Raw genomic sequence first — 126421 nt, 5'->3', positions numbered from 1 at the left:
CAACAAATGTATAATTACATGATTTAACTGTTCAACGAAAACAGCGTGGAATCCTACACGCATAAGACTTCTGTATCTTCACGCAAACGATCTCGAGGGTATGTGAAGTTCTTTAATCCGTTGGCCAGCGCGGTGGACTGTGGTCTTACCCTGACAGAAGACCGTTGCCCATTAGTGGGACGATGGGCAATGGGATGGCATACTCCATGGCAATTCTTGATGTACACGTAAATCAGCTAATAAAGGTGATGGATGGCGGTGAACCAGTACCCGAGTTTGATATTTATTTTTACTAACGACAATAGTGTTAAGACCTGTTGTACTCTTGGATGTATTGCATGAAATACGTGTTAAGGGAGAGACTATAACATATAAATATAACATAGACACTATACATGGCATTTCTACTTAGTCCCTAGGAGTCGGTCTAGGGGTTATTATAGATTGTCCCTGTAGTACAAGGATCAGAATAGGGCTACGGTATCCCCTACCTGTCGTAGGAGGCGACAAGAGTGGGAGCTCGAACCGTCCAGCAAGCGACCCCTGGAAGGACGGAGGTATGTGTGGTCGCATACCGTTGTAAACACCAGACGGTGTGAAGAGTGCCTGGGCTCACCTAAGCGGAGCCTGATGCGGTAACACGTTCAGAGGACTCCGGTTGTGTTCCGTTGGAGATCCCGGAGTCCTCTTCGCAACGCTGAGGATGGCCACCGGGGGTTTAGTGCGGTAAAAATCCCACATAATGCCGTGTCGCTCCCACGACACTGGGTACCTCGTCAACAAAAAAAATAAGGAGTAATTATAGATGTCTCAGGTACACTGCATAATTGCTACTTCTGCTAAAAATAGTAAAAACAGTTATCACATCACCAATAATTTTGTAGCGAAACTTTATCAACGTAAAGAGGGCAAATTATCCCGAATGTAATATGATAATAAGTATTGTTTTTCTACGTTTTGTGGTTACACAAAGAAAATTAAGGAGGTCGTGGTAGAAAGGCGTCGTGACGATACATTATTTATGACGTAAACAAGCTTTTATAATGTACAATAGTGAAACAAAAACCTCTACATAGTTACTTCGTACACGCTACTTAATTTTTCAATTCTGAAGCCCACGCTTCGAACTCTGGCACGGGTCTGTCAAAAAGATGAAGAGTAGGTGACACGAATAGATGTAGTCTAAACTTTTTTTTATTATATACGAGTAGCAGACGAGCGTACAGTCCACCTGATGATAAGTGGCTACTGCCGCCGCCGCTTCCTCTGAGGACTAAGCTATATTATGAATAAAAATAAAACCAAAACACAGCAGCGCTCAACACTGTTGTTATACAGAAGTAGGCGCCACGGCGGTGCCACTGGAGTCGAACCACAGAGGATTCTACTACTACAATAAAAATAATAATTTAGTTCTTAAATACACGTTTCTATTACCTTCGTTATTATGAACTTATTACCATTTACCATCAGGGAACTGCATGCTTGTTTGTTATTTCTGTATTATATAAAAAAAAAATATAATATTAGATACTCTTCCCTCCCTAAAAGGAGATGAGTCTTTCAAAGAATAGAATGCGCCAAAGCGATCCCATTGCTTATGTTAAACGTGCAATCATAAATATTATACCTACCATGTAGTATAGAAAGTGTAGATATAATAGAATTAGTGCATACATAAGAAAGCCTTCTCAATCTTTGTTATCTTACGTCATCGTCTTGGGAGACAAAACAAGTGATAGCGGCGGTACTTAACCAAACGTGTTTTTTAAACAAGAAGCCAATTGTAATATAGAGTTATTCCCCGTTTTTATAATTACCTACACTCTCTGTAGTATCATATTGCATAATATATATGGGATGTAAGATAATAAGTCGTATTGTTATAATTAAAACGCTTTCTACGCTATTGTTATTCTATTATATCTACACTGTTGTTATTGTTATAATTGTTATAAAATAAACCGACTAGTTAAAATAAATTACTAGAAAAGATAATGAAAAGCCTATGTAATGCCCACAATTTAGTCAAATCTATTGACATTATGTTAAAATTCGTCAGTCGTATTCGCTGTCACAGAATGAAACATACATACTCTCAAAAAACATTACCCACCGCAAATAAACATTACGTACATCAACTTATTTTTTGTTTAAATTACCTGCAATTATTTAAACCATTACAGTGTTACGTATTCCTGGTTTCGCGTGACCGAATAAATATTAAGTTGCGTGATGAAGTTTAAGTGTCGATAAACGGAGTCGTTCGCCTTTCTTCAGTATTTATCCGTAACGAAAGTATTTTATTGCTCTTGCACCTCATTTAATTCATAAATACATGAGTTCTCGCTATTCAGCTCCCTTAGGAGATGGATCTCCGAATATACTCTCTTCCTATCGCGCGGGTATACGTTCGTGTGTGTATCGGGTCCACATTTTTGTTTACTTGTTTTTTTTTTTATAATATAGGAGTGGCAGAAGATCACGCATTCCATCTGATGGTAAACGGCCACTGCCACCCATGGACATCAATAATCAATCCCAGATAGGATTAAATATTTTACCTGAGGTCGACCACAGGTGCGCCGCTACCCCTGAGGACTAAGGTGGAACGCCTCGGAAAAGTATGTATCTCTTGCCATACCTTCAAAGCAGAACACAGCAGTGCCTATTACTGCTGTTATTAGGAAGAAATAGATGTGGCGGTGGTGCCGCTGGAATCGAACCACAACGGGTTCTCCCACCTTTAAAACCGCATACGTACAACGTGTTCATGAGACACGAATTGGGACTACAACCGACATGACAGAAAAAGGCCTTAATAGTCGTTGTAGAGGACGGACACCTGTGCAAATTTCTCATACCTTCTTCTTTATAAGTAACATTTACCAATTCCTGTCTACCAAATCCTAATCGAAAAATTGCGAATTTAATAATAATATAGACGGTCACATCACACTGATTCATGTATAGATCACATAATTGCTGGTCATTGATGTCACTTTTTCTATATTTATATTTGTGGAATATTTAGTCTTGCTTTGAGTTATGAAATATCATCTGACTTTTGTAAAGTGTTATAAATTAGAGGACAGAGATGTATTATTGAAAATGTTGACGATCGTGGAAGAATCTAATATTTTACTTTTGAAATACCTTACTATTTTGAACACATAGGTTAAACGTAAAGTGTAAATACTATTTATACATTTTCAATATTCATTAAAGCTGAGAAAATCATTAAATTACTTAAATAATTACAAACCATATTACTATATTACCTACCTTATAATATTATTTTTGTAATATAATAAGAAAATGATAGTCGTATAACTAATTATAATTTAAAGTCTATATATTTTTCTTACAATTATGTTTTTTATAATAAAAAAGGAAAATATTTTTTTATGACAAACAAGATTTAAAAATCGAAAAAATATTTATTCACTATTAAATAACAACACAGAACGGAAATTGAAGAATAAATATAAATTTGGTAAATATTAATCCATTGATCTTTTTTCTTATTTATCTTTTAACAATGAAATGAAATTTTGAATATATCAATGAGCTGGGTCGCATCTTTTACTATCTCTCTTAAGTTTCTACACTTCCTGGCTATCTAACGCTTCAACACTCTTAGGGCTGCGCTGGAATCTATCGTGAGTAGTTTCCTGGCTGTCTAAGGCCTCAACAGTCCTAGGGCTGCGCTCGAATCTGCCGTGGAAACTCTCCTGGCTATCTAACGCCTCAACACTCTTAGGGCTGCGCTGGAATCTATCATGGGTAGTTTCCTGGCTGTCTAAGGCCTCAACAGTCCTAGGGCTGCGCTCGAATCTGCCGTGGTAACTCTCCTGGCTGTCTAACGCCTCGACACTCTTAGGGCTGCGCTGAAATCTACCGTGGAAGCTCTCCTGGCTGTCTAACGCCTCAACACTTTTAGGACTGCGCTGGAATCTACCGTGGAAACTCTCCTGGCTGTCTAACGCCTCAACACTTTTAGGACTGCGCTGGAATCTACCGTGGAAACTCTCCTGGCTGTCTAACGCCTCAACACTCTTAGGGCTGCGCTGGAATCTACCGTGGAAACTCTCCTGGCTGTCTAACGCTTCAACACTCTTAGGGCTGCGCTGGAATCTATCGTGGGTAGTTTCCTGGCTGTCTAACGCCTCAACAGTCCTAGGGCTACGCTCGAATCTATCGTGGGTAGTTTCCTGGCTGTCTAACGCCTCAACAGTCCTAGGGCTACGCTCGAATCTATCGTGGGTAGTTTCCTGGCTGTCTAACGCCTCAACACTCTTAGGGCTGCGCTGGAATCTACCGTGGAAGCTCTCCTGGCTGTCTAACGCCTCAACACTTTTAGGACTACGCTGGAATCTACCGTGGAAACTCTCCTGGCTGTCTAACGCCTCAACACTTTTAGGACTGCGCTGGAATCTACCGTGGAAACTCTCCTGGCTGTCTAACGCCTCAACACTCTTAGGGCTGCGCTGGAATCTACCGTGGAAACTCTCCTGGCTGTCTAACGCTTCAACACTCTTAGGGCTGCGCTGGAATCTATCGTGGGTAGTTTCCTGGCTGTCTAACGCCTCAACAGTCCTAGGGCTACGCTCGAATCTATCGTGGGTAGTTTCCTGGCTGTCTAAGGCTTCAACAGTCCTAGGGCTGCGCTCGAATCTCCCATGGAAACTCTCCTGGCTGTCCAAAGCTGTGCGTCTCAACGTTTCTTGACTATCCAGGGCTTCTAAAGTAAGGCCGCCATACTCAGATGCGATACTTCGCTTCTTATGTGATTTCATTCCAATCACTTGCCTAGGGTCGGTCTTAACATGAGGATTCCAGTTTGGTATAATAACATCTCGATGTGTTGGTTTGTGCATTCCAGGAAAATTAAAATTACATGTTAATTCCCCTATAGATGCCGCAAAGACCACCAAAAGAAGTGTCTTCCGTAACATTTTTAATAAAGATTATTTAACTATACTGTCGACTGCACCAATACGTATGTTCAATTAAGATACAATATCAAAGACGTACCAGTATTTATAACACCTTGTGTTAGGGAAAATTGATAAGTAGTGAGCACTTGAATCTAATTATTATTTGACCCCATATGGTAAATAGGGAATAACCTAAAGTGACATTACTTATCTGAATTGAATGTCTGAACTATTGCTTACGTTTTATTTATGATAACCTTGTGACATTTCAATAATTGCAAAGTACACGAGCATAGTCATAAATAATAATAATTATATAGTTCGATCAAAATTCCGTTTTTTTTATTTTTTATTTTGAATAATTCCTCTTTATGTAGCTTCTTGATTTGAGTATACTTGCACTAACGCCATACCTATGTAATTGTGATTTATAGCATCATTTTGCAAGTGTGTTTTTGGACCTCTTTTTTTTTAACAAAGGAGAATCCTTCAAAATGTATCCGGTGCCGTGGGAGCGACACAGGGTTATGAGGGACTCTTACCACAGTAAAACCCTCCCACCCCCAGGTGGCTATCCTCGGCGCTGCATAGAGGACTCAGAGATCTCCAAAGGAACGCAACCGGAGACCTCGTAGGGCCTTGCCCCGTCGGGCTCCGCCCAGATCAGCATAACGCTCGCCATACAGTCTGGTGTGTACGACGGTATGCGACCACACATACCGTCGTCTATCCCGGGGTCGCTGGCCGAGCGGTTCGAGCTTCTGTTCGGTTCTGGACTCTTGCCGCCCGCAACCCCGGAAGCCCCCTTTTAATCGCCTCTTACGACAGGCAGGGGATACCGTAGCCCTATTCTGGTCCCGGAACTAGACGGACAGTGTTTTTGGACCTAGGGTGTAGACTGTAGGTTTTATACTAATAAACAGTGTAGTAATAGCATGCGAGCATTCTGTTCACCTGATGGTAAGTAGCTATTGCCGCCCATGGACATCTATAATCAAAACCAAAAAATAAATAACCCAGGTAAAATTAGAGTTCTAAGTACTTGAGATAGGCCACAGATCCTTCCCTACCCTTAAGAACTAAGCTGGAATGCCTCGGATAAGTATGTCTATCCTACCACACCCCTCAAGCCGAAATACAGCAGCGCTTAACACTGCTGTTATTAGGCGGAAATAGATGTGGCGGTGGTGCCGCCGGAGTCGAACCACAGAAGGTTCTACCATCTTTAATATATTAGAATATGTACCTACCTATCCAGTGCAATGTTCTTCAGAAGTCAAGTTGCTAATTAAATTCTCATATGTATTATTTATTATTAAGTAACACGCATTTCGATATGGCATAATCATTTGTAAACAAATACTTATCCTGCATACATGTAATAAAATACATATTCCACACCTATCTGCGGTGAAGTACCCGATAAATTTATTTTTCCTCATGAATGAGTATAAATGAGCGCTTTTGGATGCTTTGGCATTATTACAATTTGTGTACCCGTTGAAGTTGGAACAATGTTGAAGATCACGCTTGCTCTGACCGTTTTAGTGGCCGTTTTGGTCACAGAGTCTTCATGTCAAGGATACAAGATAATATTACCAACATACAGGCCACCCCCTACTCGTGGGCCTATCATCCGGACTGCTCGGGAGGTGCATGACCAGGCCCTTTCGTCAGATGATCTATATCAACCGAGTGAAGGCGTAACTGATGCGCCCAAAAGGCTTCCTAGAAGCTTCGACTCGCGGAGTTCTAAGCACCATGGTGGAAGCCACTCGACCTCAGGTGGCAGCAGGGATACCGGCGCCACACACCCAGGCTATAACCGACGCAATGCATAAATTGTGAAATTTCTAAATCATGTCTTGGTGTTACTCTCAGTGCATTTTGTGAACTATACTTAAATTCAGTGCTTCTTTTAATATAATTTTTCATTTCAGACCTAGACGATCTAAATTATACTAAGATTTTCCCTTTTTATGATTTTAAGTATTTCAATATAAATATTTGAAATATGAAAATGTAACTCTTGTTATTGTGAATCCCTATATTATGTACACATACACACTTTGAAGTTGATAATAATTATGACACTTTTTATATAAATATAGCCTTAAACTTACAGATTATCACACGATTACTATTAGAGATTAATACACAGATAGTGTAATACCAGTGTTAATACCAGGCACGCACCTCTGATTTTTCAAAGTTATGTGCGTATTAGAAATTAATTATCACTTGCTAAACGGTGAAGGAAAATATCGTGAGGAAACCTGCATACCTGAGAGATATATAAAAAAAAATCTCAAAGGTATGTGAATTCTACCAATACGCACTTGGCCAGCGCGGTGGACTATGGCCTAATCCTTCTCATTCTGAGAGGAGACCCGTGCCCAGCAGTGGGACAGTAATGGGTTGATAATGATGATGATGATGACTCAGATAGTATACTAATGTATATAGTATAGTGTTTATTATACTAGGTATAGGTGATACACACACACACAAAAGCGCACACAAACTCAGACTTATTACGGCAAAGTAAGCAGGTACGGCATACATGTCTGTAAGAACCTGAAACCTTTTCGTGTACCTAAAACTGGTATGATAACCGGCACTTTATGCAGGTTATTGGTAAGTAGAATTAGTGAGATTATGTCCTAAAAATTAAGTAAAAATCGTTATTTCTAGTAATAGAAGCGGTGCTAGTATTTTTCATACGAAGATTATATGCGAAAGAGACACTGCCTGTTACGTTTTATAAACCACTTAATCGATTATGATGAAGTGAAAGTCTCCTTTAATATTTAAGTTAATAAAAACATTTTAACAAAAAAATACAACCGACTTCTACGTCACTACAAAGTAAAACATAATTGAAATAAATTATGATTATTGAAAGCGCCAACTTTAGAAATATGCGGAGGCACGGCAGTGCCTCCGCATATTTGTAAAGTTGGCGCTCATATTGGACACGAAATATATTGAGCGGTTTGAAGTCGGTTCATTATTATCTGTATATAAATTAACATCTAGTCTTTTTAATTAAAGTAGCAAATTACTACTATAACTACTAACTAATGGTGAATGGTTACATTAATTAACCCCAAAAAGATAAGAAAACCTAACTCAGGTCGACCACAGGTGTATTTCTACCCGAGCGAACTAAGTTCGTCTACCTTACAACATACTTGAAATTAGAACACAATAATGTTTAACATTCCAGAAATAAAGCATTCAAGAATATCTTGGCACAGTCCAATAGTTTTGGCATAGTGGTATACCACCTTTTTGTGGCATTCATAGAGGGAGATAAAATTTGGCAAATCACATTTTAAATCGGCGTATAAATTCAAGGAATAACTGACACTCATCAGCGAGATATTTAAATGACAATAAAATCTTTACAAATATTTCGTATAGAAAGGAAGACCTTATTTTGTTATTTTGACCTACAGCTCTTCGTGAGGCAGCAATGGTACCAGTTCATAAAGGGTTTGTTCGTACATTCACTTTTGCCAGAACTGAAAGTTTATTAAAAATGCATCAGAAAATAGTAGGTACCCAAAAGCTGCACTTTTATTGGCTAAATATGTTTTCTACATATCTGAACTAATATAACTTTAATAATTTATTCTTTAAACTAAATTTCATAAAAGTAGACTTTGTTTTAATCACAATTATTTAAACAATTTGTCAATGTCAACGTTTCGACCATAAATTATTTTCAGATCATTATGTAAATAAACTTACATTTAAAATGTAAATTATTCATATACCTAATTATAAGCGCTAAAGAAAGGTACAGTAAGGAAACGATATTATTACATTGATAATTACAATGTAATCATCAAGTTTAAATCAATCATCAAGTATTGAAAAAGTTATATGAATACCAACGTAACATCTACTATTAGGTATTCTGCATTACTGTACTTTTTAATTAATAAAATAAATAGGTAATACATTAATAACGTTCATCAAATATAATACAATGTTGTGAATAGATGTATAAGACAATAAAATTTAAACGATAAAATTGGTGAGTGCTACAATTTATTAATCATCAATAATTTTACATTACAAATACTTAGCTTAGAATTGCTTTTACACATTTTATTTAGGTACATTGCAGTAATACTTTAAACATCATGTTAGAATGATTCCTGTTCAAAAGCTTCGTCTTCATGAACATCACGTGCGTTTCGAGCGTAAATTGGGTAGAGTGGTCGTGGTCCAGGACGCGGGAAGGGGTTGAATGGATCCAAAGGCCTTTGAGGTCTCGGCAGAGGGTCGAACGGAAGCCTTATTTCTCTCGCATGTCGTCGGTTGTATCCAGGGTGCGTTGGTCCAGTGTGTCTGCCGCTGCCAGACACTGAGTGACTTCCACCACCCCGCCTTGCGCTTGGAGAGTCTAAGCTTCTTGCGTATCGTCTTTCAGGGTCCAGCTTAATATCATCGATATATTGTGGCAGGAAGGGATGGTCGCCGGTTGCAGGTGCCCGCGGTATGTCACCTTGATTCAGCCACAGAGGTTCGCCATTCGGTGCTTCGCGGGGTTTTCGAATAATGATTATCCTCTTAACAGGCCGCTTGTATACCGGCTGAATAATTCTGACTTGACATGACGATTCGGCAATTAAAATCGCCACTAGAACAGATAAAATGAACACCGCTTTGCACATTGTTACTGATCGATTAGTTTAATTGCGAATGATGATCGTAGGAAGAAGCGGGCCGTATTTATACTAACTATGCTTTAAGGAAATACAGGGATGAAGGTTCTTTACCCGAGATGAAGTAATTATTTTTACGAAGAATAATACAATGAAAACGATACGGTGACAAAATATTATGATTGTTATGATATTATGTTAAGAATCTATATTTAATAAGTAGGTAAGAGATACTATATAGGTAACAGAATAAATAAATGTACCTACTTCAAGAAATTTAATTCAGATGTTATATTTACTTTGTTCCATTATTATATAGGTACCGATTAAAATATTATCACGCACTTAACATGCACATAATAGTATTTAAAATATTGTTTGTATTAATAAATTATTTAAGTATGTACTTATAGGCAGGTACCTGTAATAATTTGTAACTATCATGCAGTGCTAAAGGTATCTGCGCACTATAACCCCCCCGGTGGCCGTCCTCAGCGTTTGGTGGAGAACTCCGGGATCTCCAACGGAACACAACCGGAATCCTCCTAACGCGATGCCCTTCTATCGAGCTCTGCCCTGGGGGAGCAATTTACGCTCCTCTCACATCCCCTGGTGATTACAGCGATATGCGACCACACAAACCGCTGTCCTTCCCGGGGTCGCTTGCTGGACGGTTTGAGCTCCCACTCTTGCCGCCCGCAACTCCGGAAGCCCCTTTTAGTGGCCTCTTACGACAGGCAGGGGATACCATAGCCCTATTCTGGTCCCGGTACTACAGGGCCAAGGGATCTTGGAAAATTTTAAAAAGGTAACACCTTTTTAAAATTATATTTTTGTATGGATTCATAAAATAAGATTTGTATTCAGATAATACTTATAAGTTGCAATGAGGCGTATAGTCCACCTATCCGTGGTAAGAAATCTATAATTGAACTTGACTACATGATATCTAGTATCAACATCAGATGAATAATCTTTACGCTAGAGGTCTTAATTTCAAAGCCTACTTCTAACTTAGCTATTAGGTATATGCCTTATTTTATTTATGAAGACAATATTATTAGAATCATGCGTTAATATAATTTTATTGGTATTCCTTTGTTTATAAATGTTTCAAATAATGAAATGTATGTTAGTCCGTTAGTTCTTGAGACCTCTAATTTTCAATAATGGATAGGTAGGTACTTGCGTGTAGCTAATTTTCCTTTGGTGTTACGCCGAAGGAAAATGTGAGCAAACCCTTGTGCCGGAGATATACTAAAATATTAAATTAATAAATAAATAATACATTTAAAACCCCACATTAGGATATTTCCTGTATTGTGACTACCATAGACACACACAAAGACGAGGAGGTACACAAACGTCCAGAACCAGAACCCAAATCTTAATATATTTGTTTGTCTCGCCGGGGACAGAACCCGAAACCCACTGCGTGTCAGACGCATATAGTAACCCATCGCGGTTCGTCAAAATAGTTAGTTATGATCTCAAATATTAACGATGTCTGAATCTACTAATCTTCACTTAGCTGGCGTAGTGACCGGCCTTGACCCTCTTATTATAAGAGGAATCCCCCATTTTGAGATGATCTGCAGTATTGAATTAGTTATAGATTGTGTCAACAGTAAGCATTTCACGCCTATTATTTAATAGCTTTATGTATCCGAACGATAAAATGTAATATCACTACATAATAACCTCTTCAACCTTTTGTGATTTCGCGGTTGCGGTACTTACCCTATCCAGTCCTAATACAAATACAAAAGTTAGTGAACCCCTAACAGGAAAAAGTTTACTTGGGTCATGTGGTATCTTCAAGGTAATTCCCAAAAAGTAAAACAAATATGCTGACGGTGATACTGGATTAATCATCTACTGTACATAAGACATAATAATTTGTTCTGTCGGTATGGGTAGAAAAATTGTGTAGACCGATACCATAGATTAATAAAGATTACTCACTCCTAACAAGAAAATGTAACCAGTTTTGAGAATTGAAATAGTTGCGTAAAAAAGTTTTGCCACGTCTCCGTGCTAAATGTCCCTAAAATATTTGAAATAATTATTTATTTATTTATTATATAAATTACGCAGTATTAGTTATTTATTTTAGTAAATTTTCTCCAAAAATGTTTATATTTGACAAGAATTAAAAAAAAGAACTTACTAATAAGCCGTTTGTGGCTTCATTCAAATTCAAGGCGGCGAAGTATCTTTACTAATCAATGACCGATACTATCAAGGTAGTAGAACACTTTGTGGTTTGACTCCAGAGACACCACTTCTACTCTATAACATTATGTTTATAACAGTACCTACCAAGCACCGTGTTCCGATTGGAAAGGGATGGTAAATGAGACAATGACATAGGTAAATATCCGAGGCGATCCAATTTAGAGCTAAGGGGTAGCAACGCAGGAAAGTATTTAATCTTGTTTACAAAAGTCTATGTTGCCTATTAGGAGGACTGCATACTCATTTTTACTTTTGGACTATAGTCTGAACCCTTCTCATTAAGACAGGAGACCCGTGTCCATCATTGATTTGATTGATGGCGATGACGATGAAATCCTTTACAAACATAACAACACGAATTCATTACTTAAATTAGAATTAAATCTGCCGTCAAGAGTACTCAGTGATTTCTAATTTTCTAATAAGATACGGGTTTATTTTAGAACTTAATGGAATGAGTATCTATCTCATCAAGTCATCGAACAATTCATGGAATTTGAATTACTTAGCAGAACATTTTATAATTAATTGATACCTCTAAAAATAAGTGCATTAAAATGATTAGTTGCTAAATTCTCCGTTGCTTACTTATAGTTATTAAGTATCTAGTTTAAATTGCTAATACAAATTGGTGGAGAGTATTTTATACTCTTAGGTGTTTACAGAAGACTATTCACCTACATTATTGTTGTACTATAATTCAGTTTCAGTTTATAATTGGTGTAATATTAGTTTTATTAAGTTATTACCAGTTTCATTAAGTTTAAACTAAATATCATGTTAACATATCTAAGGGGGTGGAAAAGGAAGGGAAGAGAATATACGTTGGTAATAAAGTACTTATTTAAAAATAAAATGCCATATAATCTCGAAATAATTTTACATGACGAATATTTTGAGATTAGGTATATGTACCAAAAAATATATAAACATGAAAATAAGATTCAGTGAAAAATGCATAGCTGGTTGCGGCAGCCAATGTTATCATTGGAGTAGCTGCTACATTATTGCTAGGTAGTGTGTGTTTAGTGTAATCCTAAATACACATTTTTATTACATTTAAATTAGTACAAACGGCAAAATATAATTATATATATTTAAAATTGTTATGATGTCGTTACGGTTTATATGATTGCATTTCAAAATGTATTATCTTTGTCTCATAAAAAGTTCGATTTAAAACCAATGTTGAGTCAAAACAAAATGTCAACTCAAACGTCATCCAGATGTTCGATAAGATTTTGACCGCTACCTAAAAATTTATATATTTGTTGATGGATTTTTGTTTGAAAATGGATGATTAGGTTTCACTTAAACAAGTTCTTATTAATTGTTCGTACTCGAGTGATCCCTGCTTGTGTTAATCATGGGGGAAGGGCAGAATAGTTACGGTACGAATTTGTAAAAAAATCGCTAAAATTTTCTGGGTGTGTTCTTTATTTAAACAAACAACAATTTGGTTGCAGATGAGTGTGAAATGCTCAAAGCGCTGTTCGATTTCGAGGCGACTCTCGCTAAAACCTTGAGTTTTTCGGAGGGCGAATTCTTTTACCTCCAGCAGAGCAGCACCAAGCAGAGGAACTGGTGGCATGTTGTTAACAGAAAAGGCCAACTTGGATTCGTTCCTTCGAATTACGTCGCCTCGGTCAAGGTAACGATTCGCTTCGATTAGATCAATTATTACAGCCATGGATAATTAAACAAAATAGACTGCTAGTGCTAGATATATAATACATGCATAGATATTACGTTAGTCAATTAGATCCTGTTTCAAGCCACACCAATTACAATTATTAGTGTCGTAATGTACTTGCTAATGAGCATGCAATTGGTCCCAGTGACTGTAGTTTTCCGTCATTGCATATAGCAGACAAGTTTATAGCCCTGAAATAAAAATACATTCCTATGAGGAGTCTATCTGGTTACTTCCTCGATTATTACAACCACTCTCAAATTAAACAATAAATGTTCTTTGTAAATCTTTTGCACAGGTCGAGCCAGACTTCTTCCTCAGTTTCATAAATGATTGTGTGATGAACCTCAGCGATAATAACTCAATGACGTCACAGAAGCAAGAGTTAATAGGTAAGTTGGTTGAGAAGAAGCGCCAGCTCCAGCTGTTGGTGAAGCCATTGAGCAAGAAGCAGCCGGCGCCGAAGCCTCCACCACGTTTGGATGACAGCACCCCTCCTAATGGAGTGTCGCCGTCATTTGACCTGAGGCCTGTTGTCTCTCAACAACAGATCAGTGAGGAATCTGAGTCGTCGCCGACTAGGATGGCAAACAGCAATTCTTCTAAAGGTAAGTTAAAACTTCATTATTGTTGTAATGAACTGATATGGTGAATTTATATTTGCTATCATTACACAATTACAACATAATTCTAATCTATACAGCAACATATTTTTTGGTTATTCTATTCATGTAAAACTATGAATGTCAATGTTAATCTTTTCTATTTTGTAATAGATGTACCAGCTTGATGTTTAGTAACCATTTATATAGACTATTAACTTAATATAACATAACTAGTGTAAGTGACTATAGTCGCTTATCTAAAAAATAGACATAAATGATACAACTATAAGGCAATATGCCATTATAGCAAATAAGTAAAGGACAAGTAGTTATACTAAATTAAGGATTAATTTACATGTCAATACCACATAGTTAAACAGAACTATTATGTCAACTATTGCTATTATTATCATATTGTTAATAAATTATTTATTCATTTCTCCATATAACTTTTTTTTTTTTTTTTATAATATGAGAGTAGCAGACGAGCATGCAGTCCACCTGATGGTAAGTGGCTACTGCCGCCCATGGACATCTGTAATCAACCCCAGATAGGATTAGATATTCCTACCTGAGGTCGGCCACAGATGCTCCGCTACCCCTGAGGACTAAGCTGGAACGCCTCGGAAAAGTCTATCTCCCTTACCACACCCTTCAAACCGGAACACAGCAGCGCCTAACACTGGTGTTATTAGGTAGAAATAGGTGTGGCGGTGGTGCCGCCGGAGTCGAACCACAAAGGGTTCTACCACCTTCAAAACTGCATGATGCAATAACTGCATGAAGACCTTATCAAGAATATAGCCCATATTGTAAATTATTTAAAATAACATAATTTATGTCATAGAACTGCCTCTAAATTATGTTAAGAATATTCTAGATATTTCAATATTCTTTTAGATAATGGTGATAGTCACAAGAAGAAGAATGTGAGCAAGACATCATCCAATCAGATTTCATCAGACACTGACAATCAGGATGACAGTCAGGACAGTAGCGAGAGCATCAAACCCAATGCAATATATGAGATAGTGCAGGCTGTCCGTAAGGAGACCCAGCTTAGCCATGACATGTCTAAAGTGGCTGTGGAGACGGTCCTTATTTCTCTGCGGGTATGTAGTATACAATATCTTTAATTTTATAATATTTAAGTTCATGTTTTGTAGAACATTTGTCAATAATAAGTGTTTTATTTTAAATTTAGTTGTGATTGTGAATTATTTGGTGATAGGTGTTGGGTAAGAAACCTTGTAGTTGAACTAACTGTGAATAGTTATGACTTGCATTGAGCAAAGCAATGGCATTAATGTCTATGGATGGACTTTAACCCTATACTTGGCAGAGAATTTTATCGTAAAAAAAATATACTTTTGCTACTTCCCTACGTTAATTGGGTTATAAGGATACTAGAAAAAATAAAATAAAAAATCTTTGAATTTCAGTTTTCAGGATATAGTATGTGTCTTTAAGTGCACACTGCCAGGTTCACAAGAAAAAAAATGTGTCTTTAAATGCACACCGCCAAGTACTCACTAAACTAAGAAATAATTAAAAAACATAAAAATTATCATATATTTCGAAAATACTAAAGATAAAAGTCTCAGAAGCTATGACATATCAATAAGTTTTGAGATATTTTAGTTGAGTTGAGAGATTAGAAGACCTCCACCAAAAAAAACGCAGATTCCCAAATAAAGCGACTCGAAACTTTTTGAGTGGCAATAATTTTTGTTTACCACTATTCTCTTGACGAAACAGCAACCAAGAATTACAAACGAAGATGTCCAAAATCTGTGAAGACAATACTAACAATGGCCTATCACATCTGTATGGTTTAAAGCGATATGTCTGTTTAGACCTTCATCCATATTTCCGTTATAATGCTGTATTGAATTTGAGCATATGACTGGACGTTATTCCACTTGTTTGAAGGTTGTGGTAAGAAGATATACTTTTCTGAAGCATTCCAGCTTAGTCTTCAAAGCTAGTGGCGCATCTATGGCCGACCTCAAGTGGGAATTTGGTCTTATCTGGGATTGATATTGCAGATGTTTTCGAGGCATCATTATTGGCGATGTTTACATTTTTGACAGAAGACGCTTTTGATTCGACAGGACTTGAGTTCCGAGACGTCTTGATGAGACCTACACATCTCGAATTCATCTTTCTAAGATTTGCTGGATTCTACATCAGATTTAATTACGCAATTTGGACACCAAAGCTAGAATTTTTCGGCCTCCAGTCATCTGAAAGAAAAATATTGCAAGCTAAGGACTGGGAATTTAGTGGAAGGGGGGAAATATGAATTGCAGTCATGCATTATAACAAAAAAACTCTTTCTGAACCTTGTTTACCCTACCCCTACCTTGGGTGCAGAACCTTAGTATATAGTAGCAAAGTTGGCAATGTGCATTTAAAGACACAATATTGACAAACAGTAATAGTGTATGTCGTTGGTAGTGTGCATTTTAATGCACACATAACAAAAGTCATGAATTACTATATATTCAAAACATTATATCTCAAAACTAATATCACCAAAAAAGCATAAAGCTTGCAGAAAGTAAAATTATATAAGTTTCATATATATAACTTAATTTCATTTAGATAAAATAAGATACTCAGGGAGCGTTGCGCAGGCGCTGACCGACGGCTCGCTATTTTGTTTACCACTGACAATGTGTGAACGAGACAGATATAGATTTCATTTTCTGACGTAAAGAAACGTTTGCTAAGTCGCTTTGAGTTATTATTAATAAGATTCGATGTTGCATTTTCCAAGAAAAAAAATCTGATTCGAAGGTGCATTTAAGTGCACAAGGTCAAGTATAGGGTTAATTTATTCCATGGTGTGGTTGCCTACTAGTTCATAACTTAAGAAAGCCACTATTTTAATTTTGATCAGGGCAGTGAAAAAACACAGTTAGCCTTGGTTTGCATTTGAATACAATAATTTTGCCCATTTTGTGTACAGGAATTCCTACCAGGCGGTGCGGCGAGGTCCATCATAGACGCATTACTCCGTGAAGCCAACAGCAACATAACCTGCCCGAAGAATGCTATCGACGCGGCGCCGGACGCTCTACGCATGATGACGGCTCTCAACGCGCTGTCCAAGGCGGCCAATGACGCCCAGCAAAGAGGATGGGCGTTGCATGATGATGCCCATGATATACAGACTCAGCTGCTGGAATTGATCTCTGTGATGGTTAGTGTATGGAGATTCCATGTAGTGTATTGTGGTGTTATGTTGGTTTGATCTGATCTGTTCTTAGTCTAAAAAGTGATAGGAGCAGTATATTTCGACTGGGAACCATTACCATTGGGATGAGCACCAATGCCTTGCCTATTTCTATTGTGAACCAGTTCTTGTATTTCGGTGGTAGTGTATACATGTCGGCTGACGTGAACATGAGGTTTAATGCAACTGTTGACTTCAGGTAAAACCCCAGTTTTATATGGATTTGGTTTCAATTGTCTATGAGTAGCATTGACCCCATGCCATTAGATGGAGTGTATGCTCATTTGCTATGTTTGATTAATGTAAAACAAAAACAAAAAACCAACTAACACAATTACAATTACCCATTTAATAGCCTTTTTGCTTTTGATGATAATGTAAAGTGTGAATAAAAATAATAATAACATATTATCCTCTTGCAGTCAAATGCAGATGTGAACATTTCTCAACATGTTCTTAGCAGCCATCGCTATGCATATGTATCAACACTGGTCCAGTACTACCAAATGGAGACACGTTGGCCTCTTAGGCAACTACTTCTTCAGGTAAGTAGTAAAAATAAACAAAAGGGCGTAGCTAGGCGTAGAGTAGGCGTCTTTCATTCTTTGCGAGATTCGTAAAAGATAGTATCTAAAATTTCTTCTCTTCCTATTTAAAGAACTTCCTTTTTTTGTTTTTACTAAAGGCTTGTGAGTGGTAGGGCTCAGTACGTATCCGCTCAACCTACTACTCACATAAATGTGCCTATGGTTAGGCAGAAATTAGTACAGATGAATGAACATTTTTAAAACTTTTGTTATACTCGTATTTCAATATAATCCCCTATTACATAAATTCTTAGTAGGTCCCGAAACTAGTTCTTTAATGTCTAATGTCGTGAAAAGTAACCTTGCCATGGACCTGGTATTTTATTGCCGGCGTGTATGACCCAGGCGTTCGGCGTGATGTGCGGGCTGGAGCGCGCGGCGCTGGGCACGCTGGCGCTGTCGGCGCTGCCCGCGGAGCTGGCGCGCGACATGCGCGACAACCCGCGCGCCGTGTCGCGCCTCTCGCACTCCGCGCTGCTGCTCTCCATGGTGCTCTCCATGGCGGACCGCCTGCCCGTCACGCACTTCGGTACGTGCTCACATATTACTATTTATAGTGAAGTACGAGTGGCTAACGAGCATGCAGTTCACCTGATGGCTTCGACTGCCTTTGGACATCCTATGTAATAGGCATCATGGTAAGATTAAACGTCAAGCTCCTCAAGTTGGCAAAACATGCGTGCCATTGAGGACTAAGTGGGAAGTTTCGGATAATTATGCCCTTAACGCATACTTCAAACTGCTGCTACTGTTTATGGGCAGAATGAAGTACGGCGCAGGTGCCGATTGAGTTGAATCACAGAAATCTACCACCTTCAGTGTACTAATAAATTAGAATCTAGTATACTCAAACAAGATTAAATACATGCCTGAACATTGGTTATTAGGAACAAAGTTATTTTATTGTTTTCAATTGTATTTCAGGGTTGCCTAATTTTTTTCTACTTACCAGGGTTATTCCCGGCTTAAATCTTAATCCGCATCCAAGCAAAAAGAGCCTTAAACTGTTACGACTTTGGACATAATTTTAATATCATTAGATCATTACCAACTAATTTCTGTTTACATTAAACCATAGAGCAACTTGGCATGGAGTTCGCGCAGTTCCTGCTGGAACTGATCGAGGACCCCCCGGAGACGGATGTGGACGAACAGATCCCGGATCTGTTCCTCACGCTGCTGCTCGCCTATAACCTGCAGTTCGACAGCCCCTTCGACAACCTCCTGCTGAATGCTCTGGAGACAAGGGACAATGCTAAGACCTTCTGTGAGAAAGTGCTTCTGCTCCTCAATCGTGAGGGTAAGTCCTTTTTTATATTCCTAAAGATTTTTTTTAAGTTTCATTGCAGCAATCTGCAGTTTGACAATATGTTATTTATTGTTAAATGTATCATAAACATTAAATTTCATTTTTTTATTGATTACACAAAACCTCATTAGTACCCAATCAACAAAAAAAAATATGCAAGAAATCGGTTAAAAAAACAAAACTAAAAAATGTTCTTAACTGTTTATCAGATGCTCATTATAGTAATAATATTTTTTTGTCAACCCAAGTACGAATTTGTCAAATTTTGTATGGCAATCATAGGTTAGTAAAGATACTTAACCGCCTTGAAGCCACAAACGGCTTATTAGTAAGTTATTTTTTTCAATTCTTGACAAATAAAAATATTTTTAGAGAAAAATTACGAATAAAAAACTAATACTGCGTAATTTACATAATAAATAATTATTTCAAATATTTTAGGGACATTTTAGCACGGAGACGTGGCAAAACTTTTTTACGCAACTATTTCAATTCTTAAAACTGGGTACATTTTCTTGTTAGGAGTGAGTAATCTTTACTTATCTATGATTGCAATATGCACATATTTGGTTAAGTTTGATTATCATTGCTGGTTACATTTACATAATGATTTAACGGATTGAAATCATAAATATATCGTTTACGTTTTACAGAAGATCCAGTGCACATCTTCGACCACGAGCCGGCACCAGCGCACTCGGTGCTCAAGCTTGTGATCGACCTATTTAGCCGCAAGAAGACCGCGGAACACTTCTACACTAACGACGTGAAAGTGGCCATTGACATCATTGTGCGCCAGCTCGCTGACTTGTCGCCTGGTGATACTGTGAGTTGATTACTCAATACTGTTAAGACGAGGGTTGTTGAATGTTGTTGCCGAAATTTTATGCAGTAGTAGTAAAAATGTTTAAAGAAATTATGTTGAAAATGTAATTTAATTCTCCTTTTTTGTTCTTAATAGCAATTTACAGCAGTTATTATTTTTATTCAAGTAACATTTGAGCATATTGTAGACAATATTAACTTATAATTAATAAGGTGGACCTTGAAGTGGCTACCGACCAGAATCAACTCCAAACAGGATCGAAGTATTATCAGTTTGTCACCTGCATTGCTACTGAGAACTATGTTGAATTTTTTTCATAGTCGTCAACCCATCACTGTCCCACAGCTAAGCACAGGTCTCCTTTCAGAGTAACAGCTGTATAGGTCAACGCGCAAGCCAAGTTTAATTTGGTATACCAAAGCTTTCAAAACAAAACACAATACTGTTGTCATCAGATATGAATATACTTATTTCTAACCACTAATATTTAATTTCGGCACGTCAAATATGCATGCTAGAATAGAGAGAGAGGGAACTTAGGAGTTTATTTTCTCTTTATTTATTTCGGGATTTGGGTACTAATTGTAAATTGTCAACCCCATTGCACTTTTGTACAATCTATTTTACACTTTAATTAAATTATCCTAAATAATTAATTTCTATGTTTGAGAGATGCATTGATGAACGCATAGACACATCTCGCAGTTTCAGAAAAGGCACCGACAAAATAGTTTGGAATACGCCAACATTTATTTGATTTATTTTTAGTTTTTTCATCAATGCATCTCTCTCTTTACGATTCCGGACACACTCCAGCAAAAGATGTTGAACATCTTCTGGTCTATCACATGAAAGACAGTTTGGTGAAGCAACTTTTTTCATGAGATATCCGAAAACATTAAGCGGAAAGTGTCCAGAACGAAGCCTTACTGCTACTGAAAATCTCTGTCTACAGTAGGAGTTTTAAGAGAAATCTTGTACCATTGGCTTATTACCAGTTTAGGTCACCTAATTAATTCAACTTTAGTATGAAAAATGTATATTTCAGCGTCGCCACCAATACCTGAGGATCCTCCAGGGCACCATCCGCAACACCGACTACGGCGCGCACCTGCACCGCCGCGACGACCTGCTGCGCTGCTTCGCGCGCATCTTCTGCGAGGAGGGCGAGCCCAGCCTCAACGACCAGGCGCTCGTCCGAGCCATCTCCAACGAGTTCCCCCAGTACTTCAAGGCCTAAGCATGTAAGGCCTAAGAAAGATGTTTGAACGCCTGTTCATAGGTGCGGTGACACGCAAAGATCTCGGAAAGGATTCTAGAGGCTATGGAGACAAGAGTCTAACGATCCGGGAGTAGCGGGTAAGATTGGGAGTTTGAGAAGTTTTTATCGTTCTAAATTTAGTATTTGGCTGTGTTAGTCTACTCTGAATTTGGCCCTTGTTATTGAATCTAAATAAAATATACAATGTCTACGGTAGAAATATTATAAAAGTATCCTGATTAACTAAAATCGATCACAAATATAAGATTATAAAGTTTGAATTTGATGTTCACTCGTCATATTTCGGTGTACCTTTGAAACATTTCATGTTATAATAAAAAAAATGATATATTATAAATTTTAAAAATACATTTGTCTCCATATTATAAGTGTTAGATATTGCACAATTTAATGCATTTACAAGTTTTAAGATTAAAACCTCGAACGAGGTTTACATATTATTCCAAATAAATTCCAGTATTTTCCATATTTATTGTACTGTTTAAATTTAATAAAATGTTGAGTATAATAATATAAATTCTCATAAAAATTACATTTTATGACTATCCTTAGTAGTGCCTAATTGGAAAACAGAAAAATCTATTATATCTAAAAATACAGATTATAAAAAATATATTATAAATATTTAATTGGTATGTTGACTTAATAAAAATATTATTATGTTCTCTTAAATATTTTAAAACTAACAAGTACTTAGTATATTATCTATTAGAGCTTTGTTTGTGCCATTTTTCGCACCAAAGATACACATAGTGTTTCGTATGTAAGCCAATCCTCAAAGTTACTATCTACAGTCTTCGGTCAGTCAATTATTGTATGCATCTATTTGTGCAGTTGGCAGCTTTTTGTTCTAGTTGATTTAGAATAGCCGATATTTTTAATTTAATTTTAATCACGTTAATTTACTTGATTTATTTCTAGACTACAACTTCATTTATAATTAAATGTCTGAACATTTAACGGCTAAAATTACTTTTTATTTTACATATACTTTATTATATGTGTTGTATGATTCATTGTATATGTTCAGATGATCAAACAACATTATTAGCTATAACTATTGTAACTGTCATTTATTAAGAAAATACCTCTCTATTTCGTATTAGTGTCAGTTGGTTAATATACAATTTATTGTACATCCTGGGTTTATAAAAATGCAAAAAAAAAAATTGTGATATGAATTACCGAATGTTGTTGTCGAATGTATGCATTTTCATATAACGGGTTTTTTGCTAAATGTATGCTAATATTTCGCCCAGTTGCATGGTTTGTTATCACTAAAACATTGATGATGGCAAATACATGTATCAAAATTATTTATAACATATTAATACCCCAATTTAATATTCGTAAAAGTGATAAACTATTCATGCGTTTAACATATTAAGCATTTACGCACATTCCTAACAGCAGTGTGTAATTTTTGGCCTAATATTATCTGTATTGTTATTTTACAGTCTTGATCTCGACTTTAAAATTATGTAAAACAATTTTGATCTAGTACGGAAACGTTATTTTTTAAGTATTATTAAATTATGCCATTGAAATTATTGATCTAATGGACTTCGGGTCTACTCTCAAAACTCAAAATCTCGAAAACAAAAGTATTAAAAATCGAGGGAACGCCCGCAAGCGAGCAGATGTAACCGATTGTGTAAAAAAAACTACATTCGTCTATGTTTTCACACCAGCCTATCCAATCACATGCAAGCCAAGCCAAACACCCCTGTACACACGTGTGCTTGTGGACGATTGCTGGTATTTGGCGAGCATGTAAACATACCATTAACTTCTAATAAAACATCTACTTCGGAGGATTTTTACCCGAGTTTTATACGTGAGTGAGGCCCGATGTTCATTGCTTCAAATGATTGGTTGAAGTATATCGCTTAGCATTATAATATTGTTCATGACACTATTTAGTTTTAGATATATTAAGTGTCTGTGTGTTACTGTATATGCTTGTTTCCGTTTAGCTAAGCTTATGTTAAAATTGATATTCTTATGATGATTATTTATTCATTATTATTGTCTACACAATGATACAATTGAAATTATGTGGAATTTCCAATCATTTATGATCTCTGTTAAGCAATTTTGAGTTTTTTGTTTATATATTGTCGTGATTTGTCAGTAATCGTATTGTTAGTTGCACTTAGTGTTTATTTATTTTTAATTCTTTGACGCAGTTAGCCCCAATTAGAGAACTTGCCAATGATTTATTTCGAAATGTGTCAGTAATTTTCTTATACACAATACATATAATTATGTATGTATACATGAGAGAAATAAATATTTAATGTATTTTAGAAAAAACACTTTGCTCTAGTTATTGTAATAAGATCAATACAATGCAACAGACAGAATATGATTCGTATAAATATAAATTTCTGTCTTATTTGAAAAAGAACAAGAATTTATATATAATTTTCAATGATTTATTTTGTGTTGCCGTAATCCATCCGATTTCGAAGTTTAAAATAGTATAGACGACGTTTACTTACTAATTTAATAGTTATACCTATAAAAGTTTGTCCCAAAAATTATACTTCCCTTTTCAGTAACCGATACCCTGGTTTAAAGGTTATGTCTAGTTTATTAAAGTGCTCGTATTATAATTATTAGGTTATTTACATATTATTATGTATTCGAACTAAAAATGGAGCCTAAAATTGAATTACTATTTAACTATAGTTAGTGTACCTACGAAATTATAGTCGAATGATATGTACTTATGACACAGATTCGATATTTTTGCTAGTCGAAAGTGATCAAATTATATACACAACACGCCATTTAAATATTCATATTTTACGAATAAATCAATTTTTGTCGCAAGCTACATACATGTTCACGCTTTGAAGACTTTATCTGTAGTTAGATCAGAACTAGACATTAATAAACGTTGTTTTCACGTGTAATACTTTGTCAAATGTAATGGGGGTCCACATCGACCGAATATAGGCTTTGCGAACTAACCCGTAAGTGCACACGAACACACTCCTTTATATTGTCTAGATAAAGATATAAAGTCGAAACCGAATTAATCAATTTGAATGTTCGGTAAAAGTGTACCGCATTACCGTTTGAGAGACTACAACACGTGAGAAATGAATTGAATATCTTAAGGACTCTTGTCATAGTTGTAGAGTATGCGAGCTATATAGTTGGTAACGGAATCTGATCTATATATTATTATAATTAATATACTTTTAAATATGTATATACATTACATGTGCAGTGAGTACCGGGCATACCACTCCTAAAAATTGTTTAGTTTTTAATAAAATATAATTTATAACTTCACTTTGGTACCGCTAGAGGCGCCACTATGAAATATTGAGATTATTTTGCGTTGGTAATAAAAGATCAAAATAAATATGATTATAATTATTAGCACAAGATGTGTAATAAAGTGCAAATTCCTAAAATTACCAATACGTTGGAGCTTGCAAAATATTCCTTTTAAGTTATTTAAACAATGCTATTTGTTATTTAAAGAAAATGTTAAAAACACATTTGTATGTGTTTGATTACCCATATGCATGACGGCGTCAATTGCTACAAAACATATTCAAAACATTTGACGCACACAAAGCAAGCTTTGTCTGTGTGTGCACTCTATATACATGTCATTATTAAACTAATAAAAAGTAGTAAATGCTCCAGACATATACATATGTATATTATATATTATGTACACAAGTTATAGTATTTACATTATATATGTCTTATCATATGTTATTATGATATTATCATGAGTCATTAATATTTTTCCCTTGTTGCACTGTGTTTACACTGTCAAAATTTAATAAGTAGGGAACAGTTTAAGATGATAATGCCTTGAAAAATATCTTTTGAAGGGATATTTTACAATTCCCTTAGTTGGGATTATATGTTGGTGTACACATTCTGATGGATGTTTTATTGTTAATGCTAGAGTCCTTGCATTGAAGGGCTTAAATTCTCCCTTCTGTCATTGGAGAGGCGATAAAGAAGTATTTGGCCAACGATTATTTGTTATTATTATGGCTCTCAAATATTTATTTAGATATCTCACAAACATAAAGAAGGAAACTATTTTATTTTATCACGCATACATATCCCATACCTAATTTGGTCACTATTATTAGAAGTTACAAAATCAATACTGATTAAGTTAAAACTTCGTGTAACTACCTACTTATTACATTTGACAGTAAATACCCATCAGGTATCACGTACCTACCATATATTATGTAAAACATATGTTTTGTTTTAAAAAAATATTGTCTGAATTGTAGAATTACATTGGATTATTATCTATTCGCGTAAAACTGTTAAAATTGTCCTATACTTGATGTTAAATATCAATTTAATATATATTCAAGGGGTAAATTTAAAATGTTACATCTATACCTGTTTTTGAAAATGTAATTCCGCAGTATAATATTGACTTGATTGGTCCTTTATTCATAAATTAATATTATGAATGTCTCAAACACTCGTTTCACCAAATTTATAATTATATACATGTTAAAACTAAAGGAATTCTAATACTCAATATAAAAATTAAAATATTTTTAATGTTATTTGTCTATTGTCATTATCTAAAAAATATAATTCTGTATGTCTTATAAGTCTAATAAGAACTATTTAAGAACATGTTTTAAATTAATGTGCTCAAAGTTTAAGCCAAAAATAAAAAAATAGACTTGTGTGTGTTTTGATGTTCGTAATGTGCATGTGCTTTATTTAAAATTCTCGTGACAAAGTGTAATGTTGCCAGTTTTCAATTAAGTTATTGCTGATTTTAGGGTAAATTTGGAGATCTTTAAAGTATGTTTGAGCTTTCTTCCAATAACAGCTCGTGTACAATAAGATTTGGTAGTAGAAATGTATGGACTACTGTACCCACTCAATTTTCAATAAAGTACCCGTAGTATGAGATTTTTACGATTGATAGCAGACTTGAGCAGTCTATCTCAAGTTCACTCATACACATTTACATACAGCGTTGATCGTTTGGCAACCAAAAATCATCAGTGTAATGGACCTGAGATCGAGCTATTTATTAAAGACATATTAAAGCTGCAGATGGAATACGTACCTCTTATATTAGTAAATAAGCCAAATAACAGACATGATTCTTATGAATTGTATCTACTATGTCATTTGACTAGTTTTACAAAACATATACTCCATCTCGTACCATAGTTATATGACTATGTATGTTTCAAATTGTTCTATCAAAATCTATACTAATATAATTTAGACAAAAGATCAAATATGCTTTATAGATCTCAATAATGTTTGTGTCTTGCGTATAATAAGGAATTTGTCTCTATGGGTAAATCATCTGAATAGATAAAGCTTATTTACTTATTAAAACGGATTTATCGTTCCATTCTTAACATAAGTATAAAATTTATGAAAGCTTTCTGAATGAAACAAATTTTAATATGGTAGTAGTGTGATTAGATTACTATTGAGAAATAAACTATACTGTACCTAGAATAAAACATTGATTGTTCTTTTATTGTACCTTTATTGATTCTGTTTAAAATCATGAATTAAAACGATGATTCCAGTAATGTTATAGATTTTGTAATATTCCATGTATTTTTATTTTGTATTGAAATATAAGATTTATTGGTATAAGAAAGTATATGTTTACTATAGATTGTGTTTATATCCAATTTTCGATTTGGTAATTTTGTTAAATCTGATTTCATTTGACGACACTTGCCTAATTATTATTCTGTCTAATGATTAAAAATGGACACTTAAGAAATAAGTTGTTTAAGTTATGGACAGATTCCATATCCAATTAATCATTTTTATCTGTGAGTTGAACAATTTAAAGTCTGTGCAAATGTTTATTGTAATGTGACTTATCCATATCGTCTTATGGAATATTGTTCGATAATATCAAATTTGATTATGCAATACTAAGTATTTTCTGGATACCAACTAATAAAAATCTGTATTAATGTGTGCATTTAATTTTTATAATATTTTTCAAAATTTCTTGCTTTTCTTTGTTTAATACCTATTACCTACTTGTTTAGTTCTTTTTATTTTAAACTACAATTAACCAACCTTAATTACTTATTTTAAAAATATATATAGGGTGAATTTTTCAAATAGGTCTTCTAAAACTAAATACTAAAACTGATTTTGCCATGAAACCTTATTTGAAAAATTCACACTCGTTGAATTCGCAAGTATCCAAGATTTTTTTCTAATGGAGCAAGGGTTTGGGGAGAGATAAATAAAACAACTGATTATTTCATACAAGTATTTAATGTACCATTATGAATGCGTATAAATATTTCAAAATGTAAAACAGTGATAAAATTCACAGTAACCAATACAACTGTAATCAACATAACTAGGTACACGAAATTATATTTCTAATATAGTTTGAGTGAAACTCGAAATCAACAATTCAAAATGCATTAAAATCAACGGAAAGTTGATTCGCAACCAATGTAGAAACGTAAACGATATAACATCACTAAGTTCTTAAATATTACGTCAATAAGCAGGTACCACATTAATTCTCTTGGTGCAAACAAAACCTGTTCGTTTGAGAATATTAATAAAAGTATCAAACATTCAACAATAGAATAACAAAATCTGCCATTGCCGTAAAGGGAATCTATAAAACTTGGCCCCGGTGTCTTAAAGGGATCCACAATAACTGGAATAGTAATCTCTGTAAGTAAAATCATCGCAAATTTTGTATTCAAAACGACAAAATCCACCATCGAACACAGTCTTCTATGCAATGAATGTATATCATCAAAAAGAATGTTCAACAGCCTCTTTATATCTTTCAATGGAATGCAATTTTATACAAAATGGAATATAAATTACAAATTTATCTAATTAATAGAAAATTCATTCAATCCTCTACACAAGGAAATAATATGTAGGTACCCCTCGTATAAACACATTGAGCATTATCCTATAATTACCATAGACATGCTACATGTAGTTATGAATGTAATACACAGTTACAATCGATTATAGTTATTACAAACATTACGTTACATCGAATTTGGCAACTCGAATGAACACTTCTTACAATTTAAAGTTGATGCAAAGATTCTGTAAATGTCATACAAATCGTTCCATTCTCTACTACATATAATATTTTGCCAAAAATCTTGAGTTTTGTTATTCTACTTACTTCGACTATTATAAAATTGAATTGGATAATATGTACGCTTATACAAAGTAATAAATCTTTCGAAACAGACGAGCTTAGCGATTCATTGAATACTTTTCTAATTTTCATTATTTTATGTATTAGTTACCAATTAATAAATATTTAAACGGTTTTCACTACAAAATCATCACATTCTACATCTATCGAACACTCGCACATAACATTAATTAGATTTAAATTTATATACAAGTTATAGCTAAAATATCCTACCTAGTAAAACCTACAAATCTTGTTGATACCAGAAATTCAGTAGGTACTTACCTAAAATATGCGTATGGCAACTGACTGCGTTAGAAAGAACTGTGTTACTTAAATAAATGTTGAATAATAAAATGCTTCTTGGTTAAAACTGATTATTATCCAATGTCATCGCGCGACATCCTGCGCAGATAATTGTAGTATTACAACATTCTTCAGCCACACAATAGTGGGATGGGATCTACAATGACATCGCGCTGTAATTATTTAACACTCAATTTTAAAATGCCACTAAACTAAGCCTTAACGCGGCTATCGTTGATTGGACTCCAAAAATTAAAGGAATAATTTACCTATCCAATCAGTCGACAATATTGAAAAAGACGGAATAAACTCACAATAAGGTATTTTATATTTCAAATTGGAACAATGCACAACCGCAAGAATAATGTCACTGAAATAGAATTTATAAAATGTAACATAGACTTTATAAAATAACAGATTGAGCTAAATAATGTCTTAGGTAATAACATGTAAATATAATTAAATATTTCATTGATGTCCCATTTTCCGTTCTTTGACATCATTCATTCAACATTTATTCGACTGGGAACATTCAAAGAGTTACTTTCTAACTCAATATAATTGAACTCAAAATTATCATCACTTGATTACGATACAATCATAAATTTTTAGTAGTGGGGTTAACGATCCGTTTGGCTTAAAAGCAGTTCAATTTTGTTTATGAGATTATTGGTATTCATTCATTTCTCTTAAAGTCATTCTCATTCTCATTATTGCAGGAATGGATCAGAAGCTGATTATTTTATTTTTGGATTTATCCCATAAATAACGTTTAACGTAGGTATATAATGGACCACGGTTCTTTTACTGGCAGTGCAATTTATACTGAGAATATTTTATTGGTCCTACGTGATTTATGAAACTTCAGAGCGGAAATAACGGTTCATTCATTCAAGGGATCATGTTAATTTATTTTAGAGGTCGTACTTTTTTGTATAACACATTTATTGTAACCGATTGATATTTTATGTAGGGAGGCTGACACTTACAGTAGTGACATCGTAAAATCTGCAAACACTATACCACAGTCGCTTATGGTGACATGGCACGATAACCGTGGTCCAATATAAACTACAACTAAACCTATTGAACTGCTTCCATTCACAAACGGTCGTGCTACGTATCTCCGCTTAGCTGGGGTGCTGCGCCACTTTACGGAGACGGTAGCCACCGGTGCCGCGGACGGTGTACAGCACCACCACGGCCACTGCCACCACCGACATCCCGATGGCGTTGATCACGATGCCCTCTGTCGGCAGCGTCGCGTAGGTCTCGCTCCTGCACCGCATGCGCCCGGGTTAGTAAGGCAAATTCATAATTAATGGTGTGGAAACGCTAAATAGGCACAGGATAAGCATTATAAATGTGTAGGTGGGCTTATAATATCGCTATATAATCGTCAACGCTGTTAGTTTATGATAAATCTATTGAAATATGTGTACCTATATATAAAGCCAGGTATTCTAAATACATAATTGGTAAATATCTAGCAGATTTTCAATGCTATTGGAAGCTTTCTGGGCGTGTAGTTTCATGTGTGTTAGTTGTTATCCTAATGTTAAACCGATACCTACAATTACATATTACCTGTTCATAATGTGACGATGGTTAATGTCATTAGATTTATTATAAAACTACAGTGCTTAGCGCTAATATAAATATAACACCCGAAAAAATCTTAATCAAAATGTATGGACAGCGCTATTAAAATCTTACAAAGTAAGCTTATGGTCCACGAATTTTTTGTACCATAAGTAATAATGTATTATTACATCAAAATTTAAGGTTTTGCACGGTATTGGTTGGATATTCTCTTATATAAAACAAAAAATATTAGTAATGGAATTAGTTTAGTACCCTAATATTGGATAGAAACGTATTGTGAATGAATCCCTTAATTTAAAGTGCATGAAATTAATAACATTGTCAGAGTAATGCGTAATGAATAAACAAATGTGAGACTTAGTTATTTCTTGACCATACTACCATGCAAAGTGTAAAAATCATACATAAATATACATGCAAATACATATTATTTATAAGTGTATTTTCATAAACTGCGTGAGAATACACGAATTAAATGCGTGTAGGTGAATAACCATAGGTTAATGTTCCCTTAAACCATCAAACACTTCAATATATGCTTCAAAAGTATTCTAAGCATCTCCAGTACCAAGACTTCAAGCAAAAGTATACAGCAAAGATATTGAAATCAAAAGTCAAGTATTTCTTATTGCGAACAATTTATTTACTACATATTTATGCTTACCTAATCGTAAGATATGTGGGAAATTATTTCGCGATTTAAGATCGAATTCTTTTACCATTTCATAAGAATTTGATCTTAATTCTGGAGAAATCTTACAATAACTAAAATAAAGATTATAAAGTGGTCTGATACAGACCGAGTCTCTAAGTTTACGATATTAAGCCTCTTTATTTGTACATAGATACGTTCGATAACTATATCCAGAGGCCTATATACTATACATAAAGTATGAAATAAAGAAAACTACTATGCCTCGTTGAAACACTTATAGAATATCTTATTCTATACGGTGTATATGATTTTTCAAATTGTACAAAATATTTTTAACAATTGTAGGGTACGGCTTAAGTGAATCTTTACTGTAGAATGTGCGGATTATGAAATATTTACTTTAAATATTAACTATGTCACAAAAAATAAAAAACTTTGTTTCCATGTAAGATAATATGAGCTATTGTATGTTATACTATGTGAAACTCAATTCGATTATACCTATTTGGACTGTTAATAAAATCGAAAACAGTCTTAATATGAAAACGAAGACTTCAATAAAAAGTCTAACAATAACAGCGATATCAATTTGCGAACATGTCAGAAGTTAATCTTCGCACATCATTAATTTAATTGGCACTCTACAAATCAACAGACGCTCTTATATGGCCGTCACGGGATTGTGTACGGAACTTGTCTCTGGACAAGATATGCATCACGACGGCCAGAATAGCCACCATGGCAACACCGATAGCGTTGATGATAACCCCCTCGTCTGGCAGGCCGCTGTACCTCTCGGCGCTGGAATATGACATTACAAGCAACAAAGAGACAAACAAACAAGCACAGGCACAATACAGGGTGAAAAGTTCGATGAACTATAAACATTGGAGAAAGAGGAACGCTTTTTTTTAATTACTGTTACAATCTGCACCTACAGTTTTTTCGGTAATGGTCTATGGTTTCTCTTTCCATAATGCTTATGGTAACGATAATACTGGTTTATAGCATATGCTAATATCTAATTTAATGCACACCACATGCAACAAATACAACATAGAATTTCCTAGGACCTAGACAGTAACTTCTATTGGCAATGCAATATACGCAAAAACAGTAGCAGTTGAAAAATATGAAACAATGAACCCTCAAAATACCTTTGGGGAAACAAACCTGAGTCTTTATATAAGCAACATGAAACATTTTGCGGTGAAAAAACAAAGTTTTGGCAATCTCTCCGGTACATTTCACAAAGGAACGAGTTTGAAAGTAATCATTACATTATTGAAATGCTGGTACTTGGGAATTTATTGAAGGTGAAAGTGAAGTTTTCGCAATAAAGTTATTTTTTGTTAAGCAGCCAATGTGAAGCTCTACAATAATACCTTGGAACTCCGAGGGTGGCGTTTCTAAAGTTAATTTCATATTAAATATTGGATTTATATAATTTTGTATTTTAACAATTTAACTAGGCAATTAACATAAATGTTGTGAATTGATATTATAGATTACGTCTCGTAATCCTTAAAATGTTTGTAAATTTTGTGATAACGGAAAATGATTAATAAGAAACTAAGCGACCTATCTCCTTGATACGATTAATTTTTTAGTATGAATTTAGCAGATACCGAGCTCAACTGCTTCTGTATTTTATCTAAGATATTGAATCCCGACCGTCCGATCAAATTTCACTTTCAGGTCTCCCAGTTCGATCGTTCTCGCCGATTCTCATGTAAACTGATACTATCGTCTTAACACCTTTATTTTATTCATCTTATTAAAGCGAAACGCGTTTCTATAGCTTAGCTTTCTTCACAGCGAATCCATGTCAAATACATTACGAATAGAAATGTAAATCAAGATGGGAGCCCTTCTCAGTTTTATCTGTTCAAGTGCAGTTAATAAATACAAAGTTACATAGCCAAAATCGACAAGAGGAAGTAGATTTAAATTTTTTTACGTACCCGAGGGTAAAGAGGGCCTTCTCGGTGAGTCCAGTGAGGCAAGCAGCGACGCCAAGCACGAAGGTGAGGATCCCGAACGCAGCATGAACCGGCACCAACGAGGCACGGAAGCCAGCTGTGCCTTTGTTGCAGATGAGCAGAAGAAGGAAGCTGAAGAAGCCCACGGCGTACTGGAAATTTGGAAGAAATACATAATAATATTTATTTTTGGTCAAATATTTCAAGTTATATATAAAACATGACTTACATTATTTTCGTTTTATATAATTGATTGTTTTGAGATTGGTGTAATAGGAAAGTCATAAGAGTTACCATAATTCATTAAATCCATATGTTTTTAGTAGTAGCAAACAAACGTACAAGACTAATGCATTAGATTTAAATGTTCCGTGTTAGAGTGGCCTCTTAACAGCGCTTTACTGCAGTAAGTCAGAAATCCGAAGTCAAACCACGAACGTATCTAAGATACACAAATACATGTTAAAACTAACATAACTTAATCTGTAATCCAAACATTAACATTACCTGTAATCCAAACAGTCCCATGGCAACAAAGCCGATCCAGCTGTGAAGTGAGTAGAAGTTGTTGATGCCCTTCTTGTTATGGAAGTCGAGTACGGCTAGGAAACCGATTACGATGCATGGGAACGCCAAAGCGTGAAAGATGGCGTGGAGCAGCTTCACGTAGATACGTCTGAAGCAGCGGCAGATGCGATACAGCAGCACCGCTGGAAGTCAGAATAAACATGTAAAATTGACAAAAAATAATACATATAAACTCTTAAGTATCAGGTGCATTAAAAGTAGGCTGATAGGAGCAGAAATATTCATTAAAATCGAACGTTATAACTTTTTTTTTTTATTTGTAAGAATTTGGTGACGAGTTTGAAAATTAAAATGTTCTCCGCCCCTTGAATGAATTCATTATTTGACAAGAATACTCTATCAAAAGTACAAGTTAAGAAATTGCTACTCTACATTTTTACCCACTTAAATTGGAATCGTAATATTAATAATACTCCTAGTGTAAAAGGTAAAGATAAACTTACAGAAGCCGCTGAACGTGATGAACCCAGCCACCATGAGCGTGGGATGTAAGTTGAACTGCTTCTCGGGGATGTCATCAGCCCAAGCATATCCCTCTCGGTAGACCAATACCCAGAAGATGGTGAGGGCTGACACCCCGATCAGTAGGATGGTCGCTAGAGTGATGACGAGGGCGTACTCGCACCACTCGCAAGCACCCCTCTCGTGATCGTCCGATTCATACGAACGGGTGCGTTGGCTGTAAAGGAGAAATATACTTTAGGATGCAGTCATTGTATGCATATTATATACACCAATTGATGTTTAAGAAGACAATTATGTATTAATTAAAATTTTGCATACTTCTAAGAGATGTAATAATAGAGGTGACAATTTTGAGGATATAACAACTGATATAATAAATATTAAGCAAAATAAATAATTTGATTTGATTTAATGTTTTTCATCTTTTACCGAGTACTAGCTTTAAGGATTGTTAAGGCAAACATATAATGTTTAAGTTGCAATTTGGTTGAAATGTTAGCAACGCTTTATTTTTATAAGAAAATCATTGTCACAATTTCCAGATAACTTCATAGGCAATTATAATACATAGAGAAACCAAACTACTTTCTTATGGTTAACCTTGTCTTGTCTAAGCACGTATATAAAGTAACTTTGGAAATCATCTAGTCAAAAGCTTAGAATTCGCTTCATCGTCACCATCAAAGAAAATGGCAGCTGTTTGATTGAATAAATAGATAACTGAGGTTGCGTCCGGGAAGTTTACTGTGGATGAAACCGCAGAGCCATTGATATCGAGAGGTTTTGTACGCAAGTGGCTACTATATCTATTCTCTATGTATTATGTATTAGGTGTTGTCACCATGATTTTAGGAACGTACGGAATGTCCGAACTAAAGTTGGCCTTACATTTATTGGATAGAGGTACTGTATCTTTAAATTGATTTTATGGTGTCCGAGAACATATATTAATTTTCACGAAACCTTTCTTTGTTCCCTTTAAAACCTTCCCTTCCTTTAAAAACTAATTGCATTATATTATTTTCTCCTATAATATACCGAAAACGTCTAAAATTATGTTGTAAGAAAAATATACATTTGTGCAACAAAAATAATATTTTCTGTGCATGTGATTTTCAGTTTTAATTTATTTGTAATTCCATAAACGAATTATAACTTTCAAAGACTTTTAAAGTTCACATACGTATAAATCCTAGTAAAGCTTTTTTATTTCTTTTTTCTAGACAAGTCTTTGTCGTCCATCCGGCCTATTGATGTGGTTGGGCCCACAGTACCCTGTTCTCCCTTTTTTATCCCACGTATCGTGCTGGCAGTGCCGACACTACAAACCACAAGGTGTCAGGTCGCGTCAGATGTGTGGACCGGATGACGGGACGTCGAATTACATGTGTAACGAATTGGATATGTAAACATTTTATGATATAGAAGGTTAGTACTCTTTATGATATACTAGCATGCAGTCTACCTAATGGTTAGTGAAAACTGCATCACATGGACATTAGAATTCGTAAATATGTTTGTATTGCCATTATCAATTACTCGATGTAAGTGTAACCTTACCGCATACCTATTAAGGCCAAAAAATTTGACTCTCAATGCTATTGTGCCAAGCTTGAAAGCTATAGATGCTATTGTAGCGTAAATGTAGAGTTGTAATTTTGTTAATTGTTATTTAAGATATTAAAAGCGTATGCTCATTTGCCACTATAATCTTATAAAAAATCTATGGGTAGCTGTATCTGCTATTAGTTAGACAACTAGCTCGGTTGCATTCATAAAACGATGACTTGAATGATTTTTTCGTACTGAATATTAATTTTAACTGACTCAAAGTGGACGTATATTGTTGTTACTGTATTTTATTTATTTTATAATGATGTGATGTCGATTATATTGTTGCTTTGAGACGCCGATGGTGAAAGTTCCGCCGGGGGCCTCAAGTCATGATGTGCAGTTAAGCACATAATGAGGAATGGTGATAAATAAGGAAGTTATTAGTGGTATTGCAACCCTAAGAATTCTATTGAGCTCATCTTCACTGTTATGTTAAGTAAGTTTATACAAATATTTCTCGAGTAATAGAAAGTATTCAAAAAAATTATGTTCATATTTGGAAAAACTTAGTATGGAATGAGAGATTCACGCGATTTAGTATCGAAGTAATAGAATAAAAGCATCACCATTTTTTTCTCCGGCATTTTGAAAAACTGTTGACGACAACATTTGCGTAATGACGAATAATATTTGTCGACGACAATGTCGTTATAGAGGTTATCTCATAAACGTAACGTAAGGTACTAATTAAATAATTATTTATGTCCGTCAATAAAAAATACGTAATACGTTATACGTTACGTATAAAAAGATTTTGACCCATATTACCCATATAGACCCATAAACCCTCTGTCAAATATTTCAATGCAACTAAGTCATGAACCAGCCACTGATTCTATGTAGACTTATTGCTTACAATAAGGTGAGTGCTAACAATAAGTGCAGTGTCCGTGGTAAATTGCTGGTCAATTTGGCACGGATACAAGGTGATTGGGACTCGTGATAGGTCACTCGTGAAAGTGGCTGCAGGAATGCAATGGCCACCTGATGCACTCAGGTATTCGGAAATTCGATCTTGCAAAACCCTTCAACGCTCACCTCTTGCCAAATTGACTAGGAAAATGGTTGGAACTTCAGAACAAACGAATAGTAGAAATAAAATAATATGAATATATGAATAATATTTATATCGACATTTTGCTGGAGTTATTTATTGTCTTTTTGTAATTACTGGGTAAAAATATTTCTTCAGTTACTTTTTTCTTCCAAAATAAACTTTTACTACGATCCGCAAGTCACACTCGATATACTCGGTATATAAGTAACTAAATATCAATAATTTTCGCGATATATATTAGTATAAAACATATTATAAAACTTCAAATACAAAGTCAAATGGTATAAAATTTATGTTATGTTATATACTTTTTAAGTACATAACATAAACGACACCAGATCTTACGTTAATTATCTTATAAATACATTACTAGAACTACTTATTTATGTAACACCATTAGAGAAACTTATGACCGATATGATATAACGTTGAGGAAGGTAATACATAAAAACATATTTTTAAACCTCCTATACAATTCACTAGGTTTCAAAGCTATATAAAATGTTAACAAAAAACGCTTTCTCTGTCTATTCACATGACATTCACACATAAATTACTTGATGTAGCATGATTTGTAATATTCTTGACACCGTACGATCGTACAAGTGGGTTTATATAGACGTGAATAACAAGTCAATTTTACCTTTGCCGAAATAAGGAAGTAAGAAGGCACTTTAAGTCTTAATGTATTATTACCAATGTAAGTTCACAAATGACGTCACAATTTGTCGATATTAATAACATCAAGTATTTTTTGTCAAAATTTTAAGAAGCTTACACTTATATAAAAACAGATACTGTCCTTTATATACAAAGATAACCTTATTTTTTATATTTATAAACTACTCTACTAAATATATAAGAAAATACCAAACAAGTACGTTAATCGCTTACTACATAGCGTCTAACATCAAGAAATACATGAAAAGACTAGCTATAGACTAGGAATTTTCTAGGGCACAAAAAAACGGAAGCACAACTGGTCTCATCTAGCAAAACCACTCGAACAAGTCATTGCAGTGGAGTGAAAAGTAGCGGAGGGCTCGAGAGGGCGGTCATCGACCTCTTCGGCCATGGTCCTCCTGGCCTACATGATGGATGCCAATACGTACTGTTAGGTTGTAACGCGCGTATCGGTATGTAAGGTCATAAAAAGGCTGCATGTATTTTAGAACCTACTTTCATAAAGTTTTAGTATTATTATTCTGATAAAAAATATCTACCCTATGAAACGGCATTTAACGTTAGATTAGATTAGAGATTTGATTTAATCTTAATATTAGAGAAAATATTATACAAGTATTATTTTTTATCAAATCAAATCAGCTTTATTTGAAAATATTAGGTTTTATAATAATGTAAAATATAAAATATTAGGTTGTTCGATTTATACCGACAAGGTCTTAAATTGTGTTGTAAGTAAATAAATGCAATTTACATACTTTTAAAGTAAATAATTTCATTTCATTTTAGTGTATCTGATACATTAATATCTAGTAGTAATGAAGTGTAGTGCATGCCTTTTTTCTATTCATTTTGAAAAAGTTAAAACATTCAGTCCAAACCAATAAACTTTTGTGATGCAAAAATAAAAGAGCATACATTTTAATATTCAGCGGAATAGGTCGATTGGCGTCCGAACTTCTGAATATTAAAGCTATGAGAACTCTCATTACTGCGGTGAATTTCGAGGTAACTTTCCTTCTTCAAAACTTAATCTACCTTCTTCGCTCACAAATGGATAAGATTGTGTAACAATCTTCGGAGGAACCGTTAAATTAACCACATTCATTCGGAAACTTCTTAGAACTTTGTGTCTTGAGGGCTCGGTAATGAGCGAGAAGAAAAAGGGATTTTAGTATGCAACCACGTACTAATATTTAAACCTTAGATCATCTTCGTAGAGCTTATTTTAGCGTAGGGTCTTGCGCTGGAAGTTCATTATTCGTTAAAAGCAAACCCACTGGATGACTTCATTAAGAAAGGCATAAGTTGAAGAATGAGACTTAGCCAGTAAAATAATTGTTGTAAGAGAAACAAATAGCTAAGTCGAGTTAAGTTATATTTACAGAAAAGTTAAGTTACAATATTAACATCATTATTACTTTTTCCCTTTATTGAATTACGTTCATATTTGTATTTCTGAACTTAAAAATAACAGCGTAAATACTTTGTAAGTTGTTAGATTAGGGTATTGTGTTTCAAAGGACATAATATTGCTTGTTATCGTAATATAAAATATTATTATTCATCTTGGAAGATTTCAAAGCGGTAAAAACTATTGATAGATAAAAATCTTCTTAGAACTTGAATACTTAGAGATAATTTATTTGGAAGTTGTTAAAAAGTCAGTCCTAAAGCTGAACGTACAGTTACAATGGTAATAAATATCTATTTCAATGTGTTACTACTAGTTACTAAGTATTTGTGTATTTGTAAAAGATTTTTATTAGATAATTATAATTAGAATAAAATATATTTATCTTATTTATAGATGCTTATCTATACTAATATTATAAAGAGGAAAACTTTGTTTGTTTGTTTGATTGTAATGAATAGGACCGACCGTTTTTAAAATTCTTTCACCATTCGAAAGCTACATTATCCACGAGTGACATAGGCTATATTTTATATGAAATATATTTGATAAACAGATTTTGAGGCGGTACAAAGTTTGCCGGGTCAGCTAGTTTAGAATAAAGATTTTAATAACTAAATCGCTATAATTATTATAGTTTATTAATAACTTGAACTTTTAATATCCTTTATAGCGAATAAATATAATCCACAACAACACAAAACCCCTCGACAATAATTCATTTATAGATAACATGTAGCTTTTATTAATATTATCTCTGAAACGAAATGCAATTTTCTCTCTGGAGATTAAACCTTATTCAACAAACAACCTTTTCATTAGGCTTTCCAAATATTAAAATAGTTTAACACTGAATATCATATCGCTACAAGTATTCGCGTTCCAGATCTCTTTGACAAAGTTATTAATGAAAATTCTTTGTTGTACGGTAAAAATATTTTAATGTGTTTTGTAGGTATGTCTCGTGCCATCTTTCAGTATTTAATATTTACTGCTCTAACCAACGTGAACCATAGATTCTTCCTCATCATCACTCCTAACAAGAAAATGTACCCAGTTTTGAGAACTGAAATAGTTGCGTAAAAAAGTTTTGCCTCGTCTCCATGCTAAAATGTCCCTAAAATATTTGAAATAATTATTTATTTATTATGTTAATTACGCAGTATTAGTTAGTTATTCGTAAATTTTCTCTAAAAATGTTTTTATTTGTCAAGAATTCAAAAAAGAACTTACTAATAAGCCGTTTGTGGATTCATTTAATTTCAAGGCGGCGAAGTATCTTTACTATATCTATGTCGTGAACAAATGAACAAAACTTTATCATCTTTTGAACTCAGAGATACAAACATGAGGCTTTCCTTTTAATGTAAAAAACTATCTGTGAACAACATGAGGTGGTACCGCCTAATTTGGAGTCAGTTACACATATCCATAGGTGTAGTGATCAATTAACATCATAAAAATTGTTTCAATTGTCTGTAATAATTCTATAAATCGGCATAATGACATACTGCTTATCTTTACAGACGACTTACACTTAGATACATATTTTAATGACAAACTTCAAACTTCTTACTGACATTTGACTTACATTTGTACGATAAGCTGTCCGGGAAACGAGGCTTATTATGCAAATCTTTCAAACGCAACCGATAGTACTTATTTAGCCTCCTATCCTCAATCGCAGACAAGATAGAAATTAACACAAGATCGCAGCTTAATACAATGCTAATTGATGTTAAAACGGAGGAAGTACTGTTTACTTGAGCCTGGTTTTGTTGCACAGTGTATCATCACAGTGTATCATTGAAATATTCAATTAATAACGCCATAGAATGGAAATTCTGAAACGTCGTCATCCCGTTACAGACCTACTGTTGGGCACGGCTCTCTTCTCAGAGTGAGAGTTCTACCGCGCTGGCCATTTAGGATTGAATTGCTGATGGTAGACTTTACACCATTCAACATTAGAGAGTTTTCAGACATATAGGATTCCATTGGATTTCTTCACCGTTAAAGCAAGGGATAATATATTTGTAATACGCACATAACTCCGAAAAATTAAGATCGCATTTAAATTCTGTCTTCGGCCCTCCAGATTCAGAAACCAAACTCCTAACCATGAAGCTTTTAATCAGGAATATACAAATTAAAAACTAAATATAGAACAATAGGAGACATTGACAGCACTTTGCATGCACTAGATTCAACAGATTACTTTGCATCTAGTTGCTAAGTGACAAATAAATACTTCCATTATCGTTGTAGCAGGTTTCCCGAACGCCTACTGACCTAGATTGTTTACAGTTACCTCTTTTCATAACCGTGGCAGATTTCAAAGGGCTGGCGTCCGTCTGTTTAGCCTAAAAGCAGCTTTGAGCTATTCTAAGGAAAGTACTGACCCATGAGATGTGGACTTCATAATAAATACTCGTAATATAAAAGCATATCTGACCTAATTTGAATATTATAATGGAACATTTTTAAGCATTTGTCGATCTTCAAAGCTTAGTCAAATGCTTTATCAGCGATCGATCACCCAAGGACTGACTGCACCTTTATCATTACCATCTTATTATTAGTTACTAAGATCGGAACCAACAAACAGTTTTGTACGACTAATAGATACGAGTATTACTAGTACTTATGTAATACCCCTGCCTCATAAAGTTTTGATGGATTTTTTTAACCACGAACAGTATTTGATATCGTTCAACTTTGATGGCTACTGGTGCAATACTTTGAATGAAAAGTCTTTTTATACTTCAGAAATACGGCTCTCCAAATATTCTATCACGTATTTTGGAGACAATTTAATTTGAATAACAATATTTAAATATTATCTACAAGTATAAGGTTTCGTAAAATTGCGAAAATATTTTATTATAATTTGTCACGTATTTTCACTTCGATTACCTTCCAATATTAAAGGTTTTTTCCAATATTTAAGTTACAGTTATTTATGCAAATGTAAATTGCGACCTAAATTAAAAGCAGTTGTAAAAAATTTACTATCGTTAATATCATAATATTTTATTTATATTATACCTATTTACTTACTATCTCTTTGCGTATATAATAACGTAACAATATTATATAAATAGGTCTAACATTATATTACGAGTATATCATAAAACAAATTGTATTACATCATACAAGTTATTCACAAAGCCTTAAAATAAAATACAAGCACTAAAAATGTTTACCTTCCCTTCGTTCGTTACATCCTAAATGTAATGAACTACACAGCACAACAGCTATTATGCTACAACTTAATTTATTAAGGACAAGTGCTCTACACAAAATTATCCCCGCCTCTAGCCCGAAGCGCTTATCTAATGAGTCCCCGGCGGAGTCATAAACGATCTCTACGTAGAGCTAGTAGCGCTCTTCTTACATACTTGTAGATAAGGGCCAACGACAAACGTGCCTTATTTACGAGTCGCTAACTGATTTTTACAGGCGGTTTTTACGTAATAATACGCGCTGTAAGTGATTTGGGGTAGAGATGTGCCGAGTCAGGTCGACTCGAGTCAGTACTCGAGTACTTACATAAACTCGCATACTCGAGTACCAGTAATACTCGAATACTGACGATACTCGTACACTACAACTACTACTCGTACAAGTAAAAACTTTGTTTAATTTTGTGTAGTGAGTGGCGTTTTTTTTTTTTTTGCTCTTCCGTGCTGTTGGACTGTATGTTGTGCAAAGTACTCGAGTACTTTGTGAATACTTTGGACTCGAGTACTGACTCGATTCTTTTTTATATGAGTACTAAAGTACTCGAATACCAAAAATGGCCGACTCGGCACATCATTAATTTGGGGAGGTTTTTGATGCTATGAAATGAACGCATATCGTACATTACAATTGTAACATTTTTACTAAAGTGTTCCATTGTGGAAAATATTATATTGTAATGATGTACAAGCTAATATTTTTTTATTTTGAAATGATATAAAACGGCGTAAAGATTAATATTTGTGTAAATATTTGTGTAAATATCAACAAGAGGGTGTGGAATATTATGTTTCAGTTTCGTTCCATTTTATTTTTAGCACATTCAGTCTAAATCCGAATTAGAATAGGATTTGTTTTGATTTGTAGGACTACGATTAATTCAACATAAAGACAACTTATACAATCTAGATTAATTAGTCGGTCATTTAGAGTGAAACTGTCAGGGGTCCAATCCCATAATCTTAAAAGAAAAGTACTCTTTAGATCCTTGTAAGACTTTCCACCCATCTTTAAGCGTTAAAGCTGTAACCTAAGAAGTATTACAATGAATTAGAAATAAGCATCTTTAGTTCTCTGCAACGAGAATTCTTAACCCGGCGGCCGCCGTGATGTGGGTCGAGGAGGTGCCCGGAAGATGAAAGACGGAATATCACGTAACGATGCGGTGTATTCGGACTTTACAGTTTCAAAGTTGTAAAAACAGTGCAGAATATAAAGAAGATTACAATGAAATAGAAATAAGCAATGCGGTGTAATGCTTCAGGCTTTTAATGTTGTATATGAGACATAGAACGATATAAAAAGATTACAATACATTAGAAATAAGCGTCTATAATGTAACGACATAATCATATGATCGCTAATGTAATTTAAATCAATGATGATAAGAACTATTGTGTCCTTAATTTAGTGCGTTTTTATTGATTATTAGTTTATTATGAGTTTTTATTAACTTACGGCAAACAATATAGAAAAATATCATATTTCGTTAGGGATGTAAATTTGATAAGTAAAATATTAGTCACTGTAATTCTGGTATCTATGTAATGCCGTGTAATCTTTTGTCTAAGTGGTAAAAACATAATGGAAATATTACGAACGCTTTGAACAGAAGACAATAGAGTACGGCCTAAGTACCAGAGGGATGACTACGGAGATTTCGATCTGCTACCGAAGTTTGTAAGACCCTCCTCAACAACGGGGTTGCATAGACGCCGCGGGGCATTTGACCCTATTAAGAACCCTATATAAATAAAATGACATTTTCGAGGTCATAATGTAAGATTGTGGCTTTTAATCAAAACTATAGTCAAGATGAACTCTGTGGAGTGAGTATATTGCAAACGCGCTTTCATTTTGTTACCCATTTGAAATTTTCCACAGAGAGTGCAATCGCTGCATTCTCAAAAACGTATCCGGTTTTATTACTATAGAATTAAAAAAATATATACCTATACATTTTGTATGTTAATAAATATATAAGCACGTATATTTTAATGACATTATTTACTCATTAATTCAAAAAAAATTGTCATAAACTCGAACCTTTAACTTCGGATAACTTTTCTGAACTCCGGTTGAATAAAAATAATTTTGATAATGTTGAGGTACTTAATTAATCACGATCTAATATTTATTAGTAGGTATCTAACGAATAAAAAAACAGTGACCGTCCTACAAAAACTAAACTTTCAAATACCGAACCTAATTAGTTTAGCCTCCAGACCACATACTCGCACATTTAGGCAAGCATACCTACCACTGATTAGTAACATAAAAGGCAATAGAAACTGGCTTCTGAATATTCAGATCTGGTTACATTACGAAGGCATCGGATGTCTCTCCGTAACCGTGCTCGAAAGCTGCACAAGCACAGAATAAGATTTCCAGTCACAGTACCAAGTTAGAAAGTGTGATGGCTAGCTCAGTAATTTGTTCGGCGATGGACATAATAAAGTAATTCAGTTTATTTATTGATTCATAAATTGTGATGCATCAAATCAATTGATTGCTTTGAATTTGAAAAGTTTTATTATTTTACTTTGGCATAAATAAATCGATACAAGCATACCTGTCTAAATTATGGGCGGATTTTACAAATATGAAGTGGATTGTCTGTAATGTCTATACCTTATATCATCTTGAAGAGACAAATACCCAAGTAGTTATTAAGTACTGAGTGATGAAATAACTAAAAGGTTCATAAATAACTACACTTATAGCCTTAGAAGAAATCCGAATCGACATCCATCTCTTATATATGGTTCAGCAATTTTCTAGCCCAAGTTATTTGAACGTGGTTTAACACGGATCTGCGGGTCTTCATTATAACAATATCACTTGTACTATTACAATTATTAATATTACAATATTTATTTTTTATTATTAAAACAATCAGAAGTATCTCATGAACATTTAACATGACTAAAACTTTATAAATACCCAATGGCGTAACACAAGAATGTTAATTGAAGATTTGAACTTCCGCGACGGCGACTGGTACAAAACAAACAATTTAATTTGATCAAGTGTACAAATACGAGGAATTACTGTAGCTATTGTAAAATAAAACAAATGACCGTAGAGTTTATAGAAGGCTGAATAGGCTGACCTACATTGAGGCATCTTCTTCTTCAATGCATCTGTGATCGGCTTCAGGTAGAATGTATGTTTTTCATGAAGTTAGTTGCGCATGTGCATGATGCATGTGCATGGCAGGACAAGCACTTTATAGTTTCTTATGAGGAGAGTCTCATAAGGAACGCATTATGACATAACAATGAACTGCATTTATGAACGATTTAAGGTAGATGCCTTAAGATCATAAATGCATTGCTATATTGATAAAAACTAAGTTGGATCATGTTGAAAATCTGTGTATCCTTTCTACACAGAATGTTTATGGGCGAATGACATGCATTTTATTGTTCTCTATGGAGTTTTACCTAAAGTCGGTCAAAAATGACAATGCATTTTTATTTAGAAATAATTAAGTTGGAACACGTTGTGTAGGCCTTACATTTCATTCTTCAAACCAGAACACACGCTGTTAGAAATCAGAAATAAGTGTTGCGACGGTCCCTCTACAGTTAAACTACAACGTTCTACAACATTTAATAACCTAATAACATACAATAACCGAATAACTGTTACAAAAATAATTTATAAAGCAGCTTCTATTTCTTTTGCACAGTGCATTGTCTTGACAAGTAAACAACTGCCGTACAACAGCCCATCCGCTCTGTTTAATGAGGAAATGCTCCAGAAACACTTCGCTACGATCCACAATCATAGTTGTGCAATGTTGAGATCGCAGCTGGACTGCTCGCACCTAATTTTCACCGAGATTCCGCAATCTCGGGTTATTACCATATCTCTCATTTGAGCGCCGGACGTGATGTCTGATGTCTTTTGTAAGAGAATTTCGTAATTTCATAGCAAAGATTACTCGGTTTTCAAATACCTTTGATATTTTTTTAAATCACACAATGTTTCTCTAAACCGCTATAGCAATTGTTTTCGAATAAGCACATAGCTCGCTAATGCATCGCCGGCTTTGAAGGAGAGCTCTTTTACACCCCTCTTGAAGAGCCCCATGTCATAGTCCTGATTGAATACCTCAGGACATAAAGCTTACAGTGCAATACTTAGAAGTAAATTATCGCGTTTTCTCTATTATATGGCGGTGGTGCCTCCGGAGTCGAACCACACTGCGTTCTATTACCATGAAATTCTCTCGGTGATGAGAAACATAGAAATACACAAGTCTGAGTTCAAAACATTTAATTTTAACTCGGATCAAATATCACAATCGATTAGGATGTTTACCTGCCCGAGAATCAAACGCAAAATTTTGATAGATAAGACTGAGGTGGTGATCGGAGTGTCATATGAATTGTGCCTGTGTAGTATAGTTTTAATAATCATAATCCAAATTCAAAAGAAAACATTGCCATTAGCAATTTTTTCACCTGAAAACATTTAATAAAAGTATCCAAAGCGACATAAAATAACCCTGTAGTGCTGCCAAAAGCCGGACGCGTCAAAGGCCGCTCACAACGAGTCAATGAGCTACATTAATTGTGGATTGCGATTGGGCGGCGGGCGTTAAATTGAATGAGCCACAACCGGTGTCCCACGCTCAAGCGAGCATGGGACGTATCTTTGATATGCGATTTGGGCTGCTACTGGGCTGTTACTGAGCTATTATAGCTCACAATTCATAAGTCATGTGAAGTTTAGATGTGGGTGTCCGAGTCTCAACTAACAATTTAATAGCAACTACCTACCTAAATTCATAGGTACCTATTCCTACTTGATTTATTTATACTTAAGTAAAGATATCACATAGACGACAAGCAGAGGCAAAAAATTAATAAAATGAAAGATGTCAGGTACATCACATTTTTAATGAAAATACACTTTAATTAGCGATATATTTTTTTTATAAAAGATTTAAGCTTGGTTACCTATTGAAATGTGGCACGTATTTTTACTGGAAAGTTCTTGACATAAAAAAATATAAAATGTCATGTCAAAATGACATAAAAGTTAAAAAAAATATCACGTTGGCTTCTCATAAAGTATATGACCAAAATGATTGGGTATTTTAAATGAGCCATGTCCCACCGGTCCCACGCTTCGGCGATCATGGGACACTTGATGCGATGGCATGTGCGCTGTGAGTGTGAAATAAATCACGATAAAACCCGGTCAAGTTAATATTTTGACAACCCGAATATCGGATGGTATCCATACCGCTGATAAGGGAGGAGTTCCGAAATCGATCCCGGCCAGGCATATTTAAATTGTTAATATAATTTATGTTTTGGATCTGGATAATTGTGTTCACAGTAACCATGACTCAGACAAACCTAGTGGTGGTACTTATAAGTAAAACAAGCGATAATTTAGAAAATAATCGTTCAAAGTTTGAAATTCCAGAAAATATGTAACCCTGAATTGCGAAAGGGAAATGGATGAATGCACTCATTTGAATAAGCCAGCAAGATCGTAGAAGACTATTGACATCCACAGCTCTCGCATTTTAACGACTTTCAATAAATTTACGTATATTAAAAAATCTATATAATACAGTAATTGTATATTTAAAAAATAGCTTTCTAACTGTGAATAAATATGAATCGTTCCAGTACTTTTCTAGATTATCTCACCTGATATATATAAATAAAAACCTCGTTAGTATGATTTAATTCTAAAACAATTATTTGCGTCTAATTATTTCAGCTTTACTCGTGTAATTACTGTATTATCTATTTAACACGCGAATCAAGATAAAGCTACGGTAGCGAATCGTTTACTATCCACTGATAGCCGTGGGAACCTGACAACGGGTTATAAGAGTTCATAAGGTCAATGTGAACTGATGTTTCGCTTTTAAAATCAAGGTGAGATTCTTTGCATGTTAACATTGATTGTTTAACTTTCGTAATGAAATTGAGTTTAATTTGAATAGATGTACGCTATCGATAAGTTTACACTCGATCTGTGGGAAATTGTGGGAAAAATGTATGAAAATAATACGATAAATGTGATTTTGTCGATTGACCATTGTGGGGACTTACGTGAGGAACAAAATGAAATGAAATTTGAAAAACAAGCTTTGAAAAAATATACGGTTAAGCTTATATAGGTTAATAGTGACTATTCAACGTTTGTTATTAAAAACGAATCTATCCATCTACCAGAGATCGAATTTTGTCAATTTCTAGATGGCGAAAAACGTCAAATACTGATCTTGGATAAGCAAAAATCGGATAGATTGGGTATTTATAACGGACATAAGAGTTCTTTAACACTGCAGGATCGACAACTCTTTATGCACTACAATCTGACAACGGGTTTTGAAAAGAGCTCGCAATTTAACGTGATGTTTAGCTTTTAAAATCAAGGTGAAACTACTCGTATTTGCATGCCATTATTAATTGTTATTACAACTTTTGCAATTCGAAGGCGTTTAATTTGAGTAGAAATATACTATCGATAAATTAAATGGTATTCACGCTCGGTCTATAAGAAATCGTGGGAAATAAGTAACTACTTGATGGCTATATGACATTTAATTAATGGTTTATAGGATCTCTTATGTGAAGATTAAAATAGAAATATACAATAGTTTTGAAACAAGTAAGTTATATTAATAGTTAGTTATACAAATAATAATAAGTTTAAGCTTTTACTTTATCAATAGATACAGCATAATATCCGTTGTGTACCTACTTATGTTCGGCATTAACGTAGGGTATTTAATTCTGAAATTAACCGCAAACATTATTGTACGGAATATTAAATCTTCAGACGACCCGAAACACCTAATTTTTAAAATAATGAAATACAATCAAAGTTTTCAGAGCCTTATACTATTACCTCGGTACATTAAAATAGAAAGTTGCAGCACTAGTTTTCAACACTTTGGACAATTCGAGTTTACGTCCGAAGCTAGAACGTGTGTAAATACTCTAAGCCATTCAACAAATAGCCCATTGGCTAGTGATGTGCTCAAATAGGCAAAAGTAGCCCACCGACCGCACGTTCTAACGGTACCGACTATACTGTGTATTTGTGATTTCACTTTTGTGGTCAAGTTCAAGGAAACCTAATTCGTGCCCTAAGAAATGAATAAAAACGATATTTCACTTGTTTTGACATATAAACGAAGCAAGAAGAAAAAGGTGTTATTGTTGATGAAAACGTAAGTTATGTTATGACTGATATGTTTTTGTTTCTGTTATTTTCTTTTTATATGCAAAAGCGAGGTATCGAATAGGTGTTATCGCTATTAAAGTAGGTAATAATAAGACTATCTCGCATGTAGAATATAAAATCAAGTATGGTTTATTCAATAAAAAGTTTCTATACAGTATGCGGCATATTATTGTGAAATGAATATACTTCTGTACATAACGAGCAAACTTTCATGTATTCCACTTGATGGTTATTGGTTACTGCCGCCTTTGGACAACTGTAGCAAAGACCAGGAGTTTTTTCAGAAGCCGATCTTAGATGCGTGCCACTCTAAGGCTAAGATCGTATGTAGTCACAGTTTCCAGCTGTATAGGTATGTCGGTGGTACTCCCCAAACGAGGGCTGGTTATATTAGATAAATAAATAGGTACTTTCCTACGATAAATAAATCAATAAATTCTCGTAGTGCAAGAATCTGTAGGGAGATAGTTTGTAAGCTAATACTTAATGAGAGAAAATTGAATAAGATCAAGACATTTTCTATAACATAAATTGCTTCAGTGAAATCCGAAGCAAAATGCATATTTATTTAACTACAGAGTAGCCGAGTTTATAGTAGAAATTGTAATTTAAACTTAGGGCGTTGTTAAACCGTCAACTACTCGCTATAAGCGCGCATTTCTCGCTTAAAATAATAAAATAAGTTTGGATAAAATTACTCCTTTTTTCCAAACTTGCTATAAGTATTGGTGAACAACAATAATGTTGGTGGTAGAACCCTTTGTGGTTCGACTCCGGCGGCACCACCGCCACACTTATTTCTACCTAATAACAGCAGTGTTAGGCGCTGCTGTGTTCCATTTTGAAGGGTGTGGTAAGGGAGACAGACTTTTCCGAGGCGTTCCAACTTAGTCCTTAGGGGTAGCGGCGCATCTGTGGCCGACCTTAGGTAGGAATACCTAATCCTATCTGGGGTTGATTACAAATGTCCATTGGCAACAGTAGCCACTTACCATCAGGTGGACTGCATGCTCGTCTGATACTCCTATATTATATAAAAAAAAATGTCACAAATTATAGGCGTCATTTTTCAAATGGATATTTTTATATCCGTCATGTTTAGGAATCAAATTCTTGAAATATCCCTAAAGTTTATATGGCTTTTACGAGTACATCTTTACACATAAAAGTGTCGTTATTCAGTACGTGGGTATTGTTGTTCCTTGGAATGGAATGTCATACGAAACAGACAGGAGACGTGACTACATAAAAGCGATTACGATGCGAGAAATAAGAAAGAGTTCCGATTTAATACAACGCATCTGTGTTGTGTTCTAAACATTACATTGTTAAGCCATAAAGAAGTTTATCGCTTATAGTTTTCCTTTTCACAGTGGGACATGTAAAATAATTTTGAGGCATGCTTCGCTACAAGCTTGAGAGCATGAATTTGGGGAATTTCTTTCATAATGTAGAACGCTATCCGTCGAAATATATTTTAAAAATGTAGGGGGGGGTAGAGAATGCAGTTGTTAAACAAACGTGAGTGCGTTTGTTTAACAACAGCAGATTGTAATATTTTATTATTTGCACAAACATCTAGATCTAGAATAATTATGTAAATTTATTGTTTTCATACATGCTTCATCATTGGTTGAACCTTTAGTAGTCATCGTCAATCCAATATGGTGTAATGGGACGCACACAGCGAAGACTCCGGGTTTGATATTGGTTATCAGTGAGACAGACCATATTCCACCGCGGTAGCCATTTGGGAGTTGGTGTTTAACAAGACTAAAGTATGAAAACTAAGAGTTTCTTAAGAGTGTTCTTAGGCGTGTAAGTTTCCTCACGATGTTTCCCTTTACCAAGCAAGGGATTTTTTTTAATAATTATAATATTTTTTTAATTTATAAATTCCGCACATAGCTTTGAAAAGTCAGATATTTTCAACATCAGACTGCAAGTTAAATAACAGATTGACTTCAGGTCTACAATTCGTATATCAATTCACCTACAGCACAATCTCTATCAAACATTGTAACTGAATTCACGAGCGAAAATGCACAGCATACATCCCACCGTATCTATACACATAATGTTACACATGAAGTCAATACATTCATCCACGTCTCATACAATATCTACCACGAGGTTTCTACGCTACTATGTGGAAATTCTGCCCCAGTTTGTGATATGGATGTGAAATATATTCCTTTTGTTATGAATAACAATGATTAGAAAATGCATTCTCGATTATTAAGAGCTTATTCAGTTGTTTTATTATGTATATTATTTTTGTTTTACTTACAAAATGAGCAATAAAATTAGCCGAAAGTGTTAGAGTGTAACCTAATACCGGTGAGTGATATTAAGACGTTGGGTTTTATTTATATGTCTTAATACATATTATTTCACTTTTGCGGAGGGTAAGATTTTCAAGCGAACATTTTGGGGCACGCACTGCAACCCAAACGGATTGACGGATTTATATGAGGCGTCGTTGGATTTGTCTAAAGTGCAATAATAATCGTAGGCTATACTTTTAAACCATCAAATTTTTATAAAAAATTATAGCTTTTTTAAATTTCGAATTAAATTAAAGCAATTTTTTATAGCATAATGTTGCCTTTATTTTTTTTTAATAAAGATCGAAATCCATTCGACTTTGTAGTCTGAAATCAAAAGCCCGTAGTAGTAATGCTTAATATTCACGACGAGGCGACAATGACAAAGAATTCACGATGTACTCGTATTGGTATGTTCCATGTATGTAGGTTTAAGGACCGTTTCGTGTTACGAATGGCACGGCGTCATCTTCACGTATCTTATAACTACGGCGTAACACGTGTTTTATTTCTGAAAAAGGATTACTAAGCAGATATATACTGGAAGGCATTCCAAAATTGTTTTCTGCATTATTTGAAGGTGTATGATTTTAGAGTAAAATTATCGCGGAATTGAGACATTTTATTATGTAACGGGTACTCACGATATGCGTTTTTATTGCCGATATTACGACCCAGTTACATGGATCGTGGTCACGGCGAAGGTTCGCCGTGGAGTACCCGTTACATAATAAAATATTTGAAGGTGAAAGAACCCTTCCACATTATAGGCTCCAACGCCAACATGGATCGTCAATCCATTACGCTCCCACGCGAGTCTTCGCGAGTAGGGTTCTCTTTAGTTTAGGCCATAGTCCACCACGTTGGCCAAATAGATATTGGTAGACATTTTTAAGAACTCCTAGGCATATAATTTGTTTCGTTACCGTTTAAGCAAGTGATTAATTTCTAATACGAGAATAACGTCGAATAATTATAGTTTAAAAACTAAAAACCACGCTAAAATCGCACAAGGAAAATCGTTAAACCTGATTCCTGACGATTCTAATGAGGAGAATGGGATAAAATTATTAAAATCATGTATTGTCATCGATTCTTGATAATTGTTCAAAATTTTGAATTAATCGGACCGTTGAAAGTGGGTAAAAATCGAGTTCAGAGATTCCGTTATATACATACATATATACATACATACAACCCAAGCGTGGTAAAAATCAGTTTTGATGGGATTTGAACCACTATGATTTTACTTGTAGGTATTTAACCTACCTATGTAATGTATTTAAAAATGTATTGTATCAATTCGCGTGCCCCTGTATTGCGTCACTATCCATTTGTTCTACTCATTGACACAATTGTCTAACTCGGTAGACCTTGGCTATTCGAGACTAATTTTGTAAAGATAAAAGTCAAATAGTCTTGACAAAACATTTATGTACATGATTTTCATATTTATGTTTTTGTAACAGGCTGGTAAAATATTTTGATATCTGTGGATGGAGGAGGCGGCAAATGGAAGTTTCCAACAACCTGCCATCTTTTTTATTATAATAAGTTATTTAAACATATTAATTCTAATATTCTAAAGATATCCAACCATTTTAGAGGAAAGGCCGACTTTTACTCACTAAAACCGGCACATCACGCACATAAGGAAACCCTGGGATCTCTAATATGTGTGTCTCCCTTTAAATTGGAGCACAACAGCGCTGAGCACTACCGCGGTGGTGCCTCCGGAGTCGCAACACAAGGTATTGTACCATACTCTCAAATACATCCATCCTTTGCGTGGTGCCCCATAGACTCATCTCAGGACCCCCATATTTCCTATTACCTAATACCTAGTCGTTTCAAAAAGAAACATGCAGTCCGTCTGCCAATAAATGGTCATTGCAGCGTAAATACATTAAAATGTTCCAACTGAAATTTATAAAAATCCTTACATTTTAGATAACAAGCGCTGACCATTATCCAGGCGCTGATCCTGAAATCCTTTCAAAAACGCAGTCCGACTGCTTCCTGCGCCATTAAATCTTTCAAAGAATCCGATCCGCATAGTTACAAAATGGTTTCCACATTTATGTTCGACGTATCCTTTTGCGATGTAGTTTAAAACTGCATTTCATTGAATGTTATATTCTTCCTTACTACTTACTTTAGTGTCTAAAAATGAAGGTACTTTGTTTGTGCGTATCTTATTAATATAGTTTTAAGCTAGGGTCTCCAATTATATACAATACATCATCATAGTTTATCCGCGACTTTATCGTGTGGACTAAGAATTTGAATTAAACAATTAAACATTATATCATTCTTTAAAAAATAAATACTAGAAGTTTCATTATGAATTTCCATGATTGGTCAATGTTGGAGTCTAAGGGAAGTGACATTCGAGCGGCAGTAAGCTAACACACGAGTGAAAGCCCGCGCCGAAAACCATCACCGACTCTCGCTAACAGTCGCTAACGACACACGGCGACAATTACCGGTAACGGAACACAGCAGCGCGTAACACTGCTTTTATTAGGCAACTTTTAATAGGTGTGGCGGTGGTGCCGCCGGAGTCGAACCACAAAGGGTTCTACCACCTTTACTATTGAAATATAGCAGCACAATTTATACCAAACTTAGATTGTATTGTCTATACCCGACCAAACCACAATGTTTACTTAATAAGACAGATGGCTACAGAACGCAACATTTCCCCAGCATCGCTATTTAATTCTTCAGATTTATCAAACACCTTTGTTTTGGGGCAATCAATCAACGTAATCTTTCCGTTAGCGTGATATTTTCATGGGTAGATTATACAGCAAGGTTACGGTGTTATATAAGTAGGTACTTACTGATTCGTTGATGTTGATAAATATTTGAGATGATAGAGCGTATCGACCTTGCGAACGAGATAACGTCTAGGAATTTGAGGTAGCGTAGGATTATAAAATGTATGCAATGCGATTTATGTGCACAATAAAGTGTCTGTTATTTTATAAGAGCATAAGATGGACTGCAAGCTTACCATCATTACTAATTCAAGTAGTAAGTTAAAAGTTAAATTTACGAGCTTGCGGCCCATTGATGTATGGGACCAACTATATATAGAACATGGTTGTATGAGTTCTTTCTGAAGCCGATCAACAATAAATATCCTATAATCAACCTATTACTGTCCCATTGCTGGGTAGAAGTCTCATTCTGAGGAATGAGAGGGCCTTAGTTCACCACGCTCGCTAAGTGCAATTTGTTAGATTTCACATATGTACCTTTGAGAACTATGTAGTTTGTGTGTTGTTATGTTTGATTGCTTGTGTTTTTGATTTTGTAAGAAGCCTCAGGCGTTAACGTTTCCTCACAATGTTGTCGTTCAATATTAAAACTATTGATCTTTAATTTTAGATATAGAATTTAATTTTAGACATAGACAATTCAGAGGTTTCGAGCCTTGGTTTTAAACATTGTACCCTTAGACTGTGATGCAGATCTCATGTTCTATTAGGTACTAAGCAAGAGTATTACTAGACGAGCACTGCTTGAAATAGACTCCAATAGTTGTATTATATTCTTTACATTACACCCACAATCATTGAGCAAATTTAAACAATCAACATACATCTCAATTCCAGCTGAGGATCCTCTTATCTGTAATAGCGTTACACGAAGTCATTTGTTCCAAGCCAAGTCTTATCTTGACTTCTTGTTGGCTCACTACAATCCTAAGTGTTTCTTTAATCCAATGCAAGTTGATGAGTAGGTAATCTTTAAGTTTTACATGTTGTGTATAGTTTTGCTTCTACTATTTCAACGGCTTCATCTCTCTTCTATGTCTTATGATTATAATCAGAGTTTTCTGGTTTAAATTCACATATCCCTATAAAGGCATTTTCTTTTAATTTTGTATAGGAAGTAATATTGCTTGCGCTGGCTCTAAGAAGTTCGAATAAACAAAGAGACAAACAAACAAGGTAATAAAAAAAGAATTATTAATTAGGGTTAGTATAACTAATATAAATACATACTTCAATCTTATTCGTTTTTGACGTTTGCTGTGATACGATAAATAATATTGTAATACTCAGTTGCAGATAAATAACTTATTAGTATTTAGTAGTAACACATGACAGATTATACGTTCATTAAATCTGGGATGAATTGCAACTACATAATTGAATTCCGATAATTAATGTGTCGGAAATAATTTCATGGGAATCATTTAATGGATAATGATTTCGTGGTCAGATTTGCAATGGTATTTACGTGAGCATAAATTAACAGGCAAATAAATCTATTTTAACACCGAACTGCTTTTGTATTCACAAGCATTTGCAAACCAATGTATAAAATGCAGGATTAAATTTAATTATACCATTTCGAAAGCACGCTACGCACATTTAAGAGCGTGAATTTGAAGAATTATTTCATAAAATGTAGGTACGAGTATTTTGGCGTGAAAGGAAAAGATCGTAACTTAGTAGTGATTAGAATCTATATAAGCCGTATCCGATATTTGTTTATGTAGCCAAATCTCCATAATTTAATAGTACTAGATAGTCATTCTAAACTAACATCTAACTATTCTACTTATTTCTTTCAGGTTACCAGAACTTTTTCAAGTTTCGTTTTAAGATCGGCTTGTTGGCGTTACATGAATACATTTTAGGTAATACGTTCAACGTAAACTAAGCCACATTATTATGTAAAGTGTCAGCTGGCAGCCCTGCCGGCATTATGCTGTGCACAGCCGCAAACATTGTGAATGTGCATAAATCTGCGATTCGTGCCAGATGTCCGAATTACGAAACTCGCTGTGGGAGGTGGATTGTCATTGTTCGAAACTTGTTGCGATGTAGATAGCAATGTACTTGACCGATGACAGGTGGATCTACTTTCTATTGTGGTAATTTTATTCTATAGTAATTGCATATAGAGTATAGCATATTGACCCGCGTGGCGGAGCGATCAGGATACCAGTCTGAAACGCAGAGTGTTCCGGATTCAATCCCCGACCAGACAAATATCTAAATAATTCACGTAGATTTCTATTCTGGGTCTGGGTGTTTGTGCATTCGTATGTGTATGTGTGATGCTAGTTTAGGGCTGTGAGTGTAGAAAGCGTGCTTTATATTAGTCACTCAATAAATGTCCTTCAGCCAGGTGAGCTGCCGAACTTAGAGGAAACCTATGTACAGGAGTGCACAACAAAAGATTGATGAATGGATAGACAGGTCTCAAAAATATGAGTGAGCTACAGAGCAGACATATATCGAAGCTTTTAATAATTTTAGATTAAACAACTACATGTGTTACACCATTGTTACTACAAGACATAGTTTGAATAGTAGGCACTTTAAATTTATTCATGTTTTGCAACATGGTACCTGAACAAACTCAATGTTAACTACATTTTAATTACAGATAACGTACAATAGCATTCTTATGCATATAATATTGGGCCAAGATAAGCTTTACGTAATATTAACTGCTAATCTATTAACCGTGGAGCTTGCAAGGTATTCGTGTATGAGCTGAAAGGATATACGTCGCTGAAGCGGGCAGAACAAGAGCCTGAGTGCCTTACAGCGCGAGTGGTGCTCCAGAAGTAACTCACATTAAGCTCTTGAGCTTTAAGCACATTTATTGTGGAGCTGGGGAACTTAGTACCGCATTTTTAATATTAAGTATTTCATTTTGTTTCTTAAATCCGACTAATAGGTAAGCAAATATTTTACAATTAATTTTGAACCGTCAGAATTGGTACCTACACAACATGTTTATTCTTTAATTCGATACAACCTGGAACACCAAAACTAAGAACCCAGCCAATAACATAATCATGTTAGTAGAAACGCGGCCTCTCGATCGAGGGGTCCGAGGTTCAAATCCCAGGCACGCACCTCTGATTTTCAAATTTATGTGCGTATTAGAAATTAATTATCACTTGCTTAAACGGTGAAGGAAAACATCGTGAGGAAACCTGCATACCTGAGAGATTTATAAAAAAAAAAAAAAAAATCTTAAAGGTATGTGAAGTCTACCAATACGCACTTGGCCAGCGCGGTGGACTATGGCCTTATCCTTCTCATTCTGAGAGGAGACCCGTGCCCAGCAGTGGGACAGTAATGGGTTGATGATGATGATGATGTTAGTGGGGTAAGATAAGCTAATATTTGTACCTTATATTAAGAGCTAATCTATTAGCCATGGAGCTTGCAAGGTATGTATGAGCTACGTTGAAAGGATAAACGTCGCTGAAGCGGGCAGAACAAGAGCCTGAGTGCCTTACAGCGCGAGTGGTGCTTCAGAAGTAACTCACATTAAGCTCTTGAGCTTTAAGCACATTTATTGTGGAGCTGGGGAACTTAGTACCGCGTTTAAATATTAAGAATGTCATAAATATTAAATATGATATTTTTCTTAAAGATATTAGTACGAGTAAATGTGTAATTTTTGTCTACTTTTCCTTGATCTGATAATGATAAAACACCCGAAAATATATATGGACAAATATTATTTTTATAACATAATTATGATTGGATGGTATTTTTGTTAAGTATAATATAGATCTTAAGTAATTTGAGTAAATATATTACGGAGTATTATAGCGAAAATTTTAATTTTAATTAATATTTTTTGTTGAATCCAATAAAATTCGGAGTTTTTGAAGGAATACAACTTACTGCATATATATCTTTACAAAAAATATGAATCACAGCATACTCTTCATAAAAGGGAAATATGTAGTTGAGTTTGTAATTCTTACCATCACCCTATGAATCAAATGAATAAATGAATCTTAGATGCGTTCATATTTTAACAGAAGTCCAGGTTGAAATAACTTCATACATATGTATAAGAACAGAATTCATTTCATTATAACTAATTGAGGTTGGTTATACCTACTTACCTTGTTATACTAGAAGTTTGGTGATTAAATCTTTGTTTATAAATCAGGCGCAGTTAACTTTCACTATTGATACGAAAATAGTTAAGTGGTTAAGTAAGCTTACTATTTATATGACACATAGTAAAATTAATTAGAAGCTTCTGTGGTTGGAGTCAAGGTACCAATGCCATTAGGTTTTTGCGTAATAACAGCTGTATTAAGTACTGCTCTGATCTACAGCGTTTAGTAAGAGAAATAGTATATCCGAGCTTCAACGTAGTCCTCAGGTCTAGCTACGTATCTGTGGCTGACTTCAGTTATGACCCTGAACTTACCCGGTGTTGATTACAGGACATCTGTAAGAGCGCAGTTGCTACTTATCATCTGGTGGAGTACAATGTCCTTTATTACATAATATAAAAAATAGATTGCTAAATGGTAACTGTAAAACATAATGAGATTTTTCTCTTTAAACCTAATACTTTAGGTATATGACAGACAGCGTTTTGCAACAAATTGAATTTCATACGAGACGCTCCGCCTTATCTAAATTGCATGAGTTTCATGAATAATGGGAGGCTGCGAGCCGCGGGATGAACAAGCCGTAAATTCTATCTGCGACAACTATTTATTAATTTCTCAAACTAACGGAAACTAGAATTTTGATAGAATTCTCGTAATTAACTGGTACGTTTTACTGGATGCAAATTTGGTTTTAGTTAGCAAATACTTATCTCTTTCGTAACAAATAACTGAATTTAAATTGCATTTTACACAAGTGAAACAGCGTTTTCAAATACTATACTTTAGTGCCATTTTTTAAAAATTGTTGATTTTATAATGAAGTTGATATACTTTTAGAATCGATACTCACAAGAATGTACATTACATAATTTTGTTAATCACTAGCTGACCCGGCACACGTTGTGTTGCCAGATAAATAAAAAAATGTTAAGGGTGACCCTTATCACTTAGAGGTATGAAAAATAGATAGTAGCCGATTCTCAAACCTACTGAATATGCATATAAAATTTGGTGACATCTGTAAAGCCCTTTCGGAGGAATATGGTAACTAACATTGTGACACGAGAATTTTATATATAAGATAATGTTTTAGAAGTAACATATTAGAAAGTAGTATTTACTCCATGAACTACTCATAATATTCGTAAAGTATAAGTAGACTTAGAAGTAATTATGTAAAAAGGGCTTTAGAGATAGGCACTACTCATTCGCAACTCCGGATAACAGCAGTGCTCAAACTGTTTATGCAATTATAACTTTGTAATATTATTCAGAGATGTTTGGACATCTGTATCTACAATTGTTTTCTCAGAAACTGGATCTCGGAATAGCAATGAATTAATTTTATCTTGCTTTTAACTTACATAAACTTATTCATTTAGTTTTTAGAGATACTTTATGATATGTTTTGATTGTGTTAAATAGAAAGTTTCATCGTTTGTTCGATGTTCATGGCTTAAAAAATTAATCTTTTGGTAATCATTCTCTTTACGCTGACTACACTACACTATAATTTACATGTCATTCCTCCCAATCTTACTTTCTTAACCCTTGAATACCTAACTCATTTGTATCCATTTCTCGATCGTGCAATACTAGCTTGGAAACTAAGTCCAATCACTATGATTACGGTTCGTTCCTCCCGGTTTCACTTTCAAGCAATCAGACCGTTTCCATCAGCCATGGTGTACACTTATGAAACTGCTGAGGAAGTGTTCACATTTTCACTTTTACGAACAGCTACGAGGCTATTAAGTGTATTACACTTTACTTATGTAATAACTGAAGTCACTTCACTGCATTCAAAGTAAATTATTTGCATTTCAATAGTGTGTTGCTTACTTCCTAATATTAACTCACGTCTAAGATTCGTGGTGGTCATTTTAAACCGTAGACGAACTAACGATGTAGACTCCGAATACAATACACATATTCTCGGTCAGTCGAAAATAATTAATTTGGGTATTGCCCTAAATTAATTTTCAATCAATATAATTATGTAACTAACGTAATTTAGATTATGATTGCTTTCATTATATAAAAAACTTATCTTAGTCAATATTTAACTGCAGGCGCGGCGTGTTCATAGACTTTATAAAAAATAAAAAATCATTAAAATTCTCAAGTGTGCTATGTGTGCTGTCTACTTCTCCACTAAGACTTACATCAATAACAACAATTGGTTAAGTTCAGAGAGCCAGACAGTTCAGACGTCACAAAATCTGAATTAAACAAACATGGTGGCTTAAATTACTTATTCTAAGGGAACCTGCGCCCAGCAATGAGTTAAGAGTCTATTTGTTTACTCCGTCTATGTTTAGAACAGAGTCGGTCACTTATTATACCTGTTACGGAACGAATTGTGCAACAGAATGAACAAAGATAAACTGAACAAAAAACGTAAAAAGAGTGTTTTAAAAAGTGATGTTATTTCTAACTCACGATTTTATCTACGTGTTTTTAATAATACAATTTTAGTATACGTTATTTAAGATTTAAAGGTAATTGAACTCTTTCTGTTAACTCTTAGTGAGAATAATTCGACTGTCATGCCTTTGTTCTAATATCTTTTTATATCTTATTCTGCCTTATATAAGCAGCTTTTACGCTACTATATCCTAATTTTAGGAGTAAAGAAGGGAAATATTTTTCATTTACATACTTATAACATAAAACGTTCCGATTTAGTCCCTCCATCAGTCAGTCAAATGACATTAATATATCTACAACTAATATTTCTTTTGAAAATAACAAGAGCGATTGTTTAAATAATTGTGCCACAAAATAGGATTCTTGCTTTCGAAAAATATTACCCTCGGCAGTCGCATTACAAAAACTATAACTGTCTGTTTCATTAACTGTTTTGGCTTACAAAAGTGTTGTTATAATGCATAAGTAAGACGGTTGTCGCGCCATGAAAAATACTACCTTTGTGTAACATTATTTCTGCCTTACTGTCTCAGTTGATTCCCATCCAATGTAATTCATGAGAGTCATGCAATTTGGAAACGGAGCGTCTTGTATGAAATTCAATTTGCAGCAGCAAAAGCTCTTCGTGTGTCACATAAAAATTTAATAAGCTTCCTGTGAGACGAAATTGGTGGCGAAAGACAACGTTTCATAACAAAATATTATGGAATATACGGAAGAATCTCCGTACACACTTGTTACAATATAAAGGGCGGTAGACGACCTCATTTTCGATTATGTAACTCTGAATACCTTCAAAAAGTTTAGTACTTAGAATAGTGATGACAATAAGTATAAAGTAGCTTCGTTTAAGTATAAAAGTAATAAATAGTAGTAGTAAGGAGTTGTAGTAGTTCGTTCGTTCATAGTAATATGGTCCGATGGCTGATTGAAAGTTTTGCACTACCATCCCAATATCCAGGAAGAATGGCTTCGATGTTAGTGTCGTCAGACGCGTTATGGAAAACAGTTCAATCCATAATGAGATAAATAGGTTTATTTTTATGGTAGTCTAAGTGTTATTTTTATTTACTCTTTATTGACCATGTTGAAAACAGTGCGGTACAAAAGGCGGACTTAATGCTAAATAGCATTTTCTCCCAGTCAATGGAGTCCCAGGCAATCTCAGTCAATCTCCCAGTGTTAATGATAAGTTTACTTTTAATTGTTTAAATTACTATGTACTATCACTCACATCTACGTAAAAAAGCTTCTTCTCCATAACGAAACACCTTGTGAAGTGGTGGTAGTTTGACATTCAAAAAGTGCTCTGTAAAGAACCTATTTTGAATTAAAAAAATTGATTTGATGTTGATTTGAATAATATTTGATTGCTAGGTAGTTGTTGAATGAAATATCCCAGCTCAATGTGGGTTCATATATATCATGCTCTTCTAATAGAAAACACTAAGCACATAGAAATCCCCACGATGTCTTGTACCCGAGTAAGTGATGATCATTTTCCAATACGTGACATGGAAAAGGCCGTGATGCGTGCCGGAATTGAACCAGTTTTAGTCTGCAAGGTCGGAATTTCATATTACCAGGATATAAAAGTTATCCATGGACTTAGCGAGGGTAAACATAAGGAGAACGCTCGTATAATTTTCCCATACATTACCTTTGCATTACCATAATACTAAGATTAGTTAAACCGTGTGGGGTCTAATAGCAACACTCCCTCTCTTTCCGTAGGCGTAAGAGGCGACTAAAAGTTTATTTCCGTAATACGAATCGCAGAGACTTTTAAAAAGATAAAAATGAACAGTCAACTACGTTGACTACAGCAAATCTGTCCCTAGACGAAATTCTAAAGATGTTTATTCATTATTATGTACTTGCTCCTTCGAAGATGAATGGAGACCACGTCTGCGGGAAAGAAGAACAGGAGAACAGACAAGTGGGATTCGATATCCTGAAGGAGATCACAGGTAAGCAGTTCATCTAAACGCTTTAAGACAGATATCAGTAGCGCAGCTTAAAGAAAGCTGACAGTAGGTATATAATACATTATATGTACTCGCAAAAGGATAAATAGTCAATATATAGGACGCCGCTTACAATTTCCAGCTTACGCCTGAATATCTAATCGCTCATTAATCATGACAGTCAAGAAATTGTGCAAAATCATGTAGGTAAATTGACTGATATGCAACCGGGCCTGCAAATCAGTTATCAGACAAAAAATGTTCAGTACATAGATCTGTTCTTTGGAAATACAAAGAAGAATCGGACTTTCTGATATTATTTTCTTTACACCTATTTCTACTATTCTTGTACATTTCTGTCAAATCTGCCCTGTATAGGTACTAACATAACCTTTATCCTTATGCAATCAGAATAGCTCAAAGGCAATCGACATCAAAGTCTGATTCGAAAGACAACACAATTCGTGTCGCTTGCCCCATCGGAGATCAGGGGTCAGTCGTAATTGACTGCGGAGTGCCCCCTTCCCGTCTGCGATAGTGCATTAACCATTTAACTGTACCAGTACCCTTACCATGAGTTTACAAAACATCTCACAATTTTACGTTACGTTTACTCAATCCATTATTCTGTTCCGTTTGCTTCGGTAGACAGAGTAAACGTAACAATAAGTAAGTGCTAAAGTCATTTTTTCTACCTCACATGTTCGCAAAAAAGAGAGACAAAACATAAAGCGCCATTTTGTCAATTTAGACATTTAATGTTACGTTACTGACACTATAGTTATGATACAATCCGCTAGGGGCGCTGATTGGATTTTGTATGGGCCAATACGTAAACATATACCAAAACAGTCATATTTGTGAAAACGTAAAAACTCATGGTAAGGGTACTGTACAATTGACGGAGAGAGACGCCCAATGCTCAAATTAGCCTTAATTTTTGATTATCGACTTTAGGCTATTTATAGACATTTTTAAGAATTTCTACCCAAAACTACTTGCTTCCTAATTAGCTTAAACACATTTATCCTGTATCAAATTTGAAACGTTTCGAATGATCAGTTATGGAATCGTGAAATGTTTAGCTATCATCAACCCGTTATTTTCCCACTGCTGGGTACAAGTCTACCCTCAGACTGAGAGGTGTTTAGAGGTTCTACGTATTTTTAAGTACAATTTTAATCCTTTTTTTACTTGTACATATAATGAAGAAGTTATATCTTCTTTATAAGCATTTTTATGGGAATAATAAAACAACATTATCAAAATAATGGCGTAAGTTTTAGAAGGCAGGACAGAATAGATTTCAGCAGAGAGAATTGTTGTAGGGATTAGTTATTAGTATTACCAATGTGCAATAGATACTACTGTCTGTCTCCTAGATTTAATCCCTAACCGCTTGCAACATACGCGTACATACGACACCCGACGCTCTAATTATATACGGTTGATCCCAAGTACATACAGACAAGACATTTGAATGCAGCGTATTCGGGAACATCTGAAATGAAGCGTTAGTTAGAAACGGCACTTGAGTCCCGAACTTCTAGGAACTTGCGCTCTGGGACTTGTTAGAACGCGACGTGTAGAGTGACTCGCGGCAAATTGTTTCAAACGATGCTCTGTTATAGAGAATGCTGCGCTAGATAGAGTGTATCACGATACATATGTATGCATGTATATATATGCAAATTGTATGTGTGTGTCTAATCTTACTAATTTCTTCTGTTATCTTAAGTTTTCAACAGCATTAAAGGTTATAAAACTCTTTGTCAAAAAAAAATCAAATAGGTACACAAAATTGTGAGTACATCTTATTTTTTACAAATTTATAAAAAAAAAACACTTGGATATTTTTATTATAATGTATGAGACTAATATTATTGCTGAATTGATACATTTTAATGTGTAACGGGTATTCACGATACGCAATTTTAATTTCTTTTTGCCGATATTTCGACCCACATACACCGAAACGTGGTGGTCACAGCGGAACTCTACTTTTTGTTACGGTTTATGGTGGTTACTGCCGCTCACGGACATTTGTAATCAACCCCACATAAGATTAGATTCCTACCTGAGGTCCGCCGCTACCCCTGAGGACCAAGCTGGAATGCCGCGGAAAAGTATCAAATTACCTTACCAACCATATTATAATACCCTTAAATCGTCAGAAAATGCAATTTATATTTCATTATAAGATAGGTACTTTCATACAAATTCAGTATTCATCCAAAACCATCCAGGGTTCTTGACTGTTGCAACTAAACTAAGTCGTTAATTGTCTTTGTAACAAAGTGGAGGTGAAGTTCGGTACGCCCTCGACAAACTACGGAATAGATGTGTAATGGGAACTCGATAGGATGTTGGGTTAGCTGTATTGAACTGAAACTAGTTAGGTTTGACTTTAACTAGTTAGGTAATTAAATAAAGTAATTAGTAGCCGAGAGACCGTTCCGCTTAGGTTGAAGATTTACTGGATGCACCGCAAATCTTAACATTGGAGATACTTTACTAGATTCAGAATGATAAGTACCTCGATGTTTTGTTTGTAAATAATTTAAAATTACGTGAGTCGAATTCTGAATGTATATTCGTTATTATATGAAATTGATGAGTATGCTCTACGATCAAAATGTTGTTTATTAATATATTTTAGTAAATAATGTTTTTGGTACACGATAAATAAAAAATAGAATACCCGCAAGTATCGATACACAAATTCTAGATATACTGTTATTTACATAATTGTATGTAAATAACAGTATATCTATTGTATTGATATGATATCAGTATTGTATTGATATGTTACATAATTGTGTATTATTGTAATGATCTACTGAAGTGTGCAATAAAGAATATATCTATCTATCTATCTATCTATATTCCTTTAATTTCGAATAAATTTGACATTCTATCAGTCTACCAGGTAAATCGTAGGTAAGACTTTAATTCAAAGAAAATTAGAGGTGAAATAATTTCAAAACCATAAAAGCAATAGCAGATTAAATGTTATTAACAGTTAATTTTCATTTCCGTAATTCCGTACTCATTTCCATTTTATTACACCTATTTCTTATCTCAGCAACTTTAAAGAGTTATCAAGTTGAGGTCACTTAACTTATTGAATACATCTCTGCTACTCTGTTAGAAATCAACCTTTCAATTTGGTCGGTAATTTGCGAGAACATTGCCATTGCTCTGTTGTTCTGCACAAGCGTTGTGTAATATGTCCATCAACTACACAGCATCGTATATGATGGCTTTAGTTTCTAACGATGGTATTTGTATTCGACCAGAATACTTAGATTACTTTACCATTTAATAAACGAAAAAAATTATAAAATGTTAATTATTTAAAATTGCTATTATTTGTCGAAATTCCACACTCTTTTACATATTTTACACCTATTTCCTTTGCATTTATTGAATACATCGCTACTTAGATCTGAATCTTTCAATTTGGTCGGTAATTTGCGAGAACATTACCCCCAGTGCTCTGTTGTTCTGCACAAGCGTTGTGTAATATGTCCATCAACTGCAAAGCATCTTACATGAGGGCTTTGGTTTTAAACTAGGGATGTCCTAGCAACACTATTCGGATTCAAGCAGAATACATTTTAAATAACTTTATGTTGAAATAAAAGTAATTAGGGAGTATACTAAATGATTCAGTCTAAATAAAATTATTTACTTCTGTAAAACTTGTATAACTTGAGTTTTAGTTTTCTTGTTTTACGTATTATCGTGAAAGTTGTGTTATCAATTACCTATTAAAACATATAAATAGTATAGATGTGTAAAATATAAATAGAAATTTGCACTCTAATATAAACGTAAATAAACGCATTATAACACAGACAGACAGTCCGTCTGTAAAGATTAATAGCTTAACAAATTATTCACGTTGGTATAAACTTGTTATACAGGCATTATTTATATTTAAATATTTCTTATTCAAAACTATTTCTTTATTCATACAAGGTTTTATCTCTGCAGGAACATCACTATTTGCATTCATTGGCATTTAGCCTTTCGCTTTGTCCAGAAGTTGGCCAACAAGGTGCACCACACCTTACGTCAAATTTATCAGTGAATCTCGAAATACGTTTAAATTACATGTAGATATGAAAGGGAAATGTAACTAGAGGCGTTGTAATTATAATATTTTGTTGCATAAATATTCGCAATAAGGATGTACCGTGTTATATTATTCCGTTGATTTGAGCAAGTGGTATAGTCCGCGTAAAACTGCTAGTCCGCTCTGAACATAGAAATGAATCGCGTCGCCATAACAAATTGTATGATTACACCTGCTCGCAACAACTTCAGAGCAGTTCGGCAATAACTATACGTACCTGAGACAAGAAGAAACAAAACTCAAGCGAATTATAAACCTCCACCTTTAAGTTTAAAATGAGTAAATAGCCACGTTATTAGTCTATCCGAATAAAAACATAAATTCTAATTTACGTCAGCATAAAATATGATTCAGACTAGTTTAAACAATCAATTCGTCAGTTACGAAATATTAGTCCTCTATCAATTACAGAAGAATGTAGCAAAACAATCAGTCAATCAAATTGCAATAGTAACCGGTCACGACGCCCTGCATTTTATCCTCCATTGCGAGGAATAATCGTTTTGTGGTAAAACAATTTAATTAACAATGTGAAGGTACAAACACACGCACGCGCACGCGCTCACACACATATTCGTACATAGTTTTACATTAAATAAAATGCCGAACTAAATTGTATACGCAATAGTTTAATTTTTCCATTGTATGCAATGTGCCTCTAAGAATGTTTTATGGGAAAAAAATCATCACTTAACTGAACATAGTATGCAAGTGATCGTTTTTTTAATATTTTCGTAGGACCATATCATTAGTCTATATAGTAGTATGTAGCGCTTATGTGCTTGATTGATATAAAGAACTTCGTTTGAAATTAACGTATCTTGCATTCAACTTCAATTTGACCGCATCGCGGTGCAGTCACGGTACCGGTATCTCATGCAATGGATCCGGGTTCGATCCCCGGTCAATCAGACATCTAACAGATGAATGAAATATGTTTATTCGATCTGTTTGTTTGTGCATTCCTAGCATGGGACCATGAGACTATTATTATTATTAAAAATTAAGATTATAGTCGATACATCTATTTCGTCGCATCCTTTTCAGATGAACTGTGCCTTCGTTTACTTATCCATAAAACAGCACTAAAACAAAACAGTCTATTAACTAAAATGTCACTGAATAAAACAATATGACATACAAGGTCCAAGCGAGAGAAACTGACTGCGCCGACTGCATTCTTCCTGCCTTCACCGGACCACCTTGAATGCGTCTTAACACTAGTATTCTTGGATTGTCAAATCATAGCACTTGTTCATTTAAATAGTGTCCCAGCTCTATCAACACACATTCTTAAAAAAATAGCTAAGAAGCTAATGTAAGTTGAATTTAATCATGATCATAGCAATGGCTTTTGAACAAAACTTTTTGCTCGTTACAATTTTTGTTGCTGTCAATCCACTTGTGTCATGGCTGAGCATGGAACTCCTCTCAGGGAAATGGGTTTAGATCATGGTCTACAACGGAGGCCAAATCCAAATTTGTAGTTATTACTTAAGTTTCAAGATTTCTTAATCAAAAAATTAAAACTCTTAAGCATATAAGTTTGCTTGCCAAAAAGAAAGGGACAATGTATTTCTAATTAGCACGTAATTATGACAACAATCAGTGTGTGCTTGAGATTTCAAATTTCAAATTATTCTCCTGACTTCATTTTAAACTTCAAAATATTTTGATATTACTTTGCTTTTCATTACGCTTTTGTTTTTCTTTCCTACTTAATAATTCTGAAAGGGTCAGAGCCCTAGCCTTTAAACTAAATTGTGTTTAACAAAAGCCGGAGGGGCTTAAAGCAAACAACAAAGTAAACATTGGGTTAGGTACATGCCTTGACTAACCCTCGCTTGATACCCGAAGGATGTAGATTGTAGCTATGTAATTGTATCAACAATGCACGTAAAACTTTATAGCTTCACTCTAACGATGACTCTCTTGGTTACATGGTAGGTAGACCCAGAATTAATTTTCATTATTTAGATTCCTACTTTGTGTGTGTCGAGTACATATGTCTGTGTGTTGAGTATCACATTATTGATGATGTGATGTTAAAACGATAAAATATATTTTTACATAATAACGAACATAACTCTTTTCTAGTTTTAAGAAAATAAGGAAGAGTTTTCTTAGCCGAAAAACCAACATCTTACTTATTACTAAAATAAAAATAATATGTTTATCCGTTTATTTTTATGTTTATTGTTTTCACTTCTTAAAGAAATTTTTATTGTAATCTCAGGATTGGTAAACTAATTGTCATCAACCATATTATGAATATACTAAAATTATGAATAACGTTAAAATTTTAAGTATTAAAGTTTATCTGACACAGGTAGACAGAGAATTCAGACAAATAACGTTAATATTTTAAAAAGTGAAAATAGGTAAAATACACTTAAAATCTCACCGAGATATCTTCAAGTCGGCCATCAGAAACGCCAAGTATTTCCCAAAACACGGTACGTAGATTTCGTTCTTCACGCGAATATTTTTCATTATTACACTTTACAACGACAATAACATTTCAAACATTGTGAAGCATTGAATAAATGTCAACGTGTTATTTTTAAACAATATAACTACAATTTACATGTTCAGCACTTGTGTTCACAGTGGACGTAATATGCTGACTTTCAAACTGAGTTGCTCATTCGATGTAATTCTGATGTTTGAGCTCAAATGTACCTACGAGTATTAGTGAATGAGTATATTTCGCTTACTTGAAACTTACGTCACCTATTAGCAGACATTCACGTAATAAAAATATGTTATGTATGTGATATAACATTTTTTATAAGATTGAAATAGGTTATGAGTATGCAGTCCACCTGATGCAGTACACTGTCGGCCCATGGTGATTTGACCAACTACATATAGAGTATCATCTGTCAAAAACAATTGTGCTTTAACTTTAAAAAAATATGTGCATTTATTAAAAGCAGTGATAGCCAAGTGGTTAAGAGACTCGGCCTCTCGATCGAGGGGTTCGAAGTTCAAATACCAGGCATGCACCTCTGATTTTTCAAAGTTATGTGCGTATTAGAAAATAATTCTCACTTGCTAAACGGCGAAGGAAAACATCGTGAGGAAACGTGCATACCTGAGAGATTTATAAAATATAAATATAAATAATGTAGAGTCTATCAATGCGCCCTTGGCCAGCGTGGACTATGGCCTAAACTTTCTCATTATGAGACCCGTGCCCAGAAGTGTAACAGTAATGGATTGTTGATGATTGATGTGTATTTATTGGCTTTTGGAGAAGTACAAATTTTACAAATATTTTTTAAGTTACATATAACAATCATAATTAATAACATTACACAATTAGTTAACTAGGAAAAAGATATTTCCAAACTTTCTTAAAAAAAACCAACTATGTATTACCGTTACACCATATAATTCGACGAAACATTACACGCACCTTTCACAGTCAATTTACCATGTCAGCATTTACGGAACCTGTTATTCAGCTGGTATTGCGTGCCCAAACTTTATAGCGAATAACTGGAACGAATGTGCTGATAGAAATTAGACTAATGTGACAGAGATTTCTGAATTTCTAGACAGTAGTGTTATTTTTAAGCGAAACTCAGCTCGAAATTGATGTTGCTTGCTAAGTGTGACGGTAGTCTTCAGAGTCGAATCGCAAAGAGTTCTAACGTCTTTGAATTTTTCTCATGACAAAGGACAAATGTTTTGTAACTTTGTTTCGCTTCATTTAATTTATACAATGTTTATTTATTTTACTTGCACTAAACAATTATATATAGCGTCTATTGTGAGCGTTTGTATGACTATAATGTGTGTGAAGAGTAATTATTAAGCAATTTAAGTAAGTTTTTATATCGATTATAAACAGAAGATCGCTAATTAATTGTAGCAATGGAAAATCTAAATCAACACAGCATTAAAGACCGTCGGAAAAATTACTTTAATGATAAAAGAAAACACTTATAACCGTTAATTTAATCTCGACAACAAAAAACATAAGTACATTAACATTTAAGTAGCCGCCTACTGACACAAGAAACAACTAACAATAATTTTGATTCCCGATAAAATTCTTCATGGTCAGCTAAAGGGCAAGAGATTTTATAGAGAGATAGTTTCTCAATAGTAAACTACGAGAAAGCTAACGGAATCGATATATTAGCTAGGCAGTTATTTATTTTTTACTCGACTGCGAAGGGCAATATTTTTTGAGTGTAAGTATGCATGTATCATTAAAGGATGATTTTTTTTTTATAATATAGGAATAGCAGACGACTATGCAGTCCACCTGATGGTAAGTGGCTACTGCCACCCATGGACATCTGTAATCAACCCCAGACAGGATTAGATATTTCTACCTGAGGTCGGCCATAGATGCGCCGCTACCCCTGAGGACTAAGCTGGAGCGCCTCGGCTAAGTAAGTCTCCCTTACCCTTGTCACCCTTCAAAACGGAACACAGTAGTGCTTAACACTGCTGTTATTAGGCAGAAATAGGTGTGGTGGTGGTGCCGCCGGAGTCGAACCACAATGGGTTCTACTACCTTTGTGGATTTTATTTAATTAATTGCCAAAGGGCAAGCCCTGCACCTCAAACGGCTTGACAGATTTTAATATATGAGGGGTTATTGGATTCATCTAAATTGTAGAAGTACCTAACTCTATATTTTAAGCAGTCGAGTTTTTGTTTATAGAGTAGATTTTTTGGTAGAGTTAATAGAGTTTTTTGGGGGATTTACAGCTACAGCTACGGGAGTTAGAATCAAATGGATGATAATGATTACTTAATATCAGATGGTTTGATAATTCTTAAACACAGTAAATAATCACATCACAAATACAGAGCATAACTCTACATTATTAAGATGTGTTCTACATAATCATACCGTGAAATGTACGGAAACAAACATTTTGTTTGCTATAATGAATTTTACATTTCACAAATGTATTTCCTAGACAAAATTGTATTACAACAACAAATTTAAATTATTTATTACATATGATCTTAATTCATTATCTTCATCATCATCAACCCATTAACTCACTAGGCACGGGACTTCTCTCAGATAAGAAATATTAAGCCATAGTACACCTTGCTGGCAAAGTGCGAATTGGTAGTCTACCAAGTCATATACCTTTTCAGAACGATTTTTAAAGGTCTCTTAGTTTATGAAGATCTCTTTAGGATGTTTTCCTTAACTGTTAAAGCAAGTGATAAATAATTTCCAATACACACATAATTTAACAAAATTAAAGGTGTGTGTGAGATGATAGTGTCTCGGATTTGAACCTCGGACACCTCGATTAAGAGGCCGAGCTTCAACCATTAGTCTATTACTGTCTGATTTCATTATCTTTACATAACGTTATAATACACCACAAGGAATACGGAACATAAAAAGTCGTTATGTGGCTTACGGTGGTAAATTGCCTGTTGCATAAATTAATCTACATATCAATTAAAATGGCATTTGTCTGTCTGCTACTGTAATCTACTGAGTGACTTCATACATTAAAATGCGTTATACATTGGCGTTTTAAAGGCCTACGAACGATATCTAGTGCACGGGACTTTTTGAATGTTTTTGTTGATGTGAAACATCTATAGCCGCACGTAAAACCGATTTCTGGCGTGGCGACGCATGCCGCATATATACAGTCTATATGCAGTAGTGTGTACGGTGTGGCGACGCGTCGCCATGAGCAATCGAATTCAATAAATAGTCATCGTTATCTGGAAAAAAAACGTAATATTTTATTTTATAATTTTATAATTATGACATATTTAGTTCCTATCACAATATGTTCTTTTCTGCATATTACTTTTACAAAATAATGTCGATGTTTCACATCTGCCAGGAGTCCCGTGACGGCTCACATTTTTTTTATATACTGCAATATAGGAGTTGCAAATGAGCATGCTACTCAGGTCCAGGGTTCCTATCTGGAGTCTATAACATATGTCCATGCGCTGCAATGGCCACCATAATTCCCTAATAAATAGCTATTGCAGCCCATAACATCCATCATTTATAAATTCTTCACTATTATAAATAATCACGTAAATAAGGTTTTAATAACAAAAAATCATTTCCCTTTTGTTACTTTCATTGAATATTTCATATTCAGATATTTTCAGACTATCTATTTCAGGTACCTAACTCAGAGCCTAAATTAATTCCAGGCTTTGTTACAATAAGCTCTCCACAAACCGGCGTAGTTACTGAACGCTTAACCGCAATACACTGCAAACAAGCTCTACGTGGCTCTACATAATAATATACTCTACAGCTATACCTCAAAGTGAGTACCGAGCTCTATGAGCCAACAACGAGGCTTTTACTTTATGATTGGTTCAGATCTGACTATTCCGCATTCCAGTTAGTAGCAATGGGGTTTAATCGAAGAGTTTTATGTTGCATATGTAAATTAAGTATCGTTGTTATCAACCCATTATTGTGCCATTTCTGGGCACGGGACTCCTTTCAGTTATGGGTTTTATACCATAGTGGACTATGCTGGCGAATTACGAATTGGTAGACTTAGCACACCCTGTTGAATAAAAAATTCTCGCTTTTTTCGGGTGCGCTCTGGCGTGCAGGTTTCCTTACGATATTTTCCTTCACTGTTCATGCAAGTGATGCAATATGCAAAAATCAGAGGTGTGTGAATGGGATTCAAACCTTGGACCTCTCGATTGCGAGGCCAAGTTTTCGAGGATTGATTCATGCTATACAAAAACATTAATATTGTACGTATACGAATTATGATCGGTTTATTAGAGTTTCTTGATAAAATCATTTTAGGGTTTTAGAGTTCCATCAGTTTACGAGGTTAAATTCCCCATAAATACTTTTACATACCTAATATAGTAAAGATATGGTACCATACCAACCTGGTAACAAAATCATTTTACTACCATTTACTTATATACATGAACATAAATTTACATACTTTCAAAACTTATTCTGGTAATTCCGAGTCATCAAAACCTTAGCAACTCCTCATTGCATGATAGTGCATTACTACGCACTTTCAAAGCTTGTTCTGGCCTCACTACAACGAAACTGTGATTGGTGCAAATCTCGGCCTCTATTCCGCATTCCTGCTCCGAACACCCGCTTCCTTCCCCTAGTTTAACTACAAGTTACTCAAACACCTAGATTATCCCCTTACTAAGGTAACAGAAATAGCCTATCGTATTAAAAGGAATTTAAAATTTACTTAATCGTTTCTGGTTAACTTCAAGAAAAGCAATGGAATAACCTATTTCACCTGTAATATTGATCTAAATTTTAGTCGTATTACTAAAATAAGAAAATGACAAACAGGGAGGCGTTCACCTTTGTAGTTCAACTATTTTGGACAACAGCACTAGTATTTTTACAAAAGCGCTGCTATGTTCTAGTGTGTAGTGTAGTATAGTGTGTGTCGGTGGAGCGGTTGGTTTAAAAGAACCCATATACTAATATGGGTTCTTTTTACTAAATTGAACTAAATTAGTTCGAATTATATATTTATTTTTAACTAGTTTTTGCCCGCGGCTTCGCCCGCGTTTAAAAGAAAATAATATAACATACTAACATACATAAAACTGAAAATTCGTACCTTCAACTTTGCTAAAGATGATCACTTGATCAGATGCATACGAGTAGTTTACGATTCAATCCTTACTAATATCGATTAAAATAGTCGATGTTTTTGTTCCAAAAGATCGATTCTCCGATTAATCGATCTGAAGTCGCCATCCCTAGTTCCCGTGGGATTTCCGGGGTAAAAACTATCCTATGCCCTTTCTCGGGTCTCAGACTATCTTTGTACAAAATTTCATTAAAATCGGTCAGTGGTTTGGGCGTGAAGAAGAGACAACCAGACAGACAGACAGACAGACAGAGTTTCTTTCGGATTTATAATATTAGTAAGGATGTATCCCAAACCGCAGTTAGCCAGCATGACAGCCAGTGGCCTGAACCCATCTCAGTGCATCTAAATGGAAACCTGTGCCCAGCAGTGGGACATTAATAGCATCTATGTAATCTCAAAAACTTATATAGCATGACCTAAACATGGCTATTGACTAAAAAGTTACAAATGTTACCAAAAACTGCAATGAAATATGAGTTACTTTTTGCAATGTAACAGACTCGAACAAATAGACCGTATAGTGCTAAACGATAAGCAATTAAACGCATCGTAATTTAATTATGATTGCTGATACTTAGGGGAGCTACTCAATCGTGTAATTTAGTCGTGGCGGTACTAGTGCAGTGGGTTTACTCAGTAAGTTAGTCACAGCAATTACTTAGAAATAACATATAAAAATGCGTTATTTAATTATAATTAAGCTTTTAAGCTAAAAAATATTAACAAAAGATACAAATATATTTGAAGTGCCGTTAAAAATCGTTAATTGTTATCGTTAAAAATAATAAAAAAACGAATGAATTATTTGTAAGGAATTTAAAAAGAAGTATAACATAATTTGGAGATGATTCATCTTCCTGATAGTAACGTAATGATATGCAGCAGTAGCCAACGATTATGGAGTCCACCTGATGGTAAGTGACTACTGTTACATATAGTTAATGATTAATAGTAAAATATACCATGTAATATAATAGTACTTGTTGTGGTGTTCCATTATTCCATGACCTTGTATACTGAATACCAGATACTAAAGTTTGCAATGGTAGAGCATTGTTGAAAGGCAAGGCCGTCAGTAATTACGGTTTAGAAATAGTTTAAAATGTGCACGACCTCTGTACAACGGTTAAAATCCAACAGTAAGCTACTGTTTAACCACTTCTGATAATTTTAGAGCCATTAAGTTTTAAGATAATTTGAATATCTTGCGAAGGATAAAAAAAATGCGTTGTAATAAAAACCGAAATAAGAGATCCCGTAATATGTACCTATACTTTTTAATTCTTAAAGATGTAATAACATGAACGTTAAGGCTTAAGGTATTAAATTACCCCCTCAAGAGTTCATCGTCGATGGTCATGTATTTCCGGAAAGTGTCACAGAATCCGCAAACACCGCGAAATGTCGCGGTGACAAAAAAATGATAGCCGTATTTAAATTGTTGTTATAAATTATTAAATAAATCATTACCCCGATATAACTGTACCTTACGTTTATAGAAACATGGCTGTTTATGTATTTGATTATGTATTGTCCTGATACAATCCGCTAGAGGCGCTGATTGGAAATGTATGGACAAATACGTTAACAAATACAAAAATGTCATTTTTGTTAAAACTCATACTAAGGGTACTGATCTTGTTTCATATTTTATTGCAACGTACCTAAAACTGTCGTTGGGGTTTTAATTATAACTTCTCGATTAATCAGAAGTATAATAATTAAAGGAGAAGGCTTTATGATCTACAGCGGATATTGCATTAGTCACTCCCACGTGAACTACACTTGCCGGATGAAGTTCATAATGAATAATTAACTCCTGATCTATAATTAACGATTAGTTCTTAAATTACTCTTGTGAATAACCGCTCTGGAGCAAAAATTAAAAGAAAATACAGAGGGTATTTTATGCAGTGGATTTAAAATAAATATTACTTTAACATATTAAAAATTAGTTATCACTTGCTTAAACGGTGAAGGAAACACCGTGAAGTAATCTGCATATCTGAGAGCTCTTAAAAAGTGGCCTGTGGCGCGGGGAAATATGACCTAATCCGTTTCTTCTGAGAGGAGGCTTACGCCCAGCAGTCGGAAAGTAATGGGTTGACGAAGACGATTACTATAGCAATAAGTAACTAATATAGCAGTGATAGCCTAGTGGTTAAGAAACGCGGCCTCTCGATCGAGGGGTCCGAGGTTCAAATCCCAGGCTCGCACCTCTGATTTTAAAATTTATGTGCGTATTAGAAATTAATTATCACTTGCTCAAACGGTGAAGGAAAACATCGTGAGGAAACCTGCATACCTGAGAGATTTATAAAAAATCTTAAAGGTATGTGAAGTCTACCAATACGCACTTGGCCAGCGCGGTGGACTATGGCCTAATCCTTCTCATTCTGAGAGGAGACCCGTGCCCAGCAGTGGGACAGTAATGGGTTGATGATGATGATGATGAACTAATATAGGTAATTGTGCAATAAATTATTTCATTTCTTTTCACGTAATTTCTGGTCAAATGACCTAGGTTCCACATTAAACGTTATAAAATGTGTAGCTTCCTTTTTTCATGGCAAAATCCTGAATGTCCTTTAAGTGCAGGGATGATAGAGTGATGAGCATCGGCAGATGAGAACCACACGAAATCACTTCGCCTCTTAGTAGCCCTTTATTTAAGCATGTTCCTATGACTTTTAAGTCGTCACTTTTAGGACTGTCGGATGACACTCTTTGAATTGAGGATGGAGTTATAAGTTCCTCATACCATTTGTTTTAAAGATGTTTTATAAACCGACCTAAACTGACCTTCTAAAGACGAATCTAGAAGTCATAAGTAATTAAGTAAGTAATTTCTTATTAATGTATTTTTAAATTTATCCATTACATCATCGCAGAAAGGTGAACATCCGTTGTCAATTAATGTTCAGATGAACTAGATCTAAGCGTCGCGCACTTCAATTAAGGTCACTTTATACAAATAACTGGCCATTTTCATACATTCAAATATTACAAGCTATTAAATACATTACCACTACGCAGCTACAAATTATTGTGTAGGTGTAGCTACTTCGAGTATGCAGTAGCTAGCTACTTCGCGTATGCAGTAGGTAGCTACTTTGATGAGTAGCTTGCGGTTATGGCATCTTGCGGTTATGACTATTTAAATATTAGACAAAATTTAGAAGTAAATGCTTATTTAAAGTTAAAGTTTAAGTATTAAAGGAGTTAATCAACGTCATATGACGTCATGACGATTCGTGTTGCATAGTTGTTACTATCTTTCTGTCACACAGAGATTCCGGGTTTGATCTTCGGCCAGATAGACATTTGAATGTTGAATTCAACTTTTTTTGCCTTATCATAAGATTATGAATTAATAGTCAACTTGTCGTTAACCAGTTTTTAAATCCACGAAAAAAATCAGACAAGTTTCACAGAAATTATTACTAAAAGTGCTCAGTGCAGTCATAACCGACTTCACGGAGCAATGAGCATTGGTATTGATCTGACTCATTTCTTTGACGCTGAATATCGGGAACTGAAGAAAAAACGTATTTTTTTTCCATTTGAAATCACTTTGTAAAATAAAAGTAGTAAGCATTAAAGTAATGAGCTGCAGACTTTGAAGAAATGAAACTCTTATTTATTCTAGAGAAAGAGTCGAAATTATTCCAATTTCTTGTAAAATGTTTGTCATTTGATAGCGGTAAAGAAAGTGTTTTAATTAGAACTAGTTCTTCTGTCGCTCTTGGTTGTAATGCTAGAAATGCTAATTGACTTTATGGCGTTGTATTTCTGTTTTAAAAACAGGTAAATGTATCCTAATAATTGAAAGAGTAAAATTTTATTCCGAAAGAAAATTATTTTTAACCAAATTATTTTCCGAAATTTACGAAATTTCCGAAAAGGTAAATCGAGCCTAATAAAGGAATATTTTTTACGATAGCAGATATTTATAACAAATAATTTTTCATTGATAGACACGTCTTGCATACGAAATATCTTCATAAATACCTTTATCATCGCTGAAGACACGCTTCATTAATAATGGAAACTTACCTGTAAAAAATAAAATATATAAATTATTTACTGGTACATAATACACACATTAAGGCAACCAAAAATATGACGTCATCAGATTCCTAAATATTGAAAATGCAATACATTTTAACAAATCTATATTGATAAGTATCACAACTTCAGTCCAACAATTACTAATACAATTACTAATACTACTAGTACTGCCATTAATATTTCGATTGCACATTGTCAAAAAATAAAAATCACAATCAAAACAGTATCAATTCATTAAAACACTAATAATCAGGCCTTAAATTTGAACAAACATGTTTATGTACTCGCATAGTTTCATGTAACCTTAATTGAGCCTGACAGTGAAGTATTGCTTTGAAACAAACTGTAAATTGTTTTCGGAGCCAGCCAACAATTCCGTCAAACATTGCTCCATATTACAAAACATGGCGATGCTTATGAATGCACTTGTGACACGGCCGTTTCCCCAATTCGTTCCTTATTTAGTTTCCAAATATCCAGAAAAAGAACTGAGTAGGTTAGCGTAAATGCTCAAAGTAGCGTCAGGGAGTTTCTATGGGATTTTAAACTTGAATATGAGATATTAATGATAATCAAACGATTTATTATGTAGTTCAATCATATAATAGTATCAGAGGTGGTTGAGGCAGTATGGTTTGACTGGTCTGGAGCAGGAGTTCTGCATTTTGGTGGAAGAGTGTGGATGTCGGCTGACTTACATATGAGGCGACCTTCTAGACCTGCACAGTGGCAATGCATCTATAATTGGCTTCATGTACATTTGTGAATACCTTTATGTTAGAGTTGATCACATCTGTGATGGGAGGCAGATTCGATGATAAGCCGCAGCTTTGTGCTCTATAAGGTAGAAACCGATCGATGTGGATCGTAAGCGATCTACAAAGTTAAGCAACGATGAGCACTGTCGAGATCGAAGTTATCGTCGAGTTGGATTGAAACTGCCGATACGGGATCGCCAATAACTTCTGCTGTCTATCACTATTAAAGCATGGTGAAGGATATAGTAGTCTTTCATTTGTCGGAAGAGACCCATGGCCAGTAATGAGACAAAATGATAATTGAGCAGTACACATTTAGTGTACAAATGATTCCAATTAAATTAGATGACTAAGCCAGCAAATAGACGTAATTAAAGAATCTTCCAGACATCCAATAATTCGGTGTTCCTTGAATTCAGTTAAAGACGACGTTCTTGGAACTAAAATGTCAGTTACATAACATTAAAACCACATGTTGGATTACTCAGATTGCTTATAATAACAACAGTATTTTGCTCTCTTCCATTACACAGGGTGTGGTATTCAGAGTAAAATTAATATAACCAAGTTTTCAATTAGAAATAGAATAAACCTAATATCTACTACCGAAACCTGTGTTCAAAACATATCCATTCTATCATAATCCCGAATCGTGTAGTTTGCGTTTACGTTGATGCAAATTTAAATATTGACACATTTATAGTTCAACTGTTTGTATCTAATCTTGTACTAAGTTATTCAAAATTCAAACATCGTCAGGGCCTTTCTTCGATAGCAGATGTTATCACGCGCTGCATTGTTGTGCGTAGGAATGCTATTGTTTAGAACTTGATCTTCGCTACGGCTAAAGCTTTCTACTATTGTATTCATTAGGAATAGGAAACCGTCATTATGATTATACCAATTACACATTTTATACGGAATCAATTAAGGAAGCTGTAATAGTCAATTAAATTATACATACGTCCTCTGCTTCAGCTGGTACCTCTGACGCATGATGTCTAACTCAAATACATTGATCACTAGCGAATTCACGAAATAGGTCAATCACAGTTCGCCGGTCACTAACGCCATCAACGCGCTCACGTGACGCTGTTCTTAAAAATCCAAAAGCGTTGTAAACATGCGATAATGCGTAATTAGGTATAGCAAAACGTGTATCAGTTAGTCGGTTGGTTGCGCGACTGAGCGTGGAGTGAAGCGCTGGGCGCGACGCCGGCTCGCACCTCGCTGTAGCAATGCCGACACCGCCGTGCACCGTGCAATCAATTTATGCAAATTACAGACGGGATGGAACCAGTGGACACGGATAAATTGGCTATCAACTCCATTAGCGTATCTGCATGCACGTACCCAGTGATATGACACATTATCTCTATTAATACAGCCGTCAAATTGTTTACACTACTTGTTTGCTCATCTTAATTTTACTGGATTTTCCACGCACCTACACTTGGTAATAAAATACGTCATATTATTTTTCTAAAAATAAAATCGTAATATTAACTAAAAATAATTTGTTTTTGTTTTCTACAAGCAACAATATTGACTGCATGTTGCAGTGTTGTTTTAGAATATATTGTAGAGTATGTAATATGTATATCGCATAAATATTATAAAGTCATAAAGTGACTACCTATTTATGGCCACCTGCAGGGATTGTGTCTACCCACAACTAAGGGATGCTTGGAGCACCCTCCACCACTGCTCAAGCGGATTGGACTATTACATAGCCAAAATGATTTATATCAAATCGCCATTACCGCGTAACAATATCTGGAGCAGTGTCACAATACGTGAGTTCGCAATTGGGCGTTCCGCGCCAATGCCTTCGTTAGAGTTTATTGCCTTGCTCACCTGTTTCCTACAATAACTTTGTGTAACACCCGATCTTAGCAAATAACAGTTACGAGCTTTCCAGCTAAGATACGGTTTTTAGACGTTCGACCATTGTGTGCCACGTTATGGAATGCCTTGCGACATTTCATATTTTACGTTTTATTTGGCACTTAATGGGAAAAGTAAAAATTGAGTCAAATACAAATTCTTTGGAAGTCAACTAAAATAAACTCTTACGTATTACCAATAATAAGATGCTATTGGTAGAATTACTTTATTAAATTGATGGTTTAAATATGTGCACTTCCTTCAATTTACTATTCAAATAATATAGATTTCAAAATAATTTCCGTTTTTCTTTTATTTGCTTTAATTATATTATTTAGTAGAATAAATAAAGAAGCTTTTTCTTTGAACCAAAAATAAGAGTTTAATTTCAACCTGACCCATAGCAAAGGTATAATACATATACGAAAAAGACACCCAACAACATTTATATTAATTGAGCTTATATTCGTTTACTGCAAAGGGAATATAAGTTTGTATCACTTAAGTGCTAAATTGCTATTTGACTTTGAAGACCTCCCTGTGAGCTCTAAATGCCCACACTCATTGAAGTTAAACAGCCCGTTAAATTCAACTTTGAAACGCCCGACTTCAGCGAAAGGTGTTGAGATCCAAAGTTTTGATAAGCAATTACTACAGTCACAGAATAGTGAATAGAATTTTATTTAGCATATTTCTTGCAAGTATTTTTAAATTTGCTTATAAAATAATCTTTGGTATTTCCAGAAAGCAAAAATGAAAGCGCAATTTTAAATCTTGAAAGATTACAAAGATTCAATTAATTATTAATAAGATGATTAAACGTAAATAATTTACTATTAAAAATGAAAGATCACATAAATTTAAGATTTAGATGCCAGTAGATATTTTTTGATAGTGCAAATAAATTATAAAAAGATAAATTGCATCGATTAATAAGAATTAAAATACAGTGTACATATTAATCATCGTTTCATTGATATTTACTTACATGCAATGGGACTCGCTTTTACAAAAAAACATTATAAAAAAAAAGAAGAATGATTTATATTCTTTCAATTTAAATTTTTAAGTGTACACCGTCCACCTGTGCACTTCTCTGTTTGCGTACCCTACCTTAAAAAGGCTGTATCAAATAGTCCGTTATTGTATATGACTCAATGGGTAAAACATAATATATATGGTCATAAAATCTCTACAAATAATCTTTACAAAGAAATAGAAAAAAATATTCGGGGATACATGGAAGAAGGAATGGAATAAGTATTTTTTTTATCTTTGGCCTTTCGTACAAATGTCAAACCTAACCGTTAAATTCATTTAATTTTAATAGTATTTATTTGCAGCTTTGTTTTATCAGTTCGAATAGTTTTGTTCATTAATTGACCACTTCAATTAAATTGGTCACTGTCTCGTAAACTTATAAATAGAACTGGCGAATACAATATTTAAGTATTTCAATTAACGTTGATTGCGACATTGAAATAAATGGTCTCCAATTTTTGCGTATGCTCCTGTATTATGTTTCATCATTAACCAATTGGTAATTCCGTCTTAGTGACATCTTAGTTGTATAACAAGAGGTTAAGCGTTGAGGTTAATACGTTAGCAGTCTTCAAACATTATTAATAACTTTATAAAGGATCTTAGAAGATCCAAGAGAGATTATTTATGTTTGTCGTCGCCGTTACAACTAGTAAAACATTGTTTTGCTGGTAACGGGGTATAGAAAGTAGTGTCATTAACTAGCCCGTGTTGTATTTCAATCGTGGGAACATTAAAAAATAAGCAATGAGTTATGTTTAATGATTTACTCTACTAATAATTAAAAATAATGTAATAATTGAATAATGGTGAAAAACAAAATAATACTCTTGACTGTGTGCTCGCTAATAGTCATAAGCAGAATTAATTTGTTTTTTACCGAACTGTGGAGTGTATTTATATAGAGCGAATGTACACGTGCTCAATATTTGTCAAATTCAGGGTACATATAAAAATTGGGACATGTCACTTGCTACTAGTCGTCGTCTTCAGGGAGTTTGTATAGACTTGTATGTCCTCTCGCTTTTGTTTTCTTCGCGTACTACACGTGCTACCGCGGGTGCCTTGTGAAGTACATATAAGCTACTTAGGAAGACCAGGTTGTGCGTAATTCGTAGAGCCTGTGGGTGCACCGTGCGCATGACCCCCAGCACGATTCCAGCATATACTATTGGAAGTTAAGATTAGTAGTTTTATCTATTCATCTACTTTGATGAGAATTGTATTATATCTCTTACAAATCTATATCGTATAGAACATGAGGATCTTTTTTTTCTGACCTTGCCTACATCTGTAGACCAATGTTTTCAAACTCACCTCCTTTCCCTCCTTAACAAAACTCTATTATACACGACCATACTTATAAACGACCACAGACAAAATATTCAAATTCTAAAGAAGCGAACATATAATAGTCAAACAAGGGTAAATCTTTAAATCAAAATCATAACCTCTACTTATTCTTATTTATATAAACACTACCTCTAAACAAGCTCACGCTAACATTATGCGAAGAGGCGTAAGATAGCTAATAAAATACGGACGCATTCATACGCAAACGAGATTCCTGAGACAAACAATAAAATAAAGTCACGGCCATAAAGATCTATTCACATTCATGTATCATTAGTGTTCCTGTTTATGTGTTTGTAAACAAGATAATATCTATCGCGTAGAACGGATTTTTTGTAATGATTTTTTTTTAGTCGAAAAAAGCACTGAAACAACTGACCACACTGATCATTGTTAGTTTGGTACAAAAGCTGCGGCTTCGATTGTAGTCCAATAATTATTTTAATGATGGGTATTAGTTCCAAATTCGAACATTGTAATTTGTAACTGTATATATTTACTGCCATCCTATCAGAAAGCTCTATTATTTGAAATCTTTCGTTGATATTGTCGGATGTTCAGGGGGCCTACCACCATCTTTTAAAAACCATCATAGTTCAGAAAATATTTTTTTCCTCTTTTTTCACAATTTGAGTTCATAATTGAACAAACTTAAACCCTTATTAATTTTTCGCTTATCCATTGTATAAACCCAACTGAAATTGTCATATTTTGCTTAAAAAGTCAAATTTCCTGCAAAAAAAGTAAAAGTATGATTAAAATAATTTTGTGTTAAGAGATGGTAGTAGCCCAGAGCAGTAGTCCGCATATTAATGCAGAACCTTTATTTTATTAATTAACCTTAGTATACCTAGGCTTTAATAAGTTACGATGATACGATCCACATACTTATTGCTAAATATTAAATGTAACAATTTATAACGATAATTGTTACAAAGACTATCCTCAATTGGATAATTTGAACATTTAATGACAATTAAATAGGTACATAGATTATTTTAGAAACATAATAATTAGCTTCAAGCTAAAAATTCCTAACGTCATCATGTTGATAAAACTTTTATACCATACCAAAAGACACAATCATCAAATTTATTAATAATTGACTTTTAAACACCACTTTACATTAAATGTACACGAGTCGTTTATATATTTATGAACATAATGGTTATATTTATGATTGTAAGCAAATAATACTGACCACAAAATCTAGATATAATCACAGTTGTACAGATAAAGATAGAAACCGCAACGCTATTATCGATAAATGAGTGAAAGGTGTCAACGAAAGCGTTTCCAAGCCGAGGTGTCATCCCACAAGTAGCTCATTATACAGTGTCTTGTCGTAAAAAGTGTTATCTCAAAGTGTAAGCGGGAAGTGACGAGTGTCAACGAAAGCGTTTCCAAGCCGAGATGTCATCCCGTGGCTCATTATATAGTATAGTAAAAAAAGTTATCTCAAGTGTAAGCGGGATGTGACGTGAAATCCGAGACAGTTTTTCTCTTTTGGCAATTTGATGCAACATATCTATGCTTCAGTGCTGCGTTTGCAGTATACAAACGCGCATACGTGTGGACGCGTGGCGCGTACATACGTCAAATTCTTAAAAACATATACAAAATATAGTCAAATTCTCTATCTACAAGTTTAAATTACTAATGGTTTCTTAATGTTTGAAAATCGTTGATGAAACATTTTATTTATCCACAGTTGTGTAATTAAGAAAGCTATGATGTGTACTTGTGTACTACCGTTTAAGTAATTATATTTACGGACAATGATTACGTAGTAAGCAAGGTAGTAAGATTGCTGCCTAAAAATTAGACAAGTTTAATAGCACAAATTAATTCTATACCCAGACACTAAACAATAAGTGACTCGAGATGTCGGTGCTAATTTCTAATTGACACTTGCACATGAATACCAACCATATAAGGCTAATAGTTAAAGAAATCGAACCGTTTTATCTGTACCCATTGTGTGTGGTGACGAATTGCGACAAACACGATTGCATCAAGTTCTCGTTATGCCAGTGATGGAGGCAACACATAATGAACTCCTACATGCACATGACTATCAGATACTACATTTCAATAAGACATTTATAGTTCTAAATGTTTTAAAGTTGATGCCTTAGAAAGATAGCGTAAAATAGATTGTGTAGTTTGGAGTCATTTTAAATAACAATTAGGTATTATTTCTTATTTATGTCTATAGTAAACAGTAACAATAAGTAGTAGGTACTTTAAATAATACTAATACTATAAGTTATACCGATACGACGATAATAGCGAATACTTTTACCGTAACATTATGACCCTAATATTTAATAGAAATAGTTTTAGAAGCAGGTATAGATTCCTTAAATGAAACTTTTGATTTCTTATGTTAAAGTGCAAAATACTTATTTATTATAATTTAATAGTCATATTCTAAAACCTATAAGATGTAAGTAATTTGCATCTTAACCTTGGATTGTAAATGCAATTCACGATATGTAATTGCAAATTATGGTAAATGCACGATGTATTTTGCTCAAAAACATAACATTAACGTATTCAAGAAACATGAAAAACCGGTAACTATCGGTAAAGAATTACTGGAATTACTGCTATCTTTGGTTACGGGTCATTTACCTCGACCGGCATAGAACCTTATTGACTTGTTTAACTCCTAGTGGTCAAATATAAAAGATAAACTATCATACGTAATGTTTTGATACTACCTTTTTATAACAGTGTTGGCACAGTTATCGATCGTGGCATCTCTCATCCTTAGCATCGAAGAAACTCTCAGAAGAAAGTCTGTTCGGATCAAAAGGACTAACCCATGGGACAGCGTTTCTGAACTTATGATTCGCGAAACACTAACGGTCGGCAGCGGCAGTAGATGTAGGCCGCGACGGTCGGAAATTGTTAGCGAAATTTTAAATAAATTATCATTCGTACTAAAACAGGAAGACTTTTCGTTTTTTGCTGATTTTTTTATACAAATGATTTACCTTGATGTTAAACAAAAATGTGATGAACGTTCAACCATGATGAAAAGTTAGACAGTGGCTTAACGTGATAAGGGCAAGGAGGGTGGTCCGCCATGGTTTGGAACCAAACTGCAAAATATTAAATATGATGGCCTTTTTCACACAATTTCTTAATAGGAGGTTGCAAATTCAAGTTGTGCCCCAAGCAGCGTGTCTGAAGTAGACCCTTCCCTAGAACTAGGTGAATCTATGACCTAAACACGACCAAAAAATCTGATTCAAAGTGTACATAAAAGCTCAAATGGCGTTAACAATAGGCCTTGTCCAGGAATGCATTTGCCAAGGGTGGATACATTAAAACCGTTACTGGCTTTGAAATAAGACTAACATTGATCAACATTATTTCACTATTAAATTGTTTTCTATAACTGTATAAAGTAACGAAAGTGCATATTAGCTATTTCAAATATGTTTCATGGTCAATATAATTTGAATGTGTCGACTTTTCACTTGGCGAATTAAGGTTGACACGCACACTGTTAAAATCATGTATTGGCGTGAAGAAAAAAATATATATTTTGGATAAAACCATGAATTCCGTTGACAGATAAGTGATATTTCTTTTAGTTGAAAGGATAACTTTTGACGATCATCTTAGACTTTAGGAGTGGCAAACTATCTGTGATCAGCTCCAGATACAACTCCTGTTTTATATGGAGTTGGTAACAGATGTTTACGACTGGCAGTAACTCATCATTAGGCTGATTGCATGCTCGTGTGCTACTTTAACCGAAGAAAAAATAAACAAGTGTCTATATAGAAGGTGGTGGTGGTGAGCCCTTTGTGGTTCGACTCCGGCGGCACCACTGCCACATCTATTTCTGCCTCATAACAGCAGGGTTAAGCGCTGCTGTGTTCTGGTTTGAAGGGTGTGGTAAGGGAGACATACTTTTCCGAGGCGTCCAGCTTGATCCTCAGGGGTAGCGACGCATCTGTGGCCGACCTCAGATAGGAATATCTAACCCTATCTGGGTTTAATTACATATGTCCATGGGTGAAAGTAGCCACCATGATGTCGATTGCATGCTCGTCTGCTATCCTTATATTATAAAAAAAAGAAAACAAGAAGAATAAATCTACTGAAAACATTGGATTACTTATGAACGTAAACTTTACATGAAGCATTTTAGGTAATTTCTCGCTTAACTGCTTACCCGGTTGCGGTGAAACAAATCCCTTTATCCGTTTGTCAACGTGTAACTGGATCTGGATCATTAAAGGACTAGTAAAATTAAATGTAATGGAGCCCAGCGCATACTTAAACGATTAGATCAGCGGCAAGTTAAGTAAGTTTACACCATTCCACTCGTTTTATTACGCTTATTTAGATTCTATGTACTTATTTACATGTTTTATTTCAATTTTTCCTAATGACGTGTACGTGTATAGTATGGTCATTGAAATGTTCTAGAGTCGATTCTTTTTATCATGGATTTTTGGCGTTTTAATCATGGATTTTTAAATGAAATTGAAAATGTAGCGTACATTTCACAGTAAGCTTAATAACATTCATGAATCGACTAATGTTTTTTTTTTTTATTCTGAACGATATGTATAACTATACTGGGGTGCATTATTCTAAGTAAAATGAAGTTGGCAACTCGTGATAAAAATTAAATTTAACAAACAATAAACTCATGTCTTTTACTCTACTTCAAAAGCGGTATTTGGTTTAAAATATAAATTACAATAAATTACTTAAAGTACTATTATAAGTCATAAAATGCCGACAAATTTCATTTTCGTCGCTTTCATGTTGCCAGTATTTTCACACGTGTACGCTCCGAAACTCCACATTCGAAATTTAAATGTCGCTCACACTTCGTTCTGAATTTGAATTTAGATACGCGGAAATATTTCTTGTTGCTCGTTGTACTTTTATTTCCACTTGAGACTACGTCTTTTGTGTTTCTGTAAATTGCACGCCTGCTGCACTAGGGAGGTGGACAAAAGATCTGATGGATATTATAGTGCAGTGTATTTTCTGTATTGTTTAAATGCTCCAGATCTGTCACACCGCATTTGATACTTCATTTGGCGAGATAAAATGAAGTGTTTGCTTTATGACGCTTTGTGGTCGGTTGACATGAGATTGATCTTTCTTGGAATTAATTTAGCGCCTATCTAAATATCGCTTTACATGAGATGTTATATTATCCCTAGTAACACATACACATAGTAGGTACATAATATTTTGCACAATTTCTAACATGTTCTTACTACCTACATCAAACAGGACCATAGTCCATCTTATATACGTATATCAATACATAAATAAGCTTGTGGCGTAAGGGCCTTTTTCCTGTCATGTAGGTTTACGACCGCATGCCTATCCCACCCGCACGCGAGCTTAGAAGAGACTGCAATGAGTTAATTCACGTTAATTCCAGAGTTTAATTTGTGCGTTTGAGATATTTGTGTGAGTTAACATTAAGAAATAAAGTCTATACACAAATTTATGAAGACGAATTTTACTTTGTTGTTACCAAAACTAATAGATAAACGATATTGTGTCTTAGACTCTTAGTTTAATTTCATCTAAATACATGAAATTCAAAAGTCCAATAATGATAATAGTAATAAATATAAATGTTTTAATATATACAAATGTTGTTAATATGGAGCTAACTTTAACTAACAGAATGGCGGATTCTATATTTTTTTATGTAACTCGTGGTCTACATGCAATAAATCAGTTATAAAGTAACCCTACAGAGAAACGTGTGTATACGAGAAGCGATACATACTCCACTTTGTCGGAGCAGATGAATTGAATCAAGGTCTGCTGATAGATGTCAGTCTTAATATTGCATAAGTGGTTGGGAGAACAATCTGATGCCGACTTGTATATGCATGAAACGCCTATGATAATATTGCAAAAGTGAAAAGTAGCATAAATCATACATTTGAGTATGATTTTCATTATCATCAACCCATTACTGTCCCACTGCTGGCCACGGGACTCCTCGCAGAATGAGAAAGATCAGGCCATAGTCAACCGAGCTGGCCAAGTGCGTATCGGTAGACTTCACATAACTTAGAAAACTTAGCATTTTTTTTTTATAATTATACCGCACTACTTATATTATAAGCCATGATAAGGGTTCCGTGTCTAGTCGTAAACTCTAAAGATAGTAGAACCCTTCATAGTTGAACTCCGATAGCACTTTCACCTAATTCTTCCCTATAATATCAGTGTATATACTCTGGTGTGCTTGGTGGGTGCGATACCGGAGTAAACCTCTACGAAGCATTCAGACTTAGTCTTCAGGGGTAGCACGGATCTGTGACCAGCCTAAGATTGGCTAATCCTATCTACGGATCATTCTGATGTCCATGGGCAACTTCAGCTACTCACCCAGATGGACCACATGTTCCTTTGCTATGTATAAAAAATCATACCTACTTTTAAGTTGTTGATTATTAACTTCGTGTGATTATGAAATATAGGCAGGTATTGTAAAAACAGTTATTTATATAAGTAAAATCTCTATCAGGTACGTATCTATAGAGATAACCATTCTTCTCAATTTCAAACTTCTAACAAGGACCATATTTTTTACTTAAGGAGTAGTTGCAAGTTTCTCTTTACTTTCAAGTCCCACTTAATCCTATACAGATAAAACGCGCGCCCCAGTTGGCTCCGCTGCCACCCTTTCCCCCACTTGGTAACTTAGTCTCCTCCCCTTATTCAGAATAATTTCTACCACTGGAAATTCGAAAATCTGCAATAAGATCATTTTTTTATAATATATGTAGTCCGCCTATTGGCAAGTGGCAACTACCGCCCTTGGCCATCTGTCATCAATCTCAGATAAGATCAGAGTCCTACCTGAAATCGAGAGAGTTGCCTTCTATGAAGACTAAGATGAAAAACTTCGGATAAGTATGTCTCTCTTACCACACTTCAAACCAGACCACAACAGCGTTTAACAATACTCTTATATGACAGAAATAGGTGTGGCAATGATGCCTCCGAAGTCTATGCTCGTGTCATTAATTAATATTTATTGCTTTATGTATTTGCTTATATGTAATCGCAAATAAAATAATTTTAATATTGTTTTTACTTGTAACCAAAGCAATATCATTCAATATCATAAAGTACATTTCATAATATATTCGTGTATAAATATTTGTGCAAATTTAATATTAATTTGATCAAAGGCTGTAGGCGTGCGACAAAAGCTTAATAAAAGCTTATCTGCTGTTCGACGGTCGTATCGTTAATAACGTTATCGTGTGCAAGTATCCTACCGATAAGTCATCGCAAAAAAATAAATTGAATTTGGCTATACTACAAAGTTTGCATATTTAAGTCACTCATAATTTTTTTGTGGCAACGATCATCATATCATAATGCAAGGAGGATTCCCAAATTGATATTCGACTAGCTTAAAAAAATACATTTGCACTATCTGTCTTAAAAATGAAATCCTAGTTCCATGTACCATTAAAATATAATAATCATTGAAAGCAATTTATTATTTAAAAGATGTGTGTTATGAAGTTTTCTCATCCCTTCTTCGCCATAAACGAAATATCTTGCGATGTGAGTTGTGTAAAACTTTAAAAGCGTTTTTAACACAAACAATAACATTAGGTACTTATATTTCTTGTTATGAAATAAAATATTTCAGTATATTCGCAGTAAATGGGCTGGAGTGCGCTGGAAGCTGCAGTTGACAGAAATCGATATTTCAACGAGGCTGTACAATAAAAAATAGAGGCTATTGTGCTCATACATTCGATTTTGTACTGACTACTATCGTGACCGCAATTATATTATTAACGACTTTTAAAATGAGGTTATAGATACGTTTGCCCTGTATAATTTAATAAGGTTAAGTACAGGGTTGTAAGTTAAAAATATTTTATGGTACACAAGAAAATTAGACCCTCATAGTACGATAAGGACAAAAAGTAGGACAATGAGAAATCCACTGAATTTTAACGCACTTTCAAAAAAAATAAATTTTCTATTCCTCACGTATTTATGATTTTTAAAGCATAGGGACTACTGGCTTTAGGATAAGTTACAAAGCGTTTTTTTCGTTGTTTTCACGGAAAGAAAGACGCCCCGTAAGTGTTTATGTTTAGACCACTTTAAAAACCATACATGGTTTATATTTTTCCACATTGACAAATTAGAAAAAAGCGGAATATTTATAATACCAATAAGCATAGAAATCATTCATTATTATGACAACGAGACGCTTAAATTGCATTTATATACGTTTGGATAAATTATAACATTAGGCCTAAGAGTAATGAGAATATTACATAACTAGTACAATCTATATCATCATTTCTTCCGTACTCTGTAAATCAGCTTAAGTACACTGGAAGCTGCGGCCGACATCAATCGATTGCTCAACAAGGCTGATGCACATTGTAGATATTGGACGACCTGCTGGAGATTTTATTTAGAAATATTTTATATATTTCAAAAACTATTTTCATTTTCTTCTTTACCTCAAACATCAACAGCAACAGTGCCTCGTTCAAGCTCATACATACGAGTAGTTTAAACTTCGACAAGGTAGTAGAACCCATTGTGGTTCGACTCCGGCGGCACCACCACCACACCTATTTCTACCACATAACAGCAATGTTAAACGCTGCTGTGTTCTGGTTTGAAGGGTGTGGTAAGGGAGGCATACTTTTCCGAGGTATTCCAGCTTTGTCCTCAGGTTTAGCGGTGCATCTTATTTACTGTTAACTTATAAAAAATGGTACTTACTATGGTAAACTATGACAATTGTCACAATATAACAAAATAACGATCATATTTGTTATGAAAGAGTATTTCTATAAATTAGCCTCATTACTTTCCAGTACTATTAAGTTAAACAGTCACCGTAACTACATACCGTGAAACTGGATTAAATATCAGCAGATAAAACGCTTATCGTGACTACTTACATAATAATAAAATATTGCCAATACTAATTATAACAGTTTTTATAATAACCAATAGGGATTTATAAATCTACATGTTTCTATGTGTGTTTTGGTACAATACAAAGAATCTTTTTTTTTTTTAATTTTAATTATTAAAAATATATTATATGATTCACGTGTACGAATTCACGTGGCGTAGGCAAATGAAAGACGTACCGAGATTAAAAGTAATATAACTAAATGCAAAAAGTAAAGCTGCTAGTCGAACTGACGATTTCAGATATGTATATAAAAAACCAATGCCATGCTTCAGCCAATTTGCAAAATAACCTTAATGAATACACCTAAATCTTATCACGAAATGAATCCTTCTCACGAATCACTCCGCCCATTGGTGAAAATCCCATAAAAATTCATTCAGTACTTTCGCGTTCAAACTAGTGAACTTTGTTTCATAATATATAAGTAAAGTGTAGTTTATATCTAAATATCGATATATCGAAAACACTAACAGAATCTCCTTTATTAGCTCCTTGATATTCCGCTCCGACTTATGTAATATGCTCCACATTTCAGACAAGGATATTACCTTACTGAGCAATAGATCCTCGTACTCTCAATAAATCTCTCACAGCTCTCCCAGATGCTACAGCTGACGTAAATGTATCGGTGTACAAATTGAACATATTAACTAATGCAGAGTGTACTATTTAGCTAAATACAATCTAATTGATTAATATACATAGGTACATTTATCTCGTTAGTCCAATGACAGACAATTTTGTATATTTATCTAAGAAGAAGCTGATATGTATTTATTTTTATGGTACGCATACTACTTCACTCTTAGAGCCAGGGTTCTTCATTCGAAGAATTCGAAGAATGAAGAACCTTGTGAAGACAAGTGGATTGAACAGAAATATCAGAATTTTGCTTTTACTTTTGTCTGTTCCGTGATAATAAAGATCGCAAGAAATTTACAGATTTATTAGAAAGATTTGAGTCCTAGTACAGTATCAAATATCGTGATCCTACACTAATCAACCCGATGTAGCTAATGATTCGTAGAGAAACATTAAAAAAAAAACTTGTGAATCAACTTTTTCTTATAAAATTATGCGCTGTACTATACTACTTTACGTAGAAGTTCTGTTTCGTAGTGAAGTTAAAATAATAAAACAAAAGATACTCGTAATAAGACCATTTATATACTAGCGGCTCTAACAAGTAAACAAATTCTCGTTAACTTTTACTTTCAACCGTTGAATGCAAAGGTGAATTTAGGCCAAATATCTTGGTCAATTTCTTTAAGGCACTTGCACCCTGAATAATAAAATAGAAAGGGTGTTGCCATTGAGAAACTTGGCACCACGCCGGCGTGCCATACGGTCGGATTATCGGCCAGTAAACGGCTTACTACTAACTACTGTTAGTGAAATTTATAATGGCTTTGTACGGTTAAGGTTATATCCCATTTTAATTGGCTCTAAAATATGGATCTTTCTACTGGTCTGTTTATGTTGGATATCATTTTAATATTCAAATTCATCAAGATTTGATAATTCCTTTGATTTAATCAGATTGAATTTTAACTTTATGTATCAGAACTTTCCGTAATGATACTGAGTACCTACATTTATATTTTAATAATAAAAGAAAATCGAGTTTCTGCAAATCGACAAGGATCGTTTGAAATTGGCTTCCAACTCTAACTGCAGAACCGCTAAAAAACGAGAAAAAATGCAAAATTAATATTTTTTACTTCTAAAAGACCAAGTTAAAGGAATTTAATTTGCCAAGCGGCAACCCTACAACTGCAGTCTATGCTGACTTAATTACTAGCATCGGGAAATCTGTAGGACTGTATTTTTGTTCGTACTTGCGGAGGTTCGTTGAAAGCCATCCAAAGAGACAAGTACTAGATACTCGCCTCCATTCGATGTCTATTTGCTTTTTTTACCGGCTACGTTCTCTCCGCTAAAGGAAAATAGTACACGGTAACAACAACTATAGATTTGTATGACTGTTATACACAGATAATTTGTTCAATGTATTAATGCCGAAAATTCATTTAAATTGGAAATTTGTAGTAACATTGATTTACTAAGCAAGTAGGTCTTTTTTGTAAAATTTAAGAATCAAAAAAGTTCGCAATCCATCTACAGTAAGTTATCATTGCCGCTCAAAGATATTTATAGTCAACCCTTTACCTAATCAACCCGAAAGTCCCACCTGCGATCGACAAGTTCTTTGCTGTCCCTTATTTCAACCTTGTTCACCCTTCAAACTTATAACCTGTATTTAATATTACTGTTATAATGCCGAACAAATGTTGTGCCGCTAGAGTCAAGCTAAAAAGTACTCATCTCAGTAAAACGTTCAGTAGTTCTACCGTCTGTAATTTTTTTATTACAAAAGTATTCTTGATAAGATTTACGCTTACAACCGCAGTAGTTTTTGTTTGTTACTCTTATCTTATTCTTATCTGAGTGTATTTCAAACGAATCATATGACTAAGAGCATTTAAGTACGTACGATATGTTTTAAAATAAAATGATCTTGTGTTTAAATTCTAATAAAGATATATTTCGAAGGTTAATAAAATACGTCCAAATACATTCGCCTATCAAGCTTTGCTTTAAAGATATAAAACAAGTTATTCAAATAAAATTTTGAAATAAATCTCTTCACTGTATATTAAAACATTATTTTGTGCTTTTTTACGACATCATACTAAAAAATAATAGAATTATTTTTCTCCTTTTATTTAAATAAATTTAATAATAACTTATTCTCACATTGCATTAAAAATATTATTACTTGTGACTTAAATATACTTTATCTATATAAATATTACATCAATATATACGTCACATATGTTTTAAGTTTGCTTCAACAATGTATGTTAAATAATGTATTGTTAAATATGTAACGTAACGCCTTATCTAATTTATTTCAATACACTTATTTGTCATGTAAAATATTCGTAGAAATCCTGTTTACTTATAAGAAAGACTTCTTCACTGAAACAACCAATGAGGTTCTAGTTTTAATAGGAGTAAAGTGTTTAACTATGTGGAAACAATGTCAAGGTCCAAATTAACTAATTTGAGTGGACTTGAAAACAAGTTTAGGATAATCGGAAGTGACGTAACAAGCCGAGCGAATAACAGCCAGTGATAAATAAAACGTGTAAACCGATCAAACATAAATGGATGGGACAGATAATATAGGACTTTGTCTGTCTCTGAAGTTGGCAGATTTATATAAGTTTTTTTTCAGTTTTCCACATAAAAATGATTTTTATTTAATAATAACATCTTCTGTGGATATATTTACACTTATTACCTACTCTCCTTACTTTTAATGCGCATTGGTATTGCGCGTAAGATTATAATAACAAATGTTAGCGCCTCTTGTTACTCGAAACTAGAAGTAATTCATCGAAACCTACAAGAACATTTTCAAATAGTAGGTTCATCTCTTAATCTTTAATAGGTTTTGAAATTTCTATAAAAGTTTCCATAAAATAAAAACGTCAAAGTAATCTGCGAATCCTTAAATAAAATAAGGATTAAAAACCACATAGCCACATAGGTCCCGGCAGCCCTATCTCACCCGTCGACGATAAACGGCATCAATTTCATCCCATTTCCTGAGCGCGGCTCCCTTGCGACTGTGAGCACTGCGACCCACTCGATGAGTTATTGGCTTTAATGAAACATCACTTGGAGGCCGAATGTGCCCGTATCTGTCGCCCTCTGGGTAATTTAAAAAAATATTACCAGAGACAAGACACTCGAGTTATGACAAATTGAGCAGCGTTCCATTTTCAAAAGTTTTGATAACGTGAAAACGTAAAGATAATTATTTTGCGCATTATAAATTGAAATATTACTAATCTAAATAATAATTGTTGTAAATAAAGAATATTTTAAAAAAGGAATTTACATTGTAGCAAAAACATGACATACTTATTATCAACAATATAATAAATAAGCATGTATTAATAAAAAGAACAATTAAAACATTGAAATAATTACAAAAACTTGTTCTAGGAACACTGCATTTAACCCTATTAGCAAACATCCTGAAACTTTTGTTGGAAAGAACGTTGTATCGTGGATTTACACAACGTTAGTGAATTCGCATGCCTAATTTACGAATACTTGAAATAAACATTGGTTATTGCTAAAGTCGTTTCTAAATTATGAAATATTAACGAAAACACTAGCACATTATTATTAAAATCGGTAATATTAAGAACATTCTTGTAAAAAATTAAATGATAACAGAGTAACAAATTAAAAGTAATATTTGCTTAGATCTTTCGTTGTATATTTTTTTCACGATAAATGCAATAAATTCCACTACTAATGCCACAAGCTTAATTACTGTTTCCTGCGTCGAAGCTATATTTATTTGTCCGTGAATATGATGGACAGACAGTAATTACTCTTGTGTAACATACGTAAAAAGTAATAACCTTCGCTCGTTTAATTACTTTCTTCATGCAACTGTTTATATATTATTCAGAGTATCGAAGTTATACCTTAATTATACCTACAAGACTTAATACTTTTATTACTTTAAAACGCATTAAGTGTAATAATATATTCATTACTTATATTAAGTTATATTAAAAATATTTTATAAATAATATTTTCATATGTAGAAGAGTAGAGGTAAAATATAAACAAATTATTTCAGATGTTTTTTTAAATTACGACATTTAAAAATAAATTCTCAATGTTGTCTATTAAATAATGAAATCATAAACAAAACACAAAGTTCAGTCCGTATATAAAATTATTTATTTGTCTGTGAGTAATACTGAATAAATGTTTAATAAAATCTTACCTTTGATTTTTTCTTGCCATATTTTTTATTTTTCGTAGCTCACTTTTATACAATAGTAACACACACACGTTCAGTGCCTGCTTTATTCACCTTGCACAACACAAATCGGAAATTAAAAAAATAAAAAGTTCGAAATACAAATTTGGCGCTAATCGATCACATGAGCATGTCTCTCGCGACGTTCGTGTCACCACTCTCCGACACCGGAGAGCTGAGATCTACGAACACGATATGCGCCCTACTTCGACTTAACTGGTTGGTGCGTGTGAGACAGAGACGCATATTATTATCATTGAGTAGAAAAGGATAGCGAGTAAAAGTAACTACTCGTTTTCTAAAATAATTATTGACAGTCACTGATTGTTATTTAATTCCTGAACAATGATTAATATTGTAAATATTTGTATTTATGATATTGTAGAGTTTTTAATTCCGATCGCATGCAGCGCCACCTGTACAGCCAATGTTGAATTATATTGTCTACCATATTGCTAGTTGAGCTAACCGGTCCTAAGCAGTTATTACAACTGTCGTTTCTACGAGCTGGTGCAGAGAAAATAAATCGGCCTGTTATATGTAGATGGCGTTACTGTTATTGGGAAATCGATCTAAAAACGACTCTATGACAATGATTCCAAGTTTAAAATAAGTTAGTATTGTTACAAATTTGTCGACAATACAATTATTGTACAATTTAAAAAGTAAGAAGCTACTTATTTCTTCTCATTTGTGTAAATGTTGTTAATCTAATATAACGTCCTGGTCCAGCCATTTTATGACATATTTGTTTACTTTTACAGAGCAGTTAAACATTAATCAACCAAATATTTATGTGAAATGACATAGGCTGCGTAAACAAATCATAATGATGCATATAAACAAAATTACAGGTTTCTTACTGTTTTCGAATGAAATTTTGGATGAAATTATTGTTTGTCGGGCGGTGTGGATCAGATGAATATTACAAAAATTAAAGATTTTACGTTCTTCTATCAAATGCGTTTTCGTGATTGTAAAAAGTATCGGCCACATTACTTGTACTTGTACACTAAAAGTCTAGAACTCATCAATTTTCGAAATGTTATCACAATGAAATGAAATAGCTTTCAAATATAAAGGAATACTTACACTTTCATCTTCTTCCCCTCGGCCTGGGAGATGGTAGCGGGCGGTGGCGGCAGGTCGTCCATGGGCACCTCCTCGTTGGGCGGGGAGGGCGGTGACTTGTCGAACTCCGCGATCGGCGCCAGCTCCGGCATCGGAGACACTGAGTTGCTGTCCATGGCCGATAACTTTATGGGAGACACTTTGGCTTCTTTGAAGAACGTTAACCACCTCCGGACCACCGGAGGGCTATCGGTACCACTTACGGTACTGTTACAGTTCAATTATAGTTCGTATTAGATGGAGGTGCTTGGTAAAGAGTTTTGTTATATAAACTTTCGAGCTTAAATTCGTAACTTCGAACCTGAAAGCGATTGTTATTTGTTGTTACAAGTTGTAAAGTCATCATCTCAGATAGGAAGATGATGTTTTCATTTTGGTAGAATTTGACCGGAATAGGCGGATATTTACTCATTATCAATGGAGATTTAATTTAGGTTGTACAATAGGGGAGTAATCAATTAATCACAATATTTTTAAAATGGAGGCAGGTATTGGGTAGAGTCGTCGTCAACCTCCTCTCAGTGAGATATGCTGGGCAAAAATGCAATGGTAGACGTCACACATCCTGGAGAACTATTTTTGAAAACGCAGACGTGTAAGTTCCCTCAGGATTTATTTCGTCTGTTTTTAAGAAAGCGATAAATAATTCTTATTGCGCATTCTTATGCGCATTCTTACAAACACATTTCTATTATTTTTTATTCAACATTAAAACAATGTTAACAGATCATTTACTTTTTGGATGTACAAACACACATACGTGTGAGTCCACGGAAGGACAATGTCCTACGCCCTACCACACCCTTCGGATAATTTAGCGTATGTCGTGACGACCGAAGGGTCTGTCACGAGCCCCCTATAATCGAAAGCATTTCACACGTTACTCATCAAATCATAATCTATCCTTTAATCACAACGAAAGTTTTAGTAGTAGAGGGTTACTATCGTATTTCACAAACGACTCTACTTTTGTTTAAATTGTGATATCGTGATAAGTACAACTTGTTATTTGGTCGTTTTTTAGTCGCTGAAAAAATATGTTTTATGTATTATAAGTATTAATAATTTAACAATAAATGATAGACTTAAAGAAAATGTAGTTTATGATCTATGAGCAAAATAATTTTAAATTAAGTTTACATCGCAATTGGCACTGACGGCTTAAAGTAGATATATAACATTTGAAGCACACAAACACGCATGTTAGCAAAGGTTGGTAAAAAATACTATAATAAAAATCACTGAAACAAGTCGACGAAAAAAGTCCTATTTCTGCCAATTCTGCTTAGACAACACTCACATTTGGACAACCACCTTATTAAGGTCTCTAGCGCCCACCGGGGTGTTTTATCGACCACTTTGAGAAACATTGCCCTAAAGTCGATCTTCCAAATTCCAATACATTACTTTTCACTCTGCACGATGCGCAGAACTTTGTATGTTGAGATTTGAACGCAATATTATAGCATTCTCATAGTATTTTAATTGCACATGATCAGTTACTTAAACAGCTATTTGCAAGTAAAACTTGGCACTTCGTGATTCAGACGGGGCTATTATAAAATTGTAGAAATCTAGACGGTAGACTTTCCCTAGCCACGTGGGAACTGGGAGTCGTGGAGTCGCGTTTTAAAACCAACTTTGAATAAACGTGAACTTACTGAAGTAGTAATGAATGTTGTTTGCAAATCCGAAAAGTGTATGAGATCGAAAACTTTACGTTTACGGTAAACAGTAAATTTTATATAACACTAGCTGACCCGGCAAACTTTGTACCGCCTCAAAATCTATTTATCAAATATATTTCATATAAAATATAGCCTATGTTACTCGTGGATAATGTAGCTTTCGAATGGTGAAAGAATTGTTAAAATCGGTCCAGTAGTTTTTAAGCATATTCATTACAACCAAACAAACAAACAAAGTTTCCCTTTTAAAATATTAGTATAGATAAGATACTCAAACTTTACCCCCTGACGGAGTTAACATACAAGCGAAAATGCACTAATACTTTAGTGATAGTCCATGTCAACGACCCTCGGTCACTGGCAACAAGTGGCAATGATCATTGACGGCGACGGTGAAGATGGCCAACAACAACAGCCAACGGTCGAATGGTGGTGGTGGAATCGGTAGCTATTATTGAACTTAGATAGGATATTAATTCGAGGAAGGACACAAACGAGAGATAATTTATTCCATTTTATTAAACGAATACCAGTGGCAAAGGGAGTGCGGATACATTTTATTTTATATCTAAGTTATTTTATTTATATGAAAAGAAAATCAAAACTCAAATAGTAGTGGCACCTATATACCTATACTGTTTACTAATCAAAGCATCAATATTTCAGCTCCTATATTTTTTTATAGAAAAACTTTTTAATTAACTATATGTGAGAAAAAGTACGTATTTAATTAAGTTAAGTAGGCATGTAGATAAAGTTAGAAAGTATTACATTATAAACAGAGATAACCAACCAAATCGTGAGATACCTAGTCAACAACAATAGCCTAAGTTTATTTGAAATATGCTCTTTTTTCAGAATCATAGTAGTCATATAGCTATAATTTCTACAAGTGAGAATAACATTTACATAAAAAGGAGCTTGCAATCCTCCTAATGGTAAGTGGTCAATGCTGCTCATGATCACCTGTAAGCAACTCTATATAGATCAAGTTCTACCTAAAGCTGTTCACAGGTGAGTTGCCACCCCTGAGGGTAAAGTTAGTCGCCTCATGTCATGTGTATTGTGTAAGTCAACCGGCATCCACATTTTTCCATTGAAACACAGAACTAATTAGGTTATACATACTACTTCTTTAGATATAGATATAGCGGTGGTATTTCACCGATAGAATTTCTACCACTACCCAGTTTTACCACATTCATAATTGATGGATCATCGAACTAATCGAATCATCCTCATCTACATTGAATATTTTGTAAATAAATTTAATGTCTACAGTATAATGTAAAATTGTAAATCTGGGAAGAGCATAATACAAGCAATAAGGCTCAGTTCGTTCCAATTCTCCCAGAGGTCTAAACCACATTTCGAATTCTGCACTATTCCCGAAGCAAAAACAAATTACCCATGACCACCCAAGCTCCCCTGGGACTACAGTGTAACTGTACTATTGATGGCACAATTTTTGTGGCCTTATTTTTGGCACGATAAGTCTTTCAAATTTATGGTTTGAACTGAACAATATTTCATTTGAAAATATGTTTTTCATATAGTATTTTATTATTTTGTTAGAGGATATCATGGATTTTCAAAATTTGTGGTAATGATAACGATGTGTACATGTACATCGTAACTAATCATAGTTCATATCGGTCATATCGGGTCTTTCTTCATGCGCAGATCAATAAAAGTTGGAAAGTAATCACAGAGTATACTTCTTGAATACTCTAAAAAAGTGGATCTATTAATTATGTAAGTAAAGAAGGAGTTCTAGCCTTTCGAAGGTTGTGGATGCCCGCTAACTTACACTTGAGGCAACCAACTTAGTCCTCAAGAGTAGCAACATTGGCGACTGACTTCGGGTAAAACAATATGAAGTTGGCTACAGGTGTCTATGGGCAGCAATATCCACTTACTATCAGGTTGACTGTATGTTCATTTGGTACTTCAATAAAACAGTATATAATATCTATTCAGTACAATTAGTTCGTTAATGATAATGACATGTTAGCAACTCACATGGGCTCGCATGCTTGTTATACTGTCATACACAGATCGCATTATTAGGGCTGAAATATTATATATTGGTATAGATAGGTAGTTAAAATTGTTATAATCGTAGCCGGAATAAAAATTAAGTATGTTTATAGTGGTAAATGTATTTTTGTACTTCGATATTGATATTATTATAAATATTAAGTGGTCACCCATTTGACACAAAACACGTAGAATTCTTTGTTTTCCTTTTTTGTATATTTTGCAAATTATTACACTGGCTGGTTTTGAAGATTCTTGAAGACAAAACTTACTAACAATAAGATTTATATTTTTTTCATAACCTTGCCATAGTTGACTTCAATTACGACTTGTTATCTTTGAAACTATTTACAATTACCTTCGAATGACAAAAACAACATAACATACCCATACCCATTTGCTTCTTCCACTACATAAAAGAATAACCACAAACCCTAAGTTGTATCCGAAAATTCCCAAAAGAAAAGATACAATACGTGCCCAAACTTTGTTAGCTCTAGCTTCTGCAAACAAGATTAAGTGGCGAGGAAATTTTATTAGACCGCTCGGAACTCTACATTTTGTGCAGCACTTAGTTACAAATGAAAGCGTAAGCAAGGAGTCTGTTAGGGTAACTCGGTACAAATTGCCTACCTAAATTTGCTGGAAATGTGTCTGTTGTATACAGTACATACAACAGAATTTTGACGTGGAAATAAATATTTTTTTTTAGTTGATTAAGGAGGAAAAGTAACGAAAGTTTGGCATTTTAATGTTTGGTATTTGAATGAAAATGAAAAATTGGTAATTTCATTTTCGTAACTATAACCTATCTATTTTTTTTGTCAAACGTTTTTTGGCAAACTTTTATAAAAATTCAGTCTATTGTAGTTAGTATCTATTTTTACCATTCTGAAATGACCAATTTCCACCAAGTGTGGTCCAGCAATAAATACAGTGCTTTATTTTGAAAGTAATAATAAAGTCATTTTCAGAAAGGGCAAAATAAACGATTATTAATTTGAATTGGCATGAAATTTTTAAATCAGCAATTTTGCAATTATACCTTTTTTTATAATATAGAAGTAGCAGACGAGCATACAGTCCACCTGATGGTAAGTGGCTACTGCCGCCCATGGACATCGGTAATCAACCCCAGGTAGATAGATATTCCTACCTGAGGTCGGCCACAGACGCGCCACTACCCCTGAGGACTAAGCTGGAACGCCTCGGAAAAGTCTGTCTCCCATACCACACCATTCAAACCGGAACACAGCAGCGCCTAACACTGCTGTTATTAGGTAGAAATAGGTGTGGCGGTGGTGCCGCCAGAGTCGAACCACAAAGGGTTCTACCACCTTCAGAATGCCTGCTATAACTCTACCGCCGGAGTAGGTAGTTTGGAGGAATATGTTTTAGATCTTGGCAAATGTTCACACTTAGTCAACAGTTAAAACGTCTGTGCCCAATCTTATAAATCTATCTTTAAATGGGGCATGTGTCAAAATACCATATTCCATTACAATAAACCTGCTTTGCTCGGTGGCCGTAATTCTTTTGCTTCGTAATCCTATGGTGTTGTTTTGGAAAATTATGTTAGAACGATAAATACTTGTAGGGTTTTCCTTAGCATAATTTATATTACTTTTAACCATAGCTTTTACACTTCTTGTCAGAAACCGAATTTTTGTCCGACTGCGGAAGGTGTTTTTCTGGCGATTGTGTGTCTTGGACACATCCGAAGCGGCTTGACGGATTTTAACATAATATGAAGTGTCGTTGAACTTTCAATATACACTATGGTTACACTCGTCTTAAGTGTGGGATTCACGAAAGCTATATCTTAAAGCAGTCGATTTTTTTAATGTTAAAATACTTGCCATTTAAAAAATTGAATTGGCATACAGGCATGCAATGATGCAGTTCTCTTAATAATAATTTCTAATATCTTATCAAGGAGGAACTTTATACAAACGTGATTGAGAAGAATAAGTAGGTCTTAATATCGAAATACTGTTTTGTGAGTTTACATTATATATTAATTTCATACGAGTATATAAATGGAATCATATCGTAAATCAAAAGCCCCGAATTGAATTAGGTATTCAGTTCGTATCTGTTATGATTTTAACCTCTTACATAGGCCAAATAGCCTAGCTACTCATTTTGATTGCGAGATTAAAACGAGAGGGTTCAATATAGGTCAAAAGGCAAGGTTTTTTATTCACGAGCTCATCTCTTTCATTTATTCATTCAGCAACTAAATTAAACGATATTCTACGTTGGGTCCATTACACGCTTTGTAATTAGTAAGAAGTGAGTTTTGTACAGTGATACAACATGTCGAAATGTCGATAATATCAAATCCTATAATATTTATGTATATGATATCTAAAAAATTAAATATAATATCGATCTGGGGTGACGCAACGAATCTCTAAAATTTGTAAGCGAAAAAAGGATCTCGTACTGAGGTACCAATTGCATGAATTATCGATAATATCGTGTGAACATAACGATATTATCGATGTTTCCGAGCCTTCGAAATAAAAATAAATATTTAAAAAACCATCCCTAGTGTTGTACACAAGCATTGTTAATTATTTTGAAATAGAGTATCACTTTATGTGTTCTTGGTTTCCGAAACACAATGAGAAAAATGTCGCGGAAGACACCTACCCTCATTTAATTTCCTTTCCAGCACGCCACGACGCCGAGACATATACAAATGAAAAACGGTGGAAACCAAACCTATTATAGTGAAAAGATAAACTGCTTTTCCAATTTAATTTATCTTCTGTGTTCTATTTTAGTCGATGTTTTATATTAAAAATCAATGTAACAAAACAGCTGTGCGGCAGCTTCAACATAATTATATCTTTTTTGCCATATTATAATAGCGCTAAACAGCGGTATTAGCGTAAATAAATGTATTTTTATAAAGGTATTACAAATTAACTGTTATTAATAAATAACTAATCTTAATCAATAATTACCTAATAACGTTTACCTAAATTTAAATTTCTTTGTCTGCTTTAATTGTTAAATTTCCTAACAGTGATAACAAATATATGTTTAAACACATCATGTTTTTATATTACAGCTGCCTCTGTTTTCCCTTCAACGAGATACATATTAATGTATGTAAATAACAAGTAATTTCACTAGATATACTTACATTCGTCCCGATATACGTTTCAGTTTGTTAAATAAAAATTATACTGTTATTTCAATGCACTTTATGTACTTAAATACGAATTGGATGAAATGCTTGCAATTTGGGACACCGACGAGTGGTCTTGTCCCGCTCTACCTTCCCTAATCTAATTTGCTTTGCGTCGGGACACTGGGACGCATGCCGAATTTTAAAATATAAATGAATATATAATGACTTGGTTTTCCGAGTGCTTTGTCCTTAAAAAGCTGTTTATTAAAGGAAGATTATGAATTATGAAAAGGAAATATGAAGTAGGACGCATAAAATAAAATTGGGAATGTTAATCAGTTTATCTCGTGTCCGTTCCGAAAACCATGTATTCAACTGCGATAACGTTTTAATTAGCTGCTAATTCGCACGCCCGCTATTTTTTAAACTAGTAGGCCCGTTTCACAATAGATGGCGTGCGAGTCGTTTTACGAAACTTTAAAACCAGTGGTTCCAGTAGTACAGGTTCTTTATATCATGTTAACGAGTACTAAAGATTTTTTTAAATCTCGCCATGCGGTCCAATCCCACACTAAAAATTGAATGAAAACTTATCAGGTTTTAGGTCGTAGACGTCATAATTTATTGATTTTTCACTCCCATGTTAGATACGTCACCTCGATGAATTTTGTATACATTAATGGTACATCGAATTTCTTTAGTGCACTTTGTAATTAACTACACACGTACTATGCTAGCAGTGTATGTTGATTACACGATTCCCGACCGTGCCGATCCACACACGAGACGTCTACCCCTGCTTCCTACCCTCATTTAATTTCCTCTTGCTTCGTCAGATACGTACCTAGGACAATCGTGTTAAATGACAGAAACTTAGAGTAACATGTGTCATTGGAGAAGTTACTACGAACCTAGGAAGATAGTAATCATTTAAATCAATAAATGTTTTGATGAGTTTAGTTAAGAATATCTGTACTACTTACATTGTATGCAAACGTACAATATATCAATGACAGAAATAATGTATACCGAACCTCACCGTCATATTGACCCAACCTAGCTTACCTCTGAATAGTAAAGTTGATTAATTAGGTCATACTAATATATCGAGAAATACCTATTATTCGCTATAGAACGTAAGAATAAGTACAACTATTACGTTTGTATATGAGTAAAGGTAGGTAGGTCGGTAGTGTTGCTTATAATGATCAAATTCTGGGAAGTAATATTATGTGACAAATTAAAGGAAAAGGAAAATTTTGAAGAAAATACTTATTTTTTCATACATTGACATACTAATCCTTAAGGATTATACATAACAAATGATTTATGTATAATTCTTTAGAAACATACATAAGTATACTATTGAAGAATTTGCTGGTTAATCAACTAATTATTCGATGTTATGACCATGACTTACGGCTTAGTATGAGAAAGTAATAGTTTGGCAAATAAGTTACCGCCGTTTTTAGGATTAATTTTTTAATAGAAATAGATAACTGATTAAATAGTAAATTTTTATTGTGTGTTGTTTACAACTTCGTTTAAACGTTAAATATGATTTTCTTTATCTCTCTGATTAGTAATCACTCAGATTTGACTCGAAAAAGTCATTTTTGCAAATAGTCAACTTTACGTCTGTATTAAACGAAACTCCGCCCATAGCAAGTTAAATCTACTATAATGGTCCTTAAAATAACCTTAACTAAGTCGGACATAAAAATATAAATTCTTGGAGAACAAAACGTCCGCTTTCGAATGATTTGAAACATTGAGCCAAAAAAATTGTTAATACACGAATTGTTTAAATTGATGAATGGCGGGAACTTAACTGCCAAATTAGTATGAAAAAATATGTATTTTCTTAAAATTGAGACTTTTCCTTTAGTTTGTCATTTATCATTACTTCCCAGATTTTGATCCTTATAAGCAACACTATCAGATAGTGGAATAATATAGAGGGTGTATTTTTTTTCAAAATGAACTCGTCCGATTCCCGGTTAGGGAAAAAGTTATTTTAAAAAAGTAATGATGCATTTATAGTTTTTATCAAAATCGGCCTCGTAACTCCTTTCAGCATTTTTCGCTAATCCTTATAGTTTCGGATTTGGCCCTGAAGGCCCGTTTTAAAAATTCACCCTGTATACGATAATAAATTGAAAAATGTTTCAGCCTTATTAAATCTTTCAAATCAGGATACAGCAGACCTTAATACTGCTGTTATAAGGCAAAAAATAAAAATGGCGCTAGAGTCGAAACACGAAAAATTCTACGCCTCCACAATTTAAGTACTATTTTCACAAACAAGAACAAAATTTGATCCAGTTCGAGTGTAAAACGAAAGAAATGGCTGGAAGAAAGTTTCGAGGCCTGAAACATGGAAACACTCACATCATGGGAATAACGCTGAGTGCAAAGCGTCGTAAAGTGCGGTCGCGTGAAAACGAAGTGGGAACACATCTAGAAATGAACCCGTTTTATACAAATTCCAAATTGTTTTAAGGGTAAATTTGTACGTTTTCCTTACACTTTATTCCTATACTATAATCGACCTCAAGAGACACTACGTACCTATTTGGAATATGTTACAATGACCGTGGATGTCAGTGACCAAATATCGTATGAACATGCTCATTTCATTCTTCATGCTCTTTCATTTGTTGCTTTTATTATGTAGAAACTATAAGGCCTCAAAGGAGATGGTAGGACCTTCCAACCATTAACAAGTAATAATTTAAGGTGGTAGAACCCTCTGTGGTTCGACTCCGGCGGCACCACCGCCACACCTATTTCTGCCTAATAACAGCAGTGTTAGGCGCTGCTGTGTTCCGTTTTGAAGGGTGTGGTAAGGAAGACATACTTTTCTGAGGCGTTTCAGCTTAGTCCTCAGGGGTAGCGGCGCATCTGTGGCCGATCTCGGGTAGGAATATCTAATCCTATCTGGGGTTGATTACAGATGTCCATGGGCGGCAGTAGCTACTTTACATCAGATGGACTACATTCTCGTCTGCTACTCTTATATTATATATAAAAAAAAAATTACGTTTCTATATATATATATATATATATATATATATATATATATATATATATATATATATATATATATATATATATATATATATATATATATATATATATATATATATAGGTATTTGTATCGTACACTGGTGGCAATACCTAGACCTCTTATTTCTGCTTATATTTTCTTTAAACGCAGAAAAACAAGAAGGATCACCTTGTGCCTTAGAGAAACAATGTCTTTGTAGACTAACTAAACAATCTGATTAACCCTACGATTAGCCATCGTATTCCTTGTAGACATGACGTGACTTAAATAACGGAGTCAAAGGAACTCTCCCTTTGAAGCATCCCTGAATCCATTTGAATCTCCCTTTATTATTTATAATAACATTGGATGTGTTAACTAAGTTATTGATTACATTGAATAGTTATTGGAAGGCATAAGGATAACAACTCTCCGTTACAATTATTATCTTGCTTCGTATATATAAGTACAAGACATTTATATGACACGGGGGCGCTATGCAATTAAAATAGGCATAATTTTAATCGTACCAGAGCCTTGAACAAAGAATTCTACCACCTTTAATGGGTAACACAAAAGAATTTGAAAATAAAACCTGGAAAATTCTTAATGTTTAGGCTGCTGTACAATTACAGAGAGCATACGGGAACAAAGCAGGAACATCGTCGGAATGAGGACAAAAGTTAAGCCCGTGTCGATTGTAGAAACGCTTCGTGTTAGAGATGTTAGTTACATTACTGAAACGATTTAGATGAATGCAGCTGTAGCAAAAATACAGCTAGCTTAATTACTCGTTTTTGCAACGAAATGTGTTACGAATTTGAAAAGATTGTGAAACCTAGAAACGACTATGAACGAATAATTGCATTTTGGAATATTGTCTAATAGTTCAGTAAAGAAGTAAAATTATGTCAAATAACTCTACTGACATATGTTTATAGATAAGGGACAGAGTAACAAGCAGTAAAAAACAATAAAGTTTTTTTAGGGAACTAGTAGTAATTTACGTATACCAAATAATTACTTGTTTAATCTGAGTGCACAAAAAAGAAAAACACAACGCCAAGAGATGAAGTAATAAAAGTTGTAATTTAAAAAGCAAAAAATAAGGTAGAGAGATGGAAGAAATGTGTATATTCAACAAGAAGTAATCGCCGAAACTAATCTTACTCGTATTGCGAGTAGTAAAAGGGAAAAAACAAGTATTAAGGCTAGGAAAGAATAACTCCGAATGCTGGAGGCGAGAACAAAGATGCGAGAGCGAAGCGTCGGGAAACTGGGACAGGAACAAGAGTCAAGTCCTGCATCGATTGCGGAGCGCTTCGTGCTATCTATTCTTCGTATTACAGAAATGTTAAAATTCTGCCTATTTCTTTATTGGTTACTGTTTACATATACGCAAATTATATTATGCTATAAACGTGTAACAGTTTTTATTTCTCAAATCCCCCCACAATCATTTTAACGTACTCCAAAATTGATCTGTACTCATAGGTACAAAAAGTTTTTTAAATACATAAAGGTAAGGAATACGAATGACAACTTTTGACATTTTTTAAACTATTTGTATCGCAAGTATGTAATACCAACATAGCATTATGAAAGAAAAAGGCATATGTTAAGATATTGGTGAAGATTTTTAGGCTCTTACATTTTTTTAATAATTTTCAATACCTCTTGATGTGTCTCATTTTTAAAAAAATAATGTCTACATAAAAATGTCGTTTAAATTTCGTGGTGTCCTATTTTCGTAAAGTCGAATCACCGCCACATGTGGGCGACATGATTCAGGATGGTGAGCCCCGGAAACTAAGATTTCCAGATGATTATTATCCACACGCGTTCAAATATTATTGTCCCATTCATAGACACATTTTTATATACAATAAAAAGGCTGAGATTGAACTTTGATTTTGAATATTATCGTTTTGTAGTATGAAAACTTTAATAATAAAATATTTTAAATAATACATTTTATTTAGTGAAATCCACAGATATACATCCTTAATATTGTGATCACAATCAGTGGTCCACTGGTCACACAAAAATATCAGTAAACATAGACATTACCAAAAATCAGTCGTTAAATTATTGGTAAGAAAGGTATCATTAATTTTCTGCCAAATTATAATTTCTCAACAATATGCAATTCCGTATATTTCCCACATTTTAATAGGGCCATAAAACATTCAACGGTAAGGCAGAGGTATATAACGTTCCCTTCATATCGGCCCGACCTTTCTAAGTCCTGGTTATTCTCATATTATGAGGCCTTTTAATTAAATAACAGGTGACCTCCTCTGTAAATGTCAGCGAATTACTCGTAAATGGGTAACGGCGGGAGCTACAAATATTACAGATTTGTAGAGCAAGGCCCGTGAACATTGAATTATATAAGGTAATTGATTTTGTGTTTGAAATGCTGGATTTTGTGTTGGCTGAATATGGTGTTAATTTATGTTATAACATAACATAACACTGACACGGCAGACGTTGTGTTGCCATATAAATATAAAATGTTAAGGGTGAACAACCTTTATCACTTAGGGGTATGAAAAATAGATAGTAGCCGAATCTCAGACCTACTGAATATGCATATAAAATTTGGTGAAAATCGGTAAAGCCGTTTAGGAGGAATACGGTAACTAACATTGTGACACGAGAATTTTATATATAAGATAGAAAATTAGGATGTATTCTGCCTGAAATGAAATGAAACCTCCCTGCCATCATCTCGTATGATTAATACCCTGGGCGTCCCTGGGTCGACCACGATTCTGAAGACCAAGTTCGAATGCCTTTAAATATGTACTTCATCATGTACGTTTGCTTTATAACCAACATCTTGGAAACCAACATAGAAAATATCAAATTGCTGCTTCTTTATCACGTTAATATTTTTTCATAAAATCATAAATTCAGTTTTAAGAATCAATCTTTATAATTCTCGATATTTTTTCATCGATTTTTAAAGTTCGATCGATTCGAATCGATTTCAAAATTGACTTTGGAAAGAATGGGCATTTTTAATGAAATGCAACGAAACATTTTAAACTGCACTATTTGCGCAAATCCTTTTGCTATATGTATTAATTGAATTATGTCTTGAACTTAAAGTTCAGTGTTTAGTAGTTACTATCATATTGGTCATAACAAAACTGTTACTTGTTACATGGCATTTAGTAGAAATACGTAAGTTCTCGGAGCAACGCTCCCAGTGACCTCATCTGAACATCTGTTTAAGAAATCTGATCATATCTATGTCATCTTTTCATAATAATAATATGCTTATTACTAATAACTAATTAGTCATGGATACACTAACCGGTTTATATTTTAACTATTTATATGTGACATAAAATCAAAAAAATTGTGTCATTCTTAAAAATAAATTAACACTATGATGAACGAATGAACGAATTAATTAATTCTTATCAGTTTACGGTGTGGAAAAATCTAATTTTCGCACATCATATAATTAGTAGTTCATTATTATAAAATCGATTGAGATAAATACAAAATGTGATATTTTTATTTACATTTTTATTCCAAGCCAGCGCAATCAAGATAATGTGTTTATGCGTAACCTTAGCATAAATATCCAGAGACATTACGTAAATATAGAAAAGCAGAACATGTTTACTGCAAGGAAGTAAAAAGCTTTCACTTACGACGCTTAATGTCTGCGAAAATGTTGCTAAAGCCGTGTTTTCACTTATTCTGAACAGTGAGCGAGCAAACATTCATTCGAGCGGTAAACGAAACGAGTGAGCAAATACGTTCAAACTAAGCGAGTGATTGCTTGGTCGCTATGTCATAGTGAAATCAGTTTCAAAGGATTCCATTGGCTTCCAGTGTAGAATCATCCTAATTTGAACCGCGTTCCTCGTTTCCGCCTCATTGCCTAGTCTGAAATGGAGACAGACTAAGTCATAATGAGTAGGTACCTTTAATTAATGAATTAAAGGTACTCATTATCAAACTATTACTATCCCGCTCTTGAATATTTCTCCTCTCATAATTAGAAAGGCCAAAGGACAAAGATAATAGCTATGAAACCAGCATAGTCCTTGACCATACGTTTTTATTCACAATTAATAAATAAACATAAAAAGCCTATTTCAATTAATATACTGGATGATTTTTTAAGTGTGCGGGGATGGCAATCTTGACAATACGACATGATTAGGTACCTAATACTTCAAGGGTAGAATTAAATACAGGGTTACAAAATATGAAAATACTGGACGGCATTCAATTTGTTCTACTGGCGCTGAATCGCGATTTTTTCGCATTGTCACTCAAGCCGAATTTCTCATGCTGACCTCTTCATTATGAAGCAAAAGTTGATATCAAACGAATGAACGAGCTATACATTTAAATTGCTAAAAGCAAGAGTGATTGAAGTTAATAGCATGTTAAATGACGAACTTAAGGAAATAGCATATTTGCATCAATATTTATTTTTAATTTTCCAATTATACATTAGAAAATGTGCTATATTAGAAAATAAAATGTTATATTCTAAAAATATGTACTTTAAATAATGATCATTACAAACTTGACATGATCATTATAATATGTGTTTGTTGACTTTCAAAAAGTATATCTTTCAAATAACTTTCAAAAAGTATTCTATATGAATCTATTTTGAATAAATGAGATTTGAATTTGAATTTGAATTAGATCACGAGATAAATTACAAAAACGGAGACTAAAAAAAAATTTTTGAAATACGGCCACCATTTTGAAAATAAAGATTTAAAAATGGCGGCCGAGGTACACCACTCACCAGTCTCATCCCAAAATCTCAACTTGAAATTCACGGTGACGCGTTTTATTAAAATAAAAATAAACTATGCGTAGTCGGCGATTTTAGTCCAGACTATTATATTATACGAGTAACAACACAATTATGTTAGTTTTATGATGACTACACGATCTGTATCGTACACACGGTGTATTGAAAGGGCCGGAACAAAAGTATTAAGATACGAGTGTTTGTAAAGACTAATGAATGAAGAGGAAGCTCGGGGTGTATGTCAGACCCCATGTATGTCTTTTGTCTCTATCTCTCATTCAAATACGTCTGCTATAAAAATAATCGAGCTTTTTAGATTTCATTTTTGTTACAATGGTTCAGGAATAAGCGTAATTTAATTTGCTTTTACAATCTTGTTTCATGAATTTATCCACAATTGTATACTATTAAAGTGGGTAATTTTTTAACACTTATCAGCCAATACTATGTTTAAATACGTAAATTGATAATATACCTATTATGTGTATATTACGAAAGATGATTCAGATACTTATGCCATACAAAAGAAAACAATAGGGAACAAGGAAAAGAATTATGTTCCATCCACATATTTTGATCATAAAAATACCAAAAATATCAGCATATTTTAAGACGAGTACGTATCACACGGGATGAATTGAGCTCATAGGGAGTTTCATAATTCGATCAATGCTACCAAGTCACACAGCGAGTTGCTAATCAGGGTTACCGCATTCATCATCCTGCCTGTTACTGTTTCAAATTCCCGTGCCAGTCTCATACTGACTGTGTATCCTGTGGCTGAGTATACAAGGGCAATTATGACTTGGCAGCAACGCGAGGAAGCGGACAATTTGATATGGCCTCAAATCATTCCGATGCAATGGGGAAGGCTCTCCTACGCGCTGGATCCGGACCACCTCGTAACTCCACGATTTATGTACTGATAGGAACATGTGTCCAGGATTTAGGGATGTGAGGTTTGCATAATGTGGAATGTGCTGCGGTACGACGTGAACGGAAATGTTTTTCTGCGTAGATGAAAATGGTATGTGTAAGTACATCCTTTGGAGTTTTTTTATGCGAACGCTTTTTACATCTGTGTGGATATATATGGACTCGTTTATTGTGGGTGTTATGAATATCTATCTCCCTTAATTATATTTAAATCCATCAGTTTAATATCTACGTCTCGAGATCGAGTTCGTTTCGGGTGCTGACCAAAGTTAATAAAAAATATTTTTCTTATTACTTAATTAATTACAGATTTACAAAATTATTGAAAATATTTTCCTTAAATATATCATTTAAAGTTTTAAGCTTAAAATGTTTGTCTGTTTTTCAAATAAAAATGAAATAGAATTCCCGGATTCCGTCTATCTCGGATCGCACTACATGCGATACTTACATTGACAATTAAAGACCGCGTGGTCAACTCTGTAAGATTATGCAACATAACGATATACGCATACTTTGATAATGGCTTCAATTAGAACTGAAATGTTAGTTCCCAGAACATAAACCGATGTTCAAACCATGATAGAATATCATTATTAAACAAGAGGATATTTGAAACGAGAATCGCCATACTTTGCTATAGGATAACTTTTAGATAGGGTTAGACAGCAATTACGAAGATAAAAATGTTGTAATTTGATACTTACGTAGGTTTTATCTAACGGCTAACCAATGAAAAGTTATAATTAACGACAGTTTTTACTTTTAAAGAAGAAAGAAACTAATGATAGCTCAATTCAGTTTAATAGACTTTAAAATCTGTTATTAAAAATCAATCCGTGCATTTTTTACTACCAAAGATCAAAATTTGATATCTTTAGTAGGTAAAACATTGGAAAAAGCAGTCTATCATTTTAATAATTAGCGTAAACGAATTTAGTATTCGTGTATGTGGATGCGGTAATTCGATGCCCATAATAAATGACTTATATTTTTAATGTTTAAAATTTTATTTCTTATGGGACCAAACAAACTATTACACCTTATTTATATTGCCGTACCCAGTTTTCGCTGCCAAATTTTAATAAAAGGTAATATTGGTTTTTAATGAATCCCCACGGAAGTGTTTTTGACGTGACGCTCATTATGGAAATGAAAAGAAATGACACAATGACGTGACACTCCCGTGACAGCGTGACGCAGGGCTCTCTCGAAGGGCATGAAATTTGACATTGTTGTCACATAATTAATAGAAAAATGATATTAAAGTCATTAGCGCTGACGTAATAATAAAATTATTTTTTGGTCACCGAATTATATTACTGTACACAATGGGATAACCTACATAAGTATATCGGTTATTGTATTTAATTTAATTACTTTGTTTTTTAATAAAATAGCAGGCTGGCAAGAAATTTTACCACAGACAAGTTAATTTATGAGATTTTTTGTTCTACATAAAGAATTTTTATATAAAGCTTATACTGCAAGACCGCTTTCTTACTTGTACTGAAAGAAATAACTATTACTTTTGTAGCAAACATTTATCACTCTTTAAGAAAATCTTTAAGAAAAAAGAAATTACTTTTTCTCAATATTTCTGTCTGTTAAAACCGTTGTACTTTAAGGTACATTTAAGTGGTGGTGGTATCGCCCCAATAAAGCAAAAACTACTAAGAAAATAGAGCACTAATGGAAACAAAGTGGCCGTAAGAACAAAAGACAAACAAATTAAGGCATTACTGTCCTTTGCACGGCGGGGAAGAGATCGTCAGAGTTGAAGCACTTCGAGCGGCCTCTTGATTACGTCCTACCGTAAGGACTCACTTCCAGAATAAAATTAAGCCTCTAATATAAATCTTATTTCAACGCACAAAACCATGTTTTACAGCGACAACCCATGGTTAATGGCTTGAAATGATCCCTCTTATTGACGTGCCCATCCTTGCCGCGTTTGGTTTAATCTTATGGTTATTTTATGGCAAAATGACTCCCGAAAACGTCGCATTTTGCGTTCATATGCCCAATTCTACGCCCTTCAATGAACGAAATCGTTGAAATGTTCATTGGCTTTCCTTTACTTTTTAGCTCTAAAAGATTATTTGCACACATGAAGTTTAACTCAAGTTTATAAGCTTCCAAATTGCTGTGAACAAAAACAGATTTAGCAAGTTGTCAACTAAGTTTGCGTAGTTGGAAATCTTAGAAATAAGAAGAAAAATCTTTAGAGCTAGAAACTTACAACGAAAGGTGGTAGAACTCTTTGTGGTTCGACTCCGGCGGCACCACCGCCACACCTATTTCTACCTAATAACAGCAGTGTTAGGCGCTGCTGTGTTCCGGTTTGAAGGGTGTGGTAAGGGAGACAGACTTTTCCGAGGCATTCCAGCTTAGTCCTCAGGGGTAGCGGCGCATCTGTGGCCTCAGGTAGGAATATCTAATCCTATCTGGGGTTGATTACAGATGTCCATGGGCGGCAGTAGCCACTTACCATCAGGTGGACTGCATGCTCGTCTGCTACTCTTATATTATTATAAAAAAAAAAAAAAGAATTCGTAAACAGCTAATAATTTCATATTAATGTTTATGGTGGCATTGTAGGTTCACAAGCATATAACTAATAAAGTAACAATTCACGTATACAAATCTGCAACTTCGCCTAGTGAAGTGTGTATAGTGAACAATGTGAACTACACAAGGATTGACTTGAACACGCGCTTACCATCATAACCAATAATGCATATTATATATGAGATACGATCTATTAAAGTGTATAATTTTGTGCTACCTATATTTACTAATGAAATTTTGTAGAGCAACGTCGTAAAATATACATAACATTTAATTTGCTTTTAGACTCGCCAGAAACGGCTCCCGGAAAAGAAGGACCAAAACAAACCCGCATCCTAGTCTGGAACTAACTAATACGCAATCTATTTCTGTAGCCATCATCCAGACAGACCTATCGATACACGACAATATCCTTTATAACAAAAGGGTTAGAGTTTATAATTCCAAGACACAGCAGATTGAAGAACTTTCGCAGGAAGAACTTGAAATGAATCCAGCGTAAATATTTATAAAAGTCTACGAACACTCCGTGTGGTCGTTTTATGATCGTTCCGCTTACCTTTGTTTGTTTATTTGTATAAGCAAGTGTTTCAGAGTATTATTAGGAATATTAGGTAACGAAATACATACTAAATTTTAAAAAATGCGGCATGCGCTAAGAACGTATAATATTTACATTTTTAGCATTTCAGGCAGAATGATGATTCATTCGCATCTACTGGACTTGTGATCGTCCTCCGTGGGTTAGTTTGTATGATTCTTTTACTTACGAACTTGTAAGATGTAGAATGAATTTCTACCACTGTTTTCCATAGGCACCGTGACAAAGGTCAGCAAAAAAGGCGCAAATGTCTCTCTTTTTCTTGTAAGTAAAATGTAATTTCGTATTTACTCATATTTGTCTCTTTGAATGCCCACTTTATGCAATTAAAACTTTTGTAACTTTTGATTTTTGTAGCACTAAATGAAATGAATTAAATTGTGTTTTATTCTCTATCATTAACTCTAACGAAGCTGGAACAGAAGGCTAGTAATTTAATAATCATATTTCAAACAAAACGTGCAGCTTTGACCCACTCAGACCTTATTAAATAATCGCGTGAAAATATCTCGTTACTCCAATTATATTCGTTTTGAGAGCGTTTGTTTCATAATGAAAGATGGCCTAGTTTAAAACAGGTAAGGACTTTAATTTTTTAAGCCCGTCTGTAGTAATTTATTTAAGCTTTATTATCGTTTTATTGTAGTACACCTTTAACTGCTTAGTTATTTTTAATAATTTATGTGTAAACTGACTTTATACTATAACATTACATTGAAATTAAGGATTTAGATTTGAATTAAGTAAAATGTAACTCTGGTTACTGGTAACTATATACATCGATTCTTGTAACATTCTATAAAATATAAAAAATGACTTACGCACACTTATGTTAATGGTAATTACAATATAATTGAATACTTTGTCGGTAAAGCCATATTTAGTAAACGTATTATAATACTTAATTGCATATTTTTTCGATGTGTGTAACGATGTGTGTGACGACTATTTTTTGCCCGTGGCTTTACCCACGTGGCTCTCGTTTACCACATAAAACATTATCTTATGTGTTAATCGAAATTGTAAACTATCTTTGTACCAAACTTCATTCAAATCCGATTAGTAGTTTTGGCATGAAAGAGTAACAAACATCCATCCATCGTCCTCCTTTACAATATAAGTAAGATGAAGATTGAAAGAGGTACTTAGAGCGATTTTAACATCACTTTTACTTATCACTACAACTGATTAGTAAACTTTTATTAGAACAAAACAATCTCGTTAACATCTATAATTGAAAATTTCATAAATTAAAATTCTCTTACCTCCACGTCGAACCAACTTTTGCCTGAAGTTAATTTACGGTAGCCCACTTTCGCACAAAGGATATGAAACCAACAATACACCATAATAAAGAATGAAAACGCTGAAATGAAACCGGCCTATTCATAATGGCCTTGTAACAACCATTTTTAGCTTCTACGAACTACGGAAACCGTAGCGGTCTACGAAGGTAATTAAATATTTATTTGAAAAATTAAAACTCTCAATAATTAAATTGCTTTTGATTACTGCTAATAGTGATACATCAAATCGGAGTAATTTGCATTGAGGATGAACTTTGTATGCAAGTGGAATATTTTCAACGATTCATAATATTTAGTACGTCTAAGCATCGTAGATTAACGTCGAGTAATATAATTTTAATAATATTATTCAATTACATTAATAATAAAGAACGTCACTTTTTAAAGATAGCCTGATAACTAAAACTAAAATTCTTTGTATCCTAGATGTACATACTCAAAGATGAGTACACAAATACCAAAACCGAGCCCAGAACATTAAATTCGTCATTTTGATGACTACAATCGAACCTGAGATCCTTTAAGTCAGATCCTTAGCGATAGATCCGCTAGACAACTTTCCAAAAAATATTATATTGGTTCACTGTAATCGAAAAGTGAAGTAGGTGTTTTAAGAGAGCATTATTAATCTGCATTCAAGCTATTATTTCAACTTGAAACAGACAATGCATAACAGAAATAGGTATGTGAGTAAAGTAAACTACAAATATTTGGTTCGTAACAGGAAATGCTTGCGCTCTGACAGCAGACAGCGGACTGGACGTGTAGTCATGTATGCAATGGTGTGAACGAACAAAGATAATCGATTTGTACAGCCAATAACACCTGGCGTCCACAATAACCGACTGTACTGAAACAGTAGTAAACTTTGTTAATATGCTTGGAATGACTACGAGTTTTTAAGAGCTACTGAAGATGTGACTTTCTGGCTCAACTCCAGTGACACTGCTGACAATATTAAGAACCAAAATAAAAGATGCCTCCTACACTCACAACCAAAATTAAAGAGTTGTAGCGTTGTTTTGCTCTAACTAAACTGGATTTAGACTTTAGCTTTTTGTACATAAATTACTTAAGTATTTATATATTTTTGATTCAGATTGTACGCATACCTCGTACCTGAGGAATTTAGAATTAAAAAGATGATAAAAGGGGAGTCGTTGACCCACAAAGAGGTTCGCTAGAATTTAATGACTTCAAACTTATACCAGCATTACTTCGCAGAATGCTGAAAAAATCTTTCAGTTCTCTAAAAACATGGAACATTATGGCGTCTCACAAGACATATTTAATTGGAAAATGTGGATAAAGTTAAAAATTTAAAATTACAATTAAACGAAACGAAACTCGTAAAATTATATTCTTGTTAACAGATAACACTTGCTATCTATTATTTAGTTTGCAGTGTTCTAATTGCGTTTAATTATATAAATACCGATGTAATAACATAGAAATAATTATGACGCGTATCTTGAGTAACTATTACATGTGTGCGTTGGGTATCTACATTGCGATTCTTGAATTTGAGCTATTTCTAAGAAATTGCAGTATTCAACGAATGTATTCAATAGTACAATTTCTTGGATAAATAGAAATTTGATAAGTTTTTCAATGAAGCACGTAGGTAAATATCATACTAACATTAAATTTAGTATTTGTTAATACTGAATGTAATAACTAATATAAACGTTGTAGATATCACCCGAATGATGTTTATGACGATGTTAAAATAGAGAAATGATACCAATAAGACAGAACATTTACATTTACTCACAAAACCGGTACATACAAGGGGTAAGCGAGAATACAGATGTCGGTAAGACATCTCTACAATGAAACGCTCTCCTACTAATTATTGCCAAGTGCAGCCGACATGCATGTGCGATGTGAAAGTAACACGTGACTCAAATTCTAATGTTCAATATTAGGGAGTATTAAGTGCACTTGTTCAATGTATTTACGTATTTGTTCATACTTTAAAGTAGAGGAATATGCAGTCCAACCAATCACACGTGGTTGGTGCTGCTAATGGACATGTGTAATCGACGCCAGGTGGTATCGAAGTCCGACCGAAGTAGACACAGATACCATGCCATCTCTGAGGTCTAACTTGGAATGCTTTCTTTCCCTTATTATTGTTATGAAGCCGAAATAGATATGGCGATGGTGCCTCTACAATCTACAAAGGGATTTACCTATCATCTAAAAATATGTAAAAATAATATTTTTTAATATAATTAAATTACAAGTAAAATTTTAATTTCACGTAAAAATTTAAATACGTCCAGGACGACAAGTTTTCGTTGATGTGCCACAAAAGTACCTAAAATGAGAAAACTACCAATTCTTTTGGGAATTCGTCATACCTAGTCACAAACATACCCATAAACAAGCTTAACATTTCTCGAATTAAAACCGGCAAAAGTTTCGAGCCGTAAATTTTTAACTCCCAACTGGATCGTACAGCGGCATCGCGTTTTAGGTCAACAATTTTCCTTTTAAAGTTTGCTATATTTTATACATATTTTTTTCTAGTATGGATGAAGCGAATGATGTTATAGCGATTTAGCCCACTAAAGATAATCAATATCTTTTTCCAAGTTCAAATTAGGTACCCATTATAAGAATGTGGAATCCATGTTGGACTTTTCGGAACTTTATAACATCGAGATCAATTTTAGAACGCAAACAATAATTGCTTCCTTTATGCCGCTGGCAAAAAGAGTACATAATAAGATAGAAATAATATGACTTGGTTGGTAGGTAGGTGTCAACACAATTAATTATTTTAAACATTTTTTCCGAATATGTAGGTAAGTATGGTGTATACATAGTAGAATACGTAATGAATACTATAATTATGTAGATAAGTAAAGCGTATGATCTCATAAGCTAAGAAATAAAACTTGGAACATGAATTGTAATCAACTCCGTGACATTCCGAAAGTAAACATCGCATTACAGAATATTACCTAATATTACTCTACTACGGACGAGTTGAACATAACAATTCTACTAACAATGTTGCTAATAGCCAGACTTTGTTTGGTAATTAATTTTGGTGAGTTAGTCTGATGTGTTAGTTAGATGGTAGTTGCTATGTAAAGGGCTCCGCGTTCGATGCACGACCAGGCAAATACATATACGAGTATAAATGATATAATTTTTGCTTCGGTCTTTCAATTTATCTTGTGCTCGTAGCATTCTGACTATGAGAATTTTAAGTTTAAGTTTTAGTGTTTTAAAGTATTTTTCTCGCAAATGTCTGTTTGATAGATTCACTGTATTGAGAGATTTCGGCTTAATAACTTAACTCTATTCATATAAAATACATTATGTTATAATGACGACTTAAAACCTGAAATTAAAAACCATGTAACCTTAAAATTAAGTACAATATTCGACGTATGCGCTTATATTTTTTCCTTGCTGTAATCATACTAGTATTTAAGATTCATAAAAAATAGGGTAAAATTATGGTCTTGTGAAGAAATATTATTATAAGGGTTTTATATATTTGTTTCATCTCATATGAGTTGCTAACCTTACCACGCCCATCAAATCTGAACGCATCAAACAATGCTACACGCCAGAAATGAAGGCGGCGATAAAATCAGCGTATTCACCTTAACATTGTGTTAAATTGCCCACTGCCTTATTTATAAAGAAAATATACTTATAGATACACTATTGAGAATAACCTCTAAAGAAAATGTTTAGTAGAACTTGTCTTCAGTAGATCCATATCTCGTAATAATTGAAGTTGCAACGCAACTAGAGTCATGCGTAATTAAACCCGATGCAGTTTCGATGAGTCAAATATAAATTAGTAGATAGTAAAATATAAATTTAGCAGTGCAGCGTAATTTGATAAAATATGTTTATATAAAGTTCGCTATTTCATTCAGTAAATCACTACGAAACTGCTTTATATCACAGCGTGGTCATAATCGTTTTTGCAGATTAAAAATAACAGATATTTTCAAATTTATTGATGTTGAAAAAAGAGCTATGATAGTACGATTTACTTTCTTAGATATATTTTAATTTAGTAGGTAGGTAGGTAGGTAGTTTTTATTCGGGTGTAAATTTTCTAACTCATAGCATCTTAATATCGACTCCGTAAGTCATTGTATTCGTATGTGTAATGAATGATTCCGTATATTTTTAACATGTTTTTTTAAGTATTAAGTTAATGTTAAAGGTACTTACGGAGAAAAATGGCGCGTATTATTTGACAATTTCTCTGTAAATTTTTGTAATGTTATCAGATTCAGAAATAAAAGTGAAAATCCTTCTCTACATTGCATTTCAGCAGCCCAAATTATTTTCAAAATATTACAGACTTAATTTATTCTACCACTGAAAGTTGAAAACTATTTAAAAAATCATCGTTGTGCGCTTTACGACCTATTAAAATGTGGGTAAAGTGTACCGAGTGCAAATTCATTAAAATTAATTAATTTATATACGCCGGCGTTATTTCACAAAGAGCGCGTAAACGTACGAATTGAGTTCAAAACGAGGTATAAAATGGAGCCCAATTAATATCGCGGCCAACCGCCCGCTGTAGGTGTACGTCCGTAGAGGTAGAGATAGCAACATGGCGAGGGATGCTGCGCGGCACAGCCTCCATAACGGGCGTAGTACGTCCCGAACAAAGCGACCCACCCTACCCGCTTCCTGTCTCCATTTCAGCGCCTATTCCGGTCAGGACTTCCGGTGCACATTTCATGTATTAAACAATGGCTGAAATTATTTTAAACGTCGATACGAACACTTGTTTTATTAATTACTCGTAGATAAACGAAGTAGCCGAGATTTAGGCGAGAAATAGAGCGTGTGCCGTACGTGTGGAGTCGGCAGCGCGGTCCGCGGGATACTGGCAGCCTCCGAGCGCGGGGGCGCGGGGCTGCGCGGACCACGCTTTTCATTAAGGACGAGCTACGCCGCCGTAGCTACGGTCGCCGCCCCGGCCGACGCGGAAAAGCTTCAGCCCTTTTGATTTATCCCCAACTAGCCCAGGGGTCGCCTATTTTTCAGAACGCATGTACCTCGTACAGCCAGAACACACCTCGCAACCGAAACGCTTTTATCTGCACGTTTTTAACAAATATACTCATATCTCACACCCGGTAAACTGAAAAACATTTAAGCATCAGGATTTTCGCGCTTGAAATGTAGGTTGCGAGAAAGCTGAAAGCGAATAATATCTCTATAGATATAATTTACTTGTAATTAAGCTGCATCTCTCGTCATAAATTGAATTTTATTAAAATTCTGGAACTCTGGATTAAAAAAACTGGACTTTCCAAAGGAAAGAGGTTAACGGTCAGGATAATGACTATTAAAATTCAACGTCATTCAAAGTCTTGTAGCATTTTGTTTTCTGATTTATGACGAAATTGGACCAAACGTAGGTTTTAAAAGAAGTAAAATTATACATATATTTTGTTAACTATTTATCCATAGCTTTGCGTTAAAATATGGTAAGAAAAACGCAACTCCAAATTAGTTACTCAATATTTACAAAATTTATCTATTACTGGCACCATTTATTATATTAATATGTAGGTTTTCTCAAGAGCCTAATAGTAAATCCTGCTATAGAATAACTAACTAAAAATAAAAAATACAACAATACAACACAAAAGATAAAACTTTACCCCCACGAAATACTGCTATTACATTTTACCAAACTTTTGAATTAACTATTAATTAATTCGGATTCGGGTTGATCAATGGGTAAACTCTTCGTAGAGCTGCGGACACCGGTCATTTCGGTCAGTAACTTATTTACTCGTCAGTCGGTTATTAAACCGAAACAAGATTTTGAATGTAGTAGGAAACTGCCTTTGTGGATCGACTCCAGTGGTATCACCGCAACACCTATTCTGCCTAATAACAACGGTAATTACTTCAAGTAGAAATTATCTGGGATTAATTACAGATGTCCATGGGCGGCAGTGGCCTCTTACCATCACTACTTTATACTTCTACAAACGTAATAAAAAAACTGAGAGCCCACTGGCAGTCTCTGGCATTAATTTCTTGCGATGTGGATGTCGGAAATCCACATTTTCGTATGGCCATAGACTGTCCTTACTAGCCTTAAATTTCCAAGTTTCAAGTGCTGTGGGAATATTTATCCCGGAAGGGCGACAGGTCGTTGTGCAAAAGGGGACGTTTTCCCTATATGCGAGCATAACTTCTCTCTAAGAGGCTCACTTCTTGTAGCATCTTACAAAGACTTCTTCGTTAGCAAAATTAACATAAATTACGTTTTAATAAAGTTTTCAGAAGCCACTTAACACCGTGCCTTACTAATTAACCTGTTGATTACACGCTTAATTTGAATAATTAAAAGCCAGTAATAGATTAAGTCTCGCGTTATATGCTAATAAGTTTGTCTGCGCTGTAACAAGCGTTATACTCGTATTTTTACTGTACCTAAACGATTTTAGTCCTTCTAAAAATTATAAGCCTAATTATTTTCTCTTATTAATATCTACCTGCACACACAACGAAACTCCAAAAATATAGAGCCTATAATTTACTCATAAAATAGTGTTTATGGTGTTATTGTTTACACATAACATGTGCACCTATCCGTCTAGACTGTAGATAAACTTAGGTACTACAGTAGGTAAAAGAGACGATCTTTAGTCACCATCGCAGTCAGTTTAATGTCACGGACAACTGCAAAATATATACTACTTAAAAACAACCACAATGGTGACAATTTTATTTCTCGGGGTACCGAGGGATCGGGGTAGTAGTAAATCGAAACCCCAATTTAAAGGTCTATGATCTTACATAGAATAATTAATATCGCTTACTTTCTGGTAAAGGAAACCCGATAATTTAACACCGATTTATCCTTATCCTTACTAGTCCTTATCCTTACTTCCTTACTAATATTATAAATCCGAAAGTAACTGTCTGTCTGTCTGTCTCTTCTTCACGCCTAAACCACTGAACTGATTTTAATGAAATTTTGTACAAAGATAGTCTGAGATCCGAGAAAGGACATAGGATAGTTTTTATCCCGGAAATTCCACGGGAACTAGGGATAGCGATTTAAGATCGATTAATCGGAGAATCGATCTTTTGGACCAAAAAGTCGATTATTTTCATCGATATTAGTAAGGATTGAATCGTAAACTATGCATTTGATCAAGTGATGATCTTTAGCAAAGTTGTTGTCCATGAGCCCACGAAGGTTTCAGAGTTGATACGACCAAGTTTCGCCAGATGGCGCCACTGTCATTCCAATGAAGGTACGAATTTTGAGTTTTATATATGTTAGTATGTCATATTATTTTCTTTTAAACGCGGGCGAAACCGCGGGCAAAATCTAGTACAA

The 126421-nt window shown here is 34.3% G+C and overlaps 4 protein-coding genes across 6 annotated transcripts; 2 read left to right on the top strand and 2 right to left on the bottom strand.

Moving 5' to 3' along the window:
* Positions 1–3420: 3420 nt before the first annotated feature.
* LOC140753406 (uncharacterized) lies at positions 3421–9676 on the bottom strand. The gene is made up of 2 exons (XM_073087982.1): positions 9130–9676; positions 3421–4888 (listed from the first exon to the last, which is right to left on the bottom strand). The coding sequence occupies exons 1-2, from the start codon at positions 9626–9628 to the stop codon at positions 3606–3608; spliced, it is 1782 nt and encodes a 593-aa protein (XP_072944083.1). The 5' UTR covers positions 9629–9676; the 3' UTR covers positions 3421–3605.
* Positions 6414–6961, top strand: LOC140753407 (uncharacterized). Its single transcript, XM_073087983.1, has one exon. It carries the CDS (start codon positions 6455–6457, stop codon positions 6779–6781), a length of 327 nt encoding a protein of 108 aa, XP_072944084.1. The 5' UTR covers positions 6414–6454; the 3' UTR covers positions 6782–6961.
* Positions 9677–13073: 3397 nt separating the features above from the next.
* Positions 13074–27372, top strand: LOC140753314 (NCK-interacting protein with SH3 domain). The gene is made up of 10 exons (XM_073087836.1): positions 13074–13248; positions 13324–13508; positions 13849–14158; positions 15056–15267; positions 17130–17363; positions 17819–17941; positions 18329–18512; positions 19062–19283; positions 19946–20118; positions 21167–27372. The coding sequence occupies exons 1-10, from the start codon at positions 13224–13226 to the stop codon at positions 21356–21358; spliced, it is 1860 nt and encodes a 619-aa protein (XP_072943937.1). The 5' UTR covers positions 13074–13223; the 3' UTR covers positions 21359–27372.
* A 294-nt stretch (positions 27373–27666) lies between these two features.
* nemy (cytochrome b561 family member no extended memory) lies at positions 27667–123965 on the bottom strand. Of its 3 annotated transcripts, XM_073087839.1 has the most exons (7): positions 123834–123965; positions 98879–99218; positions 34172–34407; positions 33648–33850; positions 33123–33292; positions 31852–31959; positions 27667–30176 (listed from the first exon to the last, which is right to left on the bottom strand). In XM_073087839.1, exons 2-7 carry the CDS (start codon positions 99031–99033, stop codon positions 30029–30031), a joined length of 1020 nt encoding a protein of 339 aa, XP_072943940.1. In that variant the 5' UTR covers positions 99034–99218; positions 123834–123965; the 3' UTR covers positions 27667–30028. The 3 variants fall into 3 exon arrangements, with proteins under 3 accessions (XP_072943940.1, XP_072943938.1, XP_072943939.1); XM_073087837.1 differs by lacking the exon at positions 31852–31959; XM_073087838.1 differs by lacking the exons at positions 27667–30176; positions 98879–99218; positions 123834–123965 and adding an exon at positions 69606–69748 and having other exon boundaries at positions 31125–31959.
* Between the last annotated feature and the right edge of the window lie 2456 nt (positions 123966–126421).

This window comes from Epargyreus clarus, unplaced genomic scaffold, assembly GCF_041222505.1.
Source record: "Epargyreus clarus isolate Ecla_fem2 unplaced genomic scaffold, WU_Ecla_fem_2.2 ptg000026l, whole genome shotgun sequence".
Taxonomy (NCBI): Eukaryota; Metazoa; Arthropoda; class Insecta; order Lepidoptera; family Hesperiidae; genus Epargyreus; species Epargyreus clarus.
The sequence above is the reverse complement of the archived record's forward strand: the minus strand, read 5'-3'. Positions and strand labels throughout refer to the sequence as shown.

Bases quoted from the DNA above. Each gene is read 5' to 3' on its own strand.
- LOC140753407 (XM_073087983.1), top strand. From the start codon at position 6,455: ATGTTGAAGATCACGCTTGCTCTGACCGTTTTAGTGGCCGTTTTGGTC.
- LOC140753406 (XM_073087982.1), bottom strand. From the start codon at position 9,628: ATGTGCAAAGCGGTGTTCATTTTATCTGTTCTAGTGGCGATTTTAATT. The intron at 4,889-9,129 runs AAGACGAAGCTT...GTAATTTTAATT, and splicing joins AAACGCACGTGATGTTCATG to TTCCTGGAATGCACAAACCA.
- nemy (XM_073087839.1), bottom strand. From the start codon at position 99,033: ATGGACAGCAACTCAGTGTCTCCGATGCCGGAGCTGGCGCCGATCGCG. The intron at 33,851-34,171 runs GTAAGTTTATCT...TCTGACTTCCAG, and splicing joins CATCACGTTCAGCGGCTTCT to CGGTGCTGCTGTATCGCATC. The intron at 31,960-33,122 runs GTACGTAAAAAA...GTCATATTCCAG, and splicing joins AAGGCCCTCTTTACCCTCGG to CGCCGAGAGGTACAGCGGCC.
- LOC140753314 (XM_073087836.1), top strand. From the start codon at position 13,224: ATGGGGGAAGGGCAGAATAGTTACG. The intron at 13,249-13,323 runs GTACGAATTTGT...ATTTGGTTGCAG, and splicing joins GGAAGGGCAGAATAGTTACG to ATGAGTGTGAAATGCTCAAA. The intron at 17,364-17,818 runs GTTAGTGTATGG...ATCCTCTTGCAG, and splicing joins TGGAATTGATCTCTGTGATG to TCAAATGCAGATGTGAACAT.